Source organism: Glycine soja, chromosome 19, assembly GCF_004193775.1.
Source record: "Glycine soja cultivar W05 chromosome 19, ASM419377v2, whole genome shotgun sequence".
Taxonomy (NCBI): Eukaryota; Viridiplantae; Streptophyta; class Magnoliopsida; order Fabales; family Fabaceae; genus Glycine; species Glycine soja.
The window spans coordinates 49,191,118-49,335,296 of NC_041020.1; the positions used below are offsets into that span (position 1 = coordinate 49,191,118).

Below are 144,179 nucleotides of genomic sequence, written 5' to 3' on the forward strand. Positions count from 1 at the left end.
GTGCTGGTAACTAGTAAGTGTTGCCTGTGGCGACCTTCTCTCTGTATGGATTCGTGTTTGGCTTAGTGATGTGTGCTATTTGGATTTGTGTTTGGTTTGGTCCTCTCTACGTGTTTGGTTATTCTTTGTGCATGTTTGGTCCTTCTCTCTGCTTGTTTCTGCCACCGAGTGTTCTATTTTGTTTTGCTTAGTGTTTGTAGAAAAAATGATTTCAAGTGGTGGCATATAACTCTTATTACCATCTTCGAGTTACAATCTTTTATCTTCCTTCTGTTTTTCTTACAAGTTAGGAGTTTTACAACATTGGTTTTAACTTGAATGAAAACTCACTTTGCTCATTAAAAATACCGTTCTGGTGATGCATATCACAAATTTACTCGTTAATTCAATACCGAGACTCTGACTCAGTTACCCGTTAACGGCCACAGTCATGGCGCATTGGTGCATGAAATGACAACAGCAGATTGAAATGATAAATATAAGCGGTTGCGAACCTGCGATTGACGTGAAGAATGCTGCTGCGATTTGGTGCATCACATATGTTGATCACTATTCTTCCATCAACACAACAATGGTTTGTTTGTTGTGTACGAATTGAAATTCTAGTTTCAATCTGACAGAAATGGGTTAGCAATACTCTTTGGGTATTTAGATATTTTAGTTTATTTTTTAAACAATGTTACATAGACCAAACGTATTTTAAGCTCTATTTCAACTAAACCAAACACATTATGTAAGTTTAAATTTATAAATTTCTTACATAAAAAAAATTTAAGGCAGAGAATGAAGCGAGAGAAAATAGGACAAAAACACCAAATCAAAAGGTCTTTACTTAATTTGGCACTACTGGTAAATTAAAGAAAATAGAAAAAAATATTTCACTGAAAATCCTTATTCAAGTTTTTTTAAATTGAGATATTATTTTCAAATAAGGCAAAAATAGTATTTTTGAACAGTCAAAACTAGTTGAGTGCAAATAGCCTATAAATTCTGCAGATATTTCAACGGTCAGAAAACGATACACGTTACACAATTAAGGAGCAGCTGGCAAATGGGGTTATTACAGATTACATTAAAGCAACCGGGGTTGAGACAGCATGCCAAAGACAAGATGAATTCAAAATTAAATACACGGCAAGGTCTTTATCTTGCAAGTGTTCATTGTCGATGGAGATCGAGCGTAACAAATTTCCTTTACTAATCTATTCATTTGATGTCATCTGTACAATAACAATAGCCACCACCCAAGAAGTTATACCATGATACTACACTATCAGCAAAGATATTGTACAACCTAGTTAATGATCTGAAGATAGAAACGTTGAATACTCGTTTTATATATTTGGTTAGTAATCTAAAATTGGTGCCCGCAAATCTAAGCTTGGCTATGAAAAGTATTTTTTTTCATCAAAATTATCTGTAATCACCTGTGCACTTCTTCCATTACAGCAAAGCTCATCTCCAATAGAACTGCATAAGCATAACCTACGAGCAGAAGAGACATGCTGGGATGTTGGGGACGTGCTTAAACTGAGTGAGGCACCATTTCATATCATGGTAAACTAAAACGCAATATTGACAGCACTAACCCAAAATAAAGAGATAGATGGATATGATTTGTGCTATTAACAAAATCACGTTGCTCCAGAGCTGGCCGTGACCCCACTACCATCTCTTAGCCCTTGAATGCACATATGCAGATTTCTTTGCACACTATCTGCAACTAATTTCAACCTACCTTGACTTACATCTGCGGCTGAGTTCCCATTAACCTCCACCGTTCGTGCCACCCTCTGTTTGCATTTCTCCCAATCATCAACACGCAACCAACATGCCCTACCACCATGGCTACCATTCATGCCAATAAATGATACATTGGTACTTTCACCAAATGAATATCTCAATCTTACTGAAACACAGTATGGCAACCATGCGGCACCACCAGCAGCATTGACATGAGGGATGTGAGCAGAATCAAGAACAACAGTAAGCGCAAAATCAACAGAATTATGCAGGCGGTCATAATGGATGTTGCTCCTGAATGCAGATGAGTTCTCAGAGTTCTCATCCACATTCAACCCAGAATGATTTTCAAGACATAATTCAATCCGTGGCTTTTGAGCTGAAACAACATCTCCAACTTGGGCCTGTGATAATCCCTTTTTCCAAGCAATTAATTTCAAGAATTCTCTCAGTACTGATACAGGTAAAGTAAGCATAGTTATGAATGATGCAACACGAGAAGCATCATAGGGTTCTGAAGCCACCCGACGGCTGAAGTAGTCACATATTTCACTTATTTCAGATTGACTTAATTCCTCTGGTGCAGGATTTGAATTTTGCTGTTGTTGCTGTTGCTGATGGTGAAAGCGTTTTACACTTAATACCTGAAGAAGAAGCTGAACTCTGTGGACACTAACAGCAAATACATATCCTCTGCAGAAGAATGAAAAGACAGCATTTCAGCTTAGTGTGTCTAATAACTGGAATAAGAATAGCAAATATTTAAGAAGAGCCTGAGAAGACACTAGCTGTTTCCTTTTTTAAGCTTAGTTACAATTTTTATCCTAGTTTCACCAAATATGACTTTGGTTCCTCTTATTGCTACATTACCCTGTAGTTCGTATCTAAGCAATCAAAGACCCCATCACACAGTTTTTGCTCACATGGCTTTAAATTTGACTTCTTACTCTTGTAATATAAAATGTGTAGCACCTTAGTTATGTGGGTCATCACTGTCTCCCACTCTAACTACATTTATAAAGCTACACCTGAGGGCTGAGCCAGTACAGTTGATGGTACAAAGAAAGGGAAACCCTAGGGAAGCACTAATCAGTTTCTAGTTTCGATAATGCCGAGTCCATGTGCCAAAATGACCCATTAGCAAAAATAGCCACTTGAAACAGATTATGGGCAGGGGAACATAAATTTGCATCAACTTCTAAACCTAGGAGATAATGTTCCAACTGAAATTAAGGGGGCTAATTTTGAACTCTCCTAACACTGGAGAGATCAAAATGAAATCAACTTTATTTTTCCTTTTTGCCAACTATAGGTAATAAAGTCATAAGGTATCAATATGCATAATATTCATTCACATAAAAATCAATTTGATGTATCATGCTCATATTAAGAAATAAAAAATAAAAAAGAAATTGATTAAAGACATGAACTCACCAGGCTAAATCACCCAAGGGAACAAAGAAATGAAACAAACAAGGAAGTAAAACTGCAATTATTCCCCTTTAAGTGGCAGGGTAAAGATATAGCAAAAATCCATGTATCAAGAAGGAATGCAAAAATTATAGCAGTGGTGTTTAAATAAAAAATTTCTAGAAACAAAAGAAGTGAAGTAACACAGAAGGGGGAGCGGGACAAGGTACTTACCCAACAAAAAAACGCAAGGCAGGCTGCTCAGGGTCCAAATTCAAAAGTGTGCCTTCATTTTCCTTCAAAATAGATCCTAGGATCTCTTTCAAAAGTTCAGGTAACTGGGCAAAAAGCCATAACACTCCAAGATACTTTAGAATACCTCTCAAAACCTTCTTAAGAGCAACAAGAGGAACCCAACCACCCCCATATCCTCCATCATCACCAAGACCAATAATGGCTGTATTCAACTCACCTCTGACATGTGCAGGGACAACTGTTCCAGGTGGCCTCCGAAGAGAGACAGCTGATGTCATCAAAGCTAAGTTTGAAGAGCCTGCTAAAGCATTTCCCACACGGTTTAAACTAGCTACTTGGTTTCCTGTCCTAGGCATTGCAGCAGAAATTGGCAGGTTTATTCTATTTCCATTTGCAGCCATCATCTGGGATCCTGAACCAGGGTTTGGATTATTTGAATTTGCCAGCCCACCTGCTTGTTGTCCAGTGAAACTAGGATCCAATCCATTCAGTTCCTGGGCAACATGTTCCATGATAAAAGGCCGAAACTGGGGGCAAGGCAGTGACCCTCCAGAAAGTCGACCCTCTTTAGGAGGTGTAGCAGGCTGCAACCACACCTGATCTCCTGCAAAGCAACGCATGTCAACAGCAAACTGTTTCCTGTACATGATTCGTATCCAATATGGACCACGGAGCACAACAGAGACATCAATGGGCAAAAGTGAACTAGGAACAATGCCCGGGCCGCCACGCCCAGAAGCAGCTAACATTGAAAGGGTTTGACTAGTGAGACCACTAGCAGTAGGCATGACAGTGTTTGCCCCAGGTCCAGATGTTGGCTGACCAACATTAGTAGTTGAATTACCAAGCAGAAGTCCCTGTGAAGATATATAACTACCAGTCTGTTTAGGAATAGATGATAAGGCAGCTGCAACCCCTGGAACAGGACCAGCTCTTGCTGGCCTGGTTGCAGCTGCCAGAGCATGCAAGGGTCCTGCAGTCAGTCGAATGCAATCCAAAAGCGGTGAAACTTCACCTCCATTTATGAAATCTTCCAGAAACTGTGCAGAATAAAAACATCAAATTTAGTAAATACATAGGCAGGAATTTATCTTGGGAACAGATCCAGGACAAAATATTAGATATATCTATACAAATGACAACTTAAAATTAAGGAATTGGTTTCTCATCACCACTGAAATATCAAAGGAAAAAAATGGTATCAAGCATTACCTGTCATACATCAGCAGAAATACCCGTAACAATTAAATTAACACAATGCTTTTTCAAGTCTAAGTTTTACAAAGTCAGCTGAGCAAGCAAAAGAAAGATGTTCCACAGTAATTTCACCCAAAAGATAGCATAAATAATCAGGGTAAATATGCAATGTACCAGCTAAAGTCAAAGGAGAGCAATACCTTAGCAGGATCATGTGTATTAAGTCCAAGAACAATACAATGGAGGAAATAACGAACATGGTGAACCAAGAAAACAGATCAAGGCCAAAATGAACACAACAGAAAAATATGCATCTATTACTGATGCCAAAATGAACACAATGGGGAAAAAAAATCAGTCAAAGAGGAATTAACAAACCTTGGTATGAGGCCAAAGTTGATCAGGAGATACATGCATAGTGCAACCCTCTTTACCAGATTCCCATTCAACAACAAAACGAGCAAGGACACTTGAACCAAAGCTAAACCACAAGCTCATCAGTCCAACTGCCTCAATTCTAAATGCCCTTCTCATCTGTTCAGTTAGTTTGTCTGCAGTATCCGGAGCAACCTTGGTACTGGATGTTTTGGTGTCAGAACTTGTAACTAGCTCTTCTGACTTCTCCTCTGCTCTTACACCAAGCAACTTCCTCATGCCAAGGGCAAATGTTCTTGCATTGGCAAGCCTTTGGATATCAGCCACCAATTTCTTTATACTATCTACTTCAACAGATTGATAACTCAAAACAACACCATCTGGATCATAATGTATATGTGAATCTAAGTCAGATGTATTAGCAATTCGTACACCTGAACCCCATGGCGTATTATTGCTCCCTTTCTGAAGCTCCCATAAATCCCTGAAGTGCTGATCATTTATTTTAACATCCCAGTACATGCAACCAGGTCTTCCAAGTCGCAAGCATATATGCTGCCATGAGTCACCTCTAGCAAGTGGAAGTCGAAACCAAATGTTAGAGGATCCGCTTCTCAAACCCACTTCTTCAACATATGAGATGTCTAATGCATCCATCTGGCTGGTTAGTCTAGCATGCTTAATGCAAAGTGAACAATGCCTGACCACATGAAGAAGAGCCGCAATGTAAATGCTAGATGGAACATTCCCTTTATTTACTTCTGCGATTAAACTTCCATAACTGTATCCTTCTTTTTTGGGTATCATTTCAGCGGACATGACACCTTGTGGCAAAGATAGTTGACAGCCAGATGAATCAGAAATTTTTCTTCTCTTGCAGATTCCTGGGTTGCTTTCAACACCTTGAAGAGATGGAATCAAAGTCAACATATCCGAAGCTGTTCGTTTTCTAGATTTCTTATCATTTTTGGAGGTAACATCTTCACCCGTGTTATAACTAACTGTTGATTCCAGTGTTTGGGCTGGCAAACATTCATTTTTCCAGTCATATATTACTTAAAGAAAGAAAAAATAAATAACAGCATGAATAACTCCACATGATAAAGATGAAGATGCAAAGAAAGTATCTTACATACGGGAGTTGTAGCACATGAACTGGATCCAGCAGCCTTAAATGATTCAACTTCAAGTCCATTAGGTCTGGAATTTGGTATGGACATTCGAGAGCCAGTCGGTCGTGGAGGAGATAATAGTCGAGATGACCGACTTCCAGATAAAGCATCGTTGGAAGTATCACTCAACAATCTTAGCTGTTCTTCATCCATTGCAGAAGAGGAACTAATGTCAACTGAATGCGGAGATTTAAGAGAAGCCAAATCCTGTTCAGACTTGGAAGCAGATAGTTTTTTCCCAGCAGAGTTCCTTCCTTGTCCAGTTGTTATCGAGCCAACAGAACTGGACTGAAGTGGGCCCTTCACACTATAGTGGTTAGTAGCACCAGAAGCTTTTGTTACATTACTAACCTGTGACATCTGCATTCCTACTTCCCACTTCGGCGAAGGGCTTCCAGCCTTTAAACTATGGAAATTCATAGGGACAGAGCCATATTGAGAAGGGAGGGATGTATTCACAGATGATGGAAGACTTTTAACAGAGAATGGAGGCATTGAAGACCCTTTCTCAAGTCCAAACACTTCATCAACAAGTGATGAAAAACCTGATGGATGACCTTTTGCAATCTGTATGGAATTCTCAAGGTGAACATCAGAAAAAAACTCATCTCCAGATGTTTGATTTGGACCAACAGCACTGGGCAAAACAGAACGTAATTTTCCCCAGTCAACCAGGCTTAAATTCATTTCATCTTCCTGAACCTGCATCTGTCCTATATTGATTTCCTTGATCCGCAGCACCTGATTCAGGTCACCGGATAAATTATCTTTTCCAGATGGGTCAGGCTGAGTCTCTAACAACTTAAACAAGGGTTTGAAATCCTTATCAAGTTGCATCAGCAGGAAGTAAGAGCTTCCACAGTCTGGAAATCCCATCAATAGCATCGCTGAACCATTCGAAACATTCTTGGGTATTTTAACTGTATTGAATCCATGCTCATATACCTGCAAGAATGCCCCATATTCCATAGGTCTTAGACGCTTAGGTAAGCCAGTAATCCAAATAATAAGCTCGAAGACAGTCCAAAGGAGAGAAAACAGGTAAATATACCTCAAGGCCTAAAACCCTTCCAACAGATGCAAATAAGTGCAATATACTTTTGCTTCTCAGGCTTATAAAGACCTCCGCTGCAGTCATAGACCCCTGATTCAAAGCTTCTTCACATTCTAATAAAGCGGAAGAAACCACTATGTCTTGAGAAGATTGAAGAAGAAAACGGCCATTCCTGAATAGCAAAACAGAGGAATGGATTTTTAAAAAATCCGCCAAATTAAAATGCAATAGATAAGGAAAATGCAAGTAAAGTTAGGTACCTGATATTAATTCCAAGTGTGAAAAAAGAAGAGCCATAGGCACGCACACGCAACACCTCATGGCCCTCAAAGTCCTTGCTGTGGCACTTCTCATCTTTCTACAGACAGAAGAAGATCTCAAATTCAAAACCCCAAGCAAGATTGAATGAAAGAAGGTAAGGCATAAGATTACATGCATAATATCCATGGGAAGGTATTGAGATTCAAAGATGAACATATAAAATTGCAACAGTTTGTATGATGTAAAGGTGAAGAGTCTTTCAATGGAAAACACGTGCATATCAACATAGAGGGATATTGAGATCTCATATTGACTAGAGATAGTGTAACCCTTACTAGTCTTGCGCAATCCTCATCTTACAAACCAATGTGGGGTTGAGGACTGTTGATGCCTTATAAGGACTACATTTCTCATATCTTTGGTCGATGTGGGATCTCAACAATAGTAAACCCCAAATCTTTGGCAGATAATGCAGAAATAAGATGACTATAATTTTGACCGGAACTTCAAAATTATCTATCTTAACCTACATAAAGCATAATTAGCCAAAAATTGACTGCTCAGCAACAAATGTATACATTGGGCGTAGTACTTTGATAATCCAGGATTTAAAAAAAAAAAAAAAGAGTAGAATATCCAGGATCTGAGAATCTATTTTCTGAAACTAAAAGAATGTGGTAAGCAAAGTCAAATCCCAAAAGGACAGATACCAAACAATCACATAAAATAAAACCCCAAAATAATCATCCAAATTTAACCCTTACAAACCTACTAAAGTCCAAAGCAACACACCGATTTGACACTCCAAACTCCCAATAAGAGAGAACTTTTCCCAGTAAATGTAAACCAACCTGCTTATATTCAATATCAGGTTCACCCATTTGAGACTGGAGCACAACATCATCCGTGGTTCGACAGACCTGAACATTTTTCACCAGCTCTCTTTTAATTTCCAATAGACGGGTATATCTGTTGCAACAAATAGCTCTCAACAGCAACCTCTCAACATCGATACAACTCTGGTCCAAAACAAACTCTGCATCCTTGGCCGTCAAGGGATCTATGACAAAGATGCTGTGGAGACACTTTATCTGAAGATCTGACCCAGGTTCGATTTTGATAAACGGGCATGTGCCCGATTCGGACGCACCAGCATTCTTATCAAAATCCAACCAGTACACAATCTTCAACCCTGGAGTTCGCATGGCAGACGAATCAGATTCCCCATCAGGGTTCTGCGCAGAGCTAGAACTCGCTCCATGCCCCTCGGATATGAGCTCAAACCGAATTGCATCCTTCCACCTTCCCTGTCGAAGAACCTGCACTTGCCTTATGACCGTGTCCATGACAAGTGCAACACACAGCTCATGGAGAACCGAGTATAACACCGAAAATGGATTTTCCGCCGCTGCCATCCGCCTCTCCAAATCATCCCCAAGCAAGTGACGCCGCGTTGCCTCCAACTTCACAGGCTTGTTCTTCTCACCAACAAGCAGCTCCAAATGCAAAATCCTCCACAAAGACAAGTGCCCTCTATACCCAAGTGTTATCAAAACCTTAAACTCCCCATCTACCCTAAGCATTGCGGTACCATCAGAAACCTTAATATCAGAAAACTCTTTGGGAATAGAAACCTGAAGCAACTTGGACCGAACAAGCGTGTCCAGCTTCTTCAAAGCAGGTTTCTGCTGTTCCTCGGTCAAAGCATACTGAGTCCCCACATCCTCTATACATTTGGGCAAACGCTGGTAACTTCCGGTGAGAAGAATGTCAATGGCGGAAGGTACATCGTAAACGGGTGCACGCGCCTGTTGAAGCCCCTCGTGCATAAAGAACAACGAATCCGCAGCTTGTGTGAAACACATGTCGTGATTCGAAACAGTTGAAGCCAGTAGCTGACAGTGTTGTATTAAAGGAACCTGCAAAAAAATAAAAAAGAATAAATCAAAAGGAAATTAAATAAAAATAATGGAATTGCAATTGAAGAAGGGAACGGGGAGCGAATTGAATTGCCTGTTGGCACCACTTGGAGAGAACATTGAGGCGGATCATGCGCTGCTGAGTCTTGCTGAGGAATTTGAGGATGCTAATCTTCTTGTCGGTGTCGGATAATTCGGAGGACTTGCATTTATCGACGAGTTCTTTGAGGGAGGCGTAGGAATCGTGGGCGGCGCGTGTGACGAGAGTGGAGAGCTCCACCGTCTGTTGCCCTAACTCCGAAGCCATTGGTTGCTTGTTTGGCTAGGGTTCTTCCCGATCTGTCAGAGCAGCAGCAGCATCGAAAACTAGGGTTTTGGGCGAAACAGAAGAGAGGAATTGTTATTTGAAGAAGAAGACAACCAAGAATGAAATGAATCTCTCTCTCTGACACAGTCTCACTCAAGTTTCGTTTGGTTTTCTCTCTCTCACACACACAAAAATGCCTTATTCTTTCTTCTAAAGCCTTTTGACTCTCACGGCGCCCACCAATCTGGGATTTGTTTCATCCAATATGCAAACTCTCACCAATGAATATTGCCCTTGTCTTCGCTTTCATTTATATTTTCCTTCCAATCAGCGTGATTCGGAAATTATTTCTTTGGATTTAAAAAAATAATAATAATAAACAATTTATTTTTTACGATAAATGGATATAATCATGTGTTTTGGAAAAAAAAAATAAAGAACAAGCAAATACTATTCTACTTTTAAAATTGCATTTTCTTTCACTTTTAAATTTCTTGCCTTATTTTTTTTTCATTATTGACTTTTGATTTTTCTCATTTATATGTTTCCCGACTTTTCATATTTTTAATCTCTAATCTTTCAAATTTTTCATAGAACTTTTCTAAATTTTTAAAATGAACAACAATTTAAAATACATTAATTTTAATAAATAATATATATATTATTGTATAATTTATCTTAATTAGCAAAAATTGAAAATTTACATATTAATATAATTCTTATTATTAAGTACTATTTTTATTTAATTATATATTATTATCTTTTAATGTTATTCTTACAAGTTTTAGTACAATTCACATTTCTATATATAACTTATGTTTATATATTTTATTGATAATATGTTTAATTTTATTTATGTCAATAATATTGTCATGTGATACATTAAGTTTTTATTTTTTTTTATAGAAGTTGAATTGTTTTATCAGATAAAGTTACAGTAGTATTTTAATACAACAGCTAAAATCTAATGAAATTTGAGCGTTACAAGTTTATTAAACAAATAATCATGGATATTCAAAGTTTATCAATACTGTAGTAATTATTCGTATTGATATTTTTTTAAAATTATTTTTTAGGGGCACATTTTTAATTGTTGCCTTCATTATAATTGATAAAAAAAAATATATATTACTCTCTTAAATGACACATGACACAGTCATGTTAAACAAACAATTATATAAAATATGAGTTAAAAATTAGGGGTGGGTAAACGGATCCAAGTCCATAGACTAGTCCGCATGACCGCGGTCCGCGCGGGTTACGAACCAATTTTTTTAAACGGACCATGGTTATATCATATTTTTGGGCCCGTCCTGCTTAACCCGCGGACTATGCGGGTTTGGCCCGCGGGGTCCGTGGGTTGTCCGTAGCCCGTATTAGGTCTGCTTTGTGTGACCTTGACCCAATTATATTATATTTAATTTTCTCTTTTTTACTTCTTTTCTTTTTAAATAATAGATAAAGTAATATATATTAGATAAAAATAAAATATTTAAATTAAAAGATGATAAAGATAAAAAAGATAAGATAAGAAAAATAAAAGATTAATATAAAAAAAAAATAAGTGATAAATAATAAAAATCTTCCTTTTTGATATTTTTTCGATCTTTTTCTCTTTTAATCTATCATTTTCATATATGCAAGTCATAAATAATAAAAATATCAATTCTTATCATTTAAGCCAAAAATAATTGTTAAATAAATATTTTTAAAGATATTTCAATATATTTTTATTATAAAAAAGATAAGTGATAAAAAAATCTTCCTTTTTGATATTTTTTCGATCTTTTTCTCTTTTAATCTATTCTTTTCATATCTCCAAATCATAAATAATAAAAATATCAATTCTTATCATTTAAGCCAAAAATAATTGTTAAATAAATATTTTTAAATATATTTCAATATATTTTTATTATAAAAAATAGCTCATATCACATTTAGTAGTTATTATTGTAGCATACTAAGAACATTTTTTCTGCTCACACGGTTTTTCTCCACCACGTAGTCACGTACACTCGCTCGCATGTCATACGACTCTTTCCCTTACAAAGAAGACAAAACGCGACTAACACTCACGCAGTCACGCGACACACCACAGCGGCACAGCCTCGGCCCACCACCACACCACCACGCAAAGTACATCTCTTCTTTCTCTAAAATTTGTTTTTATCCTATTTTTGTTGGGATTGATTCATTGTTGTTAAACTCTTAAATTCTATGCCTCTTTTCTCAATTCTGTCGCAGAGATACTTTTGTTTTCACAAACTTACTACAGCCATCACACTTCACTTGTCTATTATTATATGATAAAATCATGGGATAAGGGAATGAACCACGAAACTCTTGATCTCCAAGTTATAAACATGATGAATTGAGTTTTTGTATGATTTATTTATTTTATTGATGTAATTGACTAATTATTGAGATTTTATTTACATTTGTATTGAACTTAGTTTGATTATATTGTATTTTTATTGAAATTCTTTTAAAGTTAGGCCCACGGACCGGCCCGTTTGACCCGCGGGGTCTGCAGGGCGGGGGCGGACCAATTTATTTGGTCTGTGTAAGAAGCGAGGGCGGATTGGCCTGGTCCGCTGCCAATGCGGGCTTATGCGGGTGGGCCTTACGCGGGGTAGTCCAACCCGCTTATCCACCCTTATTAAAAACTAGTATTGAGACATTCAATGTCACATCCATAATGTTGATTTTAATAGTAACAATAAGTTAAGAGGATGATAATTGATAACAACGAATAATTTTCTGAACTAATAGAATAAATTATATTTTAAAAGTTTTATATGAAAATATGAAAAGAATAAGATAAAAAAATTAGACATTAATAATATAAAATAATTTTTGATTTTGAATAATGTCATCTTAAAGTTAGATATCAATGATGTTTTTTATTTTTCAATTTTTCAAAGAAAAAAATAACTATAAAGAAGTTATATACAAAGTAAGGCCTTTTTTTCTTTTCCTTCTTTCTTTATGCATTTTAGTTTAATTATTATGATTATTTATTCTATATAGTGTTCTTGTTTCTTTGTCCTTGTTTATTATATTTATGGCAGTTTGGAATGTGATTGTTCTGTATTGGATTTCAAGCTAGAGCAAAAAAAACTATAAGCAAATAATTTTTATTGAAAATAATCATCCCAACAAGATAATAATTATTTGCATCCTGAGTTACAAAAGATAATGAGAAACCAAAATGACTTTACACAATATATATGCAGAAAATGTGCACTTGAATATTCAAATCTGTAACTTTTTTGTTTAGGCATTTGTTACTAATGAATCTCAGTACCACCTTGAACCAACCAACAGAAGAATAAAACCCAACAATTCTCTTACCGTAAAAAAAAAAATGCATCTCATTTTATTGATTTTATTTTTGCCTTCGTCTCCATACATTCTTGTATCCAATCTTGTTCCTCCATATATAGTTGCCATTCACTTAGACCTTCATCTTCTCTTTTTTATTTTCCCTTCTCCATGGTGGATTCTAGGGTGAAGTCCAAAACTCTCTTCCTCATTCGTGTGCCACTAAAATGAATGGTTTTAGGAGGTTTTAAATCGAAAGAAAAAAATTAAAATGATTATTTTCTTGTAAAAAAAATCAACAATTCTTACTCTGTCATCTTTTCAGATTTGGCAACGCAATCCCTCCCTCCATGCCTCGTTTTCTACCTCAACCGGTGAACTCAACCCCTCATCTCCGTCGAAGCTAAGTGGTTCTTCTTCATCTCTGTCACCCAACCTTTCTTCAATTGCAACAGTGGATTTTCCTTTTATTTTGGATGCATCTATTTTGTTTTGATCCACAACAATCACTAAATTTATTCATTTATTTTGGATTTTTCTAGATTTGTTATTCTTTCTTTTAATATAAGTTGTTGTCAATTGCATAAACTGGTTTGAAAATTTTGAAATTTGAATAGATTGATTACTTTTTGAGAGATCTGGTGTACGTTTTTCTTTTTGTTTGGAGATTTGTTGTAAGTTAATAATCATTTGCGGTCGAATACATTCTGAATTTGATAAATGCATTGTTTGTGAAAGTATGTGTTTATGTATGTTCCATCGATCTAATCGATCTATTCATTGTTGATTGGAAACTAAAAACTGATATTCGCAAGAAACAGTTGCTTAATTATAGTATTGATTTCAGAATCTGTATATTTTGTGGTAAATGTATTGAATATTGTCCAACAAATTGTTTATCAATGATCGAAGAATATGAACTTTCAACTTATGATCGCCACAAATTAAATTATAATCAAATTGCTTTGGGTCGTTTACCGGTGTCAAGTACATAATAATACTTTTTCTCTATAAAAAAAGGTAAAATTAGTTTCATCTAGAAACTTCTGAATAAAATATGAATACATTAGATTAGGCTGCACAAGAAATTATTTAACTTCCATTCAAAGTTCGCAAAAAAGGTCTTAGAAGATTAAAAAGGTTCGTTGAGCACCTCACTGTTATGTCATAATTGATGATTATACAATTAGAACAATTCAAATAAAATTCAATTAATTATTTATAAAATTCTTCTAAAAACGTAAATAATAGAATACCTAATATGGGGTTTTTGTTGTTTGAAATTTTTTGGTTTGTTATGATGATATGGTTTAATCATTTGCTTCATTGGTGTCAAACAATGAATTTAGATTTGATATATGGAATGTAATTCAAGAAATTATCAAGAGAAAAATAATGACAACGCATACTAGAAAAAGAGAGTTTTGATGACGATTTTTTATACGTTCAAGTTTGTATCATAGTTCTTTAAAAATCATCTTAAATAAACTATCATCTAAGATAGTTTTCAGGTTAAGTCTTAGATAAACTATCATCTAAGACAATTTTTAGACAAATAATCATTTTATAATATATTTGTTTGATTAAAAATTAAGAATTTTAAAATGATTTTTTTCTAAAAAATCGTCTTATAATGTTTACAATTTAAATAATTTTTTTAAAGAATTATCTTATAATATCTTTTTAAAAAAAATTATATATATTGAAAATTTTAAGACGATTTTTTCATAAGTCATTTTAAAAAATAAAATAAAAAATTGATCATTCTAAGACGATTTTTCATATAATCATCTTATAATATCTTTTTTTAAAAAAATATATAAAAAAATTAAAATATTGAATTTGAGTATAACACAATGCATCTTTATGGTCATTTATTTAACATCACAAGTTTTATAGATGCTGAAATAATAATAATAATAATAATAATAATAATAATAATAATAATAGAACTATTAAACAAAAGCATAATGCAATATCACAACCAAGGTGGAAACCTTACCAAAGCACTAGACCTCTCCCTCAAAAAATTTCATAAATCCAGTCAAGAAAATGTAACCATAACAGGGAAGTTGACAAGAATAAATCATGATAACTTCACGATTTCATCAACAAAATGTTTAAGACATTAAAAGTAAAAAACAATCAAGGGTGCTACAACCAAAGAAAAATAAATCACCTCTCCAGCACTGGTAGTTCATACCGCAACTCTTCATCAACTTCCTGCAGATATAATAAAAATATTAAAAACATTATTTTCTTTATCTTTTTAAAACAAGAAATGAAATAAAAATAAGATGATATTTGTAATTATAAGAAAAAATAAAAGATATTTCTTTATATTAAACATATCCTTAAATTTATGTTTAATTGCATGTGTGAAATAGAAAAAAGATAAGAAAAATTAATTAAGCATCAAAGAATAGTTAAGCTATGTAAGCATTGAGAATGTATCAATAAAAAAACTGACCAAAACAAGGTAGATAGATGTCAAAAGCAAAATGGAAAACTCACCTTAATTCCACTATCACTTGATGAGACAAAGGAATAAAGTGAACTTAAACTCAAGCATGTACATGCACTTTCAAACTATTTCTTTTTATGTTAATACTATTAGAAATATAATTAAATAAAATATAATAAGATTGCAGTATAGAGATTTCTTACCATAATCATATTTACCACTTGTCAACTTCAATATCAACTTTAAAAATATGAATGACTTAATGTTACCGTGAAAGATTAACAAGTTGGATTGCAATCAATCAGCTCTGCTCCCCAAGTCTTTACTCTTCACTTGACTTGCTACCTAAAAACAAAATTCTTCCCCCAAGTATAATCACAACTCACAAGCTTTCAAAATGACCATAAAGAAGCCCAGCTATATATATTCCTATCCGTACCATGTTCTTGGAAACTAAAATGTAATAAATTCTTATTGAAATAAATGTTTAATTGATTTGTTTATTGAAGCATGGCATTCGCTAACAAGTCTAGAGCATTTTTTTGTATGCGAAGTTGCATTTAAAAAATTCTGTTATATATAACTTATACCTGCTACTAGAAATTAATTTTCTTTTCATCAATTCATCACAGACATCATGATACTACAAAAAAGTTGGAAATACACAATTTTAGGTGACTTAAAAATTAGTTGATACTTCATTAGTCGTGCTTTCAGATTTGGGTCTAGCTAGATTTTGCAGCAGAAGAGTACTGGTGAATCTGGTAATGGTAGAAATTAAGGGGTCGAAGAAATTAATAAAAAAAAAGGAAATTTTAATGAATTGAGATTTAGAATTTGAATGAAATTGAAAAAACATAGCAACATAACTTTCTCTCAAATTTGAAATAGTGCTGGAACGAGTTTGTGTCAATTCGTTCTTGGAAGGGAGTAACAAGAGAGTTGACAAAATAAAAAGAAAAAAAATTGTTATAAAAAAACCGGTCAAGTGATTTTATTTTCTTAAATCTGAATCCTTGAATATTTTATAAATATATCTAATTGTAAAAATGAGTGCTTCACGGGTGAGGATGGAATTTTAGGAGAATCCACCCTTCTTCATCCACCTTCGTCACCTTTTTATTCGTCGTGCTTTCTTCAAATTGTAAATGCCCGAGTCCTATTCCTTATCACCTAAAAAATCCCAAGGAATGTGTTGAGTTAACATCCAACACGATAGCGAATATATAAATCCCTCATTGCCTTATTCCATTCCTAACAACAGAATTTTACCATCTCTTCCATTTATTTCCTTGCTGCTATAAATGTTAGCAAATTTCGTGTAAATAACCAAATTGTCCATACTACTGCAACTTGCAAACCACACCACAAACCACCTACGTTTGGTGCACCTTCATTGTTTATAAACCTTATCCATAAGAGAAATTTTGATTGTTACTTCATTTATGTAATACATAATTAAACCCCTCATCTTAACACTTCATTTCATACCTGATGTGATATTTTGCACCCAAATAAAATGTATTTAGTATATTCTCTGCATCCCTCGTCTGCGTCTATTATATTTCTATGTACAAAAATTTCAAGATAAGGTATCCTATCTTATCTTGTCATCCAAACAAATAATTGTACTTTTGAAGGTGGACGGACCTGCATCTTTCACTCCCCTTTTGTTGGCCATGATTGCCTTATATGTTGTTTTAACTAAGTAATGGCTAGAATTTTCTCCCTTCCACACCCATCTATTCACCTCCTTTTTTGCCGTTGTTGTTTTACTCACTACTCCTTCTAACTCCTTCAACCACTCATGCTCTAGTTGAAACAAAAGTTTTTTCCATTCCTAAATCCCAACTCTACCTCCCTCCCTCCCACCCTGTCTATTACATACATTTGCCACCTTGAGCCATTTATCTTTTGCAATTTGCAATGTTACATACTCTTTGGAAACTTTCACTTAGAAGCCCACCCTCCACCGTGATCTTGTCAAAGTAGCGCTTACTCTCCCTCCCACCTTCCTATGAAGTAACTCTTGTTGAAAATTATGGTATTCATGCAATGAGTTAATACATAAATTCGGTGTAGTGCTTTTGGTTTAACTTGTTATGTACCTTTTAGCTAGACCAAAAATTCATTAATTGTAATGAAGACCAATATTATTTGCACTAGCTGACAGCCTGACATCAATATATGTAAATACAGTGAGCAGCATTACTTAACGAGAAAACATTACTTATTTTAATTCCATAATCTTTTACCAAAAGAAATTCGTAATCATTGGTTGCTTGTTGGAAAAAATCTATAAAGGGATTGCAAGATTGTTATATCTAAATCAATCAATTTGGTAATTCTAAATGTTTCTATAATATCATTTTCACTAATTCTCCTACTTCTTTTTATATTTATAATATTTTTTCACTAAAGTAATGAATGTGTTTTATATATTTAATACATTAAACATATTTATTTTTGTTTAATACTTTTTTTTTTTATAAATTCTTAGATAGAATTGTAAAAAGATACATTAATATAGTTTTTTTTATGAATACATTACTATAATTTTAAAGCATTGTTATTGTAAAAATCTGTTGGATATTACTTATTTTACATTGATGTATTATTTGATAAGTTAATTAAGAAGAATATCAAATTCATTAAATAATGTGATAATAAATTGAAAATTTTAAATATATTTTTAGGTCGATAATATAATCAAATTATATTATATAAATGGAAAAATAAAAATAAAATGACATAAACATTGTACGCAAAAAAAAAAAAATCAACGTCAGGTCATAAATGACAAACGTGTGGTGTAATAAAAGAGTTTGAATACAGTTTTGGATGGGAAGAGGTGGCAGCGAAGAATGAGTGCACACGTGTGGGACCTGAGGCTTGGACAAGAGAGAGAGAGGGATGTGGGGCCATTGCCACACGAGGGGTCTTAATATTGGGTTTTGGCCTCAGTCTCGTAACTGCATGTCATTTTCTCTCTTGTAGTTGTTGGTCTTCCTCAGTCATCTACACTTTAATTTCTTTCTGGCTTTGCAGTCTGCGATGCATGCATTTGCATTTGTATTTGTATATATAGCATGACCCTCTTTCCCACTGCTCTATATATAAGTACACCCACGGCTTCAACTAACCTGTTAATTGAGTAGTTTGTTTAACCAAACTCAATTAAAATACGTACAAAATGTTAATGTTCGATCTGGTGGATCATCATGCAGCCATGAACATCATATGGCTAGCTAACGCTATAATCCGTTTATAAGCAGGGATAGTAGGAATCATGAAATTCACCATCAAAGATGTGTGCCACACTTCATCATGTAATTAATGTAACCTTTAAAGAATAATATACATATATATAGGCCGTTGAGTCTTTAAGTATAGTCTCCACCTTCTACGCTCATTCTTCTCCTATAGTAATAATTGAGAGTCCTTATAGATATATAATACCTACCAATGTTCACCTCCTGCGGACCATAAAATATTTGATTTCCCCTCTTTTGAACTGGTGTTGAATAAGTAATACGTGCCGTCAAATTATTACTTAATAACTAAAAAGGAAACAATGAGCAGAAATAGGAAAGAAAGAAAATGAATTTTAGGAGTGTCTAATTTAAAAGAATCGGGAAAGAGATAAATAGAAAAAAGAATTAAAAAGGTTCATTGTTAGTCCATTTCTTAATTGGTCAAACAATCTATTGGCCAAAAAAATTCATTGTTAAATACACTTACTTAAGTGTTGTTTGTGTTATTTTTTAATCAAAATTTGAGTTTTACTTCAATAATCTACATAGTCCTTTACACGAGTTATTAAAAATGAAACTTCAATACTAATCGAAAAATACTTCAAACAACATTTAAGTATCTATATTTAAGTTTTGTCCTATAATAGTGCATATATTAAGGTCCAAACGTTTTAAAATTTGCAATGGTTTGAATTTCATATTTCAGTGGTTGAAATTGTTTTCAAACTTTTGCCCACTTCATATTAATATCTTCTGAATGTAAGTAGAATCTTAAAAGCAATACTAGTAGTTTAATTAGTATAATATCTTAAAAAGATAATATATGACAAATTCTTTTTTTTGAAGAATAAGAATCTCCTATAGTATTTCTTGATAAAGTTCAATGTATAGAAATGGAAAAAATAGAAAAGAGAAACAAAATATGATTTTAGATAATGCTCAAATGAATAAATCAAATCTTTACGATAATATATTAAGTCTTATATAACTAATGCTAGTAAGCTGTTATATAGTTGGTTGCGAGAATAATTAATTTATAATTAACTAAATCAACTAATGCTAATAACAATAGTAATCTTTATCTCTGATAGCTCCTGCAAGTTGGAAGGTGTTTATAACACTTCCAGCATGGAATGGACAATACAAAAGCATATCAAAATACAATGGAACTAAGTAAAACTACACAACACTTAGAACTTCTTCTAACTCCAACAAAATTAAGAGTTCAAATCAATCATCAAAAGCTTGACCACCAAGTAGAAGCCACAATGCAAGGCCACTTGGCAGAAGTTACAACCATCAATCCATGAAATTATCAAAGCTTAACCATCAAGCAAAAATTATACCTCAAAGTTTAAGCACTTGACAGAAGCAATAAGACTTAATCATCAAGAGCAGAAGCCAAAATCCAAGGTTGAGCGAGTGTTGCGACTGAGCGAGAATCTTCAGATCTTCAATTTCTCTTCTAAGCTTTCTTCTATGTTTATGCAACAAATACACAATCAAAATAGTATAAGTTCACTAGTTTAGACACCTACTAAACAAAAACTTAGATGATGCTAAAATTCTAATTATTCACACAGAAAAAAAACAAAAAAAGAGGAAAAATCTAACAATTTTTGAATGATTTAATCATAAAATATACTTATGTAACACATTTATCACGACCTGAATTGGCCAAAAAAAAAAAAGGAAAAATATTAGGGTTTTGTGTTTTGGAGAAATTTTAGGAAAATGGAATCGATTAATGAAAAGAGAAATTTGAGGAGAAGATGAATAGGGATTGAACAAAGGTAGGTGTTGATCGGAATTGGTGACTCGTGACACAGAACAACAACAGCGGTGGACGGAGAGGTTGATTGATAGTGACAACGAAGAGAAAAAGACAAACATAAACAGAAAAGGTGAAGGGTTAGCGAATTTTTTTTATAATGAGTGGTAAGGCTCTAATATTATGAAAAAGTTCAAGATATAGAGATGAAAAAAAAACTAAATACTATTTTGAATAATGTTCAAATGAACAAATCAAATTTTTATATAAATACATTGAGCCTTATATAACTAATGCTAATAAATTGTTATATAGTTGGTTATAAGAGTAACTAACTAATGCTAATAACAATATTAATCTTTATCTCTAATATTTCTATTATTGTATGTTTTACACGAAATGATAAGTTAATTTGTCTAATAATAGTAGTGGTCTAGAATTGAGTATTTCATTGCGAAGAAGGCCGAAACAAACGCGTTAAAAGAAGAAAACAAAAAGACACTCTCCTATGATAATACTTGTTTAAATTATATACACTTCTTTCTTTGAAATATATTTCTTATTTTCATATTTTGAATTTTAAGAAATACACACAATTACGCAAAAATGCACCTGAAATGTTATATCAGAAGAAAAAGTCTTGGACTTTATATTTATCTGAATTCATATATCTTAAATCATATTATTACAATTAATAGAGATGTTTCTATTAATTTGGAGTTAATTGTTAACTGTTAAACCATCCTGCCCGATGATTTTAGGCAAATCCACACTTTTCATTGTTTGTCATTTTCAATGAAATAATTCTCTTATTACCTTTTTAAGTTTTTTGAAATGGAAAAGAAAGCTAAGGAAAAAAAGACAAACCAGAAAGGAACCAAAAAAACATCTCAGTGACGATCATATATGGCGTTTCGGCCCCAAAATTTGATCCGGTCCCCACTATTAAACATCAGATCCACCATCCTAAAACTGAGAATTCTAAGAAGATGATCAATTAATAGCACATACAGGTTCTTTTCTTTATTGAACAAAAATAGATTAATTAAAATGTTTAATATGCTGATCATTTTACAGCAAGGTCTGCTCTGGTTCCGATTGTAGACTTGTATACCATGTGGTCTCACGAGTCATTATCAGTTGCAACCTACTCAAGTCTTATCAATTATCTCTGTTTCTTAATTATATAAAATTTGATAGGATAAAGCTCACGAATTTTCTGTAAGGAGCCACTAGCAACTCATCAAGCTTATGGAAATTATAGTATGGAACTCAAGTCCGAGACATAAATCAAAATAGGAACTTAATTTACATAGTAGGATCTCTATAAAGTAAAAGCACAATATATACGTCAATTTTATTCATTGCAATTATTATATGAGTGTGAGAATCATGAATGCATATTGGTTCCTTTTGGTTGGAGACACTCTTGACCGTGCATATAACAAAAATTCATCAGATCCATTAGTTCGTTAGATGCATCAATTACAAAAATTAAAACATAAACACATCGTCAAAGCCTACTGGGATAATAAGTTAAGTTTAAGATTATATATAGTTCGAATGAATTAAAAATTTTGGACGTTTGTTTTTTAAACACAAAATTCAAAGTTTAGGGGTGGATGTGTGTATTTTTCTCTTTAAAATATGCATTATTATTTTTAAGAAATAAATATATGTTAAATTTCAATTTATTTTAACCTAAACAAATATTTTAATAGTAACGAATAATTATGAACAATAAATAATAATATATTATGTTCTTTTTTTTTAATAATTTTAACAATAACTAATTTAAAATATCTTAGTACTAATTTTATTAGTTTAGAAGGTAATTAATGATGTCTTTATTAATCACCTTTATTGCAAGCATTGGAATTCCATATAAGCATTATATATTATGTATTTGAGTCATAAAATCAACACATTTATAAATGATTTTTTCACTAATTTTAAATTTTGTAATAATAATTTTTATTATTTAATATTTTATTTCTCTTTTAGTTTTTTTTTTACCATATTTATAGCTTTTTCTCCTTCTTGTTTCTCTATTATCTTAAAAAAAAGTTAAAAAGTATAATTTATTTGATAATACATATTGAGGTTATGAAAGATAATTTGTATGTTTGATTTTTAAGTTCGAATGGAAACAATAAACTTTAGATATGACAAAGTTATAAATTAAGAATTAGTTACGTAATGAATCTAAATGATCAAAATTTATAAAAATATTGTAGGATTTCCCTCAATAGTAAAAAGTTCTTTAATTATGTTGATTACTAACAAAAATCATAGAAAGAATTTTGCCTAATTATCATCTCAATATAAACTTATTTACGTGAATAATTATCAGGGGAAACAAGATATATATAAACTCGCACCATCACAAGTGCCAAGCTTTATTAATTAAGTTATTTATTTGATTGCAATCATACCGCACAATTATAAGCAAATAAAAACTTAACACTTTGTTGAACTTGAACTCGTGCTGTATGTATGTGAAGTATATATAGTTATCTTGAATCTTGATAATAAGGTAGAAAGTTGATTGGTTATTTGGTATTAAAGTAGTATGTAATATTTGAAGGCATGGTTGACAACAGTGAAACCTTTTCTCCAGAACGGTGGTTGGACCCTGCCGAGGGGACGCTTTAGAAAGGATAAGTATATAAAGATTGAAAAAGATTTCAGGCCAAACATGACAACAGTTAAGCCTTATCTCACCCACCATGCATGTATCTGCTGCGGTTAAATTAATTAATTTATATTACAAATCAACGTTAAAAACTTGTATTAATCAACTAAAGCATTAATTAGCTGCATTGTCTTTTATTTTCTGTGGGCACTACAGCAAATTTCTATAAAAAAAAAGTTATATTTAATAAAGATAAAATCATTATACGTGATAAATCTATTCTTTCAAATATTTAATATATATATGACTTAAATTCAAAATCCTATTAATTAAGTTAAAACACATTACATAGAAACACTGAAAATTAGATAATTAGTAACGAATCACAAACAAGAAGGACGAACATGTGTTATGAATCGTAAAAAGAAAAAGATATTAGCAATGAAAAGGACAAGTTGAGTAAATGGAATTAATAATTGGTGTGTGTGGAGGGGAGCCTAACAAAGAAGGAGGGTAGGATTATTCCCCATTATTATTATTATGACAGAATCTCTAACACGTGGGATCATATCCACCGCCGGATGTCCCTTCAACCCACCACACTCCCAACATATATCACCAAAACCTTATTCCCAATTCTAAAAGAACACACCTGAGTGAGTCCCGACATCAACTTATAATAATTCCTAATCAGTGACAAGTGTTATGGAGGCAGAGCCAGACAAGTACAAGATGATCAACTTTGAAGAAACCGAGTTGCGACTCGGCCTGCCACTCAGTGGAAACGAGACGACGCTCAAAAACACTTGCAGTACTGGGAAGAGGGTTTTTTCGGATACTAGCGTGGATTTGAAGCTTAACCTTTCCTCAACCTCAAATAACGCCCCTCCTCCTGCAAAGCCACCCGCAAAGTTTGTTTTTACTCCTTCCTTCCACAAATTATTATATGCTCTCTCCACTAATCTTTAATATCATATGAAAGCTAGTCAAGCCAAGATTAATCATAACCATAGAAATTAGGTATTACTTGAATTATAATATATTAATTTCTCCCTTCCTTTATTTTTACTGCCTCTGTCTTTTTATGCTCTACATATGCTTGTGGTTAATGCATGCATGTTGATTATCATGTGCTAATTTTATGATTCATGGAAAAATAATTTTTTTTTTTAAAAATGTACAGTTTTCTCTGGCAACGAAGGTTATAAATAATACTGAGATATGATAATCTTGATGATAACTTTCCATGGAAAGCGATTAGGTCTTAGTTCAGAAGGTAATCTTTGACCTTGTTTAGAAGTTACCAAGGAAAATTAACGAGGGCTAGCATAATTTTAGGTCTAACATCCCTTTAATTTATCCATTGAAAGTCTTGATAATTGTAAAATAATTATAGACATATCAGAACTTGATATTTATTCCAACTAGGCCTTTCCAAAATGATGTGTTATCAATTGCAAACGCATGATCGATTTTGTTTGTAATTTTTTATTTACTTGAAAGGACGAAAGTAAAAAGGACACTGTAATTAGGTATTAGTAGTCCGGATTGGAGGAGAAAGGGAAAGTGTCGTCCAGATTTTAAGCAAGAAAAAGTAACGAGTGAGGGAGAGTTGAGGATTGAGGAGTGAAGGAGCAAAGGAAAAAGGAAAAGGAAGATAAACAAGTTTGGCTGGATTGCTTTTGCGGACGGCATGCTTTGATGTCGGATAAACAGTGGAAAAGGACAGGACACATGGAATCTTACTTTTTCTCTTTCTCACACTCTAACCAGCATAGAGCAAAAAGGAAATGGATAGTCCACCACATTCCAAAAACATGTGCCCAACACAAGCAATTATTATATACCTCAATAATCACCATAATCTTTTTTATTACATTTAAAAACCATATACTTAATTTCAAAGTTTCAAAACCAGACGGCTCTTAACAACTGTTTTCGTGCCTTGACCGCCAAACTAATGCTTCTTTTGTGTAGATTAATTACAATATTAAAAGGGGTACTTAATTTTCTTGTCTGGGTTGAAATTGGATGCATGATGATTTAATTGATGTACTTAATTATGAATAATTTTCAGGGCACAAGTGGTGGGGTGGCCACCAGTGAGGTCATTCAGAAAGAACATTGTAAACAACGTTCAAAGGAGTAACAACAACGATGGCGAAAAAGCCGCCACAAGTAGTAGCAACAATGTGAACATGGGAGCAGCTTTCGTGAAGGTGAGCATGGATGGTGCTCCCTATTTACGCAAGGTGGATTTGAAGATGTACAAGAGCCACCAAGAGCTGTTGGATGCACTGGCTAAAATGTTCAGTTCATTCACCATCGACAAGTGTAGTTCCCAAGGCATGAAAGACTTCATGAACGAGGGCAAATTGATTGATCTTCTCAACGGCTCTGATTACGTACCAACCTGTGAAGACAAAGATGGTGATTGGATGCTCGTGGGTGACGTACCTTGGGAGTAAGTCTTTATCATTAATTTGCTTTAATTTTCTCTAAGCACACACCACCTGTTTCATTTTAATTAAACATTACTAATATGGATATATAATTCCACAGAATACTCGTGGAATCATGCAAGCGCCTGCGTATAATGAAAGGATCTGCGGCAATCGGGCTAGGTTAGTGATCTTAATTAAGTTTCAAATTAGCCAAAAAAATATCTTATCTTAATTAATTAATGCGAATTGACCGTGAGGTTGTTATTTTTTTATTTACAGCACCAAGAGCAGTGCAAAAGTGCAAGAACAGAAGCTAGAGGCAAATTTGTAAGTTCCAGTTTCGACCACAATCTCCTCGATCTGTTGCTCTTGGGCGTCCATGGGAAGCATTAATGCTAATATAGGAGCCAAGTTATATAATATGTCGGTACCATTTTTTGGAAATAATTTTCTTGTATATGGATTGTGTATTATATATATATATGAGAAAATAGTTGGAAATTAGGGACAAGAAATAATGGAGTATGTTTATATGAGCCCGTTTTTGCTTCTAAGTACAAAACGTTACATTGCCTATCGATGGTGTGCTTGCCTAATACGTTTATGGCTGTACGTACGTAGTTACGCATACCCTACACGTAGGCCAATCAAACATATTGATAGCCCTGCCTACACGTATTAAACTATGGAACGTGCTCTTATCTGTCATGTTATTAAAAAGAATATATATATATATATGGATCCTGTTGGTTGAGGAAGCAAAACATTAGATCCATCACGAACATAGTGATAGGGTGAGCCACGCTCATTTAGGGCTCCACTCATTTATTTCACATGTTCCCACTTTCTTTCCGGTGGCCTTCACTGTCTCATATCTCCCTGTCTATGTCCATTCAAAAGGCGTAACTATTTACTTATGAAATTACATTGAAGATTATTTTTATGTGAAAGTAGTTTATTACCAAAATATCTATGACTATCAAATTTAGGGTGATAAAAATACGAATACATAGACACCACATCGTCTGTGTTTCTACTAATTTATAACTATTATAAAAGAAATAATATCCTTTTTTTTATATTTTTATCCTCAACTTTTATAAATCACTGTAACATTTTATTTTAACTTCCAACAATTACATATTTCAAAACAAATTACATCCAATTACATATATAAGTAACTTCCAAGTCCAGAGACACAGGCACATAATGTCTTTCTTGCACTATATAGTAATAATAAAGAAAATACTTCCCATTAGGTGTGCACATATCATTGAATAATTTCTCTTAAAGCATTTTTTAAACTTTCAAAATTTTCACCTAACCTATATATAATAATTTTTCACTACTTTTATATTGTTAGTTTTTTTACTCAGTCACTTTTTATTAATTGTATTTAACTTCTTTTTTATTTATTATTTAAAAAAATTGGAGATTCTCTAGTATTTATAATTGAACCTATTGTATGTTTCATTCTTCATAAGAAAATTTCAATTTAGAATTATTTCAAACGTAATTGATAATTTCTTCAAACATAAAACTGTAATACTATTACCAAGATAAGAAAAAATGGGTGATGAAGAGTGAGGATAATTTGCATGCGTGCGGTTGTAAGTTTATTTGGTTTCAGACCTTTGATGCTCAGCTAAATTTAGAAAATTCACTTGAAGTTACAAATTAAAGTCAAACTTATTAACACGTGCTCATGGAGTAAGTTTTTTAATATCAATGAGACTATTGTGCAAGGATGAAAAAGAAATTTCGAATGAATGTGACATAAAGTAGACCATAGGATAAGGATAATCGTCTAACCTTTTAAAACTAAGCAATCATGGCAGTGCAATATTCTAAAGTTACAGGATTTGGATCGAGAATAGTATAGCTTAGCTAAGTTCGAGTGTCCTTAGCATCACCCAGTAATGACTGAAGTGCCACCCTGAACCACAACTATAGGGAAGTGAATACAACTCCAGACGTTCTAGCTAACCTTGGTTATCAGGGATCTTACTCTTTGTATTGTTTACATAATATATCATATATCCCCCCATGCTCCGCCTTATTATTTTGTTTTTTCCTTTTTGTTTCTGGCTATGCTCGGGGAACTTTTTTTTTTTTCTTTTTGTTACCTGTTATAGAAAAAATATACATAAAAAGTTCGAGTCTTCTTACATAGTGTTTCCTGAGGGGAATAGATGCATGGGAGAGGGGAAATTTTATAGGTTCAAAAATTTGGAAGAGGAAGAGGGGTTAAATTTTCACCTCACAAATTAGATATTATTTTTAGAGTGTAATGCTTATGCACCGAAAGTAAACAGTTTTATAAGATTATTCAATCATAAATTATCATTTAAATTTTTTTAAAATAATTATTTTAAAAGTCAATAATCTTATCATATATAATGAAGTGTGATTGAATGATTCTGTAAAAAAATTTACATTGTATTGTATAATCTTTTTTCTCTTATTTTTTTAACTTAATAGTTATTTATTTGATTATTTTTAGTATATAATAGAAAATTTATTAAAATGAACGTCTCTCTCTATTTGTTTAATTTTTTTAATCTAAATCTCTCTCCTTCCCTCCCTTTCTTTGAACTTAGTGGCGTGAACTGTTTAAATAACTCGACACACCTAATTGTGTATTTGGTTTAATAGAAATATATGATAAATTTTTTTATTTTTAATTTTATCTTATACTTGATTCATAAATTTGAAAAAGGGAATAGAAAATGAGGGGGAGGGGAGATACCTTCTTTCTTCCTTCTAATGTTTGGGAAGATTTAAAGTTGTAGAAAAGAGATTGATAATATATTTACACTATACAAATTAAATGACTAAATGATCAATTGTATGGGAACATGGATCGGAGTATGTAAAGTAACAATGGTATGATATCAATATCTCTTTTGAATAAGGAAAGGAGACTGCATCCTTCGATTTTTAAAAGATGACAATTAACTATCTATGATATTAAGAGATCTTCTTTACAAAAGAATGAATAATAAATTCTTCAATTTCCAAAGGATGATAATTTTCCTTTGGATAATGAAGGATGATCGTTAGGATGAGTCTAGAAAAGTCAAAATATGCTCTTAAACCTAAATGACAAAAAGATAATATTGGATGATCTTAATATTTATTGTAGTTTTTATTTTAGAATAATATGATATTGAAAAATGAATAATTAGTATTAATGTTTAGTTGTTATTTCCCTTTTTTATCTCCCTTTAATTTAGCTGTAGCATTAAGGTTATTTTTTCTTTGACACTGATGAACCTTTTAATCTTCAAACGAAAAATAATCAGAATTTATGCTCCTGTGGACTGGGAAGAAAAAATATAAATTAAAAATACAAGAAAAAAAAATCAAGTTAGTATGAAATGCATCATTAGATGAGTGTTTAATGAGATCGAGTAAACAGAGAAAAAAATCATAAAAATGTTATAAACAATATTATGTTTAATTTTTACTTATTGTAAAAAAGTATTGTCAATTACCAAAAAATCATCGTGAATATAATTTTAAAGTAATTGTTATTAAATAAGAAAATTTCTCATATAAGACAATATATATTTAAACGATAGCAAAAAAAATTATAAATATATTCTAATTAAGGGATAGCCGCGCCGAACTTACTTTTAGAAAAAATGGAATTAAACAATTTTATTATAGATAATTGGTATAATTTTCTTAAAGCACCAATCATCCTGAAATACATAAAATAATTAATATTATATTAATCATTTAGGATGAAATTATTTAACTCCATTTTTGTTTGAATAAGTTAAACAACCCCTATAATTAAATGAGAGAATAAATTATACACTCGTGTAAAGTGTAAAGTAATTTATATTATCATTTATTTACTGACGATGATTTTTAATTTATTAGATAATGAAAAAGATTCACGTACACTCACCGTACATGATCATTAATCTTTAATTAAATGCACCAAAATTTGTCTCAGCAGTATTGTAAGAACTCATCAAGATTTTGACGCGGACGGGTCTTGCCACCAGATTGGATTCTTGACCAATTCACAAACAAACGTTTAGCCGCCCCCATTTCTCATCTTATTTTAGTCGTCTATGTTACTTGTATACGAATCGTATATACATACACTGCCAGATCCTACATGCAACAATTAATAATATTTTAGAATATCATTTTCTTTGTAAAATATCATTTTCTTTTTATATCTTTTGATATTTTATTTTTTTCCAAAAAAATTAATAATATTTTAGAATTTCAAAGTTTAGTTTTTTTTTCCAAATATACTCGTATTTAATTCCTATTAATTACTAGCTAGTAGTACAATTATCAAATATTAATATATTAAATGAGAATATTTTAGTTTAAGTATAATAATTTTAATTCTATTAAATATTTTTTTATTTATGTGTAACAAGTTTAAACATAAAAAAATATGAAAAAAATGGAAAGGAGGTAATGCTCTTATTCCAATATTGCTAAAAAAGACGTCTAGCTATATTTAATAAATTCCTGTTTCTCGAGAAGGATTGAAGCATGAATGTGGAAACAAAAAAAAAAATGTAGCATTTAGATATTCAACTAGTATTTTAGTCTCTCAATGATTGTCGTTCTTATCGTATAGTATTAGTATTAGTATAGCCGCCGGCCACGTGTGAGTTGGTATGTGTGGTGTCGAAGCGTAAATGCATGGTGATGGACAGCGAGGGTTAGCTGAGTCTGAAATGTGAATTATTTATAGAGAGCCAAACTTGGAGGAAATAGTAAAAAATTGAGGGGAAGACATGGGAAAAGCTTGGGTAGGCCTGGTGGTATTGCTGTGTTTGATTGTCACGGCCATCGCCGAACAATGCGGTCGTCAAGCTGGCGGGCAGACATGTCCCAACAACCTATGCTGCAGCCAGTACGGTTGGTGTGGAAACACCGAAGAATACTGTTCCCCTTCTAAGAACTGCCAGAGCAACTGCTGGGGAGGCGGCGGCGGTGGCGGTGGCGGCGGCGGCGGTGAAAGTGCTTCTAATGTCCGCGCCACATATCATTACTATGAGCCAGAGCAACACGGGTGGGACTTGAACGCCGTGAGTGCTTATTGCTCAACTTGGGACGCTAGCAAACCTTACTCATGGCGCAGTAAATATGGCTGGACCGCTTTCTGTGGTCCCGTTGGTCCTCGTGGCCGTGATTCTTGTGGAAAGTGCTTGCGGGTAAGAATATATAATTACTTATTTTGTTGTTTTGGGGGTGGAAGATGACTGACGATGATGATGATGATAATGCAGGTGACAAATACAGGAACAGGAGCAAACACAATTGTGAGAATCGTAGATCAGTGCAGCAACGGAGGGTTGGATTTGGACGTGGGAGTGTTCAATCGGATAGACACAGATGGAAGAGGATATCAACAGGGGCATCTCATTGTTAACTATCAGTTTGTGGATTGTGGGAATGAGCTCGACCTCACCAAACCTTTACTCTCCATCCTCGATGCTCCCTAATTAATACTAGCTCTCTGTAATAAACAATAAAGTGAATGTGTGAGTTGCAGATCTAGAGTCTTTCTATTCGGAAAGACCTATATATAGAATTCATACTCACGTGCTCTGAATAATTAATATTTTGTTGTCTCCATCACTATTTTTCAGAATCTATATATCAAAGATTGCAGGAAAAAAAAGGTATAATATGATCTACCCAAATTTGAGGTTTTAAATTGGGGTTACTACAATGTCACGACATTTGATATTGCAAAAAATACAAATAAATATGACTAAACCGATCACAGTAGATACTAGCTAGATAGATACGAAGACTATAAAGTTTTAAAAATATCTTTGTTTTAGTCCATGGGAGGAGTTATTGGTTACTTCAATTAATCCACGTTAACGGGTAAGGCATCCATTGATTTGAGGATAAGGATGAATAGTGGAGACTTGCTTAGGTTCATGAATGAAAATTTTCAACGCGACAGTCAGGGAGGGAAACGTGAGGCAGATAACGACGATAATTGACGGCGAGTTAGATGACAATCCATCAATGTTTAAAAATAAAGAAATGTTAACAAAACATCCTTTAACACACTTTTCTTTAAAATATCTGTAAAGAACCACCTCTGCAGATTGACTCTTTTGCGCTAACATTCAATTCTCCATCAAGCACTTAATTGTCATCCAAAATTCCAAGGTTTGAGTTGAATTATTATTTCTCAATAAATGTAATGATAAAATTTATAATAATATTTTCATTTAATTAATAAAAAATTATAAGAAAATAGATAGTTAAATTATTTATTCAAATGTTTTTTTTTTTTTTACAATTCAAGGCATCTTATCAGAAATTATACAATTATAATTTTTTTTATCAGAAACTCAAGCTCTAGTCTACATTAATTTTGTTTTTAGCTTGTAGATTGCCGTGTCTCTAAGGACACATGAGGGATTGAGTTGCCAAATACGAAATTTTCTTTCTAATATATTATATTTTATTGACTAAAATTACATAATCTTCATTAATTTGAGAAGGTTAACTATTACCTGCAAAATACGAAATTAGGCACACATAAAGTAAAGGTTGAATTAAATGTTTGTTCTTTGTGTCAACTTTCCTTTTAATTTTATACTTTTTTTATTGCATTTTAATCCTTATGCTTAAAAATTTACTCAGATAAGAAACTAACGAAGTAAAAAGCAAAATTTTGGTATACAAGGATGAAAACATAATAAATTTTTTAGATATAAGGAATAAAACGAAAAATTAACACAAATACAGGCAATAAGTAATTAGTTAAGTTTAGAAAAAAAAAAGTACCATCTCTGATCACAATGATATATTAATCATTAATTTTATGGTATACTTATTTTAGTATTTATCACATCATGTTACTTAATGACATGTTTGAATAATTTTTTTCATAAAAAATTATGAAAAAAAGAAAAAAAAAATGAAATACATATTTACACAGGTTAAAATTAATTTATACACAAATTAAAAGTTATTTTTTAAAAATCTAATATAAGAAAACTTCTATAAATTACATAATTGATGTTTTTTTTCTTCTTTTCTTTTACTCTCTCCATATATATCATCTGGCATTCAGAACTGATAAATAAAAAATCTAGCATTGCTTCTGGTTGTTGTTATCGAGTATTGAAATAGCAGCCGGTTCCGCACGGTGCGGGTTGGAATGTATGATGTATCGTGTCGTAAGTCGTAACATAAATGAATCATGATGCATGGAAGACCACCTCTAGAACTATAAATAGCGAGCCAAACATTGGAAAAAATATGTGAAAGGTTAAGTGCGATCGAGTTAGATAGAGATCATGGAAAAAGTTGGGGTAAGGCTGGTGGTATTGCTGTGTTTCATTGTGACGGCGGCGATGGCCCAAAACTGCGGGCGACAAGCTGGTGGGCAGACATGTGGCAACAACCTATGCTGCAGCCAATACGGTTGGTGTGGGAACAGCGAAGATCATTGTTCTCCCTCTAAGAACTGCCAAAGCACATGCTGGGGCAGTGGCGGTGGCGGAGGAGGCGGTGAAAGTGCGTCTAATGTTCGCGCCACGTATCATAACTATTTACCAGAGCAACACGGGTGGGACTTGAACGCCGTGAGTGCTTATTGCTCAACTTGGGACGCTGCCAAACCTTACTCTTGGCGCAGCAAATATGGCTGGACTGCTTTCTGTGGCCCCGTTGGACCTCGCGGCCGTGATGCTTGTGGAAAATGCCTCCGGGTAACAGATTTAAATACATTTAACAGACTTTTCAAATTAGTTCTTGATTAATTACAATATTTTTAAAAATCTAAAATTACAAAAAATCTGATTAAATATAAATTCAAGTGACTGCTACTTTCAAGAAAAGAAAAGTATAATTGTGATTTTGTATTAATATCGGTGAAGAGATTAGGGTTCATATTTTTAAACTTATGTTTAATCAAATTTTTAAAATTTAAAATAGTTGTAATTTTAATTTTTTTTAAACTAATCAAAAACTAATTTGAAAAAAAAATCTTTAATTAATGAGAAGATTTATGACATTGGTAACCTTCACAGTTTTTGGAGCATGATACAAACTCTTCATATTTAATTATTATATATATATATGTGGTTGTTTTGGGGAAGGAAGATGATGATGATGATGATGGATGTAGGTGACGAATACAGGGACGGGAGCGAACATAATTGTGAGAATTGTTGATCAGTGCAGCAACGGAGGGTTAGATTTGGACGTGGGAGTGTTCAATCGGATAGACACAGATGGAAGAGGATATCAACAGGGGCATCTCATTGTTAACTATCAGTTTGTCAACTGTGGGGATTAATTAGTTGCAACAATATGCAACTTACTAAACCTAATTTACTCCACATATCCTCGATGCTAGCTCCTTAATTAATAAACATCGATCGTGGTCTTTACCTAAGTAATCATCAATAAGTGGGGTTCGGGATTTTGTATATCTTATCCTTATTAATGACATTAAAATCCAACTACTTTGTTTATTTCTTACTCTCTCTTTACAAAATCTATATTTATGAATTTCGACCCGAAAAAGTATGCTCTAATAATTAATCGATCCATAAACGATTTTTTAAATTGTGGTTACTACAATGTCACGAGGTTGATATTACAAAAAAAATAATTATAAATAAATAAGACATTATGACCAATGCGATCGCAATTGTATATAATAGACTATATACGATTTGAAGACTATAAAAAAAATATGTTGCAGACCCAATGACAATCATAATTTCTAAATAAATAATTGTACTTTGATAATAAAAAATAAAATAAAAATGTGTTTAAAAATAATTATTTAACAGTTATTTGTATTTAAGTGTTAAAGAATTGATGATTCATTAAATTTTGACTACAAATATAAAAACTGGAGGGACTAAAAGTAAAAAGTGAAAAATAACGAAGAAATAAAAAAAGGTCCAACTCAGACTAAAAGCAAAAAGTGAAAAATAACAAAAAAATAAAAAAAGACCCAGCCCAGATGTTTGGCTCAGCGCGTAACTCGCACTGAACGAAGACATAGGCGCTAAGCACGAGAGTTAGTAGTCGTGCTCAGCACCCGCAAAAACAAAACACGCTAAGCGAGAGGAGTCTGCTAAGTGTTAAAGAATAATTATTTAACCGTTATTTGCATTTAAGTGTTAAAGAATTGATTATTCATTAAATTTTGGCTACAAATATAAAAACTGGAGGGGCTAAAAGCAAAAAGTGAAAAATAACAAAGAAATAAAAAAAAGGCCCAGCCCAGATGTTTGGCTCAGCGCGTAACTCGCACTGAACGAAGACATAGGCGCTAAGCGAGGCGTTAAGCACGAGAGTTAGTATTCGTGCTCAGCGCCCGCTATAGAAACAAAACACGCTAAGCGAGAGGAGTTTGTTAAGCACGCGATCCAATAGAACTGAACGCGCTAAACACGAGGAGCCCGCTAAGCACATGATCTACATGTGTTAAGCGAGCCTACGCAAGCCCAAAGCCCACTTCAGTAGCTATAAATAGAGATTCATGCCAAGGGGAGACATTTGGGAGATAAATAAATAAAATAGGTTTGTCATCGTGAAGAATCAAGAGTGAAATAGATGTGGGTAGGATAAAATCACCTGAATTGATAAAAAAAAATCATAAAATCATATATTCTAGGCAAAGAGGACATGTTAGGTCCTAACACTTGCATTCCATTGAATTTTCTCTTTAATTATTTTCTTTTAATTCCTTTGCTTCTTACTACTTATAAATTCCGGTTACCATTGATTCTTTGCTTCTTATTTTTAATTCATATTCTTTCTTCTATCTCTCTCTTTTATTTCTTCACTTATAAATTGAAAAGTATTCCAGATAAGTACAACACAAAATTCCTATGAAAATTGACATTCAAACTTTCAAGACTTTATTACTTGAACATTTAATACAATTACCAAACGCTTAATAGACAGATGCAGAGTCCAATATAAAATCTACGAGAGGAGTTATTGGTTAAGTTAATCCACGATAATGGATAACTCATCCATTGACTTGAGGATAGGTTGTTGAGTGCAACATTTGGCAAATTGACCAAACTAGGCTCATTTTAAAAATTTATTTCCAAAATGGGGTTGTTTTGAAACTTTTTTCAGGGGGGTCTGTTTCTGGAGGGGACTCGCCAATGGAGTTGACGAGTTGAACACGTGGCGGCACCTGGTGGACTCGCCAGTGGAGTTGGCGAGTTGATGTCCACGTGGCGGGTCCCGTCATTCGTACTGACGAAATGTTTTTTTACGGAATTTTTTTTTTAATTTCAAACGGGTATAACTTTTGATAGGAATGTCCGTTTGAGGCCTATAAAAACATGCAAGTACCTCTAGCACTTAAATCCATCTCAATGCAACACAACTAGGATAATGGCAAAGGTATCTTTGTTTGTGGTGTGTGTGGTTTGCGTTCTGGCATTGGCCTCTGCTCAGAGTGCTACCAATGTGAGAGCTACTTATCATTTGTACCAACCTGAACAGCATAATTGGGACTTACTCGCAGACAGTGCATATTGCTCGACTTGGGATGCTGACAAATCCATGGCATGGCGCAGCAAATACGGTTGGACCCTCTGGGCCTCAGGACCAACAAGCTTGTGGCAGGTGCTTGAGGGTATGTATTCCTTAATTTCTATTTCTAATAACTAACTAACCTCTGTGGTATTGACTCTTGTATATTGCTATTAAAGGTTGGTCTAGTTTTAATTATACGACTCATATTTCGCAAGTTAGGACGTAAGTTCAAATTTAGCTATTAATTTCAAAATTTTATCAGTAGGTAATTCATAAGTATTTATGTACGTGATCTTTGGGTCTTAGAAATCTGTAAGCTTTCTCCACTAAAATCATCTGAGTGATAGTTGGGTATGGTGTTGCAATACATACTTAACGGTAATGGTGTGCACATGCCTGTCATTATATAAATAAGTGTGAGCATGCATTTTAGTAATTGGAATAAGATTATGTGTATGGTAGTTGTTTACGATGTTGTAATCCATATATACATAATCATGTGTATGCATTTAATAGAGAGCTAACTCGCCTGAATTTTTGTTAATAAAAAAAGACTAAGGTAACATACATATATAAATTCTGATTAATTTTTGGTTTAATTTGCTTGATCGAATAAAGCAAATAATTAGCATAATGAGACGAAGTTTGTTGCAGGTGACAAACACTAGAACAAAGGCTCAGGAAACGGTGAGAATTGTAGATCAGTGCAAAAACGGGGGCTTGCGGTGACTAAATTTTCTATAGCCAGAGCTGGATTAGTTCCTACTAGTTATATTACATGCTCTACTCAGTCACAAAAGGAATTCAATAAAGAAAGCCATACAAGTGCTTCATTGCTGAATGATAATAAAATAAATAAAGCGATGCTATTTGGCTGTTCTTGATTTGAAAGGAGTAATTAATAGTATTACCATGCTTCATACATTTTTATATCATGTAATAGCCGAAATGGCTGACTGTTGTGTTGCGTGTCTAAAGCTGCCATTCTAAGTGTTTTGAGTACCGTCCATAAAAGAGAACTAGTTTTCTTCGGAGTAGACAAGTAACCGTAAGTTTGCTCTAGTAAGCAATAAATTACGAGTTGGGACCCGAATGATTTTAGAAAGAAAAATAAAAGTTGTAATCAAATAGGCAAAATTCACAAACATGATTAGTTGATAATTTTATTCTTTTAAACATGTAATCATAATTTGATTACTAACTCATGCGTATGAAAAAATATCTTTTAGAAAAAATTCAACTTCAGTGCTTCAAAGTTTTAGTCCTTCACTGTCGAATGCTTAGTTCTAAAAAAAAAAAAATAGACAAATACAACATACATGAAATGATTGGGACTATTAAAAGAGATTAATCTCTCACATACAATATATTTAATATTCAATCTTCAATCGTATCTTGAACAAAATTATCTAAGAGAATATTTGTAAAAAATAATAACTATAATATAATAAAATCTAACCAATGAAACCCGATATATTTTATCATAAAAAAATCTATATTTAAAACAAATTCAATTTATAATAATATTTCTAAATATTGCAATTAGTTTTTATATTGTTTATAATTATTTTACTCGACTAGATACATGTGATTTCTATAATAATAATAATAAACTGTTATGTTTCTATGTCTTGCGGGCTTATGATATTGGATTTGACAACAAAAACAAAAGTTTAGTTTTGATATATAAAAAATTCAATATAATAAAAAAACTTAATTGACAACAAAAATAAAAGTTTAGTTTTGATATATCAAAAATTCAATATAACAAAAAAATTTATTAGAAATCCAAAATAAAAATCTCATTTACCATAAACATATTAACCCTTGCTAACCAAAAATATGTTTAAATGTAAATCTTTAAATACACATCTTAACTATGTTGACAATTCAGAATTAATTCTATAAAAAAAATTCTGAACTTTAAACAAATGAATCCTACAACAGTATGGGAGAAATACCCATGAACCTGCATTGCCATTTTCATAATGTGTACTAATTCTGCAACAATTTTGGAACATGTCAAATAAGCATAACCTTTATAATTACTAAAACAATTTAATGAAACAGATTACTAGCTGACTCTTCCTATACGACAGTAACTAGTTAAAGAAAACACGCACACACACATTGGGGAAAAAAGGATCAAGTGAATAAGGCTGCACCACCCGCAATATTTTGATCTCTTCTCTCTGAAACATGGTATTAACAAAAGGCTAAACTATGATTTATTTTCAGCCGTTCCATGAAATTTCCTCCCAGCCTCGACAGCTTCCCTGTAATAGACGATACTCAATGAGCTACACAGTACACATGCACTCGCTAACAACTTTCATAAACCACTTAGTAGATTGAAGACTACTATATGTGCTAGGTTGACAATGTGAGTTGCATCTATAAAAATCACTTAAAACTCGAGTAGCAATCACATCTGTTGACCGAGGATACAGTAGTTTCTGTTATAATTTTGTTAGTTAAACTTTTCTTTTGCTCCAATTTTATTGACAGACAGGCATTAACATGGTCTTCACCCTCATCCAGTGATTTTAATATTTTTTTCTTAACAGTCATAAGTCATCACACTAGCACTCTCTTATGCAATGCTCCACGTGTATAATGCATGTTTCTGTAAATTATGTTTGCCTCGTTCATAGGAATCATCCTTAATCTTGGTGATCATATTGATTCCTTTTGCATAGTTTAATGTCTATAAGCCAAGAAGTGTTAATAAATAAAATAGTATGCAGACCTGAACGCATTTACAAGCTCCTTATTTTCAGGATCAAGCGTTACTCCCTCATAAAAAGCATTTGCAGCTTCATCAAATTTCTGCAACAAGGATAACCAAGTATAGCTTTAGAAATGTTAATCATATATACTGCTAATAATGGAAAAGTTTCAGAGATAGCATGCCTGCAACAAACGCAGAGCCGCTCCTTCCCTATAACAAGCTTTTGGCCAATCTGGTCTTAAAGCTCTACAGGCCTTTGCATCAGCTAAAGCATGCTCAGCTTGGCCCAACTTAATCCAACAGAGACTTCTATTGGATAGCAAAGTAGCATCAATGGGGTTCAGATCAATTGCCTATAGACACATTTAAAAAAGAAAAATAAGAAAAAAACGCATTTGATAAACTGATCATCATATAGAATGAAGTACAGGCGGTATGCTCATGTCCAGTTACTCCAGTAGACACTGTAAGTTCATAATAGCATTGTGTAGACATATAACTAACAGAAGGGATTATCTGAACTTGTGCAAGTACTCGACAAATCTAAGTTACAGAAGAGGAAGAAATTCAAGAGGTAAATGAGAGATCAGAAGACTTTACTTGGGTATAAAAATCTATAGCCATATGATGGTCATTCCTTTTAAAAGCCCCATCCCCTCTTGACTTTGCTTCTGCTGCTCTCTTTTTTGCTTCAGGTGCCACCTAGATAAGTTGACAAAGAAATAAAAATTACAAAGATAAACTTTATACTCAGTTAACTGAAAGTTCAAAAATGTACTTTGTATCATAGGGATGAACGATTAATCACAGATTACCAACTTGACAAGGTCATAAAAGCTCAAATATCTTCTAAGAGAGTTTAAGAATGTACACAAAAAGCTCATTGTGTTCTTATAAGTTTGTGGTGAATTTTCTCAGGTTAAAAGCAAAACAAATGGATCGGGTTCACAACCCATCAAGAAAAAGGGTTTTCAAGAAAAAACCCAAGCACATGTCTTCTTCAAATCGACAATTAGAAGGACACCCTAACTTATTGAACAATCCCGTCTTTCCTCTTCTCCGTTGTGCTGCACACGAACCCACTATATTGAGAACAAAGTAGTCAAACTTCAGATTATACTTGGGAAGGGATCACAAGATCACAAATCATGGGATAGTAAGATCCTACAAAATTTATACGTATGCATATAAATTAGAAATAAATATATATAGAGAGGACGTTTCATATGAAAATGGTCTTCTCATGAGAGAATGAGAACGGTCATTCTCATCCATTAAATTAAAATGAAAGACTAAGATTAAAACATTTTAAATTCAAATTAAAGTCTCATTTAATCATAAAATCTCTATAAAATTTACCAAATAGAAAATCAAATATTTTAAAAATTTAATTTACGTCAAAATCGTCATCACAACCACCGTGGACTCAACAAATGTCTTCCTTTTGTGGAGCGATGCAATAGAGAAATAAGACCTTGAATAAATATAAGTCATAATTCTTCTACACTTTATAATTATCTCTTGTTAAATGGGTATATTCTTCTCAAAGTCATCCAACATGAAGTAAATGCAATGTGTTGTGCATGGGGTCCAATAAAGCTTCTTCCTTTCATCACCGACATCTCACCAACAGCTTTGTAGTTTTTTGCATTGTCCATCATTCTCTTCACCAACATCTTCACATCAATATCATACTCCTTATCTTGTTAGTCTACCCATATGTCATTATGGTGCAACCTATTTTCTTCCATGCAACTTTATATACTTCAAAAGCATCTTTTGTAACCTGAACTTCTTTCAAATACTTTACTATAATTTAATGGTAGGATGGTTTCTTAAATCCTGGAGCACGTTTTGCAGTTGAATCAAGCACAACACCAAATTCTTTGCCACATTAAATGGTTTGCATTATTGTAGAAAAACCCTGCAACGTCTCTAAAAGCATGTTCTTTATGATTCTTCTTAAACATTTGATTGAAGGTGGTTTGTGAGCTAACTCCCCTCTTCTTAAAAACATTTTTGGAGTTGCCAACATCCTCCCCCTTCAATCCCTTTTCACCAACTTCTACATCCTCCTATTAGTCAAATCTTGATTAAGTTTTGTAGAAAACCCAAAACAACATCAAGCATTTCTTATTTCATTTCATCACTAACACTTTAGCAAGCACCAACATCTTTTTGGGTCCCAGCCAAGTGATGCTTCAAGCGGTAAACACCTCCAATGATGATTTTTTGACAAATTGAAATAAACTTTTCTAGGATCTCCATCAACACATATGTCATGCTTCCAAGCCACATTAGTTCTACTTCAAACATTCAAAGAGCATTTTTTGTCACTGTTTTAGAACACACACTTTGAGGAGGCACCACTAGAGTTTCCCACGAAATAACATTGATAGGATCGATGAATAAACTCGTGAACTTGTGGGCTCGTTATGTTTTTTCGAGTTTGTCTGTTTTTTTTTTTTGGGTGCTAGTCCTTCCTTTGCCTCCAATGTTGCTATTGTTAAAACTCTATTGGTGCCTCCTCAAAAAGTGTGCATCCTAAAACAATGGTAAAAAATGCTCCTAGTAGTAGAACTGATGGCCTGGAAGCATGACATGTGCTAATGGAGATCCTAGAAAAGTTTAGTGCAAATTCTGTCAAAAGATCATCACTAAAGGTGTTTATCACTTGAAGCACCACTTGGCTGGAACCCAAAAAGATGTTGGCGCTTGCAAAAATGTTAGTTATGATGCAAAGAAATAAATGTTTGATGTTGTTCTGGGTTTGCAGCAAAATTTAATCAAGAAATCAAGAGTTGACAAAACGCCATAAAATTGGTGAAAAATAGAAAAAATTCTGAATGGGAGGACGATGTCAACTCTAAAAAATATTTTTAAGAAGGAGCCAGCTCACAAACCGCCATCAAATGTTTAAGAAGAATCATAAGGAACATTCTTGTAAAGACATTGCAAAGTTTTTCTACAACAATGCAAACCATTTAATGTGGCAAGGAACAAAAAATTTGGAATTATGTTTGATTCAATTGTATGTGGCTCAGGATACCACCCTACAATAGTGTAAAGGATGCTTAGGAAGTACATAGAGTTGCATGGAAAAAACAAGTTGCACCATAATAACATATGGGTGAACTAACAAAAAGAAGGGGGACAATACTGAACTTCTTGGTGAACAGTTTGAAGGGGCCATCTTTCTTAAACATATTGATATTGATGCATTTATCACATGTAGAAGAACTGACAATCTTTTAAAGATGATGGATGACTGTTGAAGAGGTTGATGAAGAGAATGTTGTCCAAATTGTGATGGACAATGCAGCAAACTAAAAGAAGCTGGTTAAATATTGGTAGCGAAAAGGAAGAAACTTTATTGAACCTTATGAGCAGCAAACTGCATTGCCTTGATGTAGGAAAACTTTGATAATAAGAAACTCGTTCATCAAGAGACAATTACAGAGGGTAGAACACTTACAACTTATCTTTATTTGGGTATTTCTCTCGTTTCTCTATTGCATTAGTTCACAAAAAGGAATAAATTTGTTTAGTCTGAGGTTAACTCACTTGGTCACCTCTTAATTTTAGGGTGCCTCAGTGCTTTAAATCCCCAATAGTGGCACGTAGTGGCTAGCTCCAAAAACGTTGTATCAAGATAGGAGACAATGGCATAGCCACTATTAACTTTAGGGTGCCTCAGTGTTTTAAAACCCGAATAGTGTTTCTCACTCTCAATAGTGCTTATAAAAAATATTTTAAATTACGATTAGTTTGAGAAACGACAGCCATTTAATTGACTTTATAGCAAAATGTTGTTTTTGAATTTGAAATCTAAAAATAACCCTTACCAAATAAGCCCTAACATTAGTGTTCAGAGGCTACATTTTTTTAATCAAGAGATAGTCCTGCCACTTCGACCTTTGCGACTGCTATTTCACCCATGATAGGCGCTACAGTGGTCCTGTATTGGCCAGGGACGACTTCACTATGCTAAACGCCACTATTTAAAACCCAAGGGATCCTTAATGAGAACAAGGGACCATTGATTAGAATATTTACAAGTGACATGCAAATTTCTTCAGATCCTACAATTCGTGTAACAATCCCATGATTTATGACCTTGTGAACCCTTTTAAATCCCAAGTATAATCTCAAGTTTCACTATCTTGATTATATGGGACCTACATATTTCTTCTACATTGAATAATACAGCTGCAAAGCACCCAATTAAAAAAAAGTACAGCTTATAAATGTTTCATAAAAGAAAAACACACCTCAGGGACATTTTGCTCCGGAAAATCAGCTTCCTTGGGCTGATTAGTTTCTTTTGCATTTATCGATTCATCCTGCATATTGCCCTTCATACTTAGCAAAAAGACCAAGAAATTCACTTTCTCAAACAGCATGCAAACTAGTATCAGAAAGCATTAATTGTGCATTTTTTTAACCATGAAAGTGAGTAGAATGTGATCAAGAATATATTCTGGTTAAAATTGTAAGCAAAATCAGTTAAAGGACTGAGAAATTTAGTAGTGGCAGAAGTATATAGAGCCTATTTTATGTTGAAAGATGGAATATTTGCTGGTTAGCTTATGCAGACAAATCTTCTGCTCCTCAGCAATTTAATTTAGAAAGATAAAGCAAAATTCTAGATACTGCCCTATTTTTTGCCAAAAAAAATAAATGAATTATCATATTTCCATCTGGACACCCTACAAATCTACAAGACAAATATTTGTATTTTAAAGAGAATGCTGTAATTACTTCAAGCATAATTTCATATTGCCACATTCAAAAGAACACATAGTTATTTGATATTCTTGCAGAAGAGATATATGGCTTTGCTCAGTCCAGTTGGGCATAAAAGAATATTTTAAAATTTCCGTACCTGTTGCTTTCTAGTTTCAGATTGCATATACTCAAGTATCCCATCAACAGTCCAAGTAGGAATAGTATCTACTTTGGACGTCAAGGGGAACAATATCTCAACAGCTTTTGGATAGCCCCTTGCAGCAGCAACTTGTATTGGCTTGACACCATCCTGTGTGCAAACAAATGTCAAACTTTATTTTGAATATTAACTGCAGCACATTGTTTACCACAATCATAACTACTAAATGTGCCAAGCAAAGAGCCATTAATCATACTGAAAGTTTGGAAAGATCTTGAAAATATAAATAAACGCGAGTACTGTTTTTGTGTTCCTAGGACTACTGGGTTCTAAGACAAGTAAACTTTAAGAACTCTTTTTTCTAAGATAAATAAACTTTAAGACTACTGGAAAGAGCCATTGATTCCCACACTAACAGTACAAGAAGATAATGTTCGAACTTTAAAATCTTTCTCACCTCGTCAGAGACATCAGGATCAGCTCCCACTTTCAATAAACAATTTAATAGTTCAAGACTTCCATTATCAGCTGCGATGTGCAAAGGAGTTGCTCCACCAGCACTTATATTTGCTTTAGCACCTGCCTGCGTATAAAGATTCTAATGTAATGACATAGATTGAGCATGAGATGAAAAACATACAGGAAGAAAGCAGCATCTTGTAAACACAAATACCTACAAACCAGCACATCTTCACATAAAACCACTAAAACAATTGTGTAAAATCAATGTATTGGAAAAGTCTTTGGTACATAACTTACCAGTTACCATGCTGCATTATATTTCTTCTGAATAAATCATTAACTATTTGATTTCTTAAATGAGATATTTATAGATCTACATGCTTCTAGAGTACTTTCATAAACATCAAAGGAAGGGTATGGCTACTTGTAGAGATATCTTTCAGGAAAAAGTGCATTCTTCAACAAGGCTCATCCAGCTTACTGTCACTTTAAACATATTTTACGTATGTGATTCTTCTTTCCCTTTTTCATTATCTAGATTTAGTCAGTTAATAACTTAACACACCCCTCCCATTAGCTCTTTGACGAGGTACATTTTTGTAATACTGGACATATGTACTTTTAAATAACTAATTCTGATGAATATATAACATAGAAATAAATTGTCAACCAGATTGCATCGTCGGTCATAAAGTTGTTAACTTTTTATGGCATTATTACTACTACAATAAACCACTTGACAAATTTTATTTTTTTTATCAGCAAAAGTATATATATATATTATAGAATATTAAAAATAGTACAAGCAGTACTGTTGTATATACATCCTAGCATTTGCAAGGTGCAGAACTGTGGTGACCTAATACATGCTAACCAACTTGAATTAGGAAACCAAAGATCTGGCTAACTGCTAGGTACCCAACCAGCCTAACTTGTATTATATAAATTATCCCCCCTCAACACAAAAAACTATCCCTAATGTTACTGGAGCATGAGTGAAATGGGATATCAAATCCTTTCTCCAGATTTTTAAGCCAGGTCCAGCAATAAAATAGAGCGTCCTCCATCACTTTATGGCTGTTGAAACTTTCATTTTGGAAGACCATCCTATTCCTATGCTGCCAAATACACCATGTCAAAGCAATCCACCAGGTCTGCCACCTGAGGCCTAAGTCCACTGATATTGTAGTAGTAGTGTTGAAGGAAGTGTTGTTTTGGATTTTCTGAGAAAGCGCCCACTACATTTACCCATGATCACGATTCCCACCATAGCGGCAAGATGTTAGCACAAGTGAAGAATAAGTGAGCCTCGTCCTCATCATGACTTCTGCAAAATGGGCAGGTGACGTCATTAGTTTCCACATTCCTCCTTCTTGAGTTATTCTTTGTAGGCAGTCTTTCCCTGATCAATCTCTAAGCGAAAATTGTTGCTTTACTTGGGACTTTTATCTCCCATAATGCATTAAACGTTTCATCCTAACTCTCCAACGGCAAATTCCTATTGAGTAATTCGTAAGCACTCCCCACTGTATACTTACCGCTCGAATCTCCCTCCCATCTCCACATGTACTGTTGCTGCACATGTACTGTCAGATGCTATAAGTCTTCCATAAATTTTGCAACCGTGTCTATTTCAGCCTCCAAGAAGAACCTACCCCACTGAAGCTTCCATTCCCAACCTATATCTGCTATTGTCCCCATTTGCTGACCATTAATTGCATCTTTGATTGTTGTGAAGAATATTGGTTTATATATTTATTTATTATTTATTTTCTTTCTTACTAGCATTCAAACTGGTGCCATATGAAATTGTCATACAACAATTGCCATACACACTAGGAATGCCAGTATTTATTTATTATTTATAATCTACGTATTGTACCCATCAAATATAGTACTGATAAATTTTCTACAATTTCCCTGTTGGAGTATCTATGTAAATCAACTGTGCACATGTTTCACAGATACTTTGTATAACTAATTTGCAATACAAAAAACTCAAAGGTGACAGGTTGAGAAAGATGTGGAACCTGAATTAACAGCTCTAAGCATGCTAGAGAACCGGCTGCCACAGCTGAAAGGAGTGGGGTAATACCATCATCAGTTTCGGCATTCGGCTGCAAAGCAACATCAACGAGATGAAAGGGAATATGAAATGGGTCTATTCAATATAAAAATTAAAACCTTATGCTGATTGCACTTATTAAAGATCATTTGTTTTTAACCATACCATACAAGGCAAATTGATAAAGCTTATGCTGATTGCACTACTTAAACCATGGAATTATTGACACGGAAATATAAAAATTCTGCACTCTAGCATATTGATTAATGATGACATGTGGTCCATCCACAACTTCTTCACAAATCCACTGATCCAAAAGTTTAAAAGAAAAGTATTTTTCTTGAAACAAGAACCAGAACAATAGATACCAACACCAAGAAATACTCTGCACATCCAATTAAAAATATATAAAATTTCTTCAAAAACAATAAAATTTTAAGCGAATAAAATTTCTTTAGGACAGAGTAGTAGTAGTAGTAAGGAATAGAACCAAAGCTTCCAACGAATTATATTAAGAAAAAGAAACAAAGTAAAAGAGGACTCACATTTGCACCATGTTCCAACAGTACACTGACAGCAGCTGGTTGGGCATGACCAGCAGCCCAAACCAAAGGTGTTCCCGCATCACTTTCTAGATCAGGATTAACTCCCCTGGACAGCAAGTACTTGAGCAGCTCAGCATCTCCTGCAACAAAATGAGAAAAATGAAGAGAACATGAGAAATAAGGGTAACAAACTCGAAGAGAACATGAAAAATAAGAGAACAAAGTAAAAAGTCTAAATGGAATACCACTAAATTTTGAGACCCTCCTTAAAAAAATCTTGATAGTTTTGATAGTCTTACTCCGGGAAGGTATGGAACAGAAATTTGTGTTTTGATAGCTAAATCGTGATAAAAAAAAATCATATGATAAAGCTATCAAAATAAACAACCACGTGATTACACAAGACTTTCTATATCATTTAAAAGTCTTTTGAATAACCACAAGACTTTTTATCACAAAAATGTCTTTTAAAATCCTAATCCTATACGCTACACCCCAAAGATACATCCCCTTAGGATACTAGGGTTAGGGACTAAATTCACCAATATAAAAAAAAAAAAAAAAAAAAGTTACCAAAAAATCATCATTTTTAATGTATAGAGACCAAAACCAATTTTGATAGAAAATTGAGGAACTTGAAACATATTTTACCTATCTATCCATCTATTTCAAAAAAAAAAAAAAAAAGGAGAGGTGAGGTGAGGTGAGGTGAGAAGGGACCTATCCCCGCAGAATGGTGTAATGCCGTGGCCCCTAAATTGCTAGCCACAGTAGGATCAGCACCGTGGTCAATCAGATATTTAGCGGTGGCGGTATGTCCCTGACGAGCAGCATGAATGAGTGCAGTCTCGCCTGAAAAGCAATGGCAATTATCATCAGGTAAAAGATTACAAGTATTAACAATATAGTATACAGAGAGAGAGAGGGAGGGAGAGGAAGCACCATCATCATCTTGAGAATCGACAGAGAGCTTCAAATCGGTTAAGAGGTACTCGCAAACAGAGGTTTGGCCTTCTCGCGCGGCAAAATGCAGTGCTCCTCTCTTGTTGGCGTCCTTTATTGCTTCCACCGATTTCGCCAAATCCTTGCCCTCGTCCAGCTGCAACGCCAATTCTTCCAAACCAAAATGCTGCTGCTTTAGCACACAGTATGGAGGGACACAAACGAACAAACAAAACATAATAATACATTACATACTCTTCAAGAGATCAATTGAACCAGTACGAGCCGCGTTCAGAAATAATTGAACTTTCTGCCTTACTGCACTCAGAGAGAGAGAGAGAGAGAGAAAGAGTCAGTAATTAGATAACACAGAGAAAGAGAGGAAAAAGGATGTGACCTGCAAGTGCGTCGGAAGCATCGGGAGCCATAGGAGTAATGTAGAAGAAGAAGGAAGAGTTAGGTTTCAAGTAGTAGAATACGAAACCTTGTAGACTATACTATTACTACCGAGTCTCGCTCACAGTCTGAGTTTAAGGTAAAGGTTACAGAGTGAGTCATATATATATAGATGCCATGGCACGAGGCACAATTGCACAAACACGCGTAGGCGCAACTCTACTACACCTTTTCTTTTTCTTTTCAAACAAAATTATGCATAATTTATTACACTCTAACAATAAATGCATAATCTTAATTTTAATTTTAATATATTTATAAAAGTAATCATCGTTCTCATAAATATGATCTTATGATATGATAGTAAAAAAAATTCGCCCAAAAGTAAGGACAATATCTACCAATTTAAGTAAACATAATTAAAAAGGTAATTGAAATATGTATGAGAATGCTTTTTTTTTTAAGTGAAATAATGATAACATTAATATTAAAAATTTAATAGTTATGTATTGATAATGTAAAATAATTTTAAATTTTTATTCAATTATATATGATGAATTATGATTAAATGTATATAATATTTTTATACTGGTACATAACATTTTTTTAAATTTTAAAGATTAAATATATATATATATATATAACCTAAAAAAAGATTAAATATATTTGTGATAATGTCTAACTTTTTTATATACTTTGAATAATTTAAAGGTTTTATAAAAGGTAAATGTTAAGTCCTCCAATAACAAATACACTTTAACGTAATGTTGGTGTAGCATATAAATATGTATTACTGTAATGTTTTTAGTATTTTTAAATATAAAAAGATTAGTGTAGAGATAAAAAAAAATAATAATAGTTTTGTGTAATTTGACTATAATATATGTAATAAATATCATACAATGAAAAATTTATTTTCTTATATATTTATGTAAATAGTACATTAACAATATTAAATACAAAAAGAGAAAGATGTTTAATTATTAAATTTGTAATAATTATTCTTTTATTATAATTGTTTTTGTTTTGTATATAAATTGTTACACTAACTTCCCTATTCGGAAATAATTCTTGAGGTTGAACGCAAATGTTAATGTGAGTTAAAATTGAATTATTTAAGTATTATTCAAGTTAGAAATTGACATAAATAATATTTTATTAGATTTTAATTATCTTTCTATTGAACTCTGAATTAATTAATATTTATTTCTCACGATGAACTAGAGGCACGAATGACATAGTGTACCCACACCCTACTAGTACATACAAAAATATCTACAAATGAGATGAGTAATTACTCGCAATGTACAAAGCCGGTATGTACCATCAATTTTACGTGCATATGGGTGTGGGAACAAGTATTATAATATTCCATCTATGGTGCACATATCATATATATATATATATATATATATATATATATATATATATATATATATATATATATATATATATATAATTTCATGAGAAAATCAATTATATTTTTATGATTAATCCTCTAAGTCTCTAATTTCTAACAATATAACTATAAGGGAGTAGAAAATTCTAAATTATTATGTTGAATGATTATCAAAGAGTAAAAAATCACCTTTAATTAGAGTTTTTGTTAAGCGATTAAAACATTAATTTTAACAATTATTAAATGTTTATGAATTGAGTTTGAACGAATCAATGTTAAGTTTACTTATTTTTAATGCTATGCTTATATTATTTAAAAATGAATTTTTACTATGATTGTAGTAATTATTTTAATAAAAAAATTGGTTTATTATTATATACTTATTCAGGATTAAAGTGTGGATTACGAATGTAAGTTCATAAGTACCTAATATGAAAATGATGATTAAAATGGTTATCCAGGTAAGTCTAGATCGAGTAAGGTTTCATTTTTAAATATAGGTATAAGGAATGGATACTATAGAATTTTACCCAAATCATATCAATTATTGTCAGTAACCGGGAAATTAAGATTAAAAAAATAATATAATATGAGAAATTTTAAAAGAAATCATGTGCGCGGTTATTAACATTATTAAAACATGATTTAATAGATCTTTAAAAGAGATTATATATATATATATATAAGATGTAATTTATTTTAAAAAATACCTTAAGAATGAGATTCCAAATTATCATATACATAATTTAATAAATAATTTAACATGAAATTTAATAAATAAATAAATCTATCAAAAAAATAATTAAAGAAGTGATAATATTTATTTCATTAATTATTATTCTATACTAAAATATATGTTATTGAAAAATTATTAAGAAAGTACCTCACTAGATGATTTTTATTTACAATGATAACTGAATAAATAATAAATATTTACTAAATTAATGATTGTTCAATTAATATGTTTTTTAATTAAAAATAAGGTAAAGATAGAGAAAAGAGATTTTTTCCCATAATAATATGTACTTTCCTCATAATCTTTTGTAATGTTATTTTTTATTAAATATATATATATATATATATATTTTAAATAAATATTTTGAATTTCTTTGTTACAATGATCACTCTATAAATAAGAATTCAAAAGATTTTTTAAAGTGATAATACAAAACTGATGACTTTGACAAAATTATAGGTTGTGATGATCAAATTGAATTTCACATGAATAAATATGAGAGTTTTCTTGAAACTAGTATTACTTTCTATTAAGGTGGGTGGTCGTACACATGGACAAGGTTGAGATACTTGCAAAAGTATTTTATTGTCAAAGCATTAACTATTTTTTGTCTGTCACATGCATACTTCATTAAAGATAATTCTTTTGAGATTAATAAAATCTCTTAGAGTGCGTTTGGATAGTAAATTTTAACTGAGGAAAGTAATTTATCAGAGAATTAGAATTTTTGTAATCTAGAATTCATTGTTCAGATATTTTTTTTGAAGAATTTAAAATTTTAAAATTTTAAAACAGAGTTTTAAACAACTAAAAATCTAAAATTTCAATTTCCTTTTAAAAGATGAAAAATTGAAATTATCTTTTTACCGTCTTCTCCTTCTCCAAGAAATACTGCATGAGCTTCGTGTAATATCGATCGGGTGTAAGCATACGGGGAGAAACACGCATAACTAGCACACCAATCATATTTTTCTTTTTTTCATTTATTTTTTTCACTCTCATAACTTTTTTTTTTATCTAAACACAAAATTTTGAAAATAAAAGAATTTCAATTAAAATATTTAAAATTCTTAGAATTTTAAATTTTCTCGTCCAAACACACTATATACTTATGACTCCAACTGAACATCTTTAATTAAGTTGTAACAAATTCACACCGTTGATTTGGACGCTCAATGGTAAATGTTAAGTATTTTTTAATAACAACTTGTAATCAATGTTTATTTACTAGAATGACACTGGTTGTATTATCCTCTTTTGATTATGTTCTTTTGGTATGATTGATTAAAAAAGTAAAAACAAAATAAAAATTTAAAAAAGTAAAAGAAAACAAGAAAGAAAGGAGGAATTCTAAAGTAAATATTCTAAAATTTTAAAAAACTATTACTGGCGCCTTATGATAAACTTTAGATATTGTGATAGGTAGAGTAAATTGAAGTTTGCATTGTAATATTTTCACTAAGTTACTAACTCAAAAATTGTGTTACTTGCATCTAACAACTTTTCAATTATAATGAGGATGAGATGTGTGTGGGGGCCGGGCCTCTTATCAACCCTCGAATGTATAATTGTTTTCCAATATTTGATCTTCAAGACTTTTCTCAATACCCTACGTCAGTTAGCAAGAAAAAAAAACGCAAGGCTTTGACGCACAAGCTTGTTAGACTTAACATTGATTTGCTAAGAAGGAATGATCGAGTGATAAATTATTAAATTTATATTTGTTGAATTTATGTGCATGATATCAAAGGAAAATTATTTGAAAAAGAAACCTAGAAAAATTCATAAAAAATACCATGGTTTAATTTACACTTAAGTTCTTTGTAAAATTGTTTCCATGAGGATCTCCCTTAATTTTGTAGAAAATAAAGCAAAATACTTTCAAATGAACGAAGCATTTGAAACGTCAAGGTGGCGTAAGTGTTCCACACCCTATTGAAAGAAGTAATATTTTCTCATTAGAGATCCAGTGCACAAGCTTAATTACTTTTGTACTCATACTATTTAATAACTTTCTATAAAGTACGAAATTAATACAATTGTGGAATTGAAATTTCTTGCAAAGTAGATTAAATCTACGTAAGTAAAAAACTAATTAATATTCATCTCACTAATTAAAAAATTTATGTTATATGTTATTTAAAACATAAGCAAATTTTTATTGTTACACATGTCCAATTTATGTACAATTATATATTTAATTGTATGTTTGATTTATTATAGATTCTTCATAATCGCATTGAAATGCTAATTAATGTAAATTTAGATAATTTTTCACACATAATTTGAAAACTATTTTGGCTGGATATAAAATAGATCCTGAACTGAAACAAGTTTAACTTTTAGGTAATTTTTAGCATTATATAAAAAAATTATATTAAATTTTTTTTACATGTTTTTATAATAAAAAAAAACTAAATATAAATGATATTACTTTAAAATCAATTTTATTAACGTTCATATAAACACACGCTAAAACAAACTAAGTTTACATTAGTAATAACTCGTCATGTTTTGATGTTGTTGCATGCATTTCATAAGTTGAAAGAATAATTAATTTTATCGTATTTTATGACGCTTACTTCATCATTTCAATTAAATTCGAATTTTACATACAAATACATTTTATTTGAATCATTGCAAAGAAAGACAAATCCCTATATGCTGTGGTATTTACCTGTGGCTAAAAATTGTATACAAGAATAGACCTCGGAGAGACATTTCCACATACGAAAAACATATACATATAAAAAAAAAGTTGAAGGAAAGTGGGGTGATGATTAACCAACCAATTGGAGCATACCATTGCGTTTGTTTAGGTCCAAAAACCCCCAAGGAAAGCTGCACAATTTTTTTTCCTCCTTTGTTTTAACTGTTCAAAAACGAAAAAAAATAAAAATAGAACGAGACTTGTCTTCTTTCCTTAGTTTTCTGCTTCCGTATTTTGTTTTCCTCCTCCTCGTTCTCTGTGCATATCTAGAATATACATCCCACACTTCAATGAGACTGCATTAACGAACAAGCTACAGCCTGAGCCCAGTGTCTCAACTTGGTCTTTACATGTTCAGGGTCGTCCCCTACACACATATCCAGCGAGCAGATTATTGCAACAACGCAATATTTTAAGCACTCATTGCAAATATCAATGAATTGATCACTATGATATAGCATATCTAGGATATGATATATGCAAGATATATATCAAAATATGTATAAAAACTCATAAAACATAGAAAATAAATAATTATAATCCTGCAAATCCACATTAAGAACATTTTTTTTAAAAATTATTAAAGTAAAATAAAAATCATTGTTATCATATGTTAATCAGTTTCTATGTATCATCTATAAATAACAATAATATCAATCTCATCCCTTTTAAAAAAAATCTTACCTAAATAGAACAATTTTTATTTATTTTTCATCAAAGATGATTCTTTTAAGTTTCTAGGTTATATTAGATTTTCATAACATTTTTTTTGGTGGGCATTTTCATAACATTTTTAAAAGCTTATATAAACACTTCATAAATACATATGGGGGGGGGGGGGTGAGATATTCAAGATTATCCTTATCAAATTAATGTATAGGATACATGAAGCAAATGAAAGTATAATTGCTTCATATTTAGATTGATCCGAATCAATAGATGTGAAATCGGCTGCAGGAATGACATGCATACATATATGAGATGAAATTGTGGTAAGAAATTTCATGCATCTTTTTTATGGAAAATAATTTTATTTGAGTTAAAAAAATATTATTATAGGTAATAAAATATTTCTTCCAACTGAAAACTATGGATTAATCAAGAAATGAATGATCCTAGTCATTTTGGTTTAGTCATTTTAAATAAGGTGTTAAAATTTTGTGGAGGAAAGAGACAGACAAAAAATGCTGGATAGTCAAATTATATAAAGATCCGTCATCAACAAAACTAATAAATATTCCATCAATACCATGAAAAAAAATTAATTAAACATGAATATAATATATATATATATATATATATATATATATATATATATATATGTATGTATGTATGTTGATACCTGGACTACAAATCTTCCAAGAATCAGAATCAGGCGGCGGTGCACTACTGACGGGGCTCCCAAAGGAAGAAGAAGGGCGGCTATGAGGGGTGGAGACCGGTGACAACTGGCGATTGACGGCGAAATAGAGGTCGAGAGCCGGCAAGGTGTTGCACAGTTTCTGCCCGTTTTCCTCGTTGAATCCGAACCCTAACTCTATGCACCCTTTAAGCTCGTGAAGATCATCGTCCGTGACATCATCACAATTGCGAAAACTGTTCCTCCTAGTCCTCGTCGTCCTCTTTCTCTCCCACGCAATGTCTCGCGGCGCCTCCAAAATCGATTGCTGCTTCGACAAACAGCGCTTCCTTTTCTTCAGTGACAAATGCTGAAACTCCGTTTCTACCTGCTGCTGGAACCGTACTTGTTGCTCTACTTCCCCCATATATATACATATATATATATATATATATATATATATATATATATATATATACACACACGTGATCACTCAATATATACACATATAATATCAATGTATGTATGTATGTATGTATCTAGTATAGTAAAAATGCTTGCTATTTAATTTACTCTTTTTTTGTTGAAGATGAATAATGAATGAATATTTAGGTAGGAATGTGTGGGTGGTGGTAGCGGCGGAGGCAGCCCAGAAAGAACGAGGCTGGCTACCTCGCGCGCCCTGAAGGGTTGATTAGGGTGAAACGACGGAGAGTGTGTTAACGTTTGATGAAATAAATGAATGGTGAAAATGGAAAATGGAGAGGGAACTAAATAGGAACTATTAATGGGGATTTAACTTTGGTGATTGGTATTTTACCATCCATTTGTAACTGACAACAGCGTTAATTATAGGGGAAAGCTGAGGAATATATTTGGGTAAAAGCTTCGTTATTAAAGAGAATATGCTTTTACGTTGAACCGTTTCCCAAATTATATGAGGCTCTTTGGTTCCTTCCACTATTAACATTGCAACTCATCCATCATGTCTCGTTCGTTACCCTTTAGTGTCAAAGTTTATACTACTAATTTTTGTGTTGCTGTTGTGTCACTCTGTACTTCATGCACCATGTGTCTCAGTCTTGTATGCAACCAGCCAACCAAAATTGCAATTATCAATAACAAACCAACCAAAATTGGAGTATATATACATATAACAAATCTTTTCGAAGAAATCTAAACTCTTACACAATTCTTAATTACTTAATTTTTTAATAATAATATAAATACTTAAATATATATGTTTTTTAGTTTCTCAAATTAGAGTTATATATAATTTTTTTATAGTGTCCCAAATTAAAATTTATTTTTTAGTGTCTCAAATTAGAAAAATATTTTTTTAATCCCTCTCCCATCTATAAATAGTGAGAATAATAAATTCATAATTTATGATGACTTTTGATTGCTGGGATTTAATTTTATAATTTAAAAATTAAATTTTGGTGATTAAAAGTTATCACAATTTAGGAATGGAATATTTCTCATTTAACACGTATACAAATAGAAATTAAAAAAATATTTTATATATTTGAAAAACTAAAAAACAACTTTAGGAGACTAAAACATGATGACGTCTCTCGTATTAAAAGAACTAAATATGTTTAAATATAAAATATAAAAAAGTAATATTCAAATGCTCTGTCATATTTCCTTATTCATAAAAAGAAAACTGTACATTAATTAAAAAATTTGTTGTATGACTTGTTTGTGTTTGTATAAATTTAGATTAGATTTAGAAGTATCTAATAAAAAGAGTTTTTTCTTATATGGAAATGAAACGAATAAATATTAACAATGGTCAAAATTAAATTAAATAATTATATGAATTTTTTAAGTGATGACATGATTTAAAAAAAAAACAAACTTATGTTTTATAAAGACCTTTTTTGGTGAATTTTGTAAATATTTTTTTAAAAAATATCATTATTTTTATTCAAAAATTAATTAAATAAACAAAACAAAAAGAAAGTCTTTTTTTTTATTATTTTACCCTCAACTCGGTAAGAAAAGAAGAAACTTTGATGTGTACGTAGACATGGTAAACTCGTCAGGGATAACTTTAATAAATTGAAAATATTTTACTAGGTTGGGGTAGTATTATAATTTTAATTGATAAACATTTTAAATTGTTTTAGAGAATGTTCTTTAACCGTATTAAGTTAAATAGATTAAACTGTATATTTTAATACGAGAAGAGAACATAGTGTACTACTCACATCGATCATGTATTGGAAGTGTAATTGTGGCATTTAATTAAAGATTAAACAATATATTTTAACAAAACGAGAAAGAGCATTGTGGATAAGTATAATTTGATCTAAATAAATATAATTTACCAAAAAGTATTGTAAATAAAAAGAATAATACTCAAATAACTAAATTAATTTCCTAAAAAGACATACTTATCAATATTATACATGGCATATATAAGGATAAAATTTAGTTGCAATCCTTTCAGTGTTTTTAGTGTGTTATCTTGAGTGAGTATTGTTAAACTTATGTGTTGAACGAAACAAGCAGTTTGTCTAAATAATGTTCTTTCTCATTTCAAGTGTATTTATTTAAATTGTTCCTGTTTTAAAAAAAAAATTATTTTAAGAAACAAATCCTAAATGCTTATATAAAATGCTTTAATATAATTTAAAGATTTTTTTAAATTTAAACAAACTCATTATAACCAAACTCGAACAGATTATGTTGAATATTTGCATATGGTATATGCATGTGTGCCTCTTGGGTGGGTGATATGAAAGCCAAATTCAAATTGTACGAGTCGACAATACATGCATGTTTATTACCTCGTTTCAGTGCGTGTAATGATAGAAACTAGGGGTTGAATAACAAATTCTAGCGAAGAATAATAGAATGCTAAATATAGAGCTTAGACTCGTATGTTTCAAATTCAAACCACGCTGTAACCAATCCAATTCATTCAATTACGATTCTCACTCCCCACCTCTCATTCCCAAGTATGAAAAGGAAAAAAAAAAACGTTCCCAAGTGATCATAATACAAGAGAAAGATAGAAATTAATTAACTTCATCTCCTCCTCCTCCTTCTTGCCTGGTTTGGTACCTCCAACCCAGGTGAGTTTTTTGGTTGCTTGAATCTCCATAGATGATTAAAATGACGTAAATAAACCGTATAGCATCCCCATAATCGGAGCACAAAGAAAAACCAAGAAGCCACTTTCTTTTTTTTGGCGTACAGGACAATAAAAACCCATCTTGTCTTGTAAGTTATATATATCTTTGTAATCTAATTTTTTCCTGTACGGCCAAACCAAAACGTGTTCTCCTTTGGATTTTCTTTATTACCCTTCTTCAATCATCATGCAACATTCCAGTGCAAAAGGTCTTTTGCTTTCTCTTGTTTGTGTCTTTGTTCTGTTGAATGAGATTGATGCTGGTGCTTGGAATGAGGAGCCAGGTTCTTTGATCTTGGGTTGTGGGTTGGATGGAGGGGGTGCCAAAGATGCTGATGGAAGACAATGGAGCCCTGATAGCAAGTTCTTGGGGCCAGAAGGTGGCTCAATCACATCCAAAGCCTCTTACCAAGATCCTTCTCTTATGTCTGAGATTCCATACATGTCAGCACGTGTTTTCACATCCGAGACAACATACAAATTCCCCGTCCAACCCGATAAGCGCTATTGGCTCAGGCTCCATTTTTACCCTGCTCTTTATGGCAGTTTCAATCCCTCTGACTCATATTTCTCCGTGACTGCAAATGGGGTTACCCTCCTCTCCAATTTCAGCGCTACAACCACTTGTGAGGCCCTCTCACAGGCCTACATTGATAGAGAGTACTCCCTTGCACCTTTGAATTCAGATGCCTTGACTCTCACCTTCAAGCCTTCTGATAAATACAATGGCACATTCGCTTTTGTCAACGGCCTTCAGCTGATCCCGATGCCCGAGTTGTTTGATTCTGGGGCATTGGTAGGTTATGCTGACCAAACCACGGATGTGAAGAGCTTGAATTTGCAAACCATGGTTAGGCTAAATGTTGGTGGACAGTACATATCTCCAACACACGACTCTGGCCTTACAAGGATGTGGTATGATGACACGCCTTACCTTTATGGTGCAGGCACTGGTGTGACCAACCAAGCTGAGAAGAATGTTCCAATTGATTACCAGACCATGCCAAAGTACATTGCTCCTTCTGATGTTTACTCCACGTCAAGATCAATGGGGACTGACAAGGATGTCAACATGGGCTTCAATCTCACATGGATCTTCCAAGTTGATCCCAATTCCATGTACCTTGTAAGGTTGCATTTTTGTGATTACTATTACTCCAAGGTCAATGAGATTGTTTTCGACGTATTTCTCAACAACCAAACGGCACAAGCTCAAGCTGATGTCATAGGGTGGACAGGAGGTAAGGGAGTGCCAACTTATAAGGACTATGTGATATATGTCCAAGATGGGGAGGGTGATGACAAGCTTTGGCTGGCTCTCCACCCTTCACCTGACTCAAAGCCCGAGTACTATGATGCCATGCTCAATGGAGTGGAAATATTCAAGCTCAATGACACAGACTTGTCTGGTCCCAATCCTCAGCTTTCGGAGATGCTCCTCAGGCAGCAGAAAGAGGATGAGGAAGCAGGTTTCACTAGCCACAGAGCATATCACAAGCATGCTGTTATTGGTGGAGCTGCTGGAGGTGCTGCTGGTTTAGCTTTTATGGCTGCATTATGCGTTGTGTACAACAAGAAGAAGAGAGCTCCAGGGTCAGAGGGTCAGACAAGCTGGCTTCCCATCTATTTGAACTCACACAGCAAATCCTCTGCCTCGTCTGGGAAGAGCGTTAGCAGTGCCAACTTATCTGCCATGGCTCAAGGTCTTTGCCGTTATTTCTCCTTGCAAGAGATAAAGCAAGCGACGAAGAATTTTGACGAGGCCAACGTCATTGGTGTTGGTGGATTTGGAAAGGTGTACAAGGGTGTCATTGATAATGGAATGAAGGTGGCAATCAAGAGGTCAAACCCGCAGTCAGAACAAGGAGTTAATGAGTTCCAAACGGAAATAGAAATGCTTTCCAAGCTGAGACACAAGCATTTGGTGTCCTTGATTGGGTTCTGCGAGGAAAATGATGAGATGTGCCTGGTTTATGACTTCATGGCTCTTGGCACCATGAGAGAGCATCTTTACAAGGGCAACAAGCCTATGTCTACTCTGTCATGGAAGCAAAGGTTGGAGATTTGCATTGGAGCTGCAAGAGGGCTTCACTACCTTCACACTGGGGCTAAGTACACCATCATTCATAGAGATGTCAAAACAACAAACATTCTCTTGGATGAAAACTGGAATGCCAAGGTTTCAGATTTTGGCTTGTCTAAAACGGGTCCAAACATGAACACTGGTCATGTTAGTACTGTGGTGAAGGGAAGTTTTGGCTACTTGGATCCTGAATACTTCAGGAGGCAACAGTTGACTGAAAAATCTGATGTATACTCATTTGGGGTTGTTCTGTTTGAAGCGCTGTGTGCCAGGCCGGTTCTCAATCCTAGCCTTCCAAAGGAACAGGTCAGTCTTGCTGATTGGGCATTGCTTTGCAAGCAGAAAGGAACTCTAGAGGATCTCATTGACCCATGTCTCAAGGGAAAGATCAATCCAGAAAGCTTGAACAAGTTTGTAGACACGGCTGAAAAGTGCTTGTCTGATCATGGTACCGATCGTCCCTCCATGAATGATCTCTTGTGGAATCTCGAATTCGCTCTCAACCTGCAAGAAAATGTTGAAGGTGGTTCAACTCATTCTGCTCGTGCTGAGGAAAGTAACTTTGAAGATGTAGGCTTGGGAGACAACGACATGGCACGTCACTATAAAAACTTGAGCCTCGGAAGTGAGCATGACCTTAGCAGCGATTCTAATGAGAATCCAAATGCCATCTTGTCAGAATTTGTCAATCCAAAAGGACGATAAAGATAAAATATGCTCTGGATAACTGGTTGTTTTGATGTTGGGGAAGTAGCTTCGAGCATTCATGGAATTCAAGCAAATAAAACCGCCTAGTTTGCGTCGCTTCAAAAGTATTTGTTGAATTTCTAATTTCTATCCTTTCCTCCCCTATCATGAATTTTTTATATTTACAAACATTAATTATTTTATACCCTGTCTCTGTCAGTTTGTATAGGCAGCACTTGGATTACTTGTTGCTTGTGAAATATTATTGGAGACTCTGATTCTTTACTAGCATTGTAGAAACCTCACCTATCCTTATCTGGCTTTTGTAAAATTCGAGTTGATATTTAATGCGTGCAAAAACGCTGTCTAAAATCTAGAAAGAGTTGTTCGGTAGAAATGTAATGTAAGCAGTACTGTTTCTTAATTTTGAAGGCAAAAGTTGCATTCAATACAGTTTCTAATGATTCAATTTTTTGTTATCTTTAACCTGAAATTAGGAAAGGAAAAATGTTTATAAGGATATTATATGAGAAAGATGATTTACGATCATTTCAGGACAATAATAATGTCTATCTCTTTCTTGAAAAGAGATGCGTGAATTACAATTCTGAGACTTTTAATGTCATCATGTGGCTAATGCCACTATCTCTTTCTTCAAAAGAGAAGCGTGAATTACAATTCTGAGACGCTTCATGTCATCATGTGGCTGTTGAGGGAGATAAGGCCCCTCTTCACCCAAAGGAGCGTTCAAATTTCAAGCTATATCTTCCATTGAAAACCAGCAAAGCTTTCGGGGGGATTTCCTTTGCATGGATATGAGATGACTTTTTTGTTACCAGATGAGAGACCTTCATGAGCACCATGGACTACTTGGCAAGTTCGTACGCTTGGCCTTCACTCATCTTTTCTTCTGACCCCAAACCAGGGAATTGTCCAATATCATGGCCTTCCAGTGGTTGAAACTCATTATTTAAACCAACAGCAAACTCTCCAGGGTCAGTTCCAGGGCTTTGGAAATAGTCTGCAATCTGTGTCAAAAAAGTGTCCAACCCAATTTTGAAAGAAAAAATAAATAAAAATTTATAAAGCACTTCACAATAGAGTAAAACTGAATTACTTACATAGGCTGAAGATGTCCAATTAGCATATTAAAAAATTTCGTGTAAGACAATGACAATACTTAACTAGTGAAAGTGAAAGTGAAAGTGGCATACATGGTTCGCTAGAGCAATTCCACTTAAGACAGCTGCCTCTATATTAGAACCTAGCAGCCAATCACCACATATCCCTGCCCTTCCAAAGGGGTCAAAAATGCAAGGAACTCCAGGTGTATTAGTTGGAAGAGCTGCACCCCTGCAAATCTCAGAATAACAATTTTCAATGAAACAAGTTTACATGCAAAGTTCAACGGTAACCAATATGATATTTTAGAACTTAAAGATTATTAAATATTATATCCCATCTGATTTGTTGAAGATTGAGCTGTGGCTTAGAACATCACAGAAGAAATGCTACTGAGGGAGCACACATAGTTAACAATTTTATCGTCAAGCAACTGTATAATGTTAGAAGTCACATTAACTGTACCCCTTCCCAAATGGCAGGCTCTGCCCTACTAAAAATAGACATTAATATTCACATACTCATCCTCCAGTACAAGAATATCCCTTATCATTTTATTACGGCCTTTTCTTTTTACTTGATATGATCCAAGCAAGTTGATTCAAGTAAACTGCTAATTCTTTCAATTTTATTAAACCATCTTGTTTTCTTCTGCTGTTCCCTTTTTCTTCTTATTAACCCAGTTACTTCATGCATAGACTACACATGCAAAATACATAGCTTGAAAATTCTGGTTCCCAGTTACCTACCTCCTTACTGAGCATATACAAGAAAAAACTCTATACGCCTAACTTGGTCAAAGCTATGGAAGGACAATTCAAAGCAAGCAATACAATACTTCAAGATACTATTCTTACCATAGTTGAAGCCTGGTATACAACGGTTTTGGAAGTGACCCTTTTGATAATCCAAGGGCAGACTCAACTCCATCTAGCATTCCTGCCTTTACCTTTGCTGCTGTAGCAGATGGGATGTTTTCCTGATAACCAAAAGTTGGTAGAAAGCCCTAAGTATTGCAGGCAATATATGTTCATAAAGAAGTCTAAATCAATGCATGACAATACAAAGGTTATAAATAATCAAATCCCTTTCAAGTGTAATTCTAGGTAAGATAACGAATGATATATCATCAGTAATATTCCCATCCATTCCCCACCCTCAAAACAAATAAAAAAATATTGAATATAAGCTAAATCCAATCTAACGCTGGTAATCTTAATTCATGATATACAGTTTTGAAAATTCAACCACCTACCTGTGGAACTTTATTCTGTTTTCCATAAGCAGCAGTGCTCAGAAAGGTCCAACAGTGAGGACCACCACACTCGGAAATCTCTAGTTTCTTGGTATTATTGGCCATCCATGACACTGAATCAACTCCTCTCACAAAAGCTCCTTCGAAAGGAACTTCTGTGCTCCCGGGAAAAGGAAGAGGGTCCTCAAATGCTGCTAGAAGGGCCCATATTGAACTCAAATCCAACCTCTTAACACATTATTAGGCAATATAACAGAAACAAGAAAAAGCATGAGATGAATAAAACAGTGCCTTAGCAGTAAATGAAGCTGAAAAGAGTGCTAGTCTATCAAATCAAATGAACTGAACAGCGTATATCTTGGACCAACCTTCATTTGTTTTGCAATTAATGGTAATCCTGATGTCATAAGCAAGCGATTTGCACATTTTCCTGTAAGCAAATATAGTTACAATAAGAAGCCAATAACTGTACAAATTTTCAGTTGATAATACAATTTCAGAATAGCAATCCAACTAAATGGTCTATATTAAAATCAGTTGAGCAAGGAAGCAAAGCTAAGAAAATATATGGTCAAGATGGACATATTATGTTACCATTGTGTGCAATAACAATGGCATCGAACTCGCCACGAGGCTTGCCATTTTCACTCAAGTGCCACATCCCATTGAACGGCTCCAATTTACTGATCCAGCACGGCCTCACCACATTAACCAAGCGACTCTGCACAACTCATAACAGCAGCAAAAACAGAAATAACAATCACTACGGCCTTGTTTAGATAAGCTTCTCAATAAGTACTTATAGGAGAGGGAAAATAAGTAAGAAGGTAGAATAAAGGCTTTGTTTGGATAAATTTTTCTATAAGCACTTACACGGGAGATAAGAATAAGAAAAAATGAAATAAGTTTCTCCTGTAACCTAATCTGTAAAAACTCACTTATATCACCTTCTTCAAAAGTTGATTTTAACTTATATATAAAACTAATTTAAACTTTAACTTAGAGGAAAAACTAATTATTTAACTTTAATTGAAGGTGTGTGTAATCTAACACAAGGAGTAAGGAATCACATGAGACAGTAAAGAATCAGCAAGGAAGCGCATTCCTTTGGTGGCGACATATCTCGCAGGAGAGGGTAGAAAGGGAACAAATTCACCACCATTGTTAAGGTCTCCAACGGTACCCAGCCACTCGCGCACCAAACCCTTCTCCATCCACGCGTCGACGATCTCAGCGAAGCGAGAATCGCTGACAGTAAAGAACTGAGCCGCATGATCGAATTTCAAAGGATGAGGATCGACGACTCTGGTTCCCAATCTTCCTCCGAGACCGTGAATACCCTAAAAAAACGTCGTTTAGGTTTGGCATAACGAAATTAGTTAGTTAGGGGAGGGAGGGGAGAGACTGACGGTGTCAAATACGGTGGAGCGAATGCCGCGCTTCTCCAAGAAGAGGGCGCAAATGAGGCCGGAGATGCCGCCGCCGATGAGGGCGACGAGGGGGTCGGCGGAGAGAGGAGAGGTGAAGGTGACTTGCTCTTGGCTGAAGGATTTCTTCAGAACGGACCTTCTAGAAGTTCCGTAGGAGGATTTCCTGCGGGTTTTGGAGGGAGAGAGTTTTTGTTTTTGAGCTTCCATAGTCACCGTGCCAAAACCATTGCTGCAACTACACACATGTCCAACCTTGAGACTTACACTCACACCAAGTCCAACCATGATTTTCCAGATTCCAGGACCAAGTGATTTTGTGTTGGATTGCCTATTAAGTACATGCAATCACCTTAAAATATTTACTGTTTAAATAGTGTCATAATCTCACAGGTTAAGAAATCACGTTAATCTTATTTAATTCACACAAAATTATCTATTATAATAAATACATGTGTCTTTATCGAGCAGAAGAAGAAGGGTGCTTCTGCTCAACTTAGCATAGCCCTAAATAATAAATATGAGGAGTACAAAAATGAATAGTAGTACTTGTTGGACCAACACCCTTTTTTTCTTTCTGCACTACCCAAATATGAGGACGGCTAGATATCTGATCAATCTTAATGTACACGTTAGACTGGCATGGGCCCACCAAATTGTAACTTTTTATTTTATGCATGGGTCTTTTATGAGGGCCAACATAGTAACCAAAAAGGCTACATTAACTAACCCTCCATTTGGATTCAAATAAAGAAAGTGAGAGAGAAAATAAAATTTTAATTTTTAAGTTGAGAAGGAAATGAGAGAAAATAAAATTTTTAATTTTTGTCACAAAAAATCAACTTTTTTTTCTATTTTCTTTTCTCTTCAACCAAACAAAAAAAAACATCACTATTTATATTTTTTTTCCCTTCATATTTTCTTTCTTTCCATCCAAATCCACCATAAGAGATAGCACTGTCTTTTGTCTTTTACGAGGACAGCTCCATTCAATTCATAGACTCTACTCTACAACAACAAAGGCCAACTGATCTCAAACACTCATCCTAATAGACTCAGAGTTTGGAGCATGCCACAAAAACAAATTATTGTTCTAGCAAAAACAAGAGTTATTTTACTCTTATTAATATATTTTTTCCTCTCTTTTTTCAACTATGCCACAAAAATATTTAAAAATTAAACCTAAATGCATTTTGGACAACGTATAAATTTGATAAAATAATCATTTATTTTTTTATTTTTAAAATATGTTTCGTCTCTCTCTTTTGTTAATGATGCGTTTATTTTTCTTCCATTGAAAAACACTCCCAGCCCCATTTACTTTTTTAACCTAGCTTTTTACTTCTTCCGTCTTAGGTAGCAATCGTATTCATCAATAATTTTGAACAAAAAACGAAAATCATTCGTAATCCACAATTTTGTACAAACACATATTTTGGTAATTATAATTTTATATTAATTTTAGATTAAGCAAGTATATGATCTAGAGTGATAATTATAGCGATTTATAAATTGTATGAAAGATTTGCAAAACGTAGTTGAAGTGTCAGACTATTATATGTAGGTGGAGGAAATTTCCTGTTAAGAGAAAATGCCATGTCGTTACTGAAAAACCCTGTGTTAGATTTTGAACTCAGATTTGACAGGAAAAACTAAATTATTTGTATAATTTAGCGTTTTTGATTTCTCGAGTTTAATTAACATTCATACAAAACAGCATGCCATGCACAGATAATAACAATAATAATAATAATAAAACAAATCCATGCTGAGTTCTGGAACAATCAAATCGCATAAATAACCATTGTTTTAACAAGTACCACGTGATCAAGAATCAAGATTAAAGATGTGTTCTCCTACTAACAATGTCAATTCTTGAAATCCAGCTCCTATTACCACCTAAAACAGAAAGACACTGGACACAGGATTTAGCATTGATAAAATAAGTTAAAGATCCTACAAAAAGGAATATATTTCATATAAATTTCCCTTACTAAGTCTGGAGCAATTTGAGGATATCAAATTTCGTACATACATCTTACATCAATAACTATTTATATATAAAACAATGTGTGCCGATATAACTTACAAAACATATACACTTCAAGTTAAAAAAAAAAAAAAAACAAACCACATAAAAATGTCAGTCCGGATGAAAAGAAAATTAGGCCATCTTTTCTGCAAAGTATCCCATCTGGTAAGGCAAAGGAAAATGAAGGTTATTTTCTTCTCAGCTGGAGGTCAGTAAAATCTTGATAAGCTCATGATTGGACTGATATGTCCGCATTTGTCTGCTCAGTGATTTTAGGAGGAGCTGTTTTTGTTTCCTTATCCAGTTTTGGTCGTTCTTTGGTTTTGCTAGAGCCATTGCTGTTACGTCCAGTGACCAGGTCCTTGTTTTTGGGAGGGACAAGGCTACCATGTTTTGGGTTATTGCCAACACTGTGACGTCCTCGAGTAGAAATTTCTGGGGATATGCCGGCAGCATCACCACAGCTCCTTCTCCGGGACAGTTTTGGTGACTTGGGGCGAGTCAGTGGCAGCTGCTATCAAAGGAAAGGGAATGAAGAGTTTTACTAACTGATTAATGATGGCTATTAGCAAATTTGGAAAACTAAAAATGACATGATCATGACAAGGCAATTTTGCATTCATGATTTTGTCACTGAACTCAGACAAGAAATAGTACCATAGCCATAGGTGTATCCTACTGTCAATTTTGCATTCCTGATTTTGTCATGCATTTCAACATTCCTATTGTATATTACTCCATCGATCTATTCGTGCATACTCTAAGATTCTTAATTGCAATTCATATGCATCCTGAGACTTGGAAAAGGCAGATGAAATAGAAAAAAGAGTACCTTCTTGAGTTCAGTCTTGGGGGGTGGCCCCTCATAATAGAAGCTTGGTACTGGTTTTGCCTTAACGACCAGCTTCTTTCTCAACTGTTTAATTGCTGCATCTTCCTCTTCCTATTCAGGTTATTATTATTATAAGATAAAAGTCAAATCAATATGCAAAAGGTAACCAGGAAGGATAAACAGAAATCAAGTCACCCATGTACATGGGCATGAAACTAGGCTAGGCTTTGGCTAAAGTGATTAGACATTACTAGCACGGAGGGGAGACAAAAATAAAAGCAAAAAGTGAAATAAAAAGCCACACATGGGCGGTGGGTCAGCAACTGTAAAGACCACTATACCTTTTTCCTTGCCTCATACTGGTTTTTTTCTTCTTCAAGAGCTCGATGTTTCTCCTCTAATTTCAGATAAAACTGGATAGATAAATCAAAGTGGCAATAAGAACAAAAAGTCAAAAACCACAAAATAGATTCAACTGATAACACCAAAGTTGTCAACCAGGAACAAACAACCCCAGAATATAAACTAGAATTAAATGTTCAGTAAAACATTACCTCCCTCCGTTTCTCTGCACGATCCGAGCATCTAAAAGTAGGGGCTGAACCTACAGTTACCTTAGATTTGGCAGTGCGTGCAGATGCAACGCTACTAATTATGGTTAAAGAACAAATGAAAACAAACACCATATTACATATTGCATCTAATATAGGTCAAATGTAGGTCTATTTGGAGGGTTCCAAATAGTTTTTATTAAATGCATAAGGAACTTTTTGATGTTTAGTAGCATTCAGTATGACTATGGAAGATTCTAAGTTTTTTTCCAATATACCTAAAAATTGATCTGTTCAGAATAAACAATCAAAATGTTTAAGTTTTGAGGATACGAGGAAGCAGCAGACCAATTATCTTCATCATCATGATACGACTTCCTTGGTGAAAAAGGTGAGTTTGGCTGAAAAAGAAAATGGAAAAGATTTTGCATATCAGTAATCTCATTAAACACACTCACACGATCTCACACAGAAACAGAAATACATGCAATTGCAAAGCATCCCTACTATACATATAAGAAGATTAAGGTAATTTCTTTACATAGAATTTCTAGCATAAGAGCAAAATTTCCAAACAAAATACTTTCTATTGGTAGCCAGTTTTGCAAAATCATAGGTTGAAGAACTTTGAAGACATTCAATCTGAATTGAAGTTGCATGTATTTCTTAGGTGTGGACGTATGGTATTGAGTTTCCCAAGAACATTTTTTGGTACCAACTGCATTTGAAATTGACCAAGTGCAACCTGTCAAATGTAGCTTCTCGATTCTCTCTTTAGCAGTAACCAGGTATGTGTGCCTCAGCGTCTATGCTTCTCCAGGGCCTTTAAAACCCGAAGATAGACGACGTCGCTCTCTCCTGGATTTTTTAATTCTCCAAGCAGACGTTGGAAGTCTTCCCTGGTGGCACCCACTTCAGCGGTCGTTCCCTTCCAGTCTAATTATTTAAACCATGGCTGATTAACTATCTAAATTTTGTGTTTTATAAGGAGTCTCACAGCAATAAGTAACTTTTTAAACAGTGGCAACAGGGAAAACAAATCTGGTCACTAACCTATATCATGCAAATAACCATGCATTAAAAACAAAAGGCAGATCCTAGTTCTGCTATTCTCTAAAACTTACATTTCCTCTAGTGCTATTGGAAACAATTCAACGTAAAAAAATTCATACACAACATATATTAGGACTATTTCAGATACTTGACTTGGTACGCACATAAAAATTTCAGGGCTTAATTACTATTTTGGTCCTCTAATTTATTTTTGAAGTTTAATTTGGTCCTCTTAGTATTAAAAATGAAAAACCTAATAGAAACTTCTAAAAATAAAAAGGCCAAATTGAAATGCTTTTGAAAATTAGAGGACCTAATTGAACCTTTTAATAATAAGAGGACCAAATTAAACTTCAAAAATGAATTAGAGGACCAAAATAGTAATTAAGCCAAATTTCAGACACTCAAACTTAAAATGATGGCACAATACCTGTGAATTCTTAGAGGAATTAGGCGAGTGTATATTGTTAGCTTTAGGAGATAAGTTCAGACCACTTGCGTCAGCTTCAGTATCAACAGCCTGTGCGTGGGTGACATGCTTTTCAGTAACCTGATCAGATGGCTGTGGAACAGAGGGGCTTGGAACCTGATCAGATTTCTCATTCTCCTCTTCTGGCAAGCCAGCATTTAATTTCATGTTTTTGGCACTCAAAACATCTTTCCTCTCATGATGTTTCTCAAACGAATTAGCTTCAGCAGATTCCTTTATCTCATGATCCATTGCTTGAACCATTGCCGCAATTTTGGGAGAAACACGCATTCTATCACTTAAACTGCCATTTGAAGCCCCTATCGCACCATTTGGCTTCTTTTCCATAACCTGTATGCCAGTAACTTCCCTTCCCATAACGCTGCATGGTATAAGTTGCAGGGTAAGTAACAAAACATTTTGAATAGGTTGCTTATGTTGATGAAGAAAATATATGCCTTTGACATGCAAAGAAGAAATTTAAATGTCTATTAGAACAAGAATATATTAAGAAGGTGGATATATAAACATTCTCCGGCTACAGGAGCAGATCTCTTCAACTAGCCTAAAACATAATATACATTATTGTCTGCAAAAGCAAACAGATCAAGAAAAGAACATGAGGCATGGAACAGAAGCATCTCTGCTCTACGTATCCCAAAGTTCAAGGGTCAAGACAAACTATGTGTAACAATTACAAATCAAATTCTTTCTTCGAGGGGAGTCCACTTACTTCAGGAGTAAGTCTTGGATATATATAGCGTATTAGGTGACGGCGTCAGTAGTGCTAATCTCAATCATTCCATCCTGCTTAAATATAACCTTAGCTATATATGTAAGATCAAATGATCAAGAGTGGCTCTTCTCGCCTCTCATGCCATGCTCTAACTTAATATGCCCCTTACACACACACCTATCCCAAAATCTCTGCGGTGCCAGAACTTGTTCCATAATATTTTCCACCCCAAACCAAGAAAGATGGCAATAACAAAAAGGGAATGAAAGATACAAATATAAATATACAAAACAAAAAATCTAAAAAAAGCAAAAAAGGGGATTAGATGTATTTCAAATAAATACATAAAAAAGGGACAAAAACACATAGGATGGAGGTATATATAAGAAATAAATTCCAATGCAAAAAGAATAAAAAAAAATAGATGTTGATTTCTGGACAATCAGGTAGATGGCAATTCGCTAGTAAAAAGGATGATTTATTCGAATTAAGTTTGAAGAGATATAGGAGACCTTGAAAGCATCTTGTGGCCCAAGCTAAGCTGACGCCAATGAATTAATCTCGCGCACGACACCCTGTTTGAAAAGAAAAAAAAAATGTTTCTCTAGCAGAAATTCTAATAACTACTCAGAAACCTTTTTGTTTATTTATTTTTTGAAACAAAAAAAAACCACAACAACAACAACGGTTTTGAATGTGTTTTGACTTGTAACCGGAGAAAAGCGGTAAGAGAGGCATTTGAAGGTATTATTCCGGGAATAACAGCAGAATCATTCGGAAACACGCATGCAAATTTTAACGACGAGGTCGGGGAAAGGCAATTCCAACGTGGCCCAAGGACGAAAAATATACACAAAATCTATTTAAATGGAAATAGAAATAACCAAAAAAGAGTCCATGGTTTGGCTTGGCTTCGTTTAATTAACAAAAACAGGAACATTAAAACATGACATAAGCATTGAAATAAGAACAAAACAGATCTCCGAAATAGGAAAATAAGAGAGGCACATTGCAGAGGTATGAGAAAAAGTGAGGAAGAAAGAAAAGCACCACAAACAAAACGATCTCGGTGGCGGTTGCGTTCCGATCTGACAAGATCTCGAGACTCAAGGCCCCTTTGTCTTCTGTAGCTAGCTACGTGCGAAATCCAAAATTTATATATGATTATTCCTTTTAGTTTTTTTTTTCTTTTCTTTTCCGATTATTAGTGTTCCTTCCTTCGTTGGTTTGGTTATATATAGAGGCAACCAGCCATTTCATTCTCGTGATTTTTATTTTTTTTAATTTAACCGTTTGAGACGGTGTTAAAATGACAGTCAAATTTCAACAATGTGACGTTCGAGTCAAATGGAAAACAACCCTCAGCCCCAATTTTCAATCCAATCCATAATAAGGTGCAGAAAATCAGAGACAAACGCCAGACACGTGTAGGGTCATGTGTGGATGTTGTATGACCCCATAAATATCACCATAACCCCATTCTTAAGGGCTAAGCTCATATATCCGTACCAAACTTTCTAATACACACCTACTACATATTCACCCAATATATCCCATAATGTTTGTTTATAGAAAAAAAAAATTAACAATTGTTATTTTTTTACACTGTTAATTAATAAAAAAAATATGATAAATATAATATTTTAAATAATTATAATGAAAATTGACAAACTTTTAATGTATTATATTAAATTTGTTTAAATATAGTGTCATGTGCATGTATTTGTATGAGGATATTAATCATATTATAAAAGATTAACTAAGTTTTTAATTTTTATTTTTTTTAAATTCAATTTTTAGTTTATAAGCAAAAGTTTGACGGTAAAAATCTCTTAACTTTTTTTTATTAGGAGCTGTAGATCTTTGACTGGTCAAGTTTCATAAACTTTTAGAAATTTTAGTTTTTAGTCCTAAACAAAAATTTGAGTTCATTATTTTTATTTATTTAACGATGTTTTAGGAATTAAAATTCTTAATAAAAAAAAAGTTGAGAAATCTTAACAAGATGAAACTTTTCTTTAAAGATTAAAAATTGAATTTTGAAAAAGTTGATGAACCTTAATTAGTCAAACTTTTATTTAAGGACTAAAAATTAAATTTCAAACAAATTTAGTAACTAAAAATTTAGTTAAACATAATTTTATATTATTAAATCAAAGATTTCATTAATAACTACAAATAATATGTTTTATTTTTATTTTTTATATTTTAATAGTAATTATATCAGTTTCTTAATGTGCCTAGAGACACAAATTAACAAAATTCTTAAATTAATAATGATAAAACTCTTAACATTATTAATAAAAATAATGTTTTTCATCCTCAATTTTGGGTGTTTTTTGTTTATAGTTTCTAAATTAAATTTTGACCAATATTAATACTATACTTGGTAAGCCACTTTAGTAGCTTATAAGCTACATTAACCCGCTTATAAGTTACTTTGACTAAATTCCTTTATTTTTATCCATTAATGTTTTTAGTCTTTGTAATCTTTAAATATTATTATTAAGTAATGATGTGACAATCGTTGAAAGTTATATGGCCTACCAATTTAATGTGGCAATCTTGTATCAAATTTACGAGTGAATCATGTTTTTAGTCCATTTTTTTAATAAATTCATTTTTAGTTCCTCGGTAATTTTTTTTTTTTTTACTGATTTTAGTCTCTTAACAATTTTTTGGCTAGTCTTAGTCACTTATGATTTTTTAACCAATTTTAGTCTCTAAACTTTTGTTCATCATTGATTTTAGTCATTATCATAACATATCCTTGTTAACCAATAATGTAACAATCATGTACCTTAACATGAACTACTAGAATAATGTAATAATAATGTGATAAAATATTATTAGATTAAGACATTTTTTGATGATTCTAATGCACTACAATCATCCTACATCCACCACCATCAATCAAAATCCTAATCACCAAAACAATGCTATAGTCATCTTACATCCACCCCCAAAAACCATTTAATTTTCTATTACCTCTCTTTCCCTTTCTCGCTTAACCATTACCATTTCTCTTTCTTTGTTTGTTTTTTCCCTCTAATTAATCCATCATTGTCGTCAAATCAGTATCATCTCTAGTGAACAAAAACATCATTCCTCTCCCTCGCATGGACCATTTTCTGACAATTTTATACTATTAGAAGATTTGTAGTGCCTCATAACTGTAAAAAAATATCTTGAACCAACAATATTTTGTATCATATAGCCATTACATTGTACTAGTAGTCTAGGTTGCAAGGCATGTGATTGTCACATCATCACTCAATTGTTATACTTGATGAAAATGATTAGAGACAATAATGGAAAAGAGTTGAAATAAGATCCGTAAAAAAAAATACCAAATAAAAATTTTGTTTAGGGACTAAAGTTGAATTCATAAAAAATGAGAAACAAAAAACATATTTTTCTCATAATTTTGGCATGTGGTTGTTTTGTCAGTCAAATTAGTAGACCACACGATAAGTCACCTGACGGTTATGTCATTACTTATTGGTGATACTTAATGACATAAATTTAAAATATAAATAAACTAAAAGTATAAATAAAGATTAAAATGGATCAAAATTCTTTTTAGAAACTAAAATAAACTAAATATTGAGAGACAAAATAAATATGTTTTTCCATAAAAAATAAATAACCATTATAACCCAGAAAAAAAAGTAATTAAAAAAACAATAAAGTCAAATGACAGTTTTAGTAGAATATTTTAAATTCTCAACTTAACTTGACTCGTGTATCAAGAATATAAAGTTTAGTTTTTTTTTTCTAAAAAATTGCTTCAGGAAAAAAAGTCAAGCTTTGAACCGTAAAAAAACTCATTAAATTTGATAGACCAACCTGTTTACATAAATATATAACATATATTGTATTTTATTATAATATGTTGTATTATATATACATAAGTATTCATATATAACACATAATAATATACATATATATAATTACTATCCATAAGTCTATTTATTTAGCTCAATAGGCCTATATATTCTTTTTTAGTTTTATCATAAAATAGACAATTTAGACAAGTTTATAGTCAAATCAGACTTTTATACAAATTAAGTTGTACCCTAATATACTAAAGCATAGTTAACCTTACTTATTTTCACCTTTATTAATAACTAGTTAAAAAATTAAATTTTAATGTGAAAATAAATAAATTTAAATATAAATGTAGATGTAAATCTATTACAAACACGAATGTCAAAAGTTAAAAAAAAACCTAATAAATTTAAGATAGCACAAAAGTATACTTAGAGAGAAACTCATCAATCCTGGTACATTTTTTTTTTAAAGTGCAACCTACTTTTTTTGGCAATATTACTCGAAGTTTTAATCTCCCAACTTATCCCTTTTCCAAGCCTTTTTGACCGTTCGTTTAGAAAAGTTAGCCTTCGCATTTAATTAAATATCCCCTCCAACACGCCGTCTCAGTACAATAGTAGTATAATACAATCATTCAATTATATTAATGTTATATTGACAATTTAGTTTTTCTAATCAACACACAAACCTTTGGTCTTTGATCATTAGCGTCTGTAGATCTATAACTATTAACCTGGATTAATTTATTGATTTAAGATACATATGCTGTCATCATTATAATTTAGACAGATATAACAAGCAAAGTCCAAAATAAACACAGTCAAAGTCGTAGAGGAGAATTAGGCTCTGGTTCATTTTGCTTTTTTAGAATGGGGACCTCCTATGTCCCTATGTGGCTAGCCATAACCTTGATTTTGTTAGTCACTTTAGGACATTAATTCCCCTTCCTTTTTCTTTCCCCGTCAACACAACGAATTTATTGGTTATATCGGCGGTAATTAAGAGAGTGCGGGGAAGTAAAGGGAAGAACGAATTTATAGGTTATATTGGTGCTAATTAAGAGAGTGTGGGGAAGTGAAGGGAAGAAATATGTTCAAATCACCTATCTTTTATCTTTTATTTATTTATTTATTAAATTTAGATATGGATGTTAACAAAATTCTCTTCCGTTTAAATGATATTATTTTTTCCCCTTAATTATTAAATTTTCATATGTTATTTATAATCAAAGGTATAAAAAATGAAAAAGCGAATAAAACATGAGTGGAACCTCGGCACGGGAAATGCCCACCATATATAGGTAGAGTTTGGATTGCATATACACATTTTTAATCATCTTGTTTTAATAAGCTATGGGGTCATGTGCTTCCAACCCCCTAGTTCTTTTATGGTTCATTAATCGTCCATGTGGACAGCATCATTTTTTACTTTTTATTGTTCATGGCTACGTGAAGGAATGAAAAATGTAGGCTTTATTATTCTAATTGATCTCTTTAATTTATATATAAAAATACTAACAACACTTTAATTATCAAATAGTTTTTCTACCTCAACCGACACTCTCCCCCCCTCTCTTGAATAAGTTATACATTCATGCAACGTGAAACACACCCACACAAAGTAGATCGTTGATGGGATGAAAATGCAAGTTTAAATAATATTTCAAGACCGAGTAATATTGTGGAGAGCCTGTAAGCATGTTTAGGAAGACGTTCAAGCTTGTTTTTAAACGTTTTATATGCGATTCAGTACAAAATAATCATATTTTGTTGTTATTTTTTAGAATTAAGTTTTCTTTTAATTAAAAGTATGCTTGACCAATATATCTTTTTTGCATTGAATAAAAATTTTATATTAAAATTTATTTCAAGACTTGTTTTCAGGTAAAAAGTGTTAAACAGAGACCAATTTCATTTTCAATCAAATTAAGTTAATTTATAAAATCAAAATTATTCAAAATTGAACTTTTTACATTTATCGTGTAAAACTGAATTAGTCTAAGAATTAGATATTTGATTTTTTTTTTTAAGTAAAGTCTCGTATGCAAACACCATATTATAGATGTTTTTAGTCTAGACAAATTACTTATAGTCTTAAAATAAAAAGTTGATTTTTAACCCTATTTAATAATAACACTAATCTTATCTAATGCATACCCTTGCTTTCGCAGTTCACTTTCATCTTTTATTATCATGCACCGACTATGTAAGTATGAGGAAATCCCTGTTGCCCATAAATGTTCATTCGTCCAATTTGTTCTCACGATAAGTTTGGGATTTTTTTTCTTATTCTTTATTCGGTGGGATGCACGTATATGATTATTCCATATTTATAATAATAACTTTATTATACAATGAATCGTAATCAAGACAAGACGTGGAAGCTTAACTGATAAAATGATTAGTCAATTGTGTCGAGAAAATGATAAATTTAGCAAAGGCCAATCCTAGAAAAGACGGAGACCTAACTACCAATTCTGATTTTCACTCATTGTCAACTTTCATCAACTTGGGGTCCCGTGCTAATGTCCAACCAATCACACTGTAACAGATTTAGACGTTAAACGGAGCAATAAGTACAATTAAAAAAACAAATTAATATATAATGTCAATCGCAAAGGGTATTGGAATTTTCTCAAAAAACAAAAGGTATTCCATCCCGCATCTTTCTTCCTATAATAAATCAATCATATATAAGCAAATTTGGGAGTTTATACCACACATAATTTTGATACATTGCCAGAAATAATCGTGATTTGGTTCGGGAAGATTCCATATTCCCATCAACAATCAAACATGGCTTATATTATCCAAGCCTGAGCAAATATATATTGATCAGTTTTGTGCGTCTATATTACACAGTGCATGTTCAGTGTTCACATATGAACGACTGATCACACCTTTTCTTTGTGTTGCTGTCCACGATCATGTATCACAACCCATTTTTCGTCTCATACAACTCAATTAAGTACTAACAAAATTAGCTAGAAACTTGCGAATTCATATTGTTTTAAAGAATTTACCTGTATGGTGCATAAATTCCTCACAGTTTAAGAGGCTTATTCCAATAAAAGTTGGGACAACAGAACTAGCAAATTTTTTTATTAGATAAACTTGCGATCTTAGAGGAAAAGGAAAAAGAGAAAGATGCGGGGAGAGAATTTCACACAAAAAAACTATTGAAGTATAGATATTTACATCTTATAATAAAAAAATGAGTCCTAAATTATTTTAAAAATGCTTTCTAATTTAATTAATTAAAAACGTGAACTTTTTGGAATATTCAATCAAAATATCCTCTCTTTTTTCTTAGTAATTTTGTGTTTTAATTCTATAATTGGGATTGCGGGAACGGTGTGAATGCTCTTCAAGTACGCATCACAATGGATTATCACAAAGAAAAGGACTAATAATTCAAAAAGGCTTTATGAGTTTATTTGGATTATCACAAAGAAAAGGACTAATAATTAAAAAAGGCTTTAGGAGTTTATTTGGATTATCACAAAGAAAAGGACTAATAATTAAAAAAGGCTTTAGGAGTTTATTTGGATTATCATAAGGAAAAGGACTAATAAATAATAATTATAAAAAAAAAGGCTAAACGGAATAGAGCATTTCAACGAATCAAATGAATTTGGCCTACACTTCTCCACGCGGGAAAATAAACTCTACTTTGGCCTTTATGTTGAAAGGATCATCAAAGAGAAGCTACTTTAATTTAGAGAATGCAACTTCCCTTTGAAGACAGAGACGCCGTGGCTGATTTTATTATTATGTATTGTCTGGACCTAGCTAGCTGCACGAATATACGCCAAATAAAGTTGTGAAAAAGATTATCACTACTATAATGTTGGGACCTTGTTTTGCTATCGCTGCATATGAACACCTGTTATTAAGAGTCAATAGCACCATAAGAGAATTTATTCATTTCCTTTCTTTTCATTGTAGCTATCTTTAATTTTGGGAAAGAAAAGAAAAGTGCACATTATATACATTGACGCCATTGCATATATGGTCCCTTGTTTTGGCTGCGACTTTGCACACGCAATTTCCAGAACCAGAATTACGAAAAGTAACAAAATTTTTGTAACACGTGCAACGTTTGTCCTCCAATCATTCATATTATTAGACATGTCATATGTGATACCATTTTTTTTATAAAAAAGATCCAGAATAACATATATAATCACAAGCAACGTTTCCTTTTTGTAGTTTTGTTTAGTTCAAATGATTTCCTTTTTGGCATCTATGATCACCTTTTTATATGCTAGAACAAACTTATAACTTGTTTGGTTTAAGATAATATTTTTATTTTTTTTAATAGTGGTCAAAATGCTATTTTTTTAAAAATTTATTTTCAGTGTTCAAATACTCGTATAGAATTGATGAAAATAAAAAATAAAGACAGTAAAAAAAACATTTTTACCATTTTCTGATGCAAATATTTAGAATTAAGAAATAAATCAAAATAATATAACATTTTTATATAGTTATAAAAACAAAAGATCCTAAACTAAACAGGTTCTCAATTTTCTCACAACGATCGTATAACCCATTCCTCCTGTAAAGATTTAAAAAAAATCTTTTACAAAAAAATTGGATTAGGGGAATCTATGAAAATTGATAGGGGAATTTTTATATTGCTTATCAATAAGAAAAATCGAAAAATCAAACTCTAGTCACAGGTGTGAATGAAAGACTTGACCAAGTGTACTAATCCCCTGTTGGTAAAAAGAATGTATAATAGAATAGACATTTTAAGATTTAAAGTAAATTAAATACATAAAAATATTGACTGATATGGTGAAAGTGTTTGTTCCTTGTGTATACTTTCTTTAAAATTAAACACATGTTAGGGGATTATAAAAGGTTAATTTTTCATAAAATTTCTTAAGCTTAATATAGAAAAGTTTATATGGATGACTCGAAGCCTTCTTAACTTAATATTCGGGTCCATGAACAATGAAGCCTTCTTGTTTAAGTTGGGCTACATGATGAGTTAGCCCATTGAGTAAGGAGGAAGGGACATATCCGGCAATGAAGGCAAAAAAACAACGATCATGAAGAGTTTTCTCCTTCCTCCTAACTGCTTTAGCATTTTCCTTTTAATAAACGAAGGAGAGAATTTAAGAGCTTACCCCGTCCAAACACCGCCACGTGTTCTCTCTTTTTTATTTTTCTTTCTATATCATTCATTTTTATCATTCTTGCTGATTCAACCCTATTTTACCTTCACACATTCATACATACGATACTAAGTAATCAAAATGCTCGCGACGGTTGCTGCCTCCGTACCTCAAAATCAAAACTCTAACCATGAAGTTGAATCCCCCAAGAAGAACAAAATTCAGGTTTCCAACACTAAGAAACCCCTTTTCTTTTACGTCAATCTTGCCAAGGTACGTAAATGTATTCTTTGATTCTTTTCTTTTTATTATTTGTAAGTTTTTTGATGGAATATTCCAACTCGCAACCTATCCCTCCCTCCATTTATCTTTTACCATTAACTCAATCTTATATGTCTCTTTATTATTTGAAAGTGTATGCATATGTACAATCAAATGAGTCACATTGATTTATTATAATAACTTTCTCTTGAAAAAGATTGGCTTCTTAAATGTTCTCATTGCCTAGGTCTGCAACCAAGACTATGATAATATTAAAGGAAACGTTGATAGATATGGTCAAAAGAGTTAATTAGAAAAAAAAAAGTTATATTTGAAAGTAACAATATTCTTTATGCAGTCACTGAATTTGTTGTTTGGATTCCTGATTTATCTCAATCGCTCTCACATTTCTCGAAGGCCTTGTTATTTTCGTTTTCTTATGTATAAAAAATTATCCCCTGGATCCTATGTGTATAACGCTGAAATGATTTATGCTTTGATACAGAGGTACATACAGCAACGCGATGAGGTTGTGCTTTCTGCTCTTGGAATGGGTACTGTTTCTCTAAAACTTATATTTTCATTCATCAGTCTTTGAACATAAAAATCAAATTTTCTTCCGTGTCTAAATTGCGGGAAAGTTATTATAAATATAAAACTGAACATTTTTAATTTTTTAATGCTATTTACTCCATATCATGTAGCAGCTAGTTTTGAGTCCATCTGTATATTCATGTTCATCATTAACCTAGTGTAATCCTGTCTACAGGTATAACTACGGTTGTCACAATTGCCGAAATTTTGAAGAACAATGGACTTGCTACTGAGAAGAGTAAGATTTCTTCTTGTTTGTTAATGTCTCATTTACAAAAGATGGTTAATTGTGGTTATTTTCCTAATCAATATTGTGGGATGGAACAGAAATTTCGACATCTTCAGTTAGCCTGAAGGATGAGAACAAAGGTCGCCTGGTTCAGAAGGCTAAGGTGGGTTACAAGTGGATTTTATAATTGTTTGGTAATATTATATGGAGAAAACAAAATAATAACCCTTTTTCATGATTTTGTAGATTGAAATTGTTATGGAGAAAACTGAGAAGAGCACTGAATCAGAAGCAGCTGCAACAGATGATGGCAATGAGAAGAAATGACAAATTAATATAGGAGATCCAGGCTGGTCTCAATGTGCACCTTATGTAGTTAACATCCCATGCATACTCAGTTTTGTGCTGTTTGCATTCAAAGTACATAAGTGGATAGATTAATTAGATAATTGTTTCATTGAATACCCTCGATCGAGATTACATTGATAAGGTTCCACTCAGTGGTCCAACATGTAGCTAGCTAGATTCTCATTTTCCCAATGTTGTGTCACTTTAGATTGCATTCCTACACACACACACACACCTTAAATTGATTTGTTGGTTTTTTCAGATCTTCCTAGACACATGCTTCTTATGTGGTGTTTACTCGTTCTAGATTTTCATTATTCATGGAAATTCTGTAAGGATTTTTCCTTGTTATATAATAATGAGTTGTTTCCACTTTTCCCCTCCTTGTAAAGTTGTACTCCACTTGAACCAGTAAATTAATGGCGTAACTTCAACGAATATTGTATAGCATTAGAATTAGAATCACCACATAATTAATTGCGAAAATTCAAAATATTACTCAAAAGTCAAAACATAGTTACTGTGTAACTTGATTTTTTTCATAAAAAATGTGATATTACACCTATTCAAATTGATTACCAGGCTTCCTCAAACAATCTACCTGTAGAATTTGACTGGCATATATATGGAAATCCTATAACTCCTCTCGCTTCAGGTTTTATTAAGCATAAGGATCTACTATTATATGTTTTTAAGATATATGATTAGGAATAATATTTTTAAAAATTAAAATGACGGGAGAAAGAATCGAACCTGAAGTTAAAAGTACTTACTTTTATCCTCATATCACAGGAAGGTGCGTATCCACCTCTTGTCTTAGGAAAAAAAATCAAACAAAATATGAAAAAAGTTATCTTTTAAAAATAAATAATGTATAATTAAGAATATTTTTTAATCTTGAAGCAAGCACAAATTAAAATATTATATTTCCAAGTTTAGATTTTTTTAAATAAATAACTTGTTAATACTTAAACCAGAGTTATAATAGCATAATTAATTAAGGAATTTATTTTCTTAGTTGTTAGTTGCTATGAAACATATGATTTAATTTAAGTTAATTTTTCTTAGGATTTGAATGGAAAGGTTAAAGGAAAAAATAGAAAAGCATTAAAAATTAAAATATTTTAATTGAATTAGAATGATATAAATATTCAATATTTTTTTAAGTATATATGAATATCTAATAAAAGATATCCAATACTCATTATAAAAACTTTTATTTATATGTCATTTTTTTTTTAAAAAATTATAACATTTCTTATACCAAATTCCACCTTAATTTACATGAAAATAACAATATAGGTAAAATTATATATACAATTCAAGAGAGAAAAAACCAGTTTTCTTTTTGAAAAAAAAAAAAAAAAACCGGTTGATGTTTATACAAATTTACATTAAATTAGATTCAATAATTATAGTTCAGACTTCAGAGTTGACAGTTAACTAGTTAAGAGTTAAAGAGCAAATGTTGCAAAGATGTTAGTTGAGTGGTTGGGCGGATTCAGGTATATATATATGGCTCTCCTTCCAAAACCCTAGATTCGTAACTGTACCTTTTCCTCGTCCCATTCAAGGTAATTTTACACTCTACACTAACTTGTTCAATAATTGATTATTCGTTTGTCATGGCCATTAGTGTCTTCCACCTCTAGATCCAGTTAATTCGAATCCTTCCTCCTGCTACTTGCATGTGATGTTTCGTTTCTGTCAATATCTATAATAGTATCATTTACTGTGTATCTTGGCAGTGAAACCTTGATGGCTGAAGTGGATCAGTACACGGGCGGTGAGCATGAGGCGGAGGAAACGATTGAGGTTGAGGCGGAGGAAGAAATGCACGGTGGTGAAGAGGCGGTTGTTGTTGCGGAGAAGAAGTGGCCGGGTTGGCCCGGGGAGAGTGTGTTTCGGATGTTAGTTCCTGCGCAGAAGGTTGGGGGTATCATTGGACGCAAAGGAGAGTTCATTAAGAAAATTGTCGAGGAGACACGAGCTCGCGTTAAAATTCTTGATGGTCCTCCCGGAACTGTGCAAAGGGCTGTAAGTTTCTCTCTTTCACTGTAGCTTCATCAGTTAGCCTTATATGTATCTTGTTGGCTACTTAATTGCAATTGTATTCTACTTTTTCTTTTCTTTTCTTTTTGTTTGGGGGAATACGGTTTGATGTTGTTGTTGATAGTTCAGCCGCTTGATAATTGATATTGGATTAGTATTGATCTAGAATCTTTACCATGCTCTTTTGCCTCTGTGTTTTTTTCTTTCTCTATGTTATATTATAATTTTAAATATCGGCCCAGCTTCTCGGTGATCGGAGTAGTAGAATGATGTTGGTGCTATCTGATTTTCTTTGGAGTTTCATGGTGATAGAATTTAGTTATATGTCTTATCTCTAGTTTTGTTTTACCATTATTGAATAAGACATTATAAATGAACAGAAACTGTATGAACTGATGTGTGTCTCCTTTTTAGGGCTAATTTGGTAGGTATTTATATAATACGTATGCGTTGCATTATTTTCTACTAGTCTGTGTCCAAACTGCTTATAAATATTTAGATTAGAAAATATTGGAAGGGTTCAAGTTCCTTTGCATATTGGATGTTTAAATCCTCTTGAAGATCTGGAATTTATGTTTCGGGAACCACTTCACAGTAAGTAATTCAAGTGGTGCTAATTATCCAGTGGAATTGAGTCTGTGATGATATTATGAAGGAGAATAGATTGTGGCTGTCTTTCCTTCAGCTACCTTCCATGACATTTCCAGTGTCCTCTTGTTGTACCCAGAAATTTAAATCAAAGTATTACAACTATAAAAAATGTAGCTTGTCCATGGTCTAAACTCTAAAATGTGACCTTAATCATGTGCTACAATAATAAAAAAAAAACTAAGTTGAAGAAGATGAAGCTAATTCGAAAATGAAGAGTGATGGCAAGAATCCACAGAATATGAATTTAATTCTAACGGAAAATGAATCTGTGCAGGTTCAATGTTCCAATTTTAAAGGCAACGACTCAATCATCAATTAGGTCTCAATATTGAAGAACCAAAGTTCCAGATACAGGGATCAGCATTGAGCATTGCAGAGTGCTGAAAAGTATGTTAACATGTAGACATTTTGTTCCAAAGTACCATGAAGCTCTGCATTCCATCTGGTAAATTCAAAACCTGGATGATTGATGTCTTGCCGCAGATTGCAAGCAATGAAAAGAAGCTTATAACCAGATCTAATACTATACTTAAACCGATAAAACTTAAGTATCAAAACTGAAGGTTTTTTGTCATACAGGTTATTGGACAAAAAGGATACAAAAACTACCCAAGTCTATCAATCAAGTTGACTTTTAACACATGGAGCTTCTCTATGTGTTAATGATTTATATGTTATCATACTAGTTCTTTACTAGATAATGTTGGTCATACTGTTCTAGAATTAGCTAAATGCACTCTTGTAGTCTTGTAAACCGAGATTCAATCATTAAGGAGTTAGAAGAAACTTCCACTGTGGCATGCATCTTATATCTTGTGACATGTCATATATTGTTGGCCTATTAGAATTATTATGTTCCAGTTTGAGACTTCCATTTTTGCAGGCAATTCTTAGTCTGTTTTAGTTGGTTGAATAAAAGTAGTAAGGAGCATTTCTTGTGGTATATGTAACTTTTGGAGTTATTGCATATATTGGCAGAGGGGATGGGTAGAGAAATTTAAGTTGATATACTTATGGTTCACTACTCAAGTAAGAAAAGAAGGGTAGAGGTCTGAAGAGAAATTTAAGGTGATAAACTTATGGTTCACTACTCAAGTAAGAAAAAATGGAAGAGGTCTGGGAAAAGATAAGTACGGTGTGGACTTATTGTATATATTGGTAAAAGGGCAGAGAAAGGAAAGGGGTTTCTTGGTCAGGTGAAGAGTTTAGGCTGCACAGTCTTTAAATTACACATTAGATTTCTTCATGTTTAATTTATTCTTAATGGAAGATGCTCATTAAGATCTCATATGTATCATGTTCCATCTATCCATCTCGGAACCAAACTTTGCAATATTATGATACCCAGTTGCTAATAATGAACAATGTGCTGCCATGGCTGGTACTTAAACCGAAAGTTGTTCAACATTTTGATTTACAAATATCAGATGAGGTTAAATTATTAAAAAGGATCTCATGGTGAACAATATCCTTGAGAATTTGGCTTTTAACTGAGCCTAATAGTGTTATGTGATCCATGTAGCCTATCTCATTGGTATAAGACTATTATTGCTGTTGTACTATCTGGTAAGGTTGCTAATGTAGATTAATTAGGAGCAAGAGTTATCAAGATAAGGTCTCAAACATAATGAGCTGTGTAGGGCATGTAGAAAGATGATCTGATGGTAAAGGATTTTTCTGGCATTTTGTTGACAGGTGAGAACATTATAGGGATTAATCGGGGAAGAAAATATCAGAAGGAGGATTGGCTTCTTTTTCTGAGTCTTCTAAGTTATTAGATTTTGTAATATTCAAAATTGCTTTCTTGCTTAGCTTGACATTGTGGGTGGCATGTAATATGCTTGGTAATTAATGCTTTTGTTGCTGTGTTATTGTGGGTTAATCTTTTTTTTTTTTTTGCTACCCTATATTCTGTATTCTTGTTGTACCTAGACATTGTAGTGAATGTTAAGGACAAGGATGGGCTGATGCTGTTATTTGTTCATTTGGTTAGGTAATGATATCAGCTAAAGAGGAACCTGGTTCCTCTGTTCCTCCTGCTGTGGATGGCTTATTAAGGGTTCATAAGCGGATTATTGATGGTTTAGAGAGTGATTTTACCCATGCTCCTTCAGGTGTGGCGGGGAAGGTTTCTACAAAACTTCTGGTCCCAGCCTCACAAGCAGGAAGTTTGATTGGGAAGCAAGGAGGGACTGTAAAATCTATCCAAGAAGCATCCAATTGTATTGTTAGAGTTCTTGGAGCAGGTTCTTCCTAGTATTTGATATAACATTTTCTCATCCAGTTGTTCCATTATTATCTTTTTTCATTATTTTAGAATTCTGTATTTCCATGGATTTCATTATGTTTTTTTATTTTTATTAAAATTTTGATACCATGATTTTGATTAGAGGTAAGGTTGAGCTTTTTGCACTGTGTACTACAGCTGTAATAGAGCACAATCTGGACATGCTTTTAAGCGATTCACTGGTGTCATAACTTTCATGCCACTGTTGGATTTATCATTATTTATATTATTGATATCACCAAAGCAGTCAGATATGCATCTCTAACTCCTACCACTAATAAATGACTAGTTAGAAAATAATGGAATCCTTCATTTACTAATTCAGTTGTCAGGAAAATAATCTTGATCTCAGTTTTGACATTCTATTCTAGATCACTCCTACAATCTAATTAGTTTTGAAGCATTCTGGAATCTTCTTTGTCTATCCTTTTTTAACTGGAAATTATTGCAGGATACAATTTAAGGGAGTGGTTTGAATAGAGAAAACAATATCTATTACTTTTAATCTTCTGATTTATGGTTTCAACTATAGTATTACTCAAAATTTGAAGCTTTTTTCCAATCTTTGCATTTTGGTTCATTGATTGGCTGTTTGACATTGTCCAGTTGCTAACCATCTGCATGGCTTTCTCTTCTGCAGAAGACCTCCCTATTTTTGCCCTTCAAGATGACAGGGTGGTTGAAGTAGTAGGGGATCCCACTGGAGTGCATAAGGCATTAGAGTTAATTGCCTCCCACCTAAGGAAGTTTTTAGTTGATCGCGGTGTAATTCCAATTTTTGAAATGAATGTAAGTGTGATTTCGTCTTAAACTTATTAAGAACCTATTTTCATAATAAGCTGATAAATGCTTGGGAGAGCCCATTTGTTTCAGCTATTTTTCAGGAGAAATAGTTTTATTTTGAAAATAACATTTTAAATTTTTTTAGCATTTGTTTTAACTTTTGAAAAAAAATCATTTTTTTACTATTTTGAGTAGTTTCTGAACAAAAGCTATAATTATAACTACTTTTTATCACTTTTTTTAAAAAGTACTTTTTATAATTGTTATCAAGCAAAAAATAGCTTATATTTTCCATAGAATATCTATTTTTTTTTTCTTTTTCAATACATCCTTAAAATCACTTTTTTATAAAAATTTAAACAAATAAGCCCTAAATTACTATTTCTCCAGATGCAAACAGCTAATACCCACCATGCGGAGCACATGCCACCCCACCAATCTTGGGGTCCACCTCAGGGTCTTCCTCCAAATGTTGGTGGAGGTTCTGGTTTTGGACCTCCTTCTCAATACATGCCACCTCCACGACAACTTGATAGTTATTATCCACCAGCTGAAATGCCTCCTCCAGTGGACAGACAGCCCCATCAAGGTATATCTGCTTATGGAAGAGATGCTTCAATAGGTGTTCATGCATCTTCAAATACTCAATCTGCACCTTCCATTGTCACACAGGTACTTGTTCTTATTGCAAAATTGTTTTGTAATAATCCCCAACAGAATGCTGTACTTGTTCGTAGAATTTGTGGGCTTGTATTTCTGTGGTTTCGTGCAGGGACTTCTTGTAACTTTGGGAAACCTAGCAAGCTAGTCACAAAATTTCCATATAAATTGATAAGTAGCATTTCTTTTCAGGTTAGATTTAAGATAGCAGAAGATGGTGAAAGAACAAACAAAAACTTGGATGTTTAGCTTAAATATTTAAACAAAGTATATGAAATATCTGTACTTGGATGATTAATAATTTAAGCTTGAGTTTAAATGGAAGTGTGGGTGCAGGCATGCACTCATGACTAGCTTTGTATTGACATTTAGGATTGGAGGTGATGCAATATATACTTATATGGACCTGAGTTCCTGTTCTTTATAAAACTTATTACTTTTTTTATCATAAAGATTAATTTTGTTGTTATTTTGGCAGATCACGCAGCAAATGCAAATTCCTCTATCTTATGCTGATGCTGTTATTGGAACAGCTGGAGCAAGTATAAGCTACATCAGACGAGCTAGTGGGGCTACTGTTACCATACAAGAAGCAAGAGGTGTTCCTGGGGAGATGACAGTTGAAATCAGTGGAACTGCTTCTCAAGTCCAAACAGCACAGCAACTAATACAGGTAATTCTGATCTTGGTTTTTTAATCAATTTAAAAACTTTTCAATCCTTAAGATGCTGCATGCCTTTTAAATATTTTTTCAACTGTAGTTAAACTTGTTTTTTTAATCTTAATATGAAATTATTCAGTGAAAAGCTGTTTGTAGTGTTCATCGGGGACCTAAAATATTCATTTTGCACTTGAGTTCCATTTTCATCAAGGTTAATCTTTTAACTAAAAACGGAGAGGAAGTGTAGGGGACCATTAGCTTGTTGAATTTCTAAAGTACAAAGTTACCTTTCCCAAGTATTGTCCCAATCAAAAAAGTTGGGAGTAACTTTGTAATTTTGTTTTTTTTTCAATTGTTCCTATTCACCCCCCTCATTTGTATGACGTGAGAAAATTATCATTGCTTACTAATTTCATTTTCTATCCTTTCTTATTTTGTTCCCAAAGAGAGGGACTGAAGTTATCTGAGCTTTGTGTTCATAATTTTTCTGGATTATGTTGTCAATGTTTGAACTGATTTAATGCATGTTTGTAATACTTAAATTTAGATAAACAGTCACTTAATTTTCAAAATTTCTCTTAGTAAGAACAAGTTATTATTTCTTTAAAATAAGTTAAACCAAACATGCACTTGCTTTGCGTGATTAGTTTGCATGGTAATCAACTGATACAATTATGAATATGTGGTGCAGAATTTTATGGCTGAAGCTGCAGCTGCAGCTGCAGCACCAGCACAGCCGCAAACAACTGTGCCTGCTGCAGACCAAGGATACAATTCTTACCCTGCCCATGGTTCTCTCTATGCGTCTCCTCCTTCCAATCCTGGACATGCTGGAGGCTATAGCTCAGTTTATGGTGCAAACTATGGGTACTAGGCTGGACAGTGCAACTAATGCCTGCAATTATTGAAATGTAAAATGATGGGAACAGAATTACTGTAATAATTTAAGAAATATTAGATTATTGTCTGACCCTTGTGTTCTGTTGTACACGTAGTCATTTGGAAAGGTAAAACATACAATTCGTGGCCTTCTGATGTATCATTTACTTGTTCTATGATTCTATCTAATTGGTGCACCTATGCCTCTAACTATTTTTGCATAATTACATGCTATTTAAATACTAAGGGAGCATTTGTTTCAAAAACTATTTATTTATTTTGTGGAAATATTATCTTGAGAATAATATAACATGCGAATGTTATTTTCAAGTATTTAAAAAGATGTGTTTGGTTAACTATTAAATTGTTGAGAATATTTTTTATATTCTCAGAAATAAATAATTAAACATGTTTTTGGTTGAGTTTTCTTACAAATATATAGTATAATTATTTAAATATCTTTATTATTTTAAAGATATTAATTTCAATATCACGCCTCTTCTTTACTCCACAGCTGCACAAACGTAACACCCCTTCAACAAGAGCCAAAAAACAATGCAACTTTACTACAATCAATATAAAAAAATAAAATAAATTATGTGCATAAAGTCATTTGGGAACCAATTCCTACTCGAAAACAAAAGATACAAAAGACAAAAAGAAACGTTCTTGTTGCTGCATACTAAAACCAGCAACTCAGTCACAACATTCCTATCCCACCACAACTCAATTTTTTGTCCTCCTCAATGATACAATTAAAAGATGCACAATTAACAAACCACTAAAATAGAGACACCCTCGTGACAAAATAAACAAGGAATCACCGAACGAATAAAGCATTTGCGGGAAACGAAAAAATTATCGCACATAGTATGCAGGAATGAAATTGGTGGTATCGTAAATGAGATTGTGAGGGTAGTCAGGTAATGGGTAATAAGGAGGGTATATCTGCCTTTTTACTCATGAAGATGAATTTCTGTCACATTTGGAATAAATTTTCTTGGTCCCCTCCTCCGAGAATAAATTTTAGTTGAACGTAAATTATGACTTTTCTCAAAAATAATATTATATCGTAAGAAACTTGGGATAAATTTTTCCATTATGTATTCCTGAGAATAATAAATAATCTGTTTCCCCAAAAGAAACTGCTAAACGAGTTTGAAGCGCAAGTCGGGATGTGGAGGATGCTATTTGGGAATTCCTAGCACACCTGTAATCAACTTTCACTCTAATGATTCCAAGGCTGCATTTTTTTGTTCCTATATTTTATTTTGTTAGGGTTGAAAAATAATAAAATTAAGGGTAGGTATTGAGCTTTGATTCTCTACGCAATCCACATCCTTTGTTAGCAAGGATCCACGCGTTGTACATAATTACATACATGCAATTTTTTCTGTAACGCATTTTTGCTAGTTGTTTATTATAAATTTATAAGCGATAAATTGAGCATCATTACACAGCTGGTCTTCATAAAATTCCATGCATGTTAATCTATCTGTCTACATATACTTGGGAAAATTGTTAACTACGCGGACAAGAATTATCTTTGACAAAAAAATCCCAATTGTAAAGTTAAAATATATTATAAATTTATTTAAGTGATATTGTTAAAATAATTAAGACCCAGCTATATGATGTGAGCAGAGAAAATATTTTTCTAAATACTCTTTATTTAGCACATGTTTGACCGGTGATGCAATCTCGATTTCTTTTCCACGGTCATATTGAAGTAACCCTTTATTGCTTCTGATTTTTCACGGTCACACCACACCACGATTTTGACTGTCAGAATCGATTCCGAACAGTATCCAAACACACTTAAGCAAATTGTGAGGCTCCAATACATCGGTTTCTAGGAACCATTTTATGAGTCAAATTCAAAATTTTAGCTTGAAACAAGTGTGTATTGAGCTATTATATGCGCTGCGCTATTAAACAATGCGAATTGATTGACAAACATGGAGAGCTGAAACAATTAATTCACATTAATGTAGAGGAAATAAAAAATATCATTTGGTGGAGGGTCTAAGCTAGCAAGCCTAAATAAGAAATAATGAAAAGCTAAGCTGTGGCATGAGACTTAGATGGGAGCTGCACAGGTGGTTCTAAAGTGACCTGTTTGATTACAACGACTACAATGCACGACTCGTTTTACACGGCCACGGTCTTCAGCACGAACCCGCTTCTTTCTAGGTCGACCCGGTGGCCTGAGTGATTTAGGAGGGTTCATAGCAATTTGAAGTTGAAGTTGATCAGCATTGGAAGCATTGACATCCCCCTCAGCCTCAGACAACTCCTTCCACAGAGACTTATCAGGAATTGGATGTATGGTCTGTGAGTATGTCTTCCTATAGGTTGCAACTGTAAAACAGCTTTCTGTGAATCTATGCACATTCTGCCTAATAGACAGAAGCGCAGCCACAGCATGTGCACAAGGCAAGCCATACAGCTGCCACCCACGACATTGACAGCAACGGGTCCTAATATCAACAGTATTTGTTCCTTCATGAGATATAACTTCAAATTCAGCGTCAGTGGCACGAAGTACCTGGTGTGTCCGTGCACGATCAAGAGCCTCTGCAACATGTCTCTCAGCAGAAGGTACAAGAATTGATGGCCACTGCATACTGGTCTCTCGCCGTTCATTAAACCAAGTCATTAGCTGCCTTCTAATGCATTCCATCATTTGAATTATCGGAAGCCCAGATGCATCTAATATCCATGAATTTAAAGATTCAACTATGTTTGCTGTCAAATGAAAAAAACTTTGCCCCTCAAAATAAGCAGTAGCCCACAAATGAGGTGGAATTCTTCGTATCCAATATGCAGCATCTTGTGATATCTCTTCAATCTCTAAAACTTTTGATTCAAATTCAAGTATGGTAAGAACTTGAGCTGCTTCCCACAGAAGATTAACAAGTATAGTATTATTAAACTCCTTGCGAAAGCTGTCAATCAAGTGACGCATACAAAACCCATGGAAAGCAGTAGGAAAATTTGCTTCCACACCATCTACAATTCCCTTCTGTCTGTTGGACAAAATTGTAAGCCTTGGCATGTTTTCAGTGTTAATCTCCAGCAGGTTATGAAGTTCAGACAGAAACCACATCCAATTATCATCATTCTCCTCATCAACAACACCAAATGCCAAAGGAAAGAGAGCCCCATCACCATCAAATCCAGTAGCAAGAAGTAATGTACCAAGATACTTGCTCTTCAAATATATTCTATCAAGCTCCAAAAGTGGTCGACAAGCATTTAAAAAACCATATATTGATGCTTGAAAGGATATGAAGAGGCGTTGGAAGCAATTATCAGTAGGGTTTGCATAAACAGATGCAATACTGCCAGGGTTTGTGCGTTTCACTTGTTCAATGTACTGTGGAAGCAAGCGGTATCCCTCTTCAAAAGATCCACGCATTGCAGCCATGATACGCTCCTTACCTCTCCATGCTTGCTTGTATGACAAAGTGATGCCATGAACCCTATGAATTTCTTCCAATATCTCCTTTGGCTTGCAATTAGGGTTCTCCTTTAGCCTTTGCTCCACAGAGGTAGCAACCCATTGAACTGAGGCTTGTTGATGGCCAAGATGTGAAATTCCTCCACATGTATGACTCTCATGGACTGTCCTGATAGTAAAAGTTGGAACCCCGGGGAGCTTCGCTGCATGAATGCGCCAGGGACATCCTTCACTTTGGCATTTAGCAGTAAAGCGGGTCTTGTCAGATTTGATAGTCTGCATCTCAAAGTGCAGAGCAATTGCCGTATCCCTCAATGCCCTCCGGCAACTCCTAACATCAGGGAATTCTTGTCCCACTGACAATTCATAATTGGGACTAATAGCTAATGTACGAGCTTGAATTACAGGGGGTGTGGTAACCATAAGCTGGGATTCATGGAAACCGATTGCTTCAGCAGATTCAATACTCATTTCCGGGTTCTGGACCACAGTCAGGGCCATGTTCTCATCAAATTCCTGATTTTCTGAAACAGCCAAATCATTGTTCTCTGGTATGTCCAAGTCATGATTTTGTGTGGGAATGGGCATCTCATGGTCATCATGCTCAGGTTTTTGATCCATTGATAACTCATTCTCATGCCCATATGTGTGAACTCCTTCATCATCATGGTTTAACCCTAAATCCAATTCATGGTCATTGACAATTCCTAAGACCGGTTCATGATCATGAGTTTGTTCCAGACCCAAATGTTGATCATCAGTTCGTCTCAATTCCAAATCATGGTTCCCGCTGAGGCCCAAACTATGATTATGGTTCAGCATCAGTTGCTGGTCATGGCCAAGTGCTAAATTATGACTTTGGCCAAGTATCAAATCATGGTTAGCCATTGAAGACATGAATCACTACACCGACAATTTGCGGATAGAACACCAGCTGAAAGAAACCACAGATAACTATAGAAAAGTCAGATAAAATCATACAAAATGAGAAATTTGATGGTTAAATTCAACTAAATATGCTGAACTTCAAAACTGTAGCAAATAAACAGTTCAAAGGAGGCAAGGGAGTGAAGACATACCACTATCCAAATCCAGCAAAAGTAAGAAAAACATACAAAATTAGAAACAGCTAGAAAGATGGGATTCATAATGAAACATACACAACACACTCTCCACTCTTAATGACCTAGCTATCTCAAGTTACAAATCCCAAATTACGTAAGACAGTGTCAAGTGTTGAGTACAATTGTACTATTGGGATTTCAAAATGCAAATCCATGATTGTATAGTAGACTATCAACAGCCACAAACATACCATTCGAACTTCTATCAAATTAAAAGTCGTCCCAGAAACAAATTCAAATCGCATGGGCAGCCACACAATAAAAAAAATCTCTCCCTTCTGATAACAGAGAAAGAAAAAAAAAACATAAGTTTGCAATCAAAATAAATGAAAGAAAACAACTGCTTTGAGCTTCAGTTAGTAAACTCGAGTCGAGTGAGGCTATACGTAACCCATCAAAAAACAAAACAGAAAAGGACAGACTTTGAAGGAAATATAAAACCATAACCAGAATTAGAACCGAAAATTCAACAAAACTTAACACGTGGAATATACAAACCACACCCCCGTAAGAATTCAAGGCAAAAAATATGCTCTTGATGAGGAGACGCAGAGTAAATTACCTGAAAGATTAAAACTTGGAGGAGAAGAAGCGGAACCCTAAGTGGGAATAGAAAGGTGTGATCGAAGAAGAAACGGGAATTTGAAAAAATGGCGGGGAAGTAGAGAAAGAGAAAATCAGAATATGGAGAAGGAAGGAAGGAAGTAAGGGTAAGGAGAAGAGAGGAAGATCGGGAATTAGAGGGTCCTCAAGGGAAATCCATACTTTCACCTAAGCACCAACAGAGGGTATTTAGGTCAAACGAAACCACCCTCTCCTCTTTTCTTTTCCTATTAGGCTAATTACTCTTTTGCCCTCTAGATAATTCTTAAAATGATTTTAGTTATCCCTTGGACTAATGATTTGTTGGTGATTACACTTATTATTTTTAATTTTTAATAATGAGTAAATTATTTTTTTCTGGTTCAGAGACACCTTTCTCAATCCAGTGAGTGAAGGATTAATCTCACTCAAAATTTATGATTATTATTGAATAAGAAAATTTTACATAATGAAAATTAAATACGAGTTTTCTAATTAAATATATTATTTTTATATTTGAAAAGATGTAACGAAACTACGGAATCTTATATCACTTCACTAACTCTTTAAAAAAATTAATGATTAATATTATATTTTATTTACACCTTGTTATATTTTTTTATTTATAAAAATTAAAGACAAGTATAAGAGAGTATACACTAACTCAACACATGTTTAATTAACTAGACTAAACTTCTTAATTATAATTATATACTAATTATATATATATGTATGATGTAATATTAAATCAATCATTATTTTTTTATTGATATATAAAATTATTTACTTTATTCTTTAAAATGAATTATTTACTTTAAAATAATCTCATGTGAATATAACCTTAGAGATTTATGCTAAACAATTTTTCCGGATATTGGTAAATCTCAATGGAGTTTACATTTGATTTTATTTTTTGTGTAAAGCTTTTATGCTGTTATTAAACTATGTATTATTATTCTGATTCTGAATGATAAAAAAAATGTATTAAAGACCAAAGACCAAAAAATTATTATTACAGTCAAACTCATTACCAAATAGTATTTTTTTTTATTACAGTTAAACTCTTCAGTTATATTTCTAACTTTTAAAATCATTATTATTACAATCAACCTCTTCAGTTATTATTTCCAACTTTTAAAATTATTATCATTGCAGTAAACAAAAGTTATTAAAAATTAGAAAATGTGTAGTAGTTAAAATTTATTAAAAATTACAACAGAAAAAGTCAATAAATATATAATAAGATCTATAAAAATATGATTTGTAATAAATTTTAATTAATATTCCTCTTTTGCTTTTTGTAAGATATTTTTAATTAATTCACATTTTTAAAGAAAATTAGTTAATTTAATTAATATTATTAAATTGTCAATATTTTGTAATGTTTTTTCAAAACTATTGATACCTAAGATACTAGCTGAGAGAGACAGAGACTAGTGAGTATCAGATATTTAGTCGCCTTGCTGAAGTACCCATGCTAATGCCAACTGAGCAGGAATGGCCTGATGCTCCTTAGCAAGGCCTTCAATTCGTTTATATATATTCTTGTTCTCGGCTTGAAAGCGTGGATGTGCTTTCTGATAATTGAAATAACCCTCAGAAACAACATCTTCCATTCTTTGCAAAAAGAAAATGTACAATTTTATATTCTTATGGAGAAAAACAAATATGGTTCACTACTTCAGCTTAAACACACAAGTATTTGCAATGAATAGACAACAAACCAACCAATGTGTAATTCAAGATTGAGAAATTGATCATTGCTATTTGATAATTTGTCATTATTAACAATTCCATGGTATGCAGCAGAATTATGTACATGCCAAATTGCTATATACCAGGGAGCTTATTGCAGGCATTTTCCGCAACTCCTTTGCCGCCAAAAAAGCCACGACCAAGAGGATATCTTTGGTATAGCCGTTTGTGTTAGAAATTAAGTTATCCATTGTTTATCAAAGAATTCTAAATTTTATGTTAGTCGACATATTTTTTATTTGGTTTCTAATTGTATTCAAACTTTGATTATGAATGAAATCATATAAACACGCTTTAGTTAAAATAAATATATATGGTATTAGCATTTCTCAAACTATTGCTAGCTTTAATAACCTGATGTTAGTAATAACAATTTATATTATGATAAAATGTTATTTTTAACTTTTGGTAATTTTTTAAAAAATAGTACAAATTTAATTCAAAAGTAAAGCTAAAAATAGATTGAAAGATCAGATATTACAAAAATTTAAAAATGTTATCGTTAAGAAAAAAAGTTCTAACAGCATTTTTTATTGAGAAATAACTCTTAAAAACACATGTGTTCAAGATATCTATTCTAATTCATATCGTCCAAGAATTTTTTATTTTTTAATCAATGTCTAATGTATTTTTTTCCTACATTTTATAAAAAAATTGATAAATACATTTTATAATTTTTGTGAAAAAAAAAAAAACACTCCAAGTTGCAACGCACATTTGCGAATTGCTTCGAATGGACGTTTTTGCCACAAGTGTCACCTCGCTTACACGTGGTGATTGTTTCTCCTACCAACGACTAACTTTTTTTTTTTTGGTACATTCTAACTTTTTTATTATCCACACAAATAGAATTCATTTTAATTTTTACAGTTATTTTATACCTTTTATTTATCAAATTTGTATTAACTTACTTTAGAAAATACTCGGATTTTTTTAATAAAATGTAAAATCGTTATCTTTCTCGCTTAATTAAAATCTATTTTCTAAGTTTATCTTATTGTTTTATAAAAATATTTAGCCCAACTTTTAAAATAAAATTCAAAAACAATATTAAACATATTAAGGTCTGTATATTCAAACGATCATTTTTCAAGTAAAAGTGTAAATAATCTTACCTGTAACTTAGGGACGGATGTAAAAATCTTATATAGGAGTTGAATTTTTTTTCCTTCCGTTATAATTATTTAAATATCTAATTTTAATAAAAAATATTTTAAAACAATTATTATTTTTATACATAAAATCAAAACTATTTTTATATTAAATGATAATAACCTTAATTATTATCACAATAACAACAACTAGATAAGTAACTTTATATAATTTTACAACGTTGTTACTTTAACTATTACAATAAAATAACACACACAACTAATTTTATATTAATTAACCTTAACCATTATTATAATAACAACATATAAAATTAATTTTATATTAATTAACTTTTTTATATAGAGAGAGACACACATTAAAAGTTTTAAAGAAATTTGATTTTGTGTTCTCAATCAAAATTTATCCTTACTCTCTATTATCATTATGTATTGAAATAAGTTAAACCGTTAAAAAGATATTTATAACCTAACCTACATCTATCTCAATCTCGGACTAGACCAATTTTTTTAGAAATAAATTACACTCAAACTTTTATAAAAATCCATTTGATTAAAATATTAGACTTTAGACCATTTAAAAAATCTTATAGACCTAGTAGGTTGATCTATTTAAGTAATTATAAGTATAACTTTTACTAATATTAAAATTGTTATAATATATCAAAGTTTTACATTTATTTTTTTATTTTTTAAAACTATTAAACATGTTGACCTATGTAGAGAGTAAAAAATATAAGATTATTGATTGATAAATTTATACTCTATTTAAACGACTTATTATAAAATATGATTTTTAACTAACTTATCATGAAAGTAATAAACTTATATATGAACTTTTATAAAATTAAATTTGCATGTTTTTACCTTTGTTTTATGTTTTGATTGATAATGATTTAGATTTTTAAAAATTATAATTTATTTTACTTAGAGATTTTTCTTAATAATCTATGAACTTATTAACCCATGAAAAAAAAAATCTATAACCTTAAGAAAGTTAAGTTGGACTTTTAAATGGACCAACCTAAAAATAAAACCTTGTTTTGCCTAATCTGTTTCCACTCCTGCTTTCAAGAATGAATACGCAAATGGCACTATTTGATTAGAAATAGAGATCACGCCCGCCACCCCACATTAGCCGACATCTCCGTCTTGTATTTGTCTTTTTCAACTTTTCAACCCACCATTACTTGTGCTTGTGTTTCATTACAAAAAGTTTGTCACATTATAAATAATATTATTATTATTTCTATAAATATTTTACAAATTAATACTTCAAAAGTAAAAAAAAATAATGTTACACCTATTAATAATTTATGAATAATTCTGGATTCAATTCCTATCTCCCTAGTCCCTACGCAAAATATCCAGACACCAAATATCATTAAATTAATTATTGAAGCATGATAAATTTAAAATGATAAAGAAAGTCACAATTAATTACTGGTCAAATTTTGAAATTTGATATCTATATATTTTCAAATAATTATAATTTTCCTATTTTGATTTATTTTAAATCATATATAATCTTAATTAATAATATGTATTGCCAAGTTTTTACATTTTTAATCAATACAAAATTATTATACTTGATAATTACTATTTTTAACATAATTATTACAAAAATTAATAAACTCACCGTAGACTTATAATTAAATAATAATATAGAAGACTTTTACTCTGGGAATACTTGTATTGTATTATTTATTCTAATATACAAGTGAGATTTGATGATATTGTTAAATTCTTTTTAAAATATTACTAGCTAACCATATGTTACTTTCGAAATAATTAATGAATGTTACTTTTTTTAGGTGTTCATTTTTTCAACATAAAATATTTTAAATTTTAATCAAATATTTTTTTATAATTTTGTACAAATAAAAATTTAAGTCATATTTATAATTTATAATATTTAAAATTTAAAAAATATTTTTGAAAGGAAAGAAAGAAAGAGAAATATCTACTAAAATTACGTTTGGTAAGCCTTTTGAATCTTATAAACTCTTTTGATTACCTTATAAGTTTTTTTTTTTATCAAAATAAATTTGTTTGATACATATATTTATTTTAATAGCTTATTTTTCACAAAAGCTACTCCAAATAACTTGTTTTGATATGATATTAGCTTATAAAAAATAAGGTAACTTATAGTATTAGTTTTTTTCTTCTTCTCAATTTTCTTCTTATTATTTTGTTTGAAATTTTATTTTATCTTTTTATTAATTTAAACTCCTCTTATCTTTTTATTAGTTTGTCTAAAAAACTTAGTATATAATTTTATGTTCTTATAGACATATGAGGTACACAAACAACAATCAATTCATCAATTATAATCAAAACATCATTTCTTAAAGTTAGAAACACATTAAACTATACAAATTCTTACAATTATTTTCTAATCATATAAGGAAGAGACCTATACCTCAAAGTTCTTATTGTACATATAAAAAAATGAATGTTTAAAAAAATATAAAGAAAAAACACTTTTTTACTTTTTCAAAAAATAATATTATTAATAAAAAATGAATGGTTCTTAATGTACACATAACAATAATATTGTTAACAAAAAATGATTTTAAATAATATAATTCTAATTAAATTTATTCAAATTAATTTTACTTTTCCAAAGAAAAGGAAAAACTTAATTTGACCATTTTTATAATACAAAATTTAAAAATTATTATCCCACTTTTTAAGATGATAAGATATTAGAAATACTATAAATATTAAACATGTGAATTGTGCGTTGGTTTACTTTGTTTGGATCGGTCTCTGAAATTCTCCTGCTATTAACGCCATCTGATTTTACTCTCTAAACATTCTCATCATAAGGTATATTATTTCATTTCATTTTCTTTCTCTCCATCTATTTCTATTATTGCTTTCACTTCCTCTAATATCTGATTACTAATAACTCCTCCTTTAATTATCCATCTTATACTTACAAATTCTCGATTACGTTTCATCTGCTTAAATTGGTTTATTTCTCTTACTTTACCTGAGTCTTATAGTACATCATTATTTTCTTGGTACTGATTCATTTGTTTAAGTTTATCATCTCAATCAAAATAAATTAATATTTGTTCAAACTTCTTGCTTCAGTTTTCTATGCTTGATCTTGTTTTAAGCAACGTGTTTATGCTCCAATACTGTAAATATTGTTTTTGATGAAATTTTAGATTATTGGATGAGGATTGTTAATAGATAAACAATATTTCTTATTTTTGTTTTTTTTCCTTGCTAAGTGTGTTCAGTTTCTTCAACCCTTTCCCTTGACTTATTCATATCATTTTGGGAAGAAGGTCAAAGTTTGATCTGTTTCAACTTTCAGCAATCGGTTTCTCCTTTCGAAGCTAATTGAGTTGGTTGGATGATGGCTACCACTGGAATTTCATCTTCTGAGTGGCGTAAGCTCTCCCCGGGTGTTACCACGGCCTTGGCATCGGCTTTTCTCGAATGGTTGCTGATCTTTTTCCTGTTTATCGATGCCGTTTTTTCTTATGTTATAGCAAAGTTTGCTGGTTACTGCAAATTGCAAATACCGTGCCTGTTGTGCTCAAGGCTTGATCATGTGTTAGGCAAGGAGGACTTGATTTGTAGTGGTCATAAGACGGAGATTTCTTCTTTAGTCCTTTGTCGTGCACATGATAAGCTTGTAAATGTTCAAGGAATGTGTGAAAGTTGCCTCTTCTCTTTTGCTACCATCAACAAATCCAATGCTGAAACTTACAGGTTATTGGTGGGTAAATTAGGGGAGGGATCTGTGACCAGATTCGATCAGGATCCATTACTTGGTGAAAATTCAAAGTGCTGTTCTTGTTGTAATGAGCAATGGGTTTTAAAAGGTTATGATCGAAGGTTGGTAATTACCAAGTCAATTGGGTCTGGCAATGCTGATTTTGATGAATCAAACGTTGTTGGAAACAAATTTCACAAGAAAAGAAGAGCTAAACCATTTGTATCATCCAGAGCTACACACCTTAGAAATAAACAGGCAGATCCTTTGTCTCATGTCGGTTACACTGAGCTAAAGATTACTTCGGATACTGAGTCTGAACCGGATGTTTCCTTATCTGATGATGATGGTACGAGCATACCAGTTCAGGGTACATATGACACCAAGGAAGATATAGAAGTTCCATGTGAACATATGGAGCCTCACATCCCCGATTCAAATGAGAATTTGGCTTTTGAGAAGCTAGGGACTTCAGCTTCTGGACTTCAGCCATCGTTATCAGAGTCAGGAATGCAATTAGAAAATACAGATGTTCATGGCACTAAATCTACAGCAGAAACAACAGAAAGTAGAGATGGCTTGGCCAAACTTGATTCTCAGCAGCATGTTGAGAGAAATGCTGTTTGTGCTTCCCCAAGAGAGCTTATTTCCTTTAATGAAGTCCCTGCATCATCAAATAAAATAGGAGTTCCTGTTGAAGTATCAAAGGAAAACTGTAAGTTATTTTCTACTGTTGCTTTTATATACCATTTAACACTTGGATCTGAAGGATGGAGGGGTATCTTGTAGTTCATTGCAGAAAGTTGATGAAAGAAATAAGCTAGTTCTTAATGTAGTTCATTGCAGAAAGTTGATGAAAAGAAATAAGCTAGTTCTTAATAACCAAATGATCTTTATAAATGAGTAAAAAAGTCACTAAGCCTTTTTCGTAGCTGAAAAAAATAGGCCAATTTGATTTGAGTTAACATTTTCTGCATTCGTTTTCTATTTTTTTTTTTACAATTCATTACAAAAATGTCTTCTTATTTTCACATTGTTTCTTGTTGTAAAAGATTTGTATGGAAAATAGTGAAAATGGGATTTTGTTGTCACTTTTTCCTATCTTTAAAAACAGGAAATAAAATGAAAACAAGATGATATTTCAGTAACTATTTATGAAAACAGAAAACATTTTATCAAACCAAATAGGCTCCTAATTTTTCACTATTTTAAGTCCATAAGTACCATGAGTATTTGTACTGACAATAAGCCTTTGGTCCATTTTTTTTTTTGGTAGATGATTTGACAACTGATGAAGTAGGGACAAAATCTAAACAAAGAATAACCACAGACTGTGGGGAAATAATTGAGTCAGTTGATAAGCTGACAACATCTGAAGCAGGTTTAGAGTCAACCCCCTTTTCTAGTGATATTGGTCAGCAAAATCCCAATTTACTAGATCTTGGTGATGCCTATAAGCTTGCTGTCAGTAACAGCAGAGGAAGACCTGGCATGCCTGTAGAACATTGGCTTGGAAAGGATTCTACAAGAATTAGTGAAGATTTGAAGATATTGCTGTCACAATTTTCAGCTACTCGAGGGACTGATCTGTCTGTTAATGATATCAGTCCTAGATTGTCTATAAACAGTGATGAAGTGAAGACTTCTGATGTTTCTAACTGTGCTGGAATCCAGATACTTCAAAAAATGATTTCACTTGAGCGAAATGAATCTGGTTTGTCTCTAGATGGAAGCCTTGTTAGTGAAATTGAAGGTGAAAGCGCAGTCGACAGGCTAAAAAGACAAGTTGACCATGACAGGAAACTTATGAATGCTTTGTATAAAGAGCTGGAGGAAGAAAGAAATGCTTCTGCAGTTGCTGCAAATCAAGCATTAGCCATGATCACAAGGCTGCAGGAAGAAAAGGCAACATTACATATGGAAGCCTTGCAATACTTAAGAATGATGGATGAGGAGTCTGAGTATGAAACAGAAGCTTTGCAAAAAGCTAATCGCCTTCTTGTTGAGAAGGAGAAAGAGATAGAAGAGTTGGAAGCTAAGCTTGAGTTATATAGGAAGAAGTTCCCTGATGAATCAGTGCTGGAAAACATGGTGGATACAAACTCTGAAATGAAGGTGAAAGATATTGGATTGGATCATTGCATTGAAAAGGATGAAAGTATCCTTGGAAAGTCAGTTTCTGAAAATACTAATATATCTGACAAATCTGAATTTCTACCCACATCTCTGGAAAAACAGAATGTTCAATCTGTAAAAAATTCACCATTGGAGTTTCAAGATGAAAGGTTATATATTTCCCAACGTTTGAAGAAGTTGGAGAAGCAAGTTTACTTTTTCCTGAATATTCATCAATCTCAGGATAATTGGCTAAATTCTGAAAACGATGAAAAGGAATCTCTGGAAAACTGTGAGAAGTTGGATAATGATATTCTAATGCAAGAAACTGTTTGTTCTCCTAAATTAAATTCAGATGACATGGGTGATGATTCCTCATCCAAGGAACCTCCAGTTTGCAAGCAAAATGGTGAACTTGGATACAATGGACATAGCTCCCCTGCGCTCTGTAGGAATAATGATTTATCTTCTACTGGTAGTTTGGTTTCAGATTTTATTGGAAGGTTGCAAGTTCTTGAGGCAGATTTGAGTTTCCTTAAGCATAGTATCAACTTATCGAGCAATGGAGAAGAAGGACTTAAATTATTGCAGGAGATAGCTGATCAGCTACAACAATTACGCCAGATTGGGATAAGAGAATTAGATCAACCTGTTGCTTGAGGCTGTATATAAGGTCAGTAGTTATTGCTGAACGATTAGGTAAAAAATCAAGGCATCTCTTTCTCTATTTTGTTTCTTAAAATTATATTGATCCATTTTGCTTTATCTGTCTGTTTGTTTGCCTTTGGACTAATTTACAAAAGAAATTTGTCTATGATAAGTATGTGCCCATGCAGTTTATCATATTAAGCATGGAGGAAAATGTTTGACCAAGTTCAATATATGTTTAGTGACAGAAGCTTCTAAATTTTAATGGGCAAATTTTATAAACTTGGATAGGTAACAACTAACAAATAAAAGGGATTATTTTCTAATTGGGTGCTAATTAGGGGATTTTTTTTAAATGTTGACTTATTTATAATATTACTAGACATTTCTGAAAATTAGAAATAATAAATAGCTGATGATAAATTTGGCAGCGAAGTGGGATTAATGTCATGATGACATGCAGTTGGATAATAGAGCAAATCAAGTCAAGTTAGTAGTTTCCTCTTGAAATGTCGTTGCTGCTCTGTTCAAGAGTGAAAAGGTTTACAGATGAAAGGATGATTCAATGCTGAAAGTTATGCATATTAAAATGCAGCTGTAGATTTAGAGGAAGTGAAGTCTTGTTTATGGAATAGTTTATTTCTTTAGTTGGTAGGTTTGTGTAATTGTTTATGGAGAGATCATGCAATCACGTATAAGTATAGAGAATAACTATAATTTAACAACTGTGAAATGAAAGGATGATATGGTGATGTGTATGGTCTCTGAATTCGAAGACAGAGGAAGAAGGGAAATAAGATAGGAAGGGTATAGACCAAATTCTCATTAAAATTTGTCAATCAATACATGGCCAAATATATCTCAGTCACATGCTCACTATTCTAACTAACTGCCCAAAGGAATCTAAGAATTGATCCCCTCTAACAGAATACATGATAAGAGCCTTCTAGAATAAGCTGAGTCACTCTCCCTATTATTACAATATCAGATATCTAAAAGCTAATGATAAAGCACGTAATCCTTCATCTTTTTCGGTGTAAGAATAATCCTTTTGGGCCTCAACTCTGCTTCAGTGGCAATCCGTCCACTCTCCTCAATGGCCTGTACTTGACAAATGGGCTCAGTCATAGCATGTGGAAAAAATATAATCTATAGATTCTAATCAATTTAAAAAGAAAATAAGAAATAAGCAGTAGAAGTGTTTCTTCTAGCCATTTTTCCTTAGCAATGAGAGGCAACAAATGAATGGGAAGATCATTATTCATATAATATCAGAGGGCTATTCATGTTGATGCCCGCAGAACTTCACAAGTAGGCTTCTTAGTTGTTTACCTCATGGCATATGTGTTCCCCGTTGTTTGCAGACTTATAAAAATGATACGTATACAAAGAAATGAAGCTTGATTTTGTAAATAAATCAAAATCCAACTAATTAGTGATTCTGGCCGTCTTATATGAAATCTTAACTCAACTACTGATCAAAAATAAAAAATAAATAAAAAAATCATCACCTGACTTGTGTAGTAGTCCGAGACTGAGTTTTAGGAACATATCACGTGGTGCAGTGTTCAAATATGGTATATATTCACTATTTAGAATGAAGCAGCATAGTCTTGGTATCGTATTTAGTATGTAAGTTTATTTGCTCTATATATCGGACTACGTTGTGAATATTACTTGGTGTCTGTCTTATGGATATGGTTGCAAAATACAATATTGATTATTGACATCTCAAGCCAGGTTACTCAATCCCAGCTGTTTACAATTTTGCATCAGATTTTACTATTTTAGTATATGCAATTTTTTTTACCGTTTGGATTTATATATTTACAGATTCATACACTTATGATTGGATCCGCAACCAGGAGGAAGTTACCTTGTGCACTAGTGAACCAGGTTACCAAGGCTGGTTGCAACTGTACAGTAACATAGCTTGCTTTCATCCAGGATATAAGAAAATAGGATTTTAAATAATTTTTTTTTCTTTTTCTCCCCCTGCCTTTTTGTTCGGGGTTTCATTGAACGTTTTGCTGCATTGAGTTGACAAGGTTTTCATCTGCCCATTCAAATTTTCATTTTACAATAAAATTTTCCCTTTGCCGTTTTGCATTGTAATTTGTAAATGAGTGAGTGCTTGTTAATTGGTGTCGTCTTGTATTGGATTGAGTAGTTTGGAAACAGAGTAAATTAACATCTGTGAGAATTTTATATATGGGCGCTATTTGCTCCAGTGTTTGTATAAATATTGCTCCAGTGTTATACTCGTGTCTGTTTATTTTGATTTTTTTTATAGAATTAATTTTGATGAAATTGATTTTACTAGATGTCTGTGGTAAAACATCTACACACAATCCCAATCAGAAATTACCATAGGTTTATTTATATAAACAAAAAATTATATAGGAAACAACTGATAGAGAAACAGGGGATTCTTTTCCCATTTGACTAAGCTACTGTAGGTTATTCATAGTTGACTAAGCAACTGCAACCACATATGATTCAGAAATTTTGTTTAGTGGAGACAAAAAATAATTAATATTCTTTAGACGAAAAATAATATAAGTTCTATTAGTAAAGTATCAGAGAAAATGAAAATATTAAAAATTAAATAGATAAAATTAGTACTAGTTTATTTATTTTTTGTCTTTATAACTTTTTACATTTATCTTTTTAAAATAATTGTCTTAAGGAGACAACACCTGTTTTTTACGGGAACAAAAATAATATTTATTCAATATATTAAAGTTGAGAAATTAATTTGTGGGAACAATTACTCTTGCTTTTCACATAGATCCGTCCCTGCACATATTGCTGCATTAAACAGTTTTAATTTCTCATGATCCCATTAAACAGAGTTCAGCCAAAAATCTAACTCATGCGTTAGAAGTTAAGTCTCATTCATATAGTATATTATTCAAACATTATTTTTAGTCAATACTTGAGTTGAGTCTTTGGCAATACTCAACCAGTTCACCCATAGTCATACGCTCCGATTAAATCACTTGATGAAGCCAGGCCAGATACCCAAGTTGTACTTGTAGACGACTTGTGGTTCGATTCAATCTGTATCACATATAGACTCACCTATTTTCAAATTATGCGCTCAAATTTTAAGTCGGTATTATTATTATTATTATTATTATTATTATTATTTAACCAATATGCTTTCATTCAGTATTTCCATATATTCCTTTTCTATTATAGGAATAATTTTACGAATTTATCTCGCGGACATGGTAAGTCAGTCTTTTGATCATTGTCAGTCAATAGAAAACATGATCGAAGATTATTGAAAAAGGGGAATTAATATTTGCCCTTTCCAAAATTGTTTTTGACCCTAACCCATGAATGTGCAAATACCAAAACATCCTTTTGTTTCTTTCATCCCACGTTGGCAACCACCTACCCTTTCTGGCAAATCAATGAAATTAAGATTTCGTAATGTTACACAAATTATTACACGATGAAATCATAATTGTTGTGTTTTTTTTTTTCAAAATAAAATATACAACAGAAATTTGATTATGTTGTATAGTGTAATAAAATCATACTTCTTTTATACTTTCTTAATGAACTCCCATTTCTTTTATACTTTCTTAATGAACTCCCATTTTGTTGTGTATTTTTTTCATACATTCAACTATATAATGGAAATACACTTCCATTTCACCGGTGGGAATGTGAAAAGAAATACAACAAAATCACAATTCTATTATATATTATACAACAGAATTCTAATTTCACTGTACAAATGTTTTGTATACCCCACTAATGCTGGAAAAGTGTTTTTCCTTGTACATTGTTGAGAAAACTATCTTTAGAATTTGAGAATATTGATAGGGCCCAAAAGCAATGATGTTGGAGAAAATAGCAACTCCTTCATAAAGTTGTGAACAAATTAAACCCAAGCCCACTTTATATCGTGGGTCGATGAAATATAAGCTCCATGACGTTGTCAGTTCTTAAATTTGTTCAAACACTCAAACTTGTTCACACACGAAGACAAAAAAAGAAAAAAAAAACACTTCAAACTTGTACCAAGAAAATGCTTGGCAATGTACATCACTAGAGTTGACCCCGGAAAAAAAGAAAGGAAAAGGAAAGGAAAAAACACAGCATGACTAGAAAAATAATAAAAAGGACAGAAAAGTAGAAAATGTGTAGCAATCAAAATAAACTCTTTGAACATAAACTTAATTAAAATAAGATTAAAGTATATATGTGAATGCTTAGTATATGAGAGGAAAATTCCGGGTGTTTGATTTAGACTACCTACACCGCCATTGACAATTTCAAGCCGCGGATTTTGGTCAACTCATTAGTATAACGTTCAAAGCTCATCTTATATATAAAACACTAAGCATCTCTTTAAATTTCATTAAACCCACACTCCACCGTCATAATCCACTCTAACCTTCAAAGTTTCCCTTCTTATAGTCTTTGGATAATTCACATTTTCCCCACCTCAATCAGACAATCACATTAGAGGCGTTTAATTAATTTCCTTATCACAAAAATGGGTTATTGCTACATGAAGTTGTGTGTGCTCACAACAATGATTCTGGTGTTGAGTTTGCAGAAAACAAGGGGAGCAAGAACATTGGAGGGAGAGCAATGGTTGCACAATAATCTGGTACTCCATTCATTGCAAAGAGGCCACGTACGGTCTTCTCAAAGAAACCCATGTTCGACCGTACCTGGGCGCAGTCGAGGGCGCTGCACTTTGGGAGAAATTAATGTGGCTGGTCATCAATATCATGTTGCAATTGCTCATGCACCACCACTCTTCCAGAACGTGCTTCCCAAGTTGGGAGAAGCAAAACCTTCCATTCACACCCCAAAAGATCGACTAGACAATTAAAACACTTACTCTGTCAAAAATTACTCTAATATACATGTGTGTATTATATGTCATCTGTGTCAGATCTTTTACTCCTCCAAGACAGATATACAACTTACTGTGTATGCAATTTTTTATACTGATACATTTTTTTTAATCTTATGTATTGATTCTTTAATTTATACTATTTTTTTAAAATTTACTGTATCAAATACCTCTCATGTTATATATATAATTTACTTTATCAAATACCTCTCATGTTATATATATGCATTTCCTGTCATTTATGATTTTGTTTTTGATAAGCAAAATGCATGATTGGTACTGGTACTTGGATTAAACATGACAATTCTTCCTACAATTCGGGAATCCTGCTCCCGTTTCCGCATAGTTCTCATGTATATAAAATTTTACTTATATACCCTCATTAATAATATGTATAATGTAAATATAAAGATTAATATAATATTTTACTAGTAAAAAAAATTAAATTATTATATATATAAGTAGTATCTCACAAGTCACAAAGACACAGATATTATCCAAACCCTAAAACGTCTATCAGACTTCGCTCCTTAACTTTCATCTTCACCTTTAATACTTGTGTGATTTTATTACTATTATTATTAATTTATTTTGATATTTTTAGTCATGTTTTAAACTTAGAATTAAAACTTAAATTTATTATTATTAAAAAATTGAGATAAAACAAAAAATTTATATTTTTTTTATAATTTTTGACATTTTTTAATATAAAACGGGGTCTCTGCAAGTTTCTGTGGGGAAGCCAGAGAACGGGGATGAGACAAAAAATAGGAAGCAGGTAAGGTTAGGTTAAGGGACAGAGAGTGGAGAACTACTCCCCGCTCTCTCGCTTGGGTGCCATGCCTAACTTGAATATATATCTTATATAATATTTGACCGCTGTTGAAATAAAAAAAAATAAAAAAAGAATATGTGATGAATAAAATAATGTAATAAGAATAAATAAAAGTAATAGATATTGATGGGATATTTGAAAATAAAAAGTGTTCACACATCATTATTTATTTGTAATTGATAAATTAAGTTATGACTCACAAATATGTTATATATAAAATATGAACTCAAATATAAAATACATATATTTCAAAGTGATCTATTTTGTGAGATTTTTTATTCCTTTAATATTTTTAAGGATAAAAATTTACATAATGATATTATTTTTTTCGTGTATTTTTTAAATCTCAATTTATCATAAAAAATTATGATTAATTCATGATGAAAATAAATAAATTTTGATTGATAATTATTTGCGAATTAAACTTGAATAATATTAAAATGATTTAATCTTGTCTTTATTTAGTTAATAATTTATGTCCAATTAAACTTAATGTTATTTATCGTGCATCTAATTTGTAGGGAACAATTTTATGGTTTAAATGCAACAACAAAAAAGTGTTTTCCCCTTACATGTTTCCTACCTCGTTTATGTTAATGTTTTATCTTGGCGTCAAATGTGCTGGCTGGTGTGCATGCATGGCGTGTCGTGTTTATTATAAGTCATGTGCCACGTGTTCGACAATCACACTTACCTTAGGAACGAAGCGTTGGTTGACTTTCTTGTCCTAAACGAATGTCAAGTCAACTTTCTAATAGTTCAATTCAAGTATCCGGAGCACAAGTTTAAAGTGTGTTTTAAATAATACACAGGAATTAACAAGTACGGTGATTATTCCATAAAAAAAAACAATTATTTATCATTTTACTTTCATTATAAAAAATAATTAATTTTTTTTATAAAGCTAATCCAAACAATATTAGAAAGGTTAACCTGCATGCATTGAACCATTTACACGTAATTTACGTCAAATATTCTCACACGGTGGCTAAAAAATAATTTCTCTGAATATACTTAAAATTATATATTAATTAAAATTGTTTTATTTAAATTCAGTGTTGATCAACCTCTTATTATGATTATACTTGGTAGCCGATCTAGGACCTTAATTTAGGGGTCAATTTATTTAAAAAATAAAAATTAATAATTAATATTACGAAAGGGCTTACAAATTAGAAGAGGGGGTCAAATACACAAATTAGGGGACGGAGACAAAATCTACACACTCAATATAGTTATATGTAATTTTTTAAAAATGAAGGGTGCAAATACTTAAGTTGATTCTCTACAAAATTAGTTATATAATATAGTAAAAAAAAACTAATTTGTCCCGTGACACCTCTATTAATTATAAAAATTAAATTGAATTGATTCTCTAAAGTGATTATATTCCTTAAATCTATACAAGTACGTTTAAATACTTTACTAAAAAACATCTATGCGTTCAAATCTATATCAGCGGTTCTTCCTAATAAAAAAACCTTATTCCAGCCCCGCCATTGAATATTGCTGGTCGCTGGAACTTTCTTTCAATTCTTAGGATGTCATTAAAATACATTCATTTGGTAGAGCACAAAGAAAGTAATCTCCTGTTTCTAATCAATTTCCCTTCCATTGTTTTTTTAATTTTTCTGAATCAAAGGATTTCCCCTGCATTAGATAATATTGATTGAAGGTCATGAAAGGGAATGTACATTGGAGGGTAGTTAATGTGTTATTATTATTATTGGTTGTGGTAACAGTAATAGCCACAATAGTAAGAATTAATAAGTTTTTTTCTTACCTAATTACAATAATGCTATTTTTTTATGTTTTTACTGTAAAATATTTGTCAACTTTGTTGACAATTAATTTTTACTAAAAAATTTGACGGTCTATCTTTTAATTAATATTTTTTATTATTTATAAGTATCGAATTCGAATCTTGTTTAAAATTTGAACTTAGTTAAATTGAACTTGGACCGATATATAACATCGGTTTAGTTTCCTAATATTAAAATAATGTGAAGGGGGAATAGTAAATATAAATAAGTTTTTGTTCTTACTATTTTTTTGGTAATAAAAAGCAGGAAACAATAAATATAAAGTATTATTTCTTTAATTAGAAGTGAAAAAAAATCATTTTTATTTAAGTTTTAAATATAAGGAATTTTCAGGTTAAAAAAATAAAATGATAAATTACTATGCAACCTTTTTAAGTATCCATACTCATTTATATAAATAATATATTTTTTTGTATTGCATGTTTAGAGAGTATAGGTGTATCCTCATAATTTATTAAGTTATAAACTAATTTTGCTGGTGACAACGTTAATTCAAATTTATATAAATAATTATTATATTAAAAACTCAGTATTTGAAAATGGAAAAAAAATCAAGTGGATTTGTTTCTTTTTTATTTTTACTTTTAATTAAGATAAGATTATAAAATATCACATTAGTTTTACTCCATCTATTATTTTATAAAATTTTTAAAAGAAGTAATTAAGTTTTTTATTACTTGTATAAATTCTTAAAAGTAAAAAAGTAAATATTACTTTTATAATTATTAAACAGAATATTTTAATTGAATTTTTCTTTTAAAAAAATGACTAGACTCACAAAATTACCTTCATATCTAAAACCCTCCCTATTAAAGATACTCGAAAACCATAAAATTTTGTCCCTTTGTGACAGCAGCAAGGAGGACAAGGGGCTCAGATTCTAATTTTATTCTGACTCCTGCTGATCATTATTATCTTAAGGATATAAATTAAAGAATATTCACTAAATATTTTTAATTACTTAAACTACGGGTTAAATGGTTTTAATATAATAATTATTCTATTCTCAATAAAAACATTCACTTTCATTACCGTTTACCCTTTTATATTATTAATTTTTAGTTATTTACTCAAGGTTTTTGTTTGCAATCTTGTCATCATTATTGATTAGCTAGTTACTACTCACTACCTGAGAAATCAATTATGTCAAATTCGTTTTATTTCTACCGAAGTGACCCTTAATGTGTTATTGGGCATCGAAATGGGTATCGGCAGAAGGTGCCAAAAGAATGGTGGGGGCATTTTCCCCAACCAAGTCACATGGTGAAGTTCAGAAGTGAGCCAAAAAACTAGAGTACCGCATATAATTGCAAAGTCATTTAAGGCAAGACAAAGAGCTGTTGCTCCAGACCTGTGGTCTCTGCTCGAAGTTGCAAGTAACTAATGCAAAAGGCAATGTGGTGTTGACATTTGCATTTGCAATTTCGCCAGCAACACCCCAAACACGTGAAACCGTGTCATCAACACACTCAATTATTTCTTCCCAAGCAAAGACGCACTGCATCACATTAGAGGCATCAGCCAGCCAATAATAAAAAAGCAAGAAAATCAAGAGTGAATTCAAAAAGCCTAGCTAGCTAGCTAAACCTAAAGACTATTCACTCTTCAGAGATAGGTCATTCTTAGCTATAGCATCAACAGGTTGAGGTACACCTGATTGAAGACTTGACTATTGCATTAATGTTGGAAGAAATGAAATTGACTGAATTTGGTGGACAAAATTGTTGGTAACAAGGACTAAAGATGAGCACTATATGCTTACAAATTTCGTACCAAAAAATCTTACTTCTTGAAGGTGTATTCCTGTTCCAGATTTATGCTTCTAATTTTCTGCCGGCTCGCTTCTCAAAATGAATCATCTTTATAACTAAAATAAAAGTTCATATAAACTTGAGTGTTCACCAATAATCAGGCACCGCCAATAAGTAGTCGAGTCTCCCAAACTATATTAATTCAGATTTAATTTTTTATGGGGTGTATGAATAAAGCTCATTTAAATCATGTAGGTATTTAAAAAGAAATTAATGTGGTTTAAAAATACTACATTCTTAATATGAAAAACAACGATAAGCGTAGGCATTTTTTGAGTAAGCACGGTGATAAAAGCGCGTCATTGATCTTTGTTTGGAAGGAGGACCTACATGCAGGGGCAGCATGGGCTGTGGAAAAAGCATGGCAAGGATGGAAGGAAAAAAAGATGGGATTGGAATTTAAGCACGCAAACCAATTGTGACACCCTAACCACCCGTCATGTTTGAGGAACTGAGACACAAACAGATTGCTTGCTTTTTGATTTGACTCTATTGATCATCAATACAGTAGTATTGCAATTGATATGCATTTTTTTAATAATAAGAATAGGAAAGATATTAATATTACGTGGGAATCTTAGAATGAGGACCTTGGCCAGTAAAAGGCAAAACCAAAGAGGGCCAGATAGGCACAAGGGGTAAGACAGGTTATTGGTGTATTAGAGCCGTAGCCTGTTGCATGTGACCCACACAGGTTGCCATTTGAAAGTACGTAGGGTAAAGAAATAAGCTTGAGTTCAGTTTGACCCATTCATTTATATTTGTTCATGAAATGATGATGATAAGAGTTCTAATATTACAGTTGGAAATGGACTGGACAACACTCTCAATAGATAGGTATATAGGGCATGCATGTGAACCTTTGGGCCCCATTCCCAACTCCATGCTGTTTCCTTTCCTCTAATTAATTCCATTGAATCATAAAAAAGGAAATGTAATTTTCGGGATACTTATTCAATGTCTTATCTGGCCTGGCTACTGGCTACGAAACCAAGGTTCAGGCAATTATTCTCTCCTCTTCCAACGTGCGACTGCTTCAATCCCGTTACATAGGACGAGATATTCCTAAAATATATGTTGACACGAAAAAATATATTTTCTTTTTAAATAAATGAATTTGAATAGATCTGATACCATTTTAAGATAACTCAATTTTAAAAATTAAATTATAGGATCAAAGTTGTTTTTTTATTTATATATTATCTTTTTATTTTTATCTTTAGTCACTATGAGATTTAAATTTTTTCCAACAAAACTTACCTCTAAATGTACTTTGTTTTTGACTGCTGCCTCTAAATGTATTAATTATATTACTACTTTTAATTTTTATTTATACTTTTCATTTATTGTGAATATATTGATGAGGCACTCATTCATTATCCCATATAAGTGGATTTATTGGCCTAATAGTAACATATAACTCACTCTAATTGTTGGGAAAAAATATTTAAATATAACCATTATTTAGACTGTTTAATTTTATGAATACTTTTGAAATAATATTTAAATTTATGATATTATTAATTAAAAATAAGGGTTCAATACCATTTTGATCTCTATTTTAATTTTTTTTTATCTTTAATCCCAAAACAATTTTATTAGCAATTTTGGCCTCTATATTAATAAATTTAGTTCATACTATCAATTAATAGTGTTAATCAACGACATAATAACTACATTGGTAATACAATGACTTGTCATGTTATTAAGGGTATAAAATAATTATTTGTAATTTTTTGATAAATTATATTTTCAATTAATTCTTCATCTGTTTGGATCAGATCATGATGTTATATTAGTTTAAAATAAATTAAAAGTTTAATTAAGTTTTTTATATCCGAAATATTACTCGTTTTTAAAAAATTATTTGATATTTATTTTTTTCTTCAGATAGTTGACAAAATTTTACGTTTAATTTTAACACCTGCTGTTAATCTGTATCCGTCAAATAATGACATATCAAACATAATATCACCTCATCACACATAATCACTAAATACGTAGACACAAGTGTTCACCTCATGTTCAAGCCAATAATTTTTTTTTTGAAATTTTAAAAAAATGAAAGTTAAAAGCTATCTCCACCTTTGCAGGCTTCCCCCAACCAAAATTAGTTCCATAAACTCCAAATTGATTAGATCATGCAATTCCAAAGGCTTCAACTTTCTCTTTTGCCAAAGACGCATATTTAGAAAACACACTATCCGCCCCATGAAAAATCCCCTTCTCTAACATCTCTTTTATTTTACTATGAATACTCTTTGCAACAATACCAAAAGGTTCTTCCTTTATGAAGTCTAGTGGGTCAGCCTCCACCAAATGAGGAACAATTTGGTTAAGACCTCAGTCCAATTGGTTGTGAAGTTAAGTTCCAACTTACTTGGAGTTTTGTGAAATCAGCTTCGGATTCTGCTACCACAAATGAAATGGAGTTGCCTGGAGTGTGTATTGAACAATGGGGTTTGGAGAATCATTAGGCCAAACCACGTTGCCGGGCGAGAGGGAAAATTGTTGGAGGGTGTGAGAGAGAGAGAGAGATTTTTTAAAATTAAAAAAACAAAAATTAATAACATGAACATTTGTGCCTCAGTAATGATTGATGACGCTATTATCATCACTTAACAGATATAAATTAATGATAATTAATAAAATAAAACAAATTTTTTTCAGATATCTAAAAAAATATTAAATAATTTTTTAAAAATAAATTATATTTTGAATATAAAAAACTTAATTAAGTATAACTTAAAAATACATTTATAAAAAATAATTGTACATGACAGTTTCATCCATGCTGATGCGACAAGTTACAGACCGTTACTTGATAGCAAATAGTTAACGAAGGTAAAAAGTAAAATATAGCACCAAAAACATAAAAAAATTGTTTAGGACTAAATCCAAAATTCAAAAAGTTTAGAGATCCAAAAGAAATTAAACCTTAAAATTAACTATTTTTTTGTCTTAATAAATTAATTGTTTATTTTTTTATATAAAGGATGACTGAGAATAATTCACGTAATTTGAAATATTAAATAATATAATTAATTATTAAATTTGTTTTTAAATGTGTTCAGATAGATTTATTTGTTTACTACTTTTATTTAGACATGTACACGTTTTTTTTTTATTAATTTGGTATCCCATGCGATTGAACTGATTATTATTTTTTGAGTGATTAATACAAAATATATTAATATCTATTTATATAATTCATATGCAATATTTTTATAGAAAAAATATTTACGTTTAATAAATATATATTCATTTTTAATATATTTATTCATTTGTGAAAAATTAATATACTTTGTGTTCTATCAAACGTGTAGAGATTATTAAAGGAAAAATATACCAACAAAAACTTACATCCGATATGCTAAGGCAGAAAATGTAGCTTGTTGCAGAAATATTATATATATAACTAAAGTAAAAAAAAAACTAAAAATCTAACAATTTTTTATCATAACATATATGGAAGTTCTGATGTAAGTTTGAATAATTCAAAATTAGATAAAAAAAAAAACAATATATTTAAATTTTGTAAAGATAAAATATTTTAGTATTTTTTAATTAAAATTAATAACACATGATTTGTTACTTTTAAATATTTAAATGATATTTAAGAGATTTGTATAAATTTTAAAAATAAAAAAAATAGGTAATTTCTTTAAATTTTAAGAAAAACATGTATAGATTAAAAAAACATGTATAATTTTCTTAAACATGACATAAGATAAGTGTAATCTACTTGAAAAAATGCATGGAATGAAAAGAAAACTGAAAAAGAGGAGGGGAATGATTTGCACGAAGATTAAGGTTAATTAGGAGAGATTAGTAGAGAAGGGTAGCGCGTTAAGGAATGCGCGTGGTGAAGTGAATGGTAGCATCGGAATCTATTACACAAGTCCAACGTCATCAACGTTAGAACGAGGTGGACAAGGACAACGCCCTCAGGACAATATCATGTTTTTTATGTGTGAGTGTGTGAGATACTCTCTCTTTTACGAGATATTCTTTTATCAAATGTTGCAACTATGAATCCCGACGAGACCAACACACATTACCATATCGAATGCTAACAACTACTTTTTTCTTCAATTGAAAAATAACTAAACAACAATATTTTCTCTTTCGATTTCTTTTTTAATTACTACTTTAACTTGAAATATATTTAACAAAGTATATTTAAAGTTTTGTGTAGTAAATATGAAAGTAAAGAAAATTAATTAAGAGATCTAAAAGAAACACTAGTAATAATTATAGAGCGAGTTGGTCAAAATTGTTCTCCTTGTCTCATATCTATCACGTGATACTATAGAGAGAGGGACAGGAACACGCAGTTCAAGAGACCGACCCCATAGTGTGAAGAAAGAGTCAAAACCAATAAAATAGTAATAGCCCAAAGGCCCCAACCCCGATGTAATGTGTATGTGTTGCTCTTCTCTCTCTCTTTCACTTTCTATTCACGCTTTCTAATATCTTGTTTCCGTGTGGTAGCATCATTGCAATAGCCAAGAGATAGAAGGGAAAAGTGGGAACACACAGAAAGCCAGAGAACCAGAGAGAGAGAGAGAGAGAGAGAGTGTGCTTCTCTCTGCACTTGCACTATTGCAGGCCTCAGCTTTGTTTGGTTTTGGATTGAGAAAGTTGATATAGTTAGAGAAAGAGAAAGTGTACATCTTTCTATCATATAGTGTATATATATATATATATATTGCGTGTGTGAGAGATGCAGCAGCACCTGATGCAGATGCAGCCCATGATGGCAGCCTACTACCCCAACAACGTCACCACTGATCACATTCAGCAGGTCCGTTTCTCTCTTCTTCTTCTGCACTGCTACTACTGCTACCACTACCATTCCCCTTCATCTGCTTATCTTATCTCTTCTGCTAGCTTTGGATATACTCATACTCATATGTCACATACATACACATGTCTATGTTTGTATTCATTAATTCATTCATGTTTCCTCTCAGCTCAGGGCCCTTTTGTCTCAGCACTACTTGTGGGTCTTGTATGCTACTTTTAGTACCGATTCCCTTGTGCTGCCTGCTTTTTAATGTTTCTGTTCACACTTCAAACCTTTCTCTTCTTCTCTTTTATTATTCTGCTTCTTCCTTTGTCAGCTTCTGCTAATCTCTTGTAAGATACTGCTAATCCTAACTGGGTGCTTAGTCGTGTTTGGTAAATATTCTCCTCACCAATTGCTTGCTTTATGTTGGGGGGGTCTTTGTTCCATTTTCCACACTGTCTACATGTGCTTTATCAGAGCTTTTATGACGCGTGCTTTTCTCAGCGCTAGCTCAGATCACATTTTCTCACCTTTCAGATCACATTGTCTGAATCCGAATATATATGCTTCAATTTGGAGATCACAAACCTTGTCTCTATCAAAACGTACCAACACTCTGGACTCTTTTATGACGCGTGCTTTTAATGCACATGCTTCTCTTACTTTCAGACTTCAATTACGCCCTCTCTGACTGTGTAATACTCCTATTTGTTTGTTCTACTTGTATCTAACTTTCAGACTTGGTATTAATGCTCTAGTCCTTCAAATAATCTGCTCAGCCTGAAATTACATTTGTAAATCTTTCAAATATATTTCTCTTATTGTTATAGATTTTGATTTTGATAACATGCCTGAACTTCTATGTTAGTTTTGAGATTTCATTAAGGTAACAAATTTGGCTGCATCATAGGGAACATTTTATTAAATCGGGAAATGTTTTGTTGTAAGAAATGTTTGATCCCGGGGTGCGGTTTGATTAACATGGTGCAGTTCTAGCTCCTTACCCAAATGGTAGGATAATTAAGAAATTAAGACAAACAGATTGAGATCGAAGTACAAGATATAAATTCATATACTATATATAGGCTTAGTATGTACATTATTTACTATATCTAATAAACTAGAATAAACATCTCACTTCATTGTTTTCTAACCTTCTAAAATCTACGTGCACCAAATAGTATTTTTGAAAGAAAGACAGTCCAGCAAGGACATATTGTAACTTTTGTTGCTCCCCCTCCCTTTTACTTGATTATTTTAGCAGCATTTTTATGATATTATGATGATGGTTGATCCTTTGTTTAACATTTTACCCCTTTTTTTTACATGCAGTATCTGGATGAGAACAAGTCCTTAATTCTGAAGATTGTTGAAAGCCAGAATTCTGGCAAGCTGAGCGAGTGTGCCGAGTAAGAATTACACTTATTCTTTTGTTCTGTTTGAATTGAATTTAGTGTTTCTCATTTCTTTATTACTTGTCAAGCATAATGTCTCCATCTGGGTGCCTGGTTGGCAGGGTCATTTACTGTTGATAATGCTACTTCCACATTGATAACAAAGTTCAATTTAATTAACTAGAAAGCCTTACCAACTAGATAGGGTGCTGCACCACCAGGGAATTTTTCCCACCCCATCAACATTTGTATAATAGTGCGTGAGAAGAATATAGCTGATTTTGTGTCATACACCATCCTGCGTTACATTGAAACTTACCAAGAAATATACGCTCTGCAGTTAGCCTCTATTTTAATATCCTGGTATGGTATGGTTTCTATTTCATTTTCAGGCCTTTATTTTAACATCCTATGCTGATAACTTAAAGAATATATGAACGTAATTTTTGAACTTCATTATGAGACAGTTTACACTGGAATCTCACTAAAACTTGATATAATCTAGTATTATTTGGGTGAATGTATTGATATTCATTAATTCATTAATTGAAACAAATGCGACATGGTAGCTATTAGAAATTTTGAATTTACATTTGAGTTGAAAAGTAATCTGCAGCGTTTTAAGACTTTCTTACACACTTTGGGCAAAGATCCTATCTTCAAAATTATAATACTGCTTTTTTTTAATACAACTTTCTGCAAACACATTGCAATGTTCATGTCATCTAATGCTTTTCTGAATTTAAGATCTTGTTTGATTATCATTTGACATCTTTTTTGCAACTTTCTTAGTTCTCACGTTCAATATTATTAAGACAACACGCTTGGGTTTTCTCGCCTTTATTTTCTTCTTTGGATAGGCAGCAAGTTTCTCACATTTCTATATATTATATGCCTTCGGGGATTGCATGCCTTGCATTAATGGACTCTTCTGATATGTCCGCAATCGCTGGTCTTGGTCTCTCTTATCTCACCCCTTTGATTCTTCTCCATCCTTCCCAAAGTTAACTGGTTTTCTCACTTGTCTACAGACAGCTCAGAAAATACCTTTTCTGCGACACATCCCTTTGATTCGAATGTGACTTCTATACTTCTGAAGATTCCTTTTCTGTCAACTGGTCAGTCCCGGTTATGATGTTTGAAGTAAAAACAATAGGATAAATCATTGAAAAAACCTTGCCTTGGTTTTGGATATAGAGTTGAATGATGTCATTTGTGTATCTGTGGCTGATCTCATTTAATGAAATCAAGCTTGGTTGTTGGTATGCAGTTGGAAGTGATAAAGTATGTCTGAGTTAACTTATTTATCTTGAAGGTTTCTGGTGGAAATCATTCTTCCAAACATCTTGGCTGCTAGTACAATTGTGCATTTAAAACATTTAACTCAAGCTTTCAGTGCAAGATAGAGGACAAGTGCAATTGTGCATTTTCTATCTGTGAAGCATAGGTTGTTGTAGATGTAATATAAAATCACTCAAGAAATTGAAATTGAAAGCGGTACATTTAATAGTGACTCGAGAAAACTTGCCTTCGGGAATTAACTCTAATTCTAATATGGTACCAAAGTATAGTACTATTGATGTTATACGTCACCCAAAACTGGGCATAAAGGGATGTTAAGATCCCATATCAGTTATACCTTTTGGTGTTGATGTTAGACCAAGTTCATGCTCAATTTTTTTCAGGAACCAAGCAAGGCTTCAGAGAAATCTCATGTACTTAGCTGCAATAGCTGATTCTCAACCCCAACCACCCACCATGTCTGGTCAGGTACATACATGTCTTGTTAAGTTTGGCAATGATTGCATGTTTGGTTCTCATTGGAAGAGCTAGCCAAGTTAAGAATTTCTTCTTATGCATTGAAATTTGAAAAAGTACTTAAGGTACTTAAACTTTGATTGAAAGACATAAAGCCTCAATCTCCAGGCCTCATTGATGGATGTTTTTACTGATGGTGCAGTACCCTCCGAGTGGGATGATGCAGCAGGGAGCACAGTACATGCAGGCTCAACAACAGGCACAGCAGATGACACCACAACAACTAATGGCAGCACGCTCATCTCTTTTGTACGCACAGCAGCCGTACTCAGCACTTCAACAGCAGCAAGCCATGCACAGCGCACTGGGGTCGAGTTCGGGGCTCCACATGCTGCAAAGTGAAGGCAGCAATGTGAATGTGGGAGGAGGGTTTCCTGACTTTGTGCGTGGCGGCAGCTCCACAGGGGAGGGTTTGCACAGTGGTGGAAGGGGTATCATTGGAAGTAGCAAGCAGGAAATGGGGGGTTCAAGTGAAGGCCGCGGTGAAGGGGGTGAAAACCTCTACCTCAAAGTTGCTGATGATGGAAACTAGCTAGCTAGCCACCCAAAATGAACAAGCTTTTCTTAGTTTAATTAGTTAGGAAGACATCAAGGGATAGTAGCTAGCTGCTGCTGCTTATATATAATGTGTGCTTCAACTTGAGGCAAACGCTTGCCTTGATGTCTCTACATTACTATTAGTAACATAAATTAGCACATCTTCTACTTCCTTGCCTAAATTTCTGATCACATAACCTGTTTTTCTCATCTCCGAGGTCGGATTAGATTTGGTTTCACATTCATAGTAGTATCAGTCTTTACATTTCATATGATATTTATTTTAATTTTTAAGTATTTTTAAATTAAAATTTTAACTTACATTAAGTTTACAATAAAGAGGGCGAGTCCTGGTGCAGCGGTACAATAAAGAAATATTTTTATAAATAAGAATGTATTTTTAGATTTATAAAAATTTCAATTGTGATATAAGATTATTAAGTTTGGAATTCTAATTTATATTATAAAGGTAAATTATACCTCCATTAACCTTCAAACAAGCTTGTCTTCGGTTAATTTGTTGGATGGATTTTTTTTTTTTTTTTAGTGTGTGTATAACAATGCTATTAAGATTTTGACTTAGGACTCTTGCAAATTATTCAAATTCTCTACCATTAGACTTGTCTTAATTAATTAGTAGGTTAGTTTAAGTAAAATCTAAAATGTACTGTGGATCATAAAGTAGATTCAATTTCGCTTAAATGTACTATTTCTTTATTGAACGTATGAAGAAAACCTGCAGTTCATCGACTTTGTGGCTGACCAAGGATTGTTCTACCTAACTGCAGTTTGTGCAACTGTAGAACTATCTTTTATGGTTTAATTAAACTTTCAATGATTTTAATTTTGAATTTTTGTAATTTTAATTTATTAGGTTTTTGGAGTTAATTAAGTTTATTTTTAAAATCAAATCAATTTATCTTTTATTTTACTTTCTATAAAATGTTTTTTTTATTTAAATTTCTAGATATTTATGATGAATTTGAGACATGTAATAACTTTAAAAGTTTGGAAGTGAAAACTTTATAGAAAATTTAATAAATTTGAAAAAAAATTACAGGATTTGAAATTAAATGTTAAGCCTTAAAAAAGAGAAGAAATATTTTTTTTATTTTGAGTGTAAATTTGATGTTTTGGTTATATTTTTCAAGAAAAAAAGTTTTAATTAAAAGTATTTTAATCAGTTCAATTTGTGAAGATTCTGAGTAGAATGTGAAAGTTTAGTAGTTTTAGATAAAATAATATTTTTAATGGGAATAAATTTGCTTAATTTTAAAATTGATAAAAATAATATAACCTATTCTTGCACAATGTTTAAATTAAAGGGATTAAAGTGTAAGTCTTTTAAATTTTATGCTATCATTTTGTGTTTGTGCTAGGAAGTAACATTCGACCATTGTTTTACTATTAAGTGCATAGATCAACTCATGTTGAATTTTTACAATCAATGTCACTATGAAGTTTTTTTTTTTTTAAACTAATGTTCTCAAATTTGAATACTAAATTTATAGTTACATTAAATACTTCAAAAAAACCTTTTATCATTCATCAATATAACTTTAATTGAATAAGAAAAGTTAAAGAAAAAGTTAGATAAAATTAGATTAAGACCTTTTATCATTCATCTTTATTTGTTTATTTCTATTCAATTTGATAGTTAAAAAGTTAAAGAAAAAGTTAGATTAAGAACAAATAGAATAAGATAAAATTATTTTTCTTTCATCTCCATTGTATATTATGTAACTTCTTTGCTTTACCATCACCAACAATATTATAATAATGGTCATCCCTTCTATGATATCCAATATCATCACAACCATTATTATTATTGCTACCGTTGTAACATTAACAACAAAACTATTAACAGTAAGAATTAAATACTAATTTTTTAGAGATTAAAGCGATATGTATAAAGAGAATTTAAACATATTAGTCAATACATTTTTTCATTTATCTTTTATCTAGTTAACTTCGTGTGTTGTTATTGCTTTTTATGGCGATAATGTGTTACCTAATTATAAAAGGCTGTTAAATTATTGAAAAAGTTTTCGATATAAATTTTTAATTATAGAATTCAATTTTTTATTCTTGAATTCAAATTTTAATTATTACTTAATATGCGTAAATTATATTTCAAGATAGATACACATTTTTAGGTGGCTTACATGAATTTAGATTATCACATAATGAGTTGAACATCAAAAATAAGAAATTCTTACTCAGAGATTTTTTTTCTTTTTTTTTTACAAAAGATTTTTTTTTATCACATGCTGATGATTTTTATTACTATGTTAATGAGAGACTTGAACCTATGACTTTCTTTATCACTTCAACTACCCCTCCCCGAAGTCGCCTTATAACTCCCTCTTAACCAGAGATTGATAAGGCTGCCAAATTTCCATGATAGTACCCAAAATCGACTGTTTACTCGCTTGATTGTTCAAAAATAAAAATAGTATTAAATTGCGAGATGAAGAGAACTATAATTTGATTGTACCAAAAACAAAAGGCCCATGAAGTACATCCCTTTTGTATTTTTCTTTGTTTCAACATAATTTGAGGGCTTGACAAAAAAAAAAAAATTCGAGGATAATTGAAAGTAAATTAAAGTGAACCAATTTAATCCGATTGAAAGTAAAGTGCATCATTTTATATGTTAATCTGATTGATTAAATAGGGATTTTAACAATTTTATACTCAACATGGCCTGATTAAAAAAATAATATTCTTTAATAAAATTGTCAGTATAAAAATACATTTAATGTGATTTAATAAATGTAATTCATAAAAAAAATTAATTTTTGAAACACAATATGAATCTTTTACTTTTTTTGGTGTAGTGGGAAAATAAAAGAGAACTACATCAGACATATATATGTCTAATTCAAAAAGATAACTTTTGATGACTTCCAGGGATTCAGCAAATAATTTGGCGGTATCCCAGGTTCCATGCCTCCAAGAGACCCTCCTTAATGGCTAAGAACTCAGCTCGATCGATCTAAGTGAATCTCCTTCGCCCATATGTTTAGCAAAACCGCTAATACATACTCCATGCTCATTTCTGATAACACCACCAATCCATACTTCATCAAAATCGATTCTAATTTTTTTTACAAATTTAACTAGAAATAATACTACTATTAACATTCCACCAAAAAATTAATAATACTAATACATATATCTTTTAAAATAATTATTAATCCTATCTTAATATCAATTCATAATTAGATAAAATCTACAATTTGTCAATATATTTAATTAACAGTTCATCATTACCAAAATAACTTTTCAAATTTCTATGCGAAGGCAAAATTTATGTGAAAAGTAAATTTTATATTTCATATTAATTTTAATCAATAGTTACTTTAAAAATGTGAGATTTTCATAGGTAAAATTTCGTGTAAATTCACATGCTCTTTATTCAGAAAAAAATTATTGCATGGTTGAAGTTGAATTTATGTAATATCTATCAGTTAAAATTAGTTGAAATTACAATGATGTTGAATTATGTAATAACTTCTGACCAAATAGCACTTCTACTAATTAAATGGTACTGGTATCTATTTTTTTAAGAACGACAGTTTGAAAATTTGCTAGATTATTGTCTAATTATAAAATTTTAGTATAAAATTAAATTAATTTTAAAAAATAGTGCATACAATGTATACCCATCTTTTACAGATAAAAAAAATATTTTAATTTTTATATTAATTTTTCAATCTTTTTACTGTTTGTTTGTTGTATGTTTTCTAATTGTTTTATCCAACCGGACCAGCCCGCGATCTTTCTCTCGCTTACGTTGCTGATGAGTGATTAGTGATGAAACCCCTTCAATTCAATTTCAGCTTCTGATTTTCTTAACCCTTCCGCGGCAAATTCTTCTTCCTTCTACGTAAAAGCCGTTCCTTTACCCATCTTTCTGGCACTTCCAGTACTGAATCCCCAATCCACATTATTCCAGATATAAATTCTTACTTCTCAACAGGTTTTCAAACAAATTAAAAGCTGTTTAATTTTTAAATGTTGAGGAGTTAAAGGTCAAACTGTCAAAGCTTTGGGGGATTTTCTCATGATGATCGAATACACAATTTGCACTTTTTTTTAAGACAGTGCATCTCCAACGGTATGTTTTTTATAACACACGTACAAGTGTACAACTTACACTAATCTGATAAAATATTCATAAACTTGACTGTAGTAACCTTAACCTCGGAAACTAAATTTCAAAAAGCCATGAAAATGAGAGAGGATGCATGTAATTAATAAGATAAAGCATATGAAATAAGTTTTATAATGAGGGAAATAGGTTCCCTCAATATGGAGGTGATAGCACTGCCAGTGGAAGCAGTAGCAATCATTTCTTGATTATTACTTAGACAAATACTAATATATACAGTATCATACAAGTACTACACATCTGGGTCACGGCAAAACAGAACGTGCAAGTTCTTTCCAGTAGTAATCTTCATCCAACTCCAGAGAAGTCGTCGTTGATCTGTTATAATGATACAACCCGATCCCATGGGCATCTTCATGACTTTGCATGACCCTTTGATGCATCAAAGTAGAGCTATACCCCTTATGAGGCCTTTCAACCTTCTTGTTGGAGTTGGAGTCATTGCCCGTGAGTTGTTGGACCACTGATCGAAACTCAGAAGCATCGTAGGCCCTCACTAACACAGGACTCGATATGTAGGTTATTTTCACTGTTTTCTTTGGAGTTTTTTGCACGGTCCTTAAGGTATTGGACTCCTTGTTGTGGTAGCAATTGGGGTGATCATACCTGAGTTTTCCCCATTTGATTTGATCAGTAGTGTGTTTTATCTAGAAAGCTATAAATCATCCAATTTTACTTCTACACGAACGTACATATATATATATATATATATGATATATGCTTGGATGATTAAGTCTAAAGGTGAAGCATTATGGTAGCTTTTATAGGCTTCATTTCCAACTTGGTGGTGATCAATAATAAGACCCGAGGCTTCCCAGAAGGAGGGTTATATATTTATTTAATGGGTGAGGAAAATGACAAATTTGGAAAAACGAAGAAACATGGGTGTTGAAAAGTGGTAACGACCCATGACCCATGGCCATGATATATACGTTGCTACTACTAAGCTGCTATATATATGTATGGATGAATGAAGGTTTTTCGTTTTCATTAGGTGGCTGTCCCCTTCGTTCTAAAATGACTGCGTGCCATTGTCGCTCTCCTTTCCTTTTTTCCATTGCGGTCGTTTTCGAAATTCTAGTCCCTACTCTCTCTGCTCAGCAAAGTTTTTGTTTTACGGTCCCATGCTTCTAGATTGGAAGGAAGAAGTTCAATTTGGTCTTCATTCAACTAGTCTATGTCACTTCATTGATTGTTTGTATATCCTTTTGTGATATAATCAGATCAGGTTGGTGCTTCTTTATATATTGCTATTTCTCTGGGTTTCCAAAATTTTCCTTTCTTTTCATTATACTACAAAACTGTGGTACGTATATGTTCAATATGAATCAGATATCACATGCAAATATATATATATATATATATATATATATATGAATGAGGGCGAGCCCTGGTGCAGCGGTAAAGTTGTGCCTTGGTGACTTGTTGGTCATGGGTTCGAATCCAGAAACAGCCTCTTTGCATATGCAAGGGTAACGTACAACATCCCTCCCCCATATCTTCTCTGGGCAATGATATATATATATATATATATATATATATATAGATTTCGGCGAGTCGAGCTCCGTGTGCAAGCATACCTCGATATTCGTCTCCACAAGCAGATCTCGGCGTACTGAGCTTCTTTGGCGTGGCATCGACGCTGCGGCACGCCGTGACCACGACACTCACAGTCTGGTTGACGACGTGGATGCACTCGAACACGTTCATGGAGCTGTCGTGGTCAACTATGGTGATACCGAGCACGCAGATGTCGTTCTGGCGGTAGTGGATCTCCACGCCGACAATGACATGGTCGCTCGATGCCACGAGGGGGTCATCGTGCGCGCAGTGCTTGTTGGCTTGTAAGGTTGAATCACCCATGGATTCAAGAGTGAGGGTTGGAGCATTGACACTTGTCGGGTGTTACTTGTTTGCATACTCATCTGCCACGGAACCTAACTGCGATCCAAATAACTGGTTATTGTTTGTTTGATTTCTAACAATTTTTTTGTATGTTGTAGAAAATAACCTTCCATTGATGCATGCCAATTTAAGAGTAAAAAAGAAATAGTTGATACGTAAGAATTTTTATTGTAAAACATTTTTTTCTTTCATTTATAATTTTCCTTTTTCCATTGGTATTGGCCGATGACCATTCTTATATTTGTAGGTCAAATATGTGAAATGCCCTTATATCTTCATGCAGAGAAGTCCACTGAAGCCTTCTTCGTGGTAGATCATGTAATTTGTCTTCTGAAAGATAATACCGGTAGATTTTCCCATTTCCTTCCTTTTACTAATTTCACTATTGTTTGACTAGCATATTCTTTTTGTTTTTACATTTGATTTGATTTAACGTTTCTTTTTATTTGCAGTAGTAAGTATTTGTTTTCCTCTTCTCATTTTCAAATCTTATTAGAAATATATGTTTACACAAAATACGTCACATGAAATGAAAATATGTTTACCCAAAGCAATCAATAATTGTCAACAAAGAAGATTATCCCAAAAGAAAGATTAAAGCGATCAACTTCTACAATACATACTCTAATACACATAAAAGGCCCAAAACCAAACGGATAAAGATAAAGAGAATTTATGAGTAGTGTTACTGATCATTTTTTCCTTCTAATATTTTGTTATCTTTTTCTTCTTCCTCAAACTATTGCTATATTTGTTATATGTTTCTCTTCATTTATTTGTCTCCCTCTACAAAAAAAGAGTTACAAAGATAAATAATTTTATGTTTACTTTTTTTACCTATTATTTTCATTTACAAAAATTTAAAACTGTCCAATTTTTTAAATTTGAAAAACCTATCAATTTGTTAATTAAAACGGATTATTTTTTAAAATTAAAAAAATCTACCAATTTGTTTATCAAACCTGTCATTCTTTTAAATTTTATAAATTTTTCAGTTACCCAACCCAAGAATTCCTTTTTTTTTTCTTTTTCTTTTTTAATATCTTTTTTTAATTAGATCATATCTTTTTCATTTATTATTTTTTAAAATATCCTTTTTTGAATTTTAAGAAATTAAAAATTTGTTAATTAAATATTCCAATTTTTTATATTAAAAACCTGTTAATTTAAATTATTCATTTTTAATTTTAAAAATCTACCAAAATAAACTGTTTATTTTTAAATTATAATATATCAATTTATTAATTAAAACTTCCCATTTTTTAAGTTTTAAAATATACCAATTTGATAATTCCCAAGGTTTCTTAATTTTTTTGATATCTTATTTCTTTATTTTTAAAATTTTTTTTCTGTCATAGAATATACCAATTTGATAATTCCCAAAGTTTCTTAATTTTTTTGATATCTTATTTTTTTTATTTTTTAAAACTTTTTTTTGTCATAGAGTAATTGCCTCTTATAATTGTTTTCAACTTACTATTTTTTTTTTTTACAAAAGTAACATTTTTAATGGATAATTCTTAATATGCGAAATGTATAATATCGTTACCAGCATGTCAATATATTTAAAGTATGAATTAAAAAAATTGTAAATTTTTGTGATTACATTTGATATATCCATTTTTAAGGAATTATTAAAAAAATATTTTCGCATAAAAAATATATTCTCATTTTTAATTGTAAAAAGTATCATTTTATTTTTACTTTATTTCTTATTTTAAAAAAAAAATTAAGAAACAGAAAACATATTAAAATATATATTATATTTTTATATCAAACTTAAAACTACAAATACATGTACTTCTACACCCAAATGACTCCTAATTTTACTCCTTTTCATGCAGTGAGAACAAAGCTCAAAATTTTAAAAAATGAAATTCGCTTTTCAATCCAAGACAAAACTTGAAGGTCAATTGAGAAGAAAAAAAATATTAATTACCCGTTTAAATCAAATTGAGGACCAAAGAGCCTAAATTAAATGTATAAACTTCTCAATCAGCATTAGGAGTAATAAAGACACTGAATAACGTGACTATACTTATTTGATGTCTTCCCAAAAAAAAATACGGATACACATCTCACGTGAATCTTATGCTGAATATTTTACAAACGTTTAAACTTTGTGCAATGAACACAAAAATAATTTAAGAACTAATAATTAAATAGTAAATGCACAAAAAGTTAAAACTTGTATATATAAGTAAGTACTCTCCGAATTCAAATATAAAGAAAAAGTATCTAATTTCGCACTGATTAAGTATATTAGTTAACTGTTAAGTTCATTTAATTTTCTTAATTTTATAATTAAAAAAGCTAAATTTCCTAAACTATCTTTAACCATATTGGAGATGATGCTCACATTTGAATTAACTTAAGAATATTTTTTACATAATGACATTAAATAAAATTGAATTATTTAAAAGTTACTTATATTTCAATCCGTTAAATATGTTCATTTTTTATATTTAAGTCACAATAAAAATATATTAGCCTAATAAAACCTTGGATGCATAAGCACCAATGTATTTAGGATAAAGAAACATAACAACATGGACTGCCCAACTAACAGCCCATAGGAACCGAATCATAATAGCCCGAGAAATATGCAGCAGTTATGCACCCACATATGTTAATATGTTATGCGCCACCCCAAACCAACCACTTTACAAAAAGAAAAAAAGTTAAGAGTAAAAAAAATAAAGAATGAAGTTATGAATACTTCCAATTTTGAGAAATATTATTTGTACAATAATTCTTACAATACAATATTTTGTGTCTATCTCATGTTGTAAATGTATATCGCATCTCTACAATTTCATATTAATTTAAAGAGTTATCTCTATCACACACATATTTTTACCCTCTAAATAATCATTTTTAGAAGTTGTTTTATAAAATAATTTTACAAAATAATCCAAAACACATGTTTGGAATCAAGTTGAGAATAGAAGAATCACATTTGAAATGTGAAAGCTATAATTATTATCTTCTGAAAATTACGTTCGCTTTTTTTTTTATATATATATATACTTTATCGGCTGAAAATTACATCCGCAACATGTAGTCAAACACACTATTAATCTTTTAGCAGCTGAGTTAAGACTATTTAGCAGGCATTAAAGGTCGTCATAAAAAGATTGGAGCTTTTACTAGCATTAGTAAAAGTTCCAAAGGATCCCGAACCTGCAGGGTTCATACGAATTTATATTCGTAGCCGTACCAACATATTATCCTTTCTAATGCATACACAATGCTATATTTTTCTAGAAAATACACCATGTCTGAAAACTATCGTTGAATACCTTCCAGTGGTGCTGCTCTCTAGTAGAAACAAAACTACCACCTTGAGCACACACAACGAATGTGTTTTACTGTAAATTAAAGGACATCAGTTTTCAATGTATGAAATTCATATACATAGTTACCATAATCAAACAAAACTATATTCAAATTCTACTTTAGCAAAACCAAACAAAAACGGGTAAAACAAGGGTCTTGCATCTTCATCTTTGAAAACCGTTATATGCAGCTTGTTGTGACTGTATCAGGCTGCAATTCTGAATTCTTCTACGAAAAGACTAAAGAGAAAGTAATCAGAAGAGTAATATTTTTCAGTGTTTTGATAACACAGCAACCTCTAGGCATGTACAGTACACCACTGAAACTGTAAGAGAAATGAAGGTCCTACTAATACTATGGCTATTCAAAACAGAACAAAGAAGCTAAAAGCTTAGGGTCCGTTTACTTTGACAAAATGTTTTTGGTTTTTACTTTTAATTATACCTTGTTTTCAATCTATTTCCTGTTTTCAAAGATTTGAATAGAAACTAGTGAAAACAACTTTTAGATTGAAAACAAGATTGTAATTAAAAGTGAACACAGAAAATAAAACAGACCCTTAATTTTCATCATATCCAGATCAAAAACAGAATGGAAAAGACCAAGTGCCTCTAGATTGAAAAACGACAAGTTTTCCCTTGTTCCATGTTGTCATGACACCGACACCGAGGAAGTGTGTGGCCAAGCTGGTAGAAAGTAAGGAACTACTTTGCTAGATTCCCATGAAATGGTTCCTCCACGACCCTGATAATTGACAATTTCCACCGTTTTGGTCTCCAAATCACACAGCAAAATATTCCACCCCGACCTAATGAAGATAGAAGTAGAATTCTGAGGAAGGAATGACAATATCTGGGTTTCTTTAGAATGTGTGCTTAAAGACGGCATCTGCTTCCATAATACTTTAAAGTTTAATCTCCACCTCAGAATCCACTTGTACTTCAGATGAGTGCAGTTGCAGTAAATAGATGAGTTGGCTCCTGATTCCTTCTCAAGTATCCATATCTCCAGGCCCAAATTATTGCTCTGGCCATACTGCAAAAGCCCATCAGATGACTCCCCAAGAACAGATTCCTCATGCTCATGTGTTAACACACCTGTTGGTAGTTTAATCAAGGCTATATACCTGTCTCCAAGACGAGGATCATAAATGGCAAGTTTTCCCCACATTGCAAACCAGTGTACAACCCCTCCAACCACCATAGCTGCCGTCCTTGGGCACAATGCAAAAGTTGTGGAGCACATCAGAGTGGATTGCTTCCATTGTCTAGTTTTTGATGAATAAGTCTCAATTGAGACAGTGTTGCGTTCCTTAAGTTTGCATTCACATCTTGCACGGATCACCTTGTAGCATATGTCACTATCAAGATATTCCTCAACAATCAATGCCATGCACAGAACTTTATAGAACTGCTGAGGTTCTGGGAGTTCATACTTTTGCTTGGTCACAGTATTGTACACATAATATGTCTTTGGATGGAAACCAGAAAGAATAATTCCTTTGGAACTATCAATGAAGTACCCAAGATGTTTGAGGATTCCAGAAAGTTTCAAATCATCACCATCTTTGCAAGTGGACAAGATTGGGAGCGCAGGCTCCCAACGAGGGCGACGATAGCCATCACGAGGTCTTCCAAGATATAAAAAGTTGCAAACAAAAAAACCCAAAAGTCGAAAACTTTGTCCCCATTGCCTCAAGTAGCATTGACGAAATGAAGGACTGCATATCACACGCAACCATATTTTTGATACGATAATTAATTTGGAGATAGTTGGTGGTGGTATTCGAAGTAGGATCTCATGCAAGATGTCATCACAGTTAAGTGCAGAGGGATAAACACTATTACGTTTCATCCTCTCAGTTTCTGTCAGGCCAGTTATATCCTGCTAAGCACAAACTAACAACATCTTAAGAAGAGCCAAAAAGAAGTACAGACAACTCTTAACTGATAATTGTTGATAAATATTTGTGTTTTAATTTAAAATTTATAAATATATTAATTCTATTTTATAAAATAAAATATTTATTTTAGATTTTCTTAAGATTTTGTTTTAATGAGTCAAACTAGTTTGTTATATTTGTTGTGACAAGTGTAGGTTGGTTTTCCAACGGTCATATTTCTAACGGTCATATTTTGTTGTTGCAAAATGTCTATATATTCTCTTTCCTCCTTTCTACAAAGATGACAGAGCTACAGCTACAGTCTCATCCCTTTCTCCCAAAGTTTTCTATTCCTTTTCTTATAAAATAATTTATTTCTTGAGAGTAAGAGCATTGATGTTCATAAGGTTTGGGGATCCTTTCGCTGCACACGATCGGAACCAACGGGTTGTCGTATCTTGGGAGAGGAGCGCAATCAGAATTTCTTACCCGTGCAGTGGGGGCGTTTTCTCTCTAAGGATAGCGTTTACGCGCTTCAACCCAGGCTATATCTTTCTTCCCTTAATTTTTTTTTCTTGTGCTTATTGTATGTTATAATGAATTATTCGTGCGTTGTCAATTAAATTTAATTTGCTACTGCTATTTCGTTTATTTAATTCAAGACTGTGCATCTTCTTCATATTTATTTTCCTTCATTTTTATTTTATTTTCCAAACAGTCTTAGAGAGAAAAATGTTTTAGAGAGAAAATGTTTTAGACTTTCTTCTTGCATAGTCTTTTCTACAGTAGCATGATGTTGTATCAAAATATCTATAATGGATATGATTGAGTTCCTTTTTAGTAAGTCTGAAAAATTAATGGATGAAGACACAATGTATTATGCTTTATTAAAAATGTTTTTATTATATTATTTAATTCCTGAAATTTTAAATTAGTATGAGATTGTTGAAAAATATTTTCTTTGTGAATTATATTTTTGTTTAAGATAAAATGCTTTTAGAATTAGTTTATGTGAAAAACTAAAAATATCTCACTACTTCCATTCCTGCCTTAGGAAGTTATCTTTTACTTGATCAAATGATCCTGTGAACACAGGTCTTTAAAATCAAGACATTTGTTGTTAGGTTTTTTAATTTTTATTGTTTAACGTTATTATTATTACTGTAAATATTTTGTTGTTACATGTTGACTGATTGTCTCTTTATATATAACTCATTGATAAAAATAAGTCTGTGAAAATATAACACATAAAAATAATAAAATAAACACTTTGGTGAAACTTTATATTTTGCATGTCGTATTCTTAAAAGAGTACATTATAAACAAAAAAAAATCTTTATGAGTTATGGAGAAAAAGAGAACCAAATCTGAAATATCTTAAAGTGTGGGGGTGTGTGGTAAATGTTAATATCCCTATTAATAAGAAAAGGAAAATTGAAAAAAAAAAATATTAATTATATTTTGTTGGATATTTTCTACATAATACTACTTATAGATTATTAGTTATTAATTCAGAAGTATCTGAAATTTCTAATGGTACTATTATGGAGTCTAGAGATGTGACTTTCTTTGAAAATATTTTTTTCTTGAAAAATAAATTATTAAATCTTTGTATGGTTTGAAACAAGCTCCAAAGCATTGACACAAAAGTTTGATTAAGTTATTCTTTTGTATGATTTTCAAATTAATGATAGTGATAAATGTGTGTATGTGAAACAATTTGATGATAATGGATGCGTCATTTTATGTTTGTATCTGGATGACATATTGATATTTGGTAGTAATATGTATTTCATAAATGATGTGAAGTTTTTCTTGTTTAGAAATTTTAATATGAAAGACCTTGGTTGTGTAGATGTGATTTTGGGTATTAAGCTTATAGAAAAAAAAATGATGGTATGATTTTTTATCCAATCTTATTATGTTGAAAAGCTATATATTAAAGAAGTTTAATTATTTTGATGTGAAACATGTTTCTACTCCTTATGACTCATCCATCAAGTTAAAGAAAAATTTGAGTAAAGGATTTTCTTCACATATTCTCAAAGTATCGGTTCTTTATTGCATTTGACAAACTTCTCTAGGCTTGTCTGATATTGCATATGCAGTTGGTAGATTGGAAAGTAATTGAGAGATTTAATGATACAAACTTGAAGTTCTTATTTTGATGAAATAAAATTGACAAGTGGTTATGTCTTTGCTTTAGATGGTTGTGTAGTATCATGAAAATCTACTAGACAAATTATTATTTCACATGAAAGCAAAAATTATTGCTTTAAATACTGCTACTAGTGAGACCGAATTTCTTAAAATATATTATGTGATTTGTCATTGTTGAATAAGTCTATACTTCCAATTCCAATGCATTGTGATAATCAAATTGTTATATCTAAAGGGACTAGCAAAATTTTAATGAAAAAAAGAAGACACTTAAGAGTGAGACATAAGTCTATAAGAAATTTGATTTCTCATGGTGTCATTTCTCTTGACTTTGTCAGGTCAGAAAATAATATTGTGGATCCGCTTACAAAAAGGTTGACATGTCAACAAGTACTTGAGTCGTCGAGGGGAATGGGATTAAAGACCATTATTTAGTTACAACAATGGACACCCGTCTCCGTGTGATTGGTGATCCCATGAATGGAGTTCAACGGGTAACAACGAAATTGTTTGTTGACTAAAGTACACCAAAATGAAATTTGACGGAGCTGTTCCGTTTCTCATTCCTATGACGAGGTGTATTATAAATTGTGGCAATATTAAGGTTGAGGTATTTATATATGTGTATTTTTGATAAAAAAAACAAAATACCTCTTAATGAATCCGATGACAATTATTGTAGGGGTGAGGGTCACAACTCACTCTTTGAGGATTCACCTAGTGAGTGTGGTGGTGGGGCCGCCACTGTGAGATATGGGCTAATCTCTAAAGGACACTCACGAAACAAGATACAAGCGCAAGGCCGTGTAACGTGCTACCACTGATTAGAACCTAATTGAACGCCAATATTGTAGGGGTTGTGTACTAAAGTCCGGTTAAAGAATATGTAGTTCAAGACAATCAAGTCACTACATTTTTCTCGGATGGAAGTTCATAAACACTAGGTATAAGGCTCAAACCCGGAAGGTTCCTTATACCGAAATACAATATCACATGCTCTTTCTCTTATGTTTTTATACAAATTATCTTTTAGAAAATATATTTTAAAATTTTAAATTATGTGGGGGAATGTTGATAAATATTTGTGTTTTAATTTAAAATTTATAAATATATTAATTCTATTTTATAAAATAAAATATTTATTTTAGATTTTCTTAAGATTTTGTTTTAATGAGTCAAACTAGTTTGTTATATTTGTTGTGACAAGTGTAGGTTGGTTTTCCAACGGTCATATTTCTAACGGTCATATTTTGTTGTTGCAAAATGTCTATATATATTCTCTTTCCTCCTTTCTACAAAGATGACAGAGCTACAGCTACAGTCTCATCCCTTTCTCCCAAAGTTTTCTATTCCTTTTCTTATAAAATAATTTATTTCTTGAGAGTAAGAGCATTGATGTTCATAAGGTTTGGGGATCCTTTCGCTGCACACGATCGGAACCAACGGGTTGTCGTATCTTGGGAGAGGAGCGCAATCAGAATTTCTTACCCGTGCAGTGGGGGCGTTTTCTCTCTAAGGATAGCGTTTACGCGCTTCAACCCAGGCTATATCTTTCTTCCCTTAATTTTTTTTTCTTGTGCTTATTGTATGTTATAATGAATTATTCGTGCGTTGTCAATTAAATTTAATTTGCTACTGCTATTTCGTTTATTTAATTCAAGACTGTGCATCTTCTTCATATTTATTTTCCTTCATTTTTATTTTATTTTCCAACAATAATGAGATACATAAGTTCAGTCATTGATAATATAATAATAAATAAATAAGCCAACCCCATGTTCACCACTGGTCTAGATTTTGGAACTGTGATGACAAATTCAAACCCATTTATTCAGGGTTTCAGACATCAGAGGCAAAACTTGAATACAATGTCCATTTATATCTGATCAAGTATAAAACACGGTTTTCATATGAATTAACATCATAACTTTTTGTTTCATCGGGACAACCTGAATGTGGCTATATATCAGTTAAAAATAAAATATATTTCTAATTCATTCTATTTCACTTGGTTCTTCTACTTTTCTGAGGCTAGTAAGTAGTTATTAACACAATTTACAAGAGACCCAGTTCATAATCTAAAACGGATTGACAGAAGCTGATAAAAAAAAAAAAGATTTGAACAATAAATTCATCTCTTATACAAAAAAATAAAATCTAAAACGGAAACTGGAGGGTAAAGAATAATTGCATGCAAAGAATAACATTGACAGAAGCAGAAATGGAAATGGATTGACTCACTTTTAAAATTTGGGGCTTCAAAGGTGAGAGCTTGCGGTGCATGCTTGCTTGAGCTTGTCGAATATCGATCGATGAAGCCAAGAACGAGTGTTTGATTTTGATATTTAGAATCACCTTTAATTGGATGGGCTTTCACTGTGCTGTTATTGTGTTGGGTTAAATTGTGAAGGGGTATTGCTATTGACCCCAATGCCTTTTGCTATTGGTTCCTATAATCTCTCAAATTTCCAAGATTACCCCTCCTAAAAAAGTATTATGGCATCATGCTTCCCTTGCATAAAGGGGTGCATATTTTTTGCACAACTGAATCTTGATTTGTGCAAAAAATGTACACCCCCTTTTATGCAACAAAAACACGATGTTGTAATACTTTTCTAAGAGGGAAAAAACACACAACAAAATTATGATTATATTGTATAGGGGGAGTTAATACATGATAGTACTATGAAAGTGTGATTCTATTGTATAACGTGTACTACAAAAGTGTGATTTTATTGTATAACGTGTACAACGAAATCACACTTTCGTTTAGATTTTATTCCTAAAAAAATATATAACAAAATCACACTTTCGTTTAATTTTTTATTTTGGAGAAAAAAATGTTCAACGTAAGTGATTCTGTTTTACATTTTTTTTCTGGGAATTACACTTTCATTTAGTATTTTTTCTAGAATTTATAAAAGTTTACATATTGCATACAATTTCATATAAAAGTCTACTACGTATTGAATTTCATATCCATAAAAATAATGGAATACACACTCAATATTTGTCATGAACAAAATGTCTATTACATAGTTAAATAAATGTCTACTACATATTCCAATTCTTAGAAATATCTACTATATATTGAGATCCTCTAACTGGTTGAAATTGTATTGCGTTGAAAGCTTGTATGAGTTGATTGTAAGCCCTTTGCCATAAGCGGGCTTCTGATGTGTAGCAGCTTCTCCATTGTAAGCCCTTTGCCATAACTAGGTTGCGTTTGCATATCAATGTCTTCACCACCCACATTTTCATCATTATTATCTCTCATATCATCATTAGGCTCGACTCCACATAAAAGGTTGGGTTGGTAAAAAAATTGACTTTCATTATCCATATTTCTCCATCCAACTGGCATTCCAAACTCGTTAGATATAAACGTATTCCAATCCATTGGTCTACATAATAATACATGAAATATAGTTATTTGTAAAAAAATGCACAACAAAATTGGGATTCCGTTGTGCATCAACAATACCGAGAATAACAGAACTATGATTTCGTTGTGCGAAATTTCACAACAGAATCGTGATTCTGTTTGACCACGAAAATGGAAAAAAAATACCTGACAACATGAGTGCAAAGAGAGTGAAGAACGAGACAAAGGGAAAGAGAAAAGAAGAATGAATGAATGAAAAAAAGAGAGGAAAATGAAGATAGAAGAGTTGGGGAAGAGTGGGGTGGGATGGAGAAGGGTAATTTGTAATTTGCCCTTGACTGGTAGGGGTCAAGAGTAATTTTGTTGAGATTAATAATAACCCTCATTGTGGATCTATCTTGTAAGACTCACTTGACACGATGATATCAATAGTCGGTCCATTTACACTGTCATTTTGTTTAATCTTTACCTTCTCTCTCTCACACACACCTTTTAATATATATATATATATATATATATATATATATATATATATATATATATATATATATATATATATATATATATTTTAAAAATTAATTTTTGAAATATGAAAAAATATTGAGGTGGTGTGAAAAGCATTTTCCTTTTAATTACTCATACTACCATACCATATTATGTTTTTTTCTACTTTTGTATAAAAGAGTCACCTTTAAACAAAATGAGATTTTTTATTTATTGCTAATAGCAATAAATGCAAAATTTCATTTTGTTTTCTTTTGGTAAAGTAGAGAGGGACGCATGTATGTAGTGCTCTTACTTTATTTAAACAAATGAAAGAAAAAAGCATATATCTATAGGCAAGTAAATTAATGATTTTTACTACAAATGAAATTAATTTACTCGCATATATTCAACAAAAAATGATATCTACTACAAATACTTTTTTTTTATAACTTTCTAATTTACTACAAAATTATTTTCTGTATTACCCTTTAATTTTACCAAATTTTTAGTATCGGTATTTGTATTCTTTTTATGGGCCCAATGTCTCGATTCCCTCGTTCCAGCTACAATTCGCAGAATCTTAACCCAATTGGGCAATAGGATATTCCTTTTCATTTATCTTCCAACAATAAATAGATACTACACTACAAAATTATCATGTATCACTTTTATTTTTATCTATTTGTTTTTTTCTCAGTGGGTCCAATACTTTAGATTCAAATTCCAATTTTAGTAAAATAATAACTAATAAGGTAATAATATCCCCTAAAAAGAAAAGGTAATAATATATTCCATCAGTAATTTTAATAGGTTGTTAGAGCAAAATAATTGTATATTGTCAACTAATTATAACAATTCATGATTACATTATCCGACCATGTAAAAAAAATTATATTAATTATTAGTTTATTCTAATAAAATGTAAAATAATTATAAAAGTGTTATAAAATTGTAATATAGCAAGTGTTATATCTCACTTCGAAATCTATGTCCCCTTATAAATACAATTATTGTTGTAATCTCCGGATTGTCAACAAATCTAATCCCCTCTTTCCTAATTTTCTTCTTCTTCTAAGTGCTTTTGAAGAAGACCATGAGACTCTCAAGGTTGAAAACAATATCAGTTTGGTCCAAGATCAAGAAGTATTTGTTTGTGGGGATCTCGCTGCAGTTATTGGAGCCATGGCCAAATATAAGACCACAAGAAAAGAGGTAGCAAGAAACCTGAAGAAATGTGCACTCTAGGCAAGTCTGATGCTTGGCTTTAATTTCATCCATCTATGTTGTAAAACAAGGAAGAGGATATATCATTTCTGTTTTATTATAATCTCTTTCATCAATTCGACCAACCCCTCCGCTCTCCTTGGACATAGATAGATATGTTATGTTGTTTTCTCTTTCTGCTATATATGCTGCAGTGCAGCTGCATTTATTTTAACTTGTATGAAGTTCTTGTGTTTCACTTTTTTCTCTTCTTGCTTCTTGTTCAATATGAAATAGAACAATAATATTAAGCTACTACTGCTTTCTGTTAATTAATTAAACAAAAACATGCTGGATTCATCATTCATATATATATATATATAGGCTCATAGTTGGGGGTGAGAGCATAATTTTCGACGGGGTTCATCTTACTTAATTACCAACTAGCTAGGTTGTGTGGTATTAAAATTATCTATCCTCACAAAATGCTAGCTAGCATTTTCATGAAAAATTGGCAATAAATACTAAATAGCTGGGTTGCCAACAAAAACAAATCGGTTTCATAGGAGAGTTGGTAATTAATTAACAGACATGTTTGCGATGAAAATGATGGGGATTCATTCAGCTCATTTATTTATTCAGTGATTATGGATAAAGATTATTTTTGGCTTGTTGGTTGTCCTATAGTCCCCCTAAATTCTGTGTCGTTGATCACTATATATATAGCATAGAGGTCTTTTTCAGGTGTAAAGGCAAAACAGTTTGGCTTAATTGTGTGCAAAGCAGTTTGGTCTATTTGGTTTGGTTGTCTTGGAGATATAAAAGTGAGGTGTTAGGCTCGATCGGTTCGCTATTATTAGCGATAATATAATTTCCCTTTCTGGTTGGTGTAAGAGTCCACTTGTATATATATGTAATCCTAAACAGTGAACAGGGATCATCTAATGATATACCTAAATGGCTTTAGTAATGAGTTAGAGTATATGTCTTGTACTCATCTAATAATATATATTTTCGGCTTTTGATAAAAAATAATAACTAAGCACGTGATCCACTCTTGCTATGTGTACCTGAAACAATTCAACCATGATAACCATCCACTTCCCTAATGATCTTTAGTTGTATTGTAGCTTATGCTATTGACGAGGCATGCATCAAACAATACTTCAAATTGTACTTGAATATATTAAATAAAATAATAATAATAATAATGTTGGATGTCTCGCTCATCTTAATGATAATGATATGGCCATATATAAATGAGAAGCGATCTTTGTGTGACCTCATCTCTTAGAATTATTTTTTGAAATTGAATTAAGTATAGATTTAATTTTTAAAATGATATCAAGTTTATTTTGTTAATTTTTCTTGTGCCTATTAAATCACTCAGTATTAGACTACTTACAAATGTTCTGACCTACAAATTTAATTCACATTTGAGAGGTCTGACATGAGATGATGAAAATCTCACATCATCTAATAATGGATAAAATGTAAGTGAGAAATAAATTTCATTTTTAAAATGATTTTTATAGTTGAGTTAGATCAGATACTTACTTCAATTTGTGTTGTGATTGATGAATACCCGCTAGCATGCAATTTCAGTCCAGTGGCAGTGTTGACCACGTACAGGCATGCATGCATCTGCATATATATTTTGTTTCTCACGCTTCGAAGTTCAAAGGGCCATCAATTAATAACTTGCCGGAAAAAGTAAGTGTTGGATACTTATGGATAAAATTCATCAAATATATCTGCCTACAATTTACAGCTGCAGAAATTCAGAAGGGAACCAATTAATGTTCACCAACCTAAGCCAAGTAAATTAAGAACATTCGTTCGTGACATGATTATTTCGAAAACCTGTTGAATCTATTATCTATATTATTATATCAAATTAAAGAAGTTTAACAGCAAATCTGTAATAACAAACAAGTACGATTAATCATATTGAATTTTTGTCGCAGTTTGAAATTTCCAATGTGTATTAATTTCCTACATTATTAATAAATTATGTATTAACTTACACACACACACAAAAAAACTATGCATTAACTATTAACTATTAAATAATAAATTAATTAAGATTGGTCTAATTGATAATCGAACTCATCCAAGAACATATGGGTCCTTGAATTCAGCCACCCAATTGGAGAACTTTGTTGGTTTACAAGTATTTTTTTGAATCTAGGAGCATGCCACAGTCCTAATAAGTTTTAGAACTTAACTTATCTTAACATTTTTTATATATAAAAAAACAATATGTATTATTATACATGATACAATTGAGAGTACACTTGGGTTTCACTTTTTATTTTCTTTCAGCAACTATAATCGTACTTGAATAGTTTGTTTTTGCTTAATGAATCCTCCATAAGTGAATTTACCTCTTATATTATTAATTATGATTCACAATATGTTAGTTAGCTTAACCTGCTCAGTGAAGCGCCAATACACAAAGGGTACAACACAGTTTGTAATTTCTCTTTTCTTTGTTGGAATCAAATATAAATATTAGAGATTTATAATAACTCACACATGAAAAATATAAGATTGACATGAAAATAAAAAATAAAAATAAGATTGACATGATAATAAAAAATGAAAAAAAAATCATAAATTCAAATGTTCTTACACATTATTTAACTAACCGAGTTATACTCGCAGATAATTTTTACTAAATTATTATCTATAAATTTAATTGTTTTGATTGCCACACCTTATTACTTTAGGATAAGGATGCATGGTCTCGTCAACTCCTTCCTCCATTTGTCCACAATCTTTATTTTTCATTATCAAATGCGTCCCACACGAAGGAAAGTGATGCGCACCACAACAAAATGTGGTGTAAAGTTTAAACAGTACATTAACAAATTTCTATTGGTTTATGAGTCATCTATGGCCAAAACGACAAGCCAAACATGATAATTAACTTTGACAACTTCAATGACATTTAGCTAGCATACATGTTAAGTTTACTTAAGTAAGAAAGTATCTTTATGAAAAACTTAAAGGCATATATAGCTCGATTATGCATTTATGCATCACATTTAACCGATTCACCCAAGCAAAATTTGTCCTTGCAATTTTTTTAAAAAAAAATATTCACATAAATTGTGCATATTATTTTTACACTTACAGATATTCGTTGTGCGGATTATTTTTTGTTCGCAATTTTGTTATTTGCCATTCATTGTGTTGACTTCAAGTGGGAGTAGTGACAGTGATGAACCACTTAATTAAGAAGTCACGCTTGTACGATTTTCAACTTGTTAACTTCAACTATTAAGGGTTGTTGAAAAGATATTTAATATATAATAAATAAAAAATCTCTTTAGAAGTGCTTGTTACACTAAAATTTAATTATAGATATTTTCTATAAATTAGTCCACTATATGGTTTTCTAGTGCGAATTCCACTAGCAAGAAGGCTATGATAGGATCATAGGTAGTTGGCTTAGTACATGCCATGGTAAACCGCTATATATATATATATAAAAAATGTATTGAAAAGGTTGCTAGGATGTCAGGTGGTAACCACCGTGTAAATAGCGTATCATAATAATCTTAACCAAGGATTGTTTCCCAGTATGGTCTATTAAAAAAAGGTAGAAAGTTATAGAAGACGTGCATTAATAAACTATAATATGCTATCGATTTTCAGCTAGCTTATAACTTATAAATTGATAACTATAATTTCTTCTATTTTAATATTTACCATAATTATATTCTTCTTTATTTAGTCTCTTATCTTAATTGTTTTAACATTACGTTCTCTTCTCTCATGCCTCACTCATACTATCCCTATTTTTTAGGGTTTTTTTACGTATAATACTATTTACTTTAATTATTAATTTTAATAAAATATTTGTTCTTTAAAAATCTTAATAAGAATATAAAATTAGTAAAAAGATGTAAAATTATAATTACCTAAAAATATATATTTTTCTACAAAATAAAAATAAAATTTATAATATATGCATATATATGGTTAAATAGGCCCTTTTATATCATTTTTATAATCACCCATTACTTTAACAACTTATTTTTATAAACACTTCTAACTCAATAAGTTGGCTTATAAGTTTTTAGCTTTTGGCCAATAATTTATAAATTTTAAGTCGACTTATAAATTTTTTAACTTATCTTATATATGAGTTTTGTCAAATATAAACTTAGTGTAAAGATGGAACAAAATGAAATTGCATTTTTTATTTTGTTATTAATTAAAAAAAATTCATAACCTATGGAGTTATGAATAGGACTCTAAATAAGAAATGAAAGTCAGACATTAGTTTTAATTAAAACAAGTGTATTGAAATAGTTTGTTAGAAAATGATCTGAGTTGCACCGACTCGCAACCCTCATTAGTCATTGTCAACCCTTGTGCAGTGCCATCATAACAATAACTTATGTTTGACCTCCTGCACTTTATTAAATTAAGAGCAAATAATGCCGATTTACTTGTTTTAAAGATTTTTTTTAATCTCTAAAAAAAACTTTAAAAGAAAATCCAAAATAAACTAACTCACATCATTAAATGATAAATTAACAATTTACCCTCTAAAATATACTCGACAAAACTAATCATACTTTATGAACCATATTATGCATGTTTATGCCTTCAACCAAGTCAAATCAATGAGCTGTTTTGAGACACCATTATGTGTGATTTCAATAGAATAAGGTCATCTTCTGAAAGAATAACAATAATATTACAACAGAACCTCGGCAAAATACATTGTTAGAAGATAGACAAAAATTCATTAAATACATTTTCCACTAGAACAGCATTACATATGTAAGCTGAAAAGGGAAGAAAATATCGACCATAGTTTACATCACCACTCGCAATTGTCACAATCAAATCAACATAAGAAACATGAGCCACTATTTCGAGCATTTTCGCGCTCATCAAAGCCTTTGAGAAATGATCGGATAGCAAGATGTTCGGAAGCATATGTCATGAAAGAAGCCAATATTATGCCCCCAACAACCATCAAACCTAACCTGTTAAAAATAAAAATGAAAATTTAATTTCAAGAAAATATTTGATAACTGATCTTTTAATACCAAAACTACTTTGAATTAATGGTAAAATAATGGCTAAATCCACTTCAAAATTAGAG

At 32.1% G+C, this 144,179-nt stretch overlaps 15 protein-coding genes and 1 pseudogene across 30 annotated transcripts in view; 9 read left to right on the forward strand and 7 right to left on the reverse strand.

Moving 5' to 3' along the window:
• Positions 1-1,087: 1,087 nt before the first annotated feature.
• LOC114400245 (mediator of RNA polymerase II transcription subunit 14-like) lies at positions 1,088-9,979 on the reverse strand. The gene is made up of 8 exons (XM_028362593.1): positions 9,481-9,979; positions 8,319-9,386; positions 7,467-7,564; positions 7,204-7,378; positions 6,113-7,097; positions 4,984-6,002; positions 3,388-4,448; positions 1,088-2,436 (listed from the first exon to the last, which is right to left on the reverse strand). The coding sequence occupies exons 1-8, from the start codon at positions 9,691-9,693 to the stop codon at positions 1,635-1,637; spliced, it is 5,421 nt and encodes a 1,806-aa protein (XP_028218394.1). The 5' UTR covers positions 9,694-9,979; the 3' UTR covers positions 1,088-1,634.
• Positions 9,980-23,733: 13,754 nt separating this feature from the next.
• LOC114399953 (auxin-responsive protein IAA16-like) lies at positions 23,734-26,163 on the forward strand. Its single transcript, XM_028362183.1, has 4 exons — positions 23,734-24,052; positions 25,219-25,605; positions 25,704-25,765; positions 25,865-26,163. Exons 1-4 carry the CDS (start codon positions 23,847-23,849, stop codon positions 25,900-25,902), a joined length of 693 nt encoding a protein of 230 aa, XP_028217984.1. The 5' UTR covers positions 23,734-23,846; the 3' UTR covers positions 25,903-26,163.
• A 4,120-nt stretch (positions 26,164-30,283) lies between these two features.
• On the forward strand, positions 30,284-31,207 carry LOC114399954 (pro-hevein-like). Its single transcript, XM_028362184.1, has 2 exons — positions 30,284-30,780; positions 30,856-31,207. The coding sequence occupies exons 1-2, from the start codon at positions 30,361-30,363 to the stop codon at positions 31,069-31,071; spliced, it is 636 nt and encodes a 211-aa protein (XP_028217985.1). The 5' UTR covers positions 30,284-30,360; the 3' UTR covers positions 31,072-31,207.
• Positions 31,208-32,705: 1,498 nt separating this feature from the next.
• Positions 32,706-34,084, forward strand: LOC114399319 (pathogenesis-related protein PR-4-like). Its single transcript, XM_028361494.1, has 2 exons — positions 32,706-33,309; positions 33,729-34,084. The coding sequence occupies exons 1-2, from the start codon at positions 32,896-32,898 to the stop codon at positions 33,897-33,899; spliced, it is 585 nt and encodes a 194-aa protein (XP_028217295.1). The 5' UTR covers positions 32,706-32,895; the 3' UTR covers positions 33,900-34,084.
• A 1,880-nt stretch (positions 34,085-35,964) lies between these two features.
• Positions 35,965-37,077, forward strand: LOC114398214 (annotated as a pseudogene).
• Positions 37,078-37,995: 918 nt separating this feature from the next.
• LOC114400792 lies at positions 37,996-54,770 on the reverse strand. Its single transcript, XM_028363427.1, is given in 15 exon segments — positions 37,996-38,391; positions 38,865-38,944; positions 39,029-39,199; positions 39,447-39,548; positions 43,118-43,189; positions 43,732-43,884; positions 44,192-44,317; positions 46,227-46,313; positions 46,807-46,946; positions 47,527-47,658; positions 47,749-47,919; positions 48,004-48,066; positions 48,146-48,189; positions 53,200-53,356; positions 54,332-54,770. Coding segments are annotated over 15 exon segments (1,977 nt in total). The 5' UTR covers positions 54,756-54,770; the 3' UTR covers positions 37,996-38,336.
• Positions 54,771-57,349: 2,579 nt separating this feature from the next.
• LOC114400275 (receptor-like protein kinase ANXUR2) lies at positions 57,350-60,667 on the forward strand. The gene has a single exon (XM_028362640.1). The coding sequence runs from the start codon at positions 57,661-57,663 to the stop codon at positions 60,259-60,261; it is 2,601 nt and encodes an 866-aa protein (XP_028218441.1). The 5' UTR covers positions 57,350-57,660; the 3' UTR covers positions 60,262-60,667.
• Positions 60,668-60,736: 69 nt separating this feature from the next.
• LOC114400276 (renalase) lies at positions 60,737-64,403 on the reverse strand. Of its 2 annotated transcripts, none has more exons than XM_028362641.1 (8): positions 64,030-64,399; positions 63,691-63,960; positions 63,215-63,341; positions 62,989-63,050; positions 62,621-62,848; positions 62,223-62,344; positions 61,458-61,596; positions 60,737-61,271 (listed from the first exon to the last, which is right to left on the reverse strand). In XM_028362641.1, exons 1-8 carry the CDS (start codon positions 64,333-64,335, stop codon positions 61,110-61,112), a joined length of 1,416 nt encoding a protein of 471 aa, XP_028218442.1. In that variant the 5' UTR covers positions 64,336-64,399; the 3' UTR covers positions 60,737-61,109. The 2 variants fall into 2 exon arrangements, with proteins under 2 accessions (XP_028218442.1, XP_028218443.1); XM_028362642.1 differs by having other exon boundaries at positions 61,136-61,271; positions 61,429-61,596; positions 64,030-64,403.
• A 1,582-nt stretch (positions 64,404-65,985) lies between these two features.
• LOC114400052 (protein WVD2-like 1) lies at positions 65,986-70,937 on the reverse strand. 7 transcript variants are annotated; one of them, XM_028362312.1, is made up of 9 exons: positions 70,771-70,936; positions 70,233-70,295; positions 69,718-69,791; positions 68,946-69,366; positions 67,796-67,863; positions 67,466-67,559; positions 67,253-67,324; positions 66,912-67,022; positions 65,986-66,593 (listed from the first exon to the last, which is right to left on the reverse strand). In XM_028362312.1, exons 4-9 carry the CDS (start codon positions 69,360-69,362, stop codon positions 66,309-66,311), a joined length of 1,047 nt encoding a protein of 348 aa, XP_028218113.1. In that variant the 5' UTR covers positions 69,363-69,366; positions 69,718-69,791; positions 70,233-70,295; positions 70,771-70,936; the 3' UTR covers positions 65,986-66,308. The 7 variants fall into 7 exon arrangements, with proteins under 7 accessions (XP_028218113.1, XP_028218114.1, XP_028218108.1 ...); XM_028362313.1 differs by lacking the exon at positions 70,233-70,295; XM_028362307.1 differs by lacking the exon at positions 69,718-69,791.
• A 7,684-nt stretch (positions 70,938-78,621) lies between these two features.
• Positions 78,622-80,488, forward strand: LOC114399378 (uncharacterized protein At2g34160-like). Its single transcript, XM_028361567.1, has 5 exons — positions 78,622-78,952; positions 79,446-79,494; positions 79,710-79,772; positions 79,862-79,926; positions 80,010-80,488. Exons 1-5 carry the CDS (start codon positions 78,821-78,823, stop codon positions 80,088-80,090), a joined length of 390 nt encoding a protein of 129 aa, XP_028217368.1. The 5' UTR covers positions 78,622-78,820; the 3' UTR covers positions 80,091-80,488.
• Positions 80,489-81,531: 1,043 nt separating this feature from the next.
• On the forward strand, positions 81,532-88,294 carry LOC114400161 (flowering locus K homology domain-like). The gene is made up of 7 exons (XM_028362471.1): positions 81,532-81,685; positions 81,860-82,148; positions 84,808-85,060; positions 85,742-85,890; positions 86,275-86,556; positions 87,023-87,217; positions 87,897-88,294. Exons 2-7 carry the CDS (start codon positions 81,870-81,872, stop codon positions 88,077-88,079), a joined length of 1,341 nt encoding a protein of 446 aa, XP_028218272.1. The 5' UTR covers positions 81,532-81,685; positions 81,860-81,869; the 3' UTR covers positions 88,080-88,294.
• A 1,721-nt stretch (positions 88,295-90,015) lies between these two features.
• On the reverse strand, positions 90,016-93,443 carry LOC114398939. Of its 2 annotated transcripts, none has more exons than XM_028361025.1 (2): positions 93,234-93,443; positions 90,016-92,481 (listed from the first exon to the last, which is right to left on the reverse strand). In XM_028361025.1, exon 2 carries the CDS (start codon positions 92,442-92,444, stop codon positions 90,165-90,167), a length of 2,280 nt encoding a protein of 759 aa, XP_028216826.1. In that variant the 5' UTR covers positions 92,445-92,481; positions 93,234-93,443; the 3' UTR covers positions 90,016-90,164. The 2 variants fall into 2 exon arrangements, with proteins under 2 accessions (XP_028216826.1, XP_028216827.1); XM_028361026.1 differs by having other exon boundaries at positions 90,016-92,501.
• A 5,431-nt stretch (positions 93,444-98,874) lies between these two features.
• LOC114400295 (myosin-binding protein 1-like) lies at positions 98,875-104,878 on the forward strand. 5 transcript variants are annotated; one of them, XM_028362678.1, is made up of 4 exons: positions 98,875-98,952; positions 99,452-100,571; positions 101,133-102,644; positions 104,453-104,878. In XM_028362678.1, the coding sequence occupies exons 2-3, from the start codon at positions 99,491-99,493 to the stop codon at positions 102,629-102,631; spliced, it is 2,580 nt and encodes an 859-aa protein (XP_028218479.1). In that variant the 5' UTR covers positions 98,875-98,952; positions 99,452-99,490; the 3' UTR covers positions 102,632-102,644; positions 104,453-104,878. The 5 variants fall into 5 exon arrangements, with proteins under 5 accessions (XP_028218479.1, XP_028218478.1, XP_028218481.1 ...); XM_028362677.1 differs by having other exon boundaries at positions 98,889-98,952; positions 99,366-100,571; XM_028362680.1 differs by lacking the exon at positions 98,875-98,952 and adding an exon at positions 98,993-99,098.
• An 11,598-nt stretch (positions 104,879-116,476) lies between these two features.
• Positions 116,477-120,757, forward strand: LOC114398276 (GRF1-interacting factor 1-like). Of its 2 annotated transcripts, none has more exons than XM_028360460.1 (4): positions 116,477-116,780; positions 118,098-118,174; positions 119,845-119,929; positions 120,120-120,757. In XM_028360460.1, exons 1-4 carry the CDS (start codon positions 116,700-116,702, stop codon positions 120,507-120,509), a joined length of 633 nt encoding a protein of 210 aa, XP_028216261.1. In that variant the 5' UTR covers positions 116,477-116,699; the 3' UTR covers positions 120,510-120,757. The 2 variants fall into 2 exon arrangements, with proteins under 2 accessions (XP_028216261.1, XP_028216262.1); XM_028360461.1 differs by lacking the exon at positions 116,477-116,780 and adding an exon at positions 117,315-117,460.
• Positions 120,758-129,962: 9,205 nt separating this feature from the next.
• LOC114398475 (F-box protein At5g03970-like) lies at positions 129,963-136,326 on the reverse strand. Of its 2 annotated transcripts, none has more exons than XM_028360676.1 (2): positions 136,219-136,326; positions 129,963-131,819 (listed from the first exon to the last, which is right to left on the reverse strand). In XM_028360676.1, exons 1-2 carry the CDS (start codon positions 136,258-136,260, stop codon positions 130,587-130,589), a joined length of 1,275 nt encoding a protein of 424 aa, XP_028216477.1. In that variant the 5' UTR covers positions 136,261-136,326; the 3' UTR covers positions 129,963-130,586. The 2 variants fall into 2 exon arrangements, with proteins under 2 accessions (XP_028216477.1, XP_028216478.1); XM_028360677.1 differs by having other exon boundaries at positions 129,963-131,833; positions 136,219-136,276.
• Positions 136,327-143,705: 7,379 nt separating this feature from the next.
• LOC114400722 (inositol phosphorylceramide glucuronosyltransferase 1-like) overlaps positions 143,706-144,179 on the reverse strand; it is a 5,807-nt gene continuing 5,333 nt past the window's right edge. For both annotated transcript variants that reach the window (XM_028363329.1, XM_028363330.1), the window contains exon 10: positions 143,706-144,060. In XM_028363329.1, the coding sequence (XP_028219130.1) occupies positions 143,919-144,060 (142 nt within the window). In that variant the 3' untranslated portion in view covers positions 143,706-143,918. The remainder of the gene's footprint in view (positions 144,061-144,179) is intronic.

Bases quoted from the DNA above. Each gene is read 5' to 3' on its own strand.
- LOC114400245 (XM_028362593.1), bottom strand. From the start codon at position 9,693: ATGGCTTCGGAGTTAGGGCAACAGACGGTGGAGCTCTCCACTCTCGTC. The intron at 6,003-6,112 runs GTAAGATACTTT...AATGTTTGCCAG, and splicing joins ATGTGCTACAACTCCCGTAT to CCCAAACACTGGAATCAACA. The intron at 4,449-4,983 runs GTTTGTTAATTC...TATTCTGCACAG, and splicing joins AACTTTGGCCTCATACCAAG to TTTCTGGAAGATTTCATAAA.
- LOC114399953 (XM_028362183.1), top strand. From the start codon at position 23,847: ATGGAGGCAGAGCCAGACAAGTACAAGATGATCAACTTTGAAGAAACC. The intron at 24,053-25,218 runs GTTTGTTTTTAC...AATAATTTTCAG, and splicing joins CCTGCAAAGCCACCCGCAAA to GGCACAAGTGGTGGGGTGGC. The intron at 25,766-25,864 runs GTTAGTGATCTT...TTTTATTTACAG, and splicing joins ATCTGCGGCAATCGGGCTAG to CACCAAGAGCAGTGCAAAAG.
- LOC114399954 (XM_028362184.1), top strand. From the start codon at position 30,361: ATGGGAAAAGCTTGGGTAGGCCTGGTGGTATTGCTGTGTTTGATTGTC. The intron at 30,781-30,855 runs GTAAGAATATAT...ATGATAATGCAG, and splicing joins CTTGTGGAAAGTGCTTGCGG to GTGACAAATACAGGAACAGG.
- LOC114399319 (XM_028361494.1), top strand. From the start codon at position 32,896: ATGGAAAAAGTTGGGGTAAGGCTGGTGGTATTGCTGTGTTTCATTGTG. The intron at 33,310-33,728 runs GTAACAGATTTA...TGATGGATGTAG, and splicing joins CTTGTGGAAAATGCCTCCGG to GTGACGAATACAGGGACGGG.
- LOC114400275 (XM_028362640.1), top strand. From the start codon at position 57,661: ATGCAACATTCCAGTGCAAAAGGTCTTTTGCTTTCTCTTGTTTGTGTC.
- LOC114400276 (XM_028362641.1), bottom strand. From the start codon at position 64,335: ATGGTTGGACTTGGTGTGAGTGTAAGTCTCAAGGTTGGACATGTGTGT. The intron at 63,961-64,029 runs GTCAGTCTCTCC...ACGTTTTTTTAG, and splicing joins GCTCCACCGTATTTGACACC to GGTATTCACGGTCTCGGAGG. The intron at 61,272-61,457 runs GTATGCCACTTT...TTTTTGACACAG, and splicing joins GAATTGCTCTAGCGAACCAT to ATTGCAGACTATTTCCAAAG.
- LOC114400052 (XM_028362307.1), bottom strand. The intron at 67,864-68,945 runs GTATTGTGCCAT...TTTCTTTTTCAG, and splicing joins ATTCCTCTAAGAATTCACAG to CCAAACTCACCTTTTTCACC. The intron at 67,325-67,465 runs GTAATGTTTTAC...TTATCTATCCAG, and splicing joins GTGCAGAGAAACGGAGGGAG to TTTTATCTGAAATTAGAGGA.
- LOC114399378 (XM_028361567.1), top strand. From the start codon at position 78,821: ATGCTCGCGACGGTTGCTGCCTCCGTACCTCAAAATCAAAACTCTAAC. The intron at 78,953-79,445 runs GTACGTAAATGT...GCTTTGATACAG, and splicing joins TTTACGTCAATCTTGCCAAG to AGGTACATACAGCAACGCGA. The intron at 79,495-79,709 runs GTACTGTTTCTC...TCCTGTCTACAG, and splicing joins GCTTTCTGCTCTTGGAATGG to GTATAACTACGGTTGTCACA.
- LOC114400161 (XM_028362471.1), top strand. From the start codon at position 81,870: ATGGCTGAAGTGGATCAGTACACGGGCGGTGAGCATGAGGCGGAGGAA. The intron at 85,891-86,274 runs GTAAGTGTGATT...CTATTTCTCCAG, and splicing joins TTCCAATTTTTGAAATGAAT to ATGCAAACAGCTAATACCCA. The intron at 86,557-87,022 runs GTACTTGTTCTT...TTATTTTGGCAG, and splicing joins CACCTTCCATTGTCACACAG to ATCACGCAGCAAATGCAAAT.
- LOC114398939 (XM_028361025.1), bottom strand. From the start codon at position 92,444: ATGTCTTCAATGGCTAACCATGATTTGATACTTGGCCAAAGTCATAAT.
- LOC114400295 (XM_028362678.1), top strand. From the start codon at position 99,491: ATGATGGCTACCACTGGAATTTCATCTTCTGAGTGGCGTAAGCTCTCC. The intron at 100,572-101,132 runs GTAAGTTATTTT...TTTTTTTGGTAG, and splicing joins TGAAGTATCAAAGGAAAACT to ATGATTTGACAACTGATGAA.
- LOC114398276 (XM_028360460.1), top strand. From the start codon at position 116,700: ATGCAGCAGCACCTGATGCAGATGCAGCCCATGATGGCAGCCTACTAC. The intron at 118,175-119,844 runs GTAAGAATTACA...AATTTTTTTCAG, and splicing joins AAGCTGAGCGAGTGTGCCGA to GAACCAAGCAAGGCTTCAGA. The intron at 119,930-120,119 runs GTACATACATGT...CTGATGGTGCAG, and splicing joins CACCCACCATGTCTGGTCAG to TACCCTCCGAGTGGGATGAT.
- LOC114398475 (XM_028360676.1), bottom strand. From the start codon at position 136,260: ATGCACCGCAAGCTCTCACCTTTGAAGCCCCAAATTTTAAAA. The intron at 131,820-136,218 runs GTGAGTCAATCC...TGTGCTTAGCAG, and splicing joins TGAAGCCCCAAATTTTAAAA to GATATAACTGGCCTGACAGA.